The 144,179-nt window shown below is 36.4% G+C and overlaps 6 protein-coding genes, 1 long non-coding RNA gene, 1 other non-coding gene and 1 pseudogene across 9 annotated transcripts; 4 read left to right on the top strand and 5 right to left on the bottom strand.

Moving 5' to 3' along the window:
* Window positions 1-17,517: 17,517 nt before the first annotated feature.
* Window positions 17,518-17,624, top strand: LOC145091169 (small nucleolar RNA R71). Its single transcript, XR_013702056.1, has one exon. It is a non-coding gene; the product is annotated as a small nucleolar RNA R71 (small nucleolar RNA).
* A 31,466-nt stretch (window positions 17,625-49,090) lies between these two features.
* Window positions 49,091-53,278, top strand: U1-70K (U1 small nuclear ribonucleoprotein-70K). The gene is made up of 10 exons (XM_079025314.1): window positions 49,091-49,387; window positions 49,834-49,948; window positions 50,040-50,119; window positions 50,215-50,290; window positions 50,380-50,444; window positions 50,543-50,605; window positions 51,931-52,012; window positions 52,097-52,259; window positions 52,334-52,402; window positions 52,466-53,278. The coding sequence occupies exons 1-10, from the start codon at window positions 49,289-49,291 to the stop codon at window positions 53,136-53,138; spliced, it is 1,485 nt and encodes a 494-aa protein (XP_078881440.1). The 5' UTR covers window positions 49,091-49,288; the 3' UTR covers window positions 53,139-53,278.
* Window positions 53,279-56,780: 3,502 nt separating this feature from the next.
* On the top strand, window positions 56,781-61,095 carry CHR1 (chromatin remodeling 1). Its single transcript, XM_079025313.1, has 16 exons — window positions 56,781-56,935; window positions 57,168-57,251; window positions 57,558-57,818; window positions 57,901-57,990; window positions 58,073-58,419; window positions 58,516-58,705; window positions 58,797-58,972; window positions 59,065-59,122; window positions 59,205-59,394; window positions 59,487-59,582; window positions 59,661-59,755; window positions 59,860-59,979; window positions 60,060-60,179; window positions 60,258-60,356; window positions 60,444-60,545; window positions 60,624-61,095. The coding sequence occupies exons 2-16, from the start codon at window positions 57,183-57,185 to the stop codon at window positions 60,858-60,860; spliced, it is 2,250 nt and encodes a 749-aa protein (XP_078881439.1). The 5' UTR covers window positions 56,781-56,935; window positions 57,168-57,182; the 3' UTR covers window positions 60,861-61,095.
* Window positions 61,096-61,491: 396 nt separating this feature from the next.
* Window positions 61,492-63,401, bottom strand: LOC145090582 (protein LIKE COV 1-like). The gene is made up of 6 exons (XM_079028728.1): window positions 63,193-63,401; window positions 62,649-62,701; window positions 62,457-62,566; window positions 62,174-62,341; window positions 61,861-62,088; window positions 61,492-61,736 (listed from the first exon to the last, which is right to left on the bottom strand). Exons 1-6 carry the CDS (start codon window positions 63,373-63,375, stop codon window positions 61,633-61,635), a joined length of 846 nt encoding a protein of 281 aa, XP_078884854.1. The 5' UTR covers window positions 63,376-63,401; the 3' UTR covers window positions 61,492-61,632.
* A 15,139-nt stretch (window positions 63,402-78,540) lies between these two features.
* LOC145087362 (uncharacterized) lies at window positions 78,541-83,121 on the bottom strand. Its single transcript, XR_013700777.1, has 3 exons — window positions 82,649-83,121; window positions 81,178-81,274; window positions 78,541-78,970 (listed from the first exon to the last, which is right to left on the bottom strand). It is a non-coding gene; the product is annotated as an uncharacterized LOC145087362 (long non-coding RNA).
* A 5,939-nt stretch (window positions 83,122-89,060) lies between these two features.
* On the bottom strand, window positions 89,061-90,654 carry LOC145087361 (MIP18 family protein (DUF59)). The gene is made up of 5 exons (XM_079025312.1): window positions 90,415-90,654; window positions 90,121-90,226; window positions 89,552-89,651; window positions 89,401-89,446; window positions 89,061-89,312 (listed from the first exon to the last, which is right to left on the bottom strand). The coding sequence occupies exons 1-5, from the start codon at window positions 90,533-90,535 to the stop codon at window positions 89,212-89,214; spliced, it is 474 nt and encodes a 157-aa protein (XP_078881438.1). The 5' UTR covers window positions 90,536-90,654; the 3' UTR covers window positions 89,061-89,211.
* A 321-nt stretch (window positions 90,655-90,975) lies between these two features.
* Window positions 90,976-93,558, bottom strand: LOC145087359 (Maf-like protein). The gene is made up of 9 exons (XM_079025311.1): window positions 93,404-93,558; window positions 93,174-93,260; window positions 92,942-93,016; window positions 92,734-92,817; window positions 92,523-92,592; window positions 92,176-92,267; window positions 91,877-91,918; window positions 91,288-91,368; window positions 90,976-91,195 (listed from the first exon to the last, which is right to left on the bottom strand). The coding sequence occupies exons 1-9, from the start codon at window positions 93,422-93,424 to the stop codon at window positions 91,115-91,117; spliced, it is 633 nt and encodes a 210-aa protein (XP_078881437.1). The 5' UTR covers window positions 93,425-93,558; the 3' UTR covers window positions 90,976-91,114.
* Window positions 93,559-120,359: 26,801 nt separating this feature from the next.
* Window positions 120,360-121,636, top strand: LOC145087358 (GATA transcription factor 18-like). Its single transcript, XM_079025310.1, has 2 exons — window positions 120,360-120,962; window positions 121,074-121,636. The coding sequence occupies exons 1-2, from the start codon at window positions 120,555-120,557 to the stop codon at window positions 121,389-121,391; spliced, it is 726 nt and encodes a 241-aa protein (XP_078881436.1). The 5' UTR covers window positions 120,360-120,554; the 3' UTR covers window positions 121,392-121,636.
* A 17,628-nt stretch (window positions 121,637-139,264) lies between these two features.
* Window positions 139,265-139,972, bottom strand: LOC145087357 (protein RADIALIS-like 3 pseudogene; annotated as a pseudogene). The gene is made up of 2 exons (XR_013700776.1): window positions 139,621-139,972; window positions 139,265-139,540 (listed from the first exon to the last, which is right to left on the bottom strand). The product of XR_013700776.1 is annotated as a protein RADIALIS-like 3 pseudogene (transcript).
* Window positions 139,973-144,179: the final 4,207 nt, after the last annotated feature.

Genomic DNA, 144,179 nt, shown 5'->3' with positions numbered 1-144,179 from the left:
AGTTCCTATTAATGAGATCTTTAACTTTCATTTAGACCTCGTTAGCTAATTCTCATTCTATCTCGGATTTACAAAACTGTATCGAATTCGCCGCGCTCGAAAAGTAGAGACTAAGCTTCGTCCATAACTTTCGCATACGAGTTCCGTTTTTGTCTGTCTTTTTACCGTTGAGTTCCTATTAATGAGATCTTCAACTCTCATTTAGACCTCGTTGGCTAGTTCTCATTCTATCTCGGATTTACAAAACTGTATCGAATTCGCCGCGCTCGAAAAGTAGGGACTAAGCTTCGTCCATATCTTTCGCATACGAGCTCTATTATCAACGTTCTTTATATCCACGCGTTGGTATTTACGATTACTACAACTTTCATTTAGATCCCGTCGGCTAAAAATCGACCGATCTAAAATTCAGATTTCGGGTTGTGCACTGCTATGCTAAATCTTAGAAAAATCATAACTTCCTCATACGAAGTCAGATTTGGGCGTTCTTTTTATCGATGTTCTTAGTTTAACATATTCTACGACTTTCGTTTAGATCACTAAGGCTAAATCTCACTCTATCATAAATTCACTATTCACGCTTCCCGGTATCGTGCCGGTTCTGTCGTGAAACTTCGACGGGTCATAACTTCTTCGTTATAACTCGGATTTCGGCGTTCCTTATATGCACGGAAACCTTGAGAGATATTCTACAACTTTATGTAGAGATATCGGGATTATCTCACACTTTAATTTTGACGCTCATTTTTATTCTTTATTAATTATACATTTATAATTAAATAATAAACACATATAATTCACATAATACTCAAATATTTCATCTTTATTACTTCAAAAAGAGTTACAAGAGTTGACCTAGACTATTACATTGACAAAAATGTTTAGCCCTGAAACCCGGGCGTTACAATATATTATGAGAATAATATATTAAAGGAATAATAATGTTATTTGATTAATATAAGTCATATATTAATTGAGAATTACTTTGGTGACTTGAAGAGGTTCATTGAATAAAGGGGCATAAACTGTCAAATGTGTGATAGTTGTGTTTTGGGCTATGTATCCTTATGGATATAAGGGTGGACGGATTTTAGGGTTAGAGGACCATAAAATCGTCCAAGCCTAATATCTAGGAGGATCTTGGATTGCTTAGGGCCTAATTTATTCAATTAGGGTTAAAGGTGAAACCCTAGTAGCTCATAGTATAAATAGATCCCTAGGGTGAGGGAAATCGGCTCTCATGCAAGGCAAGGAACCCTAGAGTCGATTTCTCACCCTCCCCTCTCTCTCTCTCAAGATCATTCTCTTGCTAGTTGGTGTTTGTAAGCCATTAAAGGACTGACAATTGTGACTCTAAGCTCCAAGAAGAAGAAGTATCAAGCAAGTAATCCAAGGTATTGTTCTAGATCCATATTCATATGATTAGATTCAATTGCTTACATTAGATCTAGTATTGAAAGTCTTGGATACAATGCATGTTCAATTAGAGAAACCTAGATCAAAGCAATTAGGGTTTGCATGTGCACATAGGAAAGTTCTTATGGCTCAAACACATCAGTGGTATCAGAGCTTTGATTGATTTCTATTGAATTGATGCATTGGTTGATTGCTTGTTGCTTGAAAATTTTGATTTTTGTGATTCTGCCTGATGAACTCGGTGAGTAGCTCCAACTCGGCGAGTCCATAGTGGGAACCCGGCGAGTTCGAGCGTCAAAAGGAGGTAGTTTCGGGATTTCTTGTTGTTTTACTTGAGGATACTTGGCTTAACTGTTTTGGGTCATTAAAATCCGATTTTTATCAAATATATGAGTATATTCTTGACCAAACAAAAGATAATTACCAATTAGTTGAATAATAATTTCCTTATATGATAATAATTGATTATTTGAATTGAATTGGTGGATTGTCTTGCAAGTAATATTGAATAAGATCAAATTGAGATAATCTAATTAGTTGATTTATATTATTTGCTATTTGATCCTTATGTTTTGAAAAGTTTAAACCTTGTCCTCAAGTTTTGAAATTTAAGTTTTGTGATTAAAAGTTTAATTTGAATAATTTAAATTTCAAACCCTAGAATTTTACAAGTTTAAAATTCAACACTATACTAATATAATATTACAAGTTTAATATATATATATATATATATGATTAAAGATGCTAGTCTTACCGTTAGTAGGCCTCATTCACGAAGTCAGTCTATAAGGTGGGTATAAGGTTGCTGCCTATAAAATGGCACTTAATGGGTGTACACTCACACCCACCGCTTGCTTGACTGGTGGAGGGTCGTTAGCCGAACGGGTAGGATAGGGCAAACCTCTTCTCATTAATAAGTATAATGAATCTATTTAAATTAACTAAACTGTTTTATAAAAATTCCTAATCTTAGTTAATTTAGGAAAAGTGAATTGATGCAATCCCATGAAATTACACTTAGAACCATTGTTTAGATGTTAGTGAAGCGTGTGTGGTTAACCGGCACACTAATTGGTTCTAAGCAAAGGTGGCAAAGGGTGATTCATTGTTTTTCATAGTTCGGTGGAGCGTGTGTGGTTTACCGTCACATCGAATAGGTGATTGTAACAATGAAGGCACCATGTAGATTTGCATGGTTATTCACACCCGCTTTGTGATCCTCGGTATCCCAGTCACAAACTAGAGGGGCATATCGAGATTTAAACATGTCATTGAAAGGTTCAATGAATCTCAAAGAATCTAGGAATTCTCAATACATTTAAAACTTAAAACTTATGTTTTTCATGGTGAAGAATTAGTGAATCGTCATTCACTTACCTCCAAATTATTTGCATGTTGGATCACGGTACCCCTTTTCTAATTTGTAAATAATGTTGTTGGGTCCTAGCCCTAAATTTTCATTTTGGGTGTTAATTAGGGACTTAATTCTAATCAACTTTGTTCCTTTCTATTTGTAGATGTCTAAAACAAACAACGTTGCTGCTAGCTCATTCACGCTAAAGAGCCTTTGTCAAAAAGTGACTTTCGATTGATCGAACTTTAGCGAATGGATAAGATACATTCGCACGATCGCGCATTACGAGGACAAGGAGTATGTTCTCGATGAGAAGCTCGAAAAAATCAATCCAGAAACCGCTACTCCCGAAGAAATGGCTGTGTTTGAGACACATGAGCGTGATGCAACGAAAGTCCATTGCATCATGATAGCCACAATGAACTCCGAATTCCAAAAGTCCTATGAGGACATGTATCCTTATGAGATGCATCTAGACTTGATGGAGAGATATCACCAAAGCGCGAGGCAAGAGCGCTATGAGATCATAACGAATATGATCACTGCTAAAATGGGAAGTGGAGAGTCTCTAACCGTGCACTTGCAAAAGATGCAAAGGTATGTCGATCGTCTTCGCAAGTTGAATGTCAACTTTGGGGAAGATTTGGCTATCGACATTGTTCTTCACTCCTTGCCCTCATGCTACAACCAATTAAGGATGACCTGTAACACCCGTGTTTCTGGGCTTGCCATTTTTAGCAATGTAATAGTCTAGGTTAACCTTTGTAACCCCAATTTGAAATAATAAAAATGTATTATTTGTGAATTATGTGAATTATGTGATTTATGTGTTTATTTTCTTAATTATTATAATTTAATGAATTAAGAATAAAATAAACGTCAAAATTAAAGTATTAGATATGCCTGATATCTTTGCATAAAGTTGTAGTGGCCGAAACGTGGTTTCTGAATATATATATATAGAACGTCCAAATCTGACTTCGTATGAGGAAGTTATGAATTTCTGAAGTTTCGACTGGGCAGTATGCAGCCCGAATACTCGATTTGAGATCGAGCGGTTTTTAGCCGAATCAATGTAAACGAGAATCAAAGATCTCGTTGTTAGTAGTGAAACGATGAAAAGATAGGCGAGAACGGACGTCGGACGAAGAAGTTATGAATTTATAACGAAGTTTTTCTGTCCCGGCCTCCTATAAATAAATAATAAAAATAAAATCAAAATTTGCCGACAGAGTCTAAACGAAAGTTGTAGAGCGTAGTCTCACCTACGCGTGGATATAAAGAACGTCGAAAATGGAGTTCGTATGAAGGAGATATGAATTTTTGAAGTTTAATAAATATTTAATATTTATTTTTAATTAAACCTCCAATATTATCCGAAGAGGAGTCAGCCGACCTATCCGAAGTACGCCCCGCGTACAACGAAGGATGACGAAGTCAGCACTCGAGTACCTCCGATGACGCAAGTGCTTACGATCCGAGGCGTACGCCCCGCATACCCTCGTACGCCCCGCGTAACCCCGAGGTCCAGCCTCTATAAATAGGATCCGAGGCAGCCTTAGTTCTTTTGCAAATTTCTTCCTTCTCTCTCTAGCCTTTGCCTCGTTTTGCGTGTCGTTTGTACCCCGAAGCCCCGGTAATATTCTCAAGCCCCGAAGCAAGTCCCGAGATCCCGAAGATCCCGAGAAGTGCGATTCCCGAGCCGAAGCTCTGCCCGCGAGAAGTTCGATTTTTATAGAGATCTTCCAGATCTGCTGAGGATTACTACTTCTGCAAGCCGTAGTGCTGCCCGATCATCTTCCGATCAAGTGAGTGTATAATCCCTTTTCAATACATGATATTATACAAGTAATCGTTGAATGTATTTGAGAATACAGGAAGTGAGTGTGTAGTCATTTTAATTCCAACGCAATATTATGAAGTATTCTATATAAAATAAGTGCTATGTGTATATATTTTGCTGTTATATGTGTGAATGTATATTCACTCTCTTTTATCTCATAGATCTAATATATTCTCTATGAATTACGTGTTATGTATGTATGTCTCATTTGTTATGTGGAGTATGTATTGATTAAAGCATGCTATACAGGTTTTTAAACAATGTATAAAAATGTATATTTTTATCTACTAATATGTTGGGTAGAACATGGGTAGATAATTGGTGTGAAATAAATAGATGAGAGGCCTCGGTGTTATTGGTGTTATTCTAGTCATTCAGCAGAGTATGGATGACGATCACAGACTATTCTAGGCTGTCTTGTGGAACACTAGCAGGCTCATTACCTGTAGGTGTTGTGAACGACGTGTTCACCGGTGTACTCTATCCCCCACATGGTTGCCTTTAGGGCACTTATTGTTCAGGAAGCCCCTCTGCAGTAATGTCCGTCCCGTTGAAAATCCTGAATTAGGTTCCTTATAATAGATGTTATTTTAGGGACGTAAAGTGAGGATAATGGGAATGGGTAATCGGGTTTATTGTGAATTGTTGAAATTAAATATAATTATTGTGGGTTGAAAACCTATATGCTCACCAGGCTCCCAAGCCTGACTCACTCAGTTTATTTGTATTACAGGAAGTGGCGCAAGAGCTTAAGATGGGCGAATCATCAAGTTGTTTTGTTTACAAGTCTGTATATGTATATATTTGTTGAATGACTTGTAATGTTATCGTTTATGCTTTATGATCTGTATCGGAACATGACATCCCGACTTTTGATTATGAAATGAAATCATATTTCTATATGAAATGTTTTGATAAATATCTATTTTATCATGTTTTGTTTTTGGGAACAAATTCCGCATCTCTTTTAAAATTAAAAGGATTTACTCTGAAAATGTTTAAAAAGCATAAATGAAATCGGTCTTTTCTGGCCGAGATTTTGGGGATGTCACATGACCTACCACATGAACAAGGAAGAGGTCACCCTAAGCAAACTCCAAGGGCTCCTAAGGACTGTTGAGAGCAACCTAAAGGACAAGTCTGTTGCACCAACTCCCAATCCATCCGTTGCTCCTGTTTTGGCTATTGGACAAGGAAGGGGCAAGAAGAGGAAGGCTTCTTCGAAGAACCACCGCAAGGGAAAGTCCCAAGATGGTTCCTCTTCTAGTGGGACCAAGGTTGATCCTGCTAAGCCCAACCTTAACCCAAAAGAGGCAGAGTGTCATCATTGCCACAAAATAAGGCATTGGAAGAGAAGCTGCCCGGAATATCTGCAAGCCATCAAGGATGGAAAGATCAAGCCATCTTTTGCAGGTATATACACAATTAAATCTAATGATTCATCTCATGCTATTTCTTGGGTTCTTGATACAGGGTGTGTTTACCACATTTGTTCTTATTTGCAGGGACTAGGAAGAAATAGGGATGTGGAGCTTGGAAGAATAAATCTAATCATGGGGAATAGAAGATCGTCGCCTGTTTCCAAGATTGGAGTGTTTTCCTTAGTGCTTAGTAATGGATTGAATTTAGATTTAAATAATTGTTGCTACTCGCCAGATATGGCAAGAAACATCATTTATTTTCATGGTTTGTTTAGACAAGGATTTAGATATTCGTTTAATAATGAGAATGGTTCGATTTATGCTTGTCTGAATGGTGTTTTATATTTTGAAGCAATGCCTTGTAATGGAATTTATGAAATTGTTATGGTTGTAGATAACCTAGGAAATGATGTGTTGTGTATGGATTCTTCCAATAGTATGGATAGAGCATCCTTGTGGCATTGTCGTCTTGGACATGTCAACAAGAAGCGCATAGCCCAACTCCAAAAGGATGGAGTGTTGGAGTCATTCGACCTTAGGGAAGATGACACGTGCAAATCTTGTTTACTTGGAAAGATGACCAAGTCACCCTTCACTGGCACTTGTGAGAGGGGTGAGGGTTTATTGGATCTCATACACACCGACGTGTGTGGGCCCTTTAGATCCACCACAAAGGAAGGGAACCGCTTCTACGTGACTTTTACCGATGATTATAGTAGATATGGGTATATTTACTTAATCAAGCACAAGTCAGAAACGTTTGAAAAGTTCAAAGAGTTCAAACATGAAGTGGAGAATCAATTGGGCAGGAAAATCAAGACGCTTCGATCCGATCGAGGAGGAGAGTACCTAAGTCTTGAATTCCACGACTATCTCAAGAAATGCGAAATAGTTTCGCAATTGACGCCACCTAGGACACCGCAGTTGAATGGTGTGGCAGAAAGGCATAATCGAACCCTGTTAGACATGGTTCGTTCTATGATGAGTCGTGCTTCACTACCTATCTCATTATGGGGGTATGCCATAGAGACTGCCGCCCATATCCTTAACCGAGTCCCTACAAAGAAGGTTGCCAAAACACCTCACGAGACGTGGACAGGGAAAGCTCCCTCGTTGGCACACATCAAGGTTTGGGGCTGTGAAGTTTTCGTAAGACGAGAAGCTCACGACAAACTCGAACCTCTTAGTGAGCGATGTATTTTCATCGGCTACCCGCAGAGATCCTTTGGATATCTCTTCTATAGACCGAGTGACAATGTTGTCTTCGTTGCGAGGAAAGGGGTTTTCCAAGAGCGAGAACTCATAAGTCAAGGGGACAATGGGAGGCAAATCGATCTTGAAGAGATTCAAGAGTCGAGTGATGAAGGAACCTCTAATGTTGGCGCTCAACCCGAGGAGGAAACTCCGGTTGCACCGATTGACGAGTCCTTACCTCTTAGACGTTCCGAAAGAGTTAGAGTTCAACCCCAGTTTTATGGTTTTCATATTACTACCGAAGGGGACACATGTATTAGTGATGGTACATCATGTGTGTTAGATGCATTTGTTTTATCCCTACTTTTTTATTAATAAATTTAGCACACAAAGGCAGTGAACCTGTCTTTTAGTGGTATAGTTTAGTAAGTAAGGTATCGAACTCAGGGAACGGAAAATTAAACTAATAACTAATTTTCACTAAAATAATTATTGAAAGTAAAAGGTTTTTCTTCTAGTTTTGCAAGACTAGAAACTTAAGCACACATAAACACTTAATTAACTAAATAACTAAAGCAGACAACTAATTCACCAAATTTGATAAAGATGTTTCTATTTAGGTTCAACCAATTCACTCCTATGGTTATTTTGTATTTATGATAGATTAGTTGTTATTGGCTACCAATTATAGTGGTTAGGTTCATGTTCATTACTCCTAACCCTTAGACAATCAATTAATTCAAGCAGTGATCAAGTGTTTAAACTAATTAATTCCCTAGATTAGCAATTTGGATTAAATAAGATTTGTAGTGGTTAATCAATTTAGTGGTTCAATTAACCTCTTGTTTGATGGTTTCTCAAACAAGCTCACACAGTAATCTAAATATTGTCTTATTAATCTTAGTTTCATAATCATTATTCCTAAGCATATGATTTAGTGTTCACATAGACATATGAGGTTAACAATTAAGAGATGTTCATGCAGCTTAATTGTCTTCCAATTAATAAAAAATAATTGTGATTAATGCATAAGGTTCTTTAACAAACTTAATTTAATAGATCACCAATAAACAATTAATCAAAAGCTAAGAATTAAACCATAAGAATTCCTTGGTATTCCCCAAACAGAAACAAAAATGTATTTAGCTCATAGTTGCAGTAAAAACAAACATAAAAACAAATTTAACTAGATTAGACATACGCAAATCCTAAAGCTAAGTGGAATGATTAACCTAGTTGCTTCAATTCTTCAAAAGGTTGAAGATTAGAATTCCTCAGCATCTTCCAGGGTTCTCAATCGCAGAAGTATCTTCAAAAATTGCCAGAAAAGTAGTCCCATCGGATAAAGGCTTGGTTTTTATAGATATCTCAAAACAGGGTGTACTCGGCGAGTAGCAGACCCAACTCGCCGAGTAGACTCGTTATTATCCGTCTTAAATCAGGAGTTGTGGCTATCTTCTGGAATATTCAGCTGGACTCGCCGAGTAGACTCGTGTACTCGCCGAGTAGATGAGATTTTGTCCCTCAATCTTCACTATTTGGTCTTCAAAATCTTTCCCTTGTTCTCTTTCACTTCCAAGCATGTCTTTTGGACTGAAAACAAAATTTAAACAATAATAAGTACCTTTTGTCCATATTATTCACATAATTAGTTAAAAATGAATAAAAATGTATGCTAAATAACTAACTAATTATGCACATATCAAAATACCCCACACTTGACTTTTGCTTGCCCCCAAGCAAAACTAAATTTTAGACATATCAGAATCACATATAACAACTCCAATCTAACCCAGCCATTATGCCAAGACCGCAACGCATACATTTGTGTCTAAAATTTTTCCTAAGGACCCCCCATACTCCAAATACTCACAATCCTCATAAACATTCGCCCACTCACCCCGAACTATGCTCATTTTATGCAACCCTCCGAATCCATCCGCAGAAAACCTCTTACCCTCAAGGTATTTTTAATTGAGCAACCTAAGCATACATAATCTAGAATTACAACTTTTCGATACCACTATGGAGCTCACTTGAATTCTTTACTTCCTTGATAAATTGATCTTTGATCTCTTTGAATTCACCACCTTTATTGTTTGATTTTTGGTATCTTCAACTTTTTGAATTTCTTGGAATTTTGATCTTTTGATCTTCACTTTGATTGCTCCAATATTCTTCAACTTTTCTTGTAATTCTCTTTTTTTTTTTTACATGTACCTCATTTTTTTCACTCAAATCCTTACATGTTTAAGCAGGGGCGCTCAATCTCAACCTTTATTGACTAAAGATAATAATTTTCCTGGATACATTTCAGGTTTAGGTTGCTAAACATATTGCATCCCTCGGGCTGAGCGGGGTCGTGTTTTTGTCCCATGATTTCACTGGAATAAGGAAGCCACAAATGCACTAGAACGTATATAGGCTCAACTAAACATTTGGGTTTTCATGCAATCATCAACACAATTCTAATATGGAATCCTAATTTGCTTTTACCAAAATTTTCTAAATTAAATCCCTAAGTAATATTTTTGGTATGCAAATTTTTTTTTTTTAAAAATTAGCCTAAATTAAGATTCTAAGTTTTCTAATATGTAAGTTTTCTAATATGTGACCAACCCCCTACCCCACACTTATTTTATGCAATGCCCTCATTGCATACTATGCAAAGAATAAAAATTCAAATATATAGAGGGAATTGGAACACACTCCCATGGGGTAGCAGTCGATAGGTTGATACTCTCTTCTTTAGCTCCTTCTTCTCTTGTCTTTAGCCATGGGAACAGCTCATCCATGGCTTGGGTGTCATGTCTCGTGTGGTTGACAGCTTGAAAATTTCACGTAACAAGCTTCTTAGAAAATCTCCAGTGACAAATCTTGACAAAAGTGGACAGATGCAGCAGTGAAAATGCTCAAAGCAATTCTGGAAATCAAAATTGGCAGTATACTCGGCGAGTAGTGGAGTGGACTCGGCGAGTATCTTTTGACTTGGAACGATATCGTGTAATATCTCAGGTACTCGCCGAGTATAGTTTGTGCACTCGACGAGTAGGCGCTGTTTTGCCAAAACTGGTCCAGTTGATGTTCGCTTTTACTCTGGTTTTGAAATTGGAAATGCAAACTGACCCTCACTGTAATTCCTTCAGCAGCAACACTCTCCATTACTCTCGACTCTCACAGACGCAATCCTAAGAACAAGACTCCATATTTTTCATGAAAACCTCTCATTCCTTTCTTGACCCTCACAAATTAGTATGCCTCGTAATCTTCTATCCCTGAAAAAATTAAACAACTAAAAGTGACAATAATAATCAACCCACAAAACAAACATCATCCAAATGTTTAACATTTGTTCAAAACATAACAAAACATCATAAAAACATAAATAAAAAAAAAAACTTCATTCTTCATCTTCCATGTCGGCTCCTCCTGCGCCACTTCCTCCTTCTCCATCTCTTCTCCTCATTCGCTCGTCCCAACTCATAATGTATGGATATCCGGGACCGGGTCTTGGGGTAATATTCATCTGTTGAAAAAGGTATTCAAAAGATTGGTTATTATAATTCACCCCTTGTCCAATGTCATCCAAGTAGCGTCGGTACTCCAATTGGTTCCATCCGTCATTGTCCTCCTCCACCGGAATAACCGGTGGGTCTTCTCGCACCCGCTCACCACGCTGTCAGACCCGCCTTCCCGGCTCCTCGGGAATTGTCGGCTCGTCTTCATGTGGAATGGTGAATGAGTCGCCAAACTTCTTGACTATCCGTGCCCTCCGATATAGTGCAGTGTTGGATGGTGGAGGGTGGATAACCGTGAGTGCCCGAGCTTGTGGCAAATCTAGAATCCCATACGACCTCGCTAGTCTAGTCACAAACATGCCTCCATTGATTTTTGAGTTGACTTTTTCTTTAACCGCCCCTTCAGCGAGGAATTTGGCAATGCAATATGGGAGGTTGCAAAAAGCGTCGGGAGTAATAATACTCCATAAATAGAAGATGTTGAGGGTTGGGACCTTGTCCCAATCCTTCCTCTGGTTGATGGTGCTAGCCACAAAACGGTGGATGAGGCGGTGGATTGGTGATCGAATGTGGCCTTCTTGGGCAGTGGAAGGGATATACACCCGGTTAGCGATCTGGTTCCACCATGTTGAGGCCACCACTGCCTCAGGAAGTTCTTTATGGCAGTTCTCCAAAAAGGCTTCAAAATCTTCAGTCATCATCATGCTATGGTCATAAATTCCTAACCTCCAAGAGAACTCAGCAATGTTGCATTGTCGCAGCTCCCCGCCCAAAGAAAAAGAGACTGTGTTGTGGTTGTAATACTCACTACCACCTCGGAATGAGATGGTAGCGAAAAATTCCCAACACAACTCGACATACACGGGTTCTTGAATCTTGAATAATTGTAACCACCCATCACATGTGATGGTGGTATACCCCAGACTGCATTCCTTCACCAAGTAAGGTGTAAGCTCCTCCTCCAATCCCACATTGCCCAACCACCCTCAGTCAACTGCGTTTGGTAAATGGATTTCTTTTTGTTTGAGCGACTCCAATCTGTTCCTGGCCCTTGTTTGTGATGACTTAGAAGTGATTTGTTGAAAAGAAAGCCATGGGATATCAATTTGGCTCCCCCACGAGAAGACTGCCCCCTTCTGGCCATGATTCCTGCATACAAACATCAAAAAACACACAAACAAACAATACCCAGTAATTAAAAACAAAGAAATCGGGTCTGATTAGTCATCTACTCACCGAGTACACGAACTACTCGGCGAGTAGGATGAACATCGGGACTGTTCGGTGCTGGTCCTGTATAAACTGTCCAAGAATCCAAATTTTTCACAGGGGTTTGTTGTAATGACCTATCTAACCATAAATCATAAATAAATTCATCCTAACATTACCTAATTTATGGCTAATTTGAAACCCTAGAATTTGAGGAAACCTTAAATTCGAAATCAAGCAAATTCGGGGCAAATCTATGTTAAAGATCGAACCTTTCATGCGTTTATAGTGTAAAGATGTTACCTTTTTTCTTGAATGAGGAAGATTCGGTGGAGAATTGAAGAAAATCGGACGAAATCGCTACTGCTTAAGAATTCGTTGTGCATGGCGAGTGTGGGAGTTAAATGGGTGAAAACCCTCTTTTTTACAGACTTATATTTCATCTGTGTAAATCGGCTACTCGCCGAGTAGGAAGGTCCTACTCGCCGAGTATAAATGCAGTTACGCGTTTTTTCGAGTTACTCGGGCAGGTACTCGCCGAGTATATGTGCCTACTCGGGGAGTAAACCTTGAAGTTTGAAAAAATTGTGACAATTTTGAAAAGTTTATGTATTTTTTTAAGCCATCCACCCCACACTCTAGGCATTGCTTGTCCTCAAGCAGTTATATTTTCAAAAATAGATGAAGAAAAGAAAAAAATAATGAAAATAAAGGAAAGGAAAGAAAATGAAAACTTGAAACTCGGGTTGCCTCCCGAGAAGCGCTTCTTTTTAGGGAATCATTAGCTGGACTCCTCCCCTTCTACGTGGTTGCAATCCCTTCCAGCAGCAGCAACTCTTCCATTCCTTCATTCCGGGGGACTCCTTCTTCATACTTTTTAACCCTATGACCACTGACCTTGAAAGGTGTGCCATCTCTTGATAATAGCTCTATAGCACCATGTGGAAACACCGTCTTCACTAGAAAAGGACCATCCCATCTTGACTTGAGTTTTCCCGAGAAAAGCTTTAGTCGTGAGTTGAAGAGCAACACTTTTTGGCCTTCATGAATTTCTTTATCTTTAATCCTTTTGTCATGCCACATCTTGGTCTTCTCTTTATAAATCCATGAGCTAGAGCATTCATTTGCATTAACCGGTTGTTCTTTAGTTCCTCCATGTTGAAGTTACACCTCTTCAAAGCCCAAAACGCCTTGTGTTTTAGCTCCACCGGTAAATGGCATTGCTTTCCATAAACTAACCTATATGGTGTAGTACCAATAGGTGTTTTGAAAGCTGTACGAAAAGCCCAAAGTGCATCATCTAGCTTATCCGACCATTCCTTGCGGTTGCTCCCCACCGATTTCTCCAAAATTCGCTTTAAGGCTCGATTTGTCACTTCGGTTTGTCCACTAGTTTGTGGATGGTATGATGTGGAAAACTTATGGGTTACCCCATATTTCTTTAACACCTTTTCCAATTGGTCATTGGCAAAATGTGTGCCTCGGTCACTTATAAGGGCTTTCAGGACTCCAAATCGTGAAAATAATTTCTTTAAAAACCGCACCACCACCCGACCGTCATTTGTTGGTAATGCTTGTGCCTCCGCCCATTTGGATACATAATCCACCGCCACTAGTATGTATTTGTTTCCTTTAGACATGAGAAATGGTCCCATGAAGTCAATTCCCCACACATCAAACACCTCGCACACTTGGATACTATGTTGTGGCATTTCATTTCGGGATGAAATGTTTCCCACTCTTTGACAAGCATCACATTCTTTGACAAATTGGGTTGCATCTTTAAAAATTGTGGGCCAATAAAACCCAATGTCAAAGATCTTGTTTTCCGTGTAGTGTGCTCCATGATGTCCACCCGTGGGCTCGCTATGACAATGCTCTAATATTTTCCGGCTTTCCTTCCCGAATACGCATCTTCGTATGATCCCGTCCGCACAACTCCAGAAGAGGTATGGCTCGTCCCAAAAGTAATATTTTAATTCGAAAAAGAATTTCTTCTTCTATTGACTGCTAAAATCTTTCGAGATGTATTTTGTAGCTAAATAATTAGCTATGTCTGCGAACCATGGCTCTTCTCCCACGGTCACCATAATATACTCGTCCGGGAAATCGTCTCCATCTTTATCTTCTTGCAATTGCGGGTTCTCCAGTCTTGACAAGTGGTCAGCTGCTACATTCTCCATTCCTTTATTGTCTCGTATCTTTATGTTGAACTCTTGAAGAAGTAGCACCCATCGTATCAGTCTTGGCTTGGCATCCTGTTTTGCAAACAAATACTTGATAGCCGAGTGGTCAGTAAAAACAGTAGTTTTAGATAAAACCAAGTAAGGGCGGAATTTGTCAAAAGCATAAACCACATCTAATAATTCTTTTTCAGTGGTGGTGTAATTTTCTTGGGCTGGGTTTAGAGTCTTGCTAGCATAATATATGGGTTGAAAGTGCTTATCAACCCGTTGACCAAGGACAGCTCCTAATGCATAGTCATTAGCATCACACATAATCTCAAAGGGTAAGTTCCAATTTGGCGCAATAATGATCGGGGCATTAGTTAATTTTTCCTTTAAAAATTCAAATGCCTCTAAACACTCTTTAGTAAAATTAAATGGTGCATCTTTTAGTAGTAATTGTGTTAGAGGTCTAGTTATTTTGGAAAAATCTTTTATGAAACGTCGATAAAAACCTGCGTGTCCTATAAAACTCCTAATGCCCTTTACATTAGTTGGTGGGGGTAATTTGGCAATGGTGTCAATCTTTGCCCAATCCACTTCAATTTCCTTTTTGGAAACTTTGTGACCCAAAACTATACCCTCCTTTACCATAAAGTGACATTTCTCCCAATTGAGGACCAAGTCGGTTTTTTCACACCTAGCAAGCATTAAGTCAAGATTTGTGAGACAATCATGGAAAGAAGATCCAAAAACGGAAAAGTCGTCCATAAAAACTTCCATGAATTTTTCCACCATATCGTGGAATATGGCTGTCATACACCTTTGAAAAGTCGCGGGTGCATTGCATAACCCAAAGGGCATGCGTCTATAAGCAAAAGTCCCACTTGGGCAAGTGAATGTGGTCTTTTCTTGGTCCATTGGGTCTATGGGTATTTGAAAATAACCCGAAAATCCATCTAGAAACAATAGTAGCTATGGCCTGATAGTCTTTCTAACATTTGATCAATAAAAGGTAAGGGAAAATGGTCTTTACGAGTGGCATCGTTTAGCTTTCGATAATCGATGCACACTCTCCAACCAGTTACCGTTCGTGTCGGAATTAGTTAGTTCTTTTCGTTGGTTATGATCGTCATCCCTCCTTTCTTAGGCACCACTTGGACCAGACTCACCCATGGACTGTCGGAAATGGAATAGATAATTCCCGCATCTAAGAGTTTGACCACTTCCTTCCTGACTACTTCTTGCATGTTCGGGTTTAACCTTCTTTGTTGTTGTACAACTGGCTTTGCTCCTTCTTCCAGATTGATCTTGTAGGAGCAATAAGATGGGCTGATTCCCTTGATGTCGGTGATGCTCCATGCTATGGCCCGCTTCCGCTTCTTCAACACTTGCACTAGCTCTTCCTTTTCAGAATTGGACAGGTCAGCAGCTATGATTACAGGTTTTTGGTTGCCATCTTCAAGGAAAGCATACTCCAAATGTTCTGGTAAAGTTTTGAGCTCCGTTTTTTGGTTCTGACTGTTGGACTCGCCGAGTGTAGGTAGGGTACTCGGCGAGTTTGTGGTTGTATTCACGATTTCTGTCTTTTCTTCAGAGGAACTCGGCGAGTAGAACTGTCAGTTTGTTTTACCAATTCTTCATAATCTGCTTCTTCCAGCAGTCTTTCAATTTCCATCAAGTCTTTTTCTGGATCAAATTCTTCATCATCAGTTGTGAACTTGTTGGAATCTTCAGTTATGCCTTCCTCCAATAATTCGTCAAGCATATCGATTGAGAATGTCGTGTCGTCACTGTTCCTTGAATACTTCATAGCTTGGTCTACCCCAAATGTGACTGAATCTTCTCCTACCCGCAAGGTGAGCTTTGAGTCCCTCATGTCTACTATAGCACTTGCCGTGTTGAGGAAGGGCCTTCCAAGGATGATTGGCACTTGTGGATCCGCCTCCATGTCTAGAATGATAAAATCAACGGGAAAGATGAATTTGTCCACCTTGACTAATATGTCTTCGCATATGCCTCTTGGGAAGGTGACTGTCTTGTTTGCCAAGTGTATTTCCATGCGAATTGGCCTTGGTTCCGGGAGATCCAGCTTCTTAAAGAATGAATATGGCATTAGTTCACACTTGCTCCCGAATCGGATAAGGCATGAATGGTGGCCAAGTTGCCAAATTGGCAAGGTAAAGTCAAACTCCCCGGATCACCTTTCTTCTTTGGTAGCTTATTTAGCATAGCAGCTGAGCAGTTTTCATTGAGTACTACCTTCTTCACTTCTTCCATCTTCCTTCTATTAGTGAGAAGTTCCTTAAGGAACTTTGCATACCTGGGCATTTGCATGACGGCTTCAATGAAGGGTATGTTTATTTGAAGAGTCTTGATATGATCTAGAAACTTCTGATACTCCTTTTCCTACTTCTCCTTCTTAGCTCGAGCTGGGTATGGCATGGGAGGCTGGTAAAGTTTTTCAGGAATCTGTTCGGTGGGATTTTGTGATGTACTCGCCGAGTCCATACGTGGTACTCGACGAGTAGGGCTGTCAGATTGTATATCTTGGTTTTCTGCTTGCTTTTCTGCCTCCTCCTTCTGTGATTTCTTGGATGACTCAGTTTGAATAGGTGCCAGGGGAGTGATTATCTTCCCACTTCTTGTTGTGACTATGTTTATGTGCGCGCCTCGTGGGTTATTTTCAGTTTTGCTAGGAAGTTCGCCCGGTGACCTTTGGTTGATTTGTTGAGCAAGTTGCCCAAGCTGCGTTTCTATATTGTGGATAGATGCTTGCTGGTTCCTAAGCATGGTCCTTGTTTCTTGAATTGCAGCATCATGGTCACTATGTCTTTTTTCTGAAGCAGCTACAAATTTGGTGAGCATTTCTTCCAAACTTGGCTTCCTTTCTTGCACCGGCTCCTCCTTTTGGTAGAACCCTCTCCCTTTTTGCCTAAACCTTTCCTCCTTGGCTTTCTTGTACTCTTCATAAGGGAGCCATTCTTTCTTTTTTTTGCGCCAGTCTTCATCATATCGGTCTCCACTTGAGTAGCACACTTGCACCTTCTTGTTGCCATTCTCATCTAAATCACAGTCTCTAGTGAGGTGAGGCCCATTGCAGTTTTCACAACCCACCCGAATAGCATGGATCGTTTAATCCATTTTATCCATCCTCCTATCCATGGTTTTTAGCATAGCCATGACCGCGGATAAGTCTTCAGTAGCTGCATAAGCGGCTCCCCTAGTGACATCATGCCTAGGGTTGTGGTATTCTCTAGAGTGTTTAGAGAATTCTTCAATCAATTCTTTGATCACTAGGGGAGACTTCTTTGTGAGCGGGCCTTGCGAGTCTAGTAACTGCCTGGTTGTGACGTTGACTCCATCATAGAAGATGGAGACTTCTTGCTGGCTGTTTAGATCATGGTGTGGGCAGTTTCTTAGTAAGCTCTTGTACCTCTCCCATGCTTCATATAGCGACTCTCTAGCTTGTTGCTCAAAGTTAGCAATGGCCTTCTTCAACTTAGCTATCTTGGAAGGTGGGCAAAAGTGATCAATGAATTCTTCTTTCATCTTGGCCCAAGTGGTGACTGATCCGAGGGGAAGTGACTTGAGCCAGTCTTTTGCAGCTCCTTTGAATGTCACCGGAAGCATATGAAGTAGCTGAGTCTTGCGGGGCACATTTGGAACATTGAAGTAATCAGCTACATCATTGACTTCGTCCAAATGCTTGTAGGCATCTTCATGGTCTTTTCCATAAAAAGGTATTTCTTTAAGTAAAGTTAGGATATGACCCTTTAGCTCGAAAGTAGCAGTTGCGGGAATTGCGGGTTGCACAAGTCCCGGGCCAGTGTCATCGCGCATCCTCTTCTTCCATTCTCCCATGGGGATTTCATCAATGTTAGCCATTGTGATAGCTAACTCTTCCTCGGAATCGGTTTCGTGCTTGTATGTAGGCTCCTCTTCTTCCTCGGTGTCGTACTCAATATCTTCCTTAGCCGGTTCGTCGATTACTAAAGAAGCGTTGGATGCTCCTGATTTGCTGCTCTTCTTTTTCCCAAAAACAGTCTTCAAATTGGACAAAGGTGACTTCTTTGGTGTACTCGAACTCTCCACGTCCTTTCCTTTGTTTCTTTTCAATGCGGTTTCGGGATCTTCAAACGGGGGTACCAGCGGGGTGTTTGATCCTCTGGTCATGAAAGTCCTGAAATAAACAAGATAAAAACGTAAAAAAAACAAAAAAATGTACTAAAAAAATTGAAAATTAAACTGCTAAATACGCTTGTACTCGCCGAGTAGGTGCGACTGCACTCGGCGAGTATAAGTGTAATTTTGAAAAAATTAAAAACTTAATATTAACACTAAAACAGATGCTAAAACCTAATTAGTAACTACTAAATTGTAATAAATTAACTCTATGCAAGTAAACTCACACAAAGGATCGAAAAAATTAGGAATTAGATTAATTATTTAGAACCGTTCCCCGGCAACGGCGCGTAAAAAACTTGATGTGTGTTAGATGCACTTGTTTTATCCCTACTTTTTATTAATAAATTTAGCACACAAAGGCAGTGAACCTGTCTTTTAGTGGTATAGTTTAGTAAGTAAGGTATCGAACTCAAGGAACGGAAAATTAAACTAATAACTAATTTTAACTAAAACAATTAATGAAAGTAAAAGGTTTTTCTTCTAGTTTTGCAAGACTAGAAACTTAAGCACACATAAACACTTAATTAACTAAATAACTAAAGCAGACAACTAATTCACCAAATTTGATAAAGATGTTTCTATTTAGGTTCAACCAATTCACTCCTATGGTTATTTTGTATTTATGATAGATTAGTTGTTATTGGCTACCAATTATAGTGGTTAGGTTCATGTTCATTACTCCTAACCCTTAGACAATCAATTAATATAAGCAGTGATCAAGTGTTTAAACTAATTAATTCCCTAGATTAGCAATTTGGATTAAATAATATTTGTAGTGGTTAATCAATTTAGTGGTTTAATTAACCTCTTGTTTGATGGTTTCTCAAACAAGCTCACACATTAATCTAACTATTGTCTTATTAATCTTAGTTTCATAATCATTATTCCTAAGCATAAGATTTAGTGTTCACATAGACATATGAGGTTAACAATTAAGAGATGTTCATGCAGCTTAATTGTCTTCCAGTTAACAGAAAATAATTGTGATTAATGCATAAGGTTCTTTAACAAACTTAATTTAATAGATCACCAATAAACAATTAATCAAAAGCTAAGAATTAAACCATAGGAGTTCCTTGGTATTCCCCAAACAGAAACAAAAACGTATTTAGCTCATAGTTGTAGTAAAAACAAACATAAAAACAAGTTTAACTAGATTAGACATACTCAAATCCTAAAGCTAAGTGGAATGATTAACCTAGTTGCTTCAATTCTTCAAAACGTTGAAGATTAGAATTCCTCAGCGTCTTCCAGGGTTCTCAATCGCAGAAGGATCTTCAAAAATTGCCAGAAAAGTAGTCCCATCGGATAAAGGCTTGGGTTTTATAGATATCTCAAAACAGGGTGTACTCGGCGAGTAGCAGACCCAACTCGCCGAGTAGACTCGTTGTAATCCGTCTTAAATCAGGAGTCGTGGCTATCTTCTGTAATATTCAGCTGGACTCGCCGAGTAGATGAGCTTTTGTCCCTCAATCTTCACTCTTTGGTCTTCAATTGCTTTCCCTTGTTCCCTTTCACTTCCAAGCATGTCTTTTGGACTGAAAACAAAATTTAAACAATATTAAGTACCTTTTGTCCATATTATTCACATAATTAGTTAAAAATGAATAAAAATGTATGTTAAATAACTAACTAATTATGCACATATCAGTACACTAATAAATCTACATGAACCTAATAGTTATAAGGAAGCCATGGCAGACCCAGAGTCTGTAAAATGGAAAGAGGCGATGGACAGCGAGATTCAGTCCATGTATGACAACCAAGTTTGGAATTTGGTTGACAATGTGCCCGGACGTAAGACGGTTGGGTGCAAATGGATCTTCAAGAAGAAGACCGATGTGGATGGGAATGTGCACACGTATAAGGCACGATTAGTGGCGAAGGGCTTTACTCAAACTCCCGGAGTTGACTATGATGAGACCTTCTCACCAGTTGCTAAGATAAAATCTATTAGGGTGATGTTAGCCATTGCTGCATCTCATGATTATGGGATATGGCAGATGGATGTCAAGATCGCTTTCCATAATGGGAAGTTGGCTGAGGATGTTTATATGGCTCATCCAGATGGTTTCGTCGATCCGAAGAGAGTGTGCAAGCTTGAGAAGTCCATTTATGGACTTAAGCAAGCGTCTCGCAGATGGAATCTTTGCTTCGATGAGAAAGTCAAAGAGTTTGGATTTGTACGAAGTGAAGATGAATCATGTGTATATGTCAAGGCCAGTGGGAGTATAGTTAGCTTTCTCGTTTTGTATGTCGATGACATACTGCTCATAGGAAATGACGTCCCGACTTTGCAGGAGGTTAAGTCCTGGCTCGAGAAGTGCTTCGCTATGAAGGACCTCGGAGAGGCTTCCTATATTTTGGGAATAAGGATAGTGAGAGAACGAAGTAAGAGACTAATAGGACTTAGTCAAAATACTTACTTGGATAAAGTACTAAAACGTTTTTGTATGCAAAACTCGAAGAAGGGAGATCTACCGATACAAAGTAATGCCAAATTGAGTAAGACTCAAAGTCCGAGTACAGAAGCCGAGATAGCTGAGATGAGCCGAGTACCTTACGCTTCCGCGGTTGGCTCAATCATGTACGCTATGACTTGTATTCGCCCTGATGTGCCTTTGCTTTGATCATGGTCAGTAGATATCAAGGGAACCCTGGCAAGGCTCATTGGATTACGGTCAAGAATATACTTAATTACCTTCGGAGGACCAAGGAATGGTTTTTAGTCCTCGGAGGGAGTGATGACTTGAAGGTGCGAGGGTATAGTGACGCAAGCTTCCAGACTGACAGGGACAACTACCGTTCGCAGTCGGGCTGGGTCTTTACCCTTAATGGAGGAGCAGTGACTTGGAAAAGTTCCAAAAAAGAAACCGTAGCTGATTCAACGTGCGAATCAGAGTACATTGCGGCGAGCGAAGTGTCAAAGGAGGCGATGTGGTTGAAGAACTTCATTGGTGATCTTGGAGTTGTGCCTACCATAAAGGAGCCTATGGAAATTTTCTGTGACAATGAAGGAGCGGTTGCCTTGACCAAGGAACCGAGGGATCATGGTAGATCTCGACATATCGACAGAAAATATCACTTTATTAGACATCGAGTAGAAGAAGGACACCTCGTAGTAAAGAGGGTATCGTCAGAGGATAACCCAGCAGATCCGCTTACGAAGGGAATGAGCAGGGTTAAGCATTTGCAGCACGCTAGGAGCATTGGGCTGAAAGACGATATTAGTTTAGATTAGATAGTTTTGGAAACATGTAATAGATAAATGTAATTGACATTTGATGATTAAATAAAGGAGTACTATTTATAATTAAAGCTACTGTCTTATGTTAATTGCTTAACTATTATTTCATTTTGCATGTTTTGACTTCCTGAATAATTGAGTTATTAAGAATAATCGAATTATTTGAATAGTCCACAATCGTTCATATGTTGGAAGTAGGTATGAATGAAGATTGTCATGAATTGGTATGTAGATTGTCTAAAAGGTATTAGACATAGCAAAGGTTTGCTACAACGTTCATGAGTGCTTATGAACAAGTTTTGAGCATTGGAATAAACCCACGCTTGCTGGAATCACTTTATGGAATGAGACACAAGTGATCGCAAGACGATAATATCATATGGTCTTAACACCAAGATATATGGTTTATTGTTTATTAATTGGTTGTGCATTGATAATGCGAAACCGCATCAGTAAATTGATGTCATAAAAAACGCATTGTTGTGTATGATTGATTAGTAAATAGTAAATGCATATAAGTCGAAGTTTATCTGTTATTTTTATCCTAAGAGGGTAAAAGCGATATTAGGGCCCCTCGATGATTTGATTTGACTTATGTGTCGGTCCCGGTCAGGACTGAATTGATGTGTTCAATTAAGTTCTATGTCAAATGAATCTGAGATCGAGAAACCAATTGCTGAATAATAAGTTCCATAAGATTGTTCGCATAATATCTAAACAGAGGACTGTACGATCCCTTATCTGAAGGACAGGTAACTGATAAGATCAGAGTGTGACAGCGTCTTTGAGAGCTACGATTGCTAATCGGATTGTGTTTGCATATATAGTTACTAGACGTATCCAAATGGGAGACTGTTGGATTAGTGTCTAAGGTTGTAACTATATTTGGTAAGTACTTGACCCGGTTGTGCATGGTCCTTTTGGGTTGCCTTCACCAAAGCAATTTGACAGGATGATTTGTTAAGAGAGAAGAGATATTGTGACATCCACTAAATTCTCGGTCAGAAAAGACCGATTTAATTTATGCTTTTTAAAATCAAATCAGATAAATCTTTATAAAAGATGTTGCGGAATTGGTCCCCAAAACAAAATATGATAAAAGTTTGTCAAAACTTTTCTTTAAGAAATATATCATTTCCTTTTTATATCAAAACCTTGGGATGTCATGTTCCGATATAGATCAAAAGCATAAACAATACATTATAAGCCTTACGACAGTTATTTGTAACTACTGGCCTATAATCCAAAATTCACTCATCATCATCACCCGACTATGCTCGGGGTCCTCTACCTGTAATATAAACTGCTGAGTGGGTCAGACTTGGAAGCCTGGTAAGCATATAGGGTTTTCAACCCACAATACATAAATTTATTATGTTTAAACATCAATCAATCAACCGAATTACCCCAAACCCCATTATTTTATTTATTTCTTAAGGGTTTACCCTAAGAATCAACTATCACTCCTTCCTAAGGATTCATCCTAAGGAATAGACACAAAGTCACCTCGTGACGGGGGTTTATACAACTGGCACTAATTCCATAGCTGGCAAAGTTTATTCAACATGCGCTAAGTCCATAGCTCTCATTTATCGACAGTATTATTTTCAGGCATTCTCTCCTGCAATACATGTAAATGGGTTTTTAGATTACATCAAATGAACATATAGTTCATTACACCTACAGGTTGCGGGCCTGCTAGTGTTCCATAGACTGTCTAGAATAGTCCATGGTTGTCGTCCATACTCTGCTGAATGACGGGGGCCAACAATTTGGGTAAGTGATTCTCTCAAATTTTCACCATTCACCCTCAACTCATGATCAATATTATTAATCATCTCCTTTATCCAACTCACCTTTCATCATACCCACTATTTCATTTACCCATGTTTTTACCCAACATTTCTCGTAGATAAAAATACATATATAGTTTAAATTATTTAAAAACATGTATAAATCATTCCTTCAGCACCCATCTCAAATAAACAAACAATATATATTCACACAACACATATTTTATGTAAAATACTTCATATCTATGTGTAAGGTAAAAGTAATTACACACTCACTTGATTTAATGAAAACCGGGCAACAATTCGTTTCCTAAAACGATCGTTTCTAATAAAACCAGGAGTTTTATTGAGAAACCGGGCTCTGCGAGGGTCGGGCTTCGAAACCGAAAAGATAATTTTTTCGGGGTTCTCGGGCACTTCGTGGCGTATTCCGGGGCTTACAATCGATATAGGGGCTTTGGGGGATTCTAAGATGAAGAAAATATGAAGAGAGGGGCTAAATATGGCAAAACTCCAAAAGTAACCGAGAGCCTTCGCAGGTACCCTTCTATTTATAGGGTCCGAAGTCCTGATCCAATGGCTGAGAAGCTTCTGATTCGACGGCTGAGAGGCTTCGCAGGGGGTGGCTCACACGAGGGTAGCATGTGCGAAGGGCTGCTGGCTTCTTGTGATTGGTCCGAAGCGTGTGTCCGATGTGCAGGTGGTCAGCATGTGCGAGGGTCTTGGTGGCACCCGCTGATTGGACTGCGGAGTCGTATCACACATGCGAGGCTCGGAGCTAGGGTGCGAGGTTCGGTCCATATGCGAGCCTCGGATTGGACCTCCCTTCGGTCAAATCAGAATCCGACATGTGGCTTCGCATGACTCAGCAACTTCGGTGACTCAGCAGCTTGGTGACTCAGCAGGACACGTGGCACTTTTTCAGCGAGGGTGACGTGGCAACTCGTGACTATGCGAATTTTCTCGATTTCCGCGCCAAAACTTCTAAAATCCATAACTTTCGCATACGAGCTCCGTTTTTGACGTTCTTTATATGCACGCGTAGCTAAATTTACGCTCTACAACTTCCGTTCAGACTTCGTCGGCTAATTTTGACTTTAAATTTTATATTATTATTTTTAACAGACCGGGACAGGAAATCCGTTAAAAATTCATAACTTCTTCATCCTACGTCTGTTTTCGTCAGAATTTTTACCGTTGTGCTCATAACGACGAGACCTTCAATTCCCGTTTAGGTTGTGTAGGCTAAAAATCGCTCGATCTAAAATTCAAGTTTTTTAGCTGTCTACTACTAAGCTGAAACTTCGAAAAATCATAACTTCCTCATACGAAGTCAGATTTGGACGTTCTTTTTATCGAACTTCTCGGTTTACAAATACTACGACTTTCGTTTAGATTACTAAGGCTAAAAAGTAGTTTATCAAAAACTCACTTTTTACGACATTCGGCACCGTGCCAGTTTTGTTGCGAAACTTTGACAGGCCATAACTTCTTCGTTATAACTCGGATTTCTGCATTCTTTATATCCCCGAAATCCTTGTTTTGACCACTACAACTTTATGTAAAGATATTGGGCTTATCTCACACTTTAATTTTGACGCTTATTTTTATTTTTAATTAATTAAACCCTAATAATTAAGCATAAAACACATAATTCACATAAAATTCACATAATTCCTTTTCATTTCTTCTAAATGAGTTACAAAGGTTAACCTAGACCATTATGTCAATATTAATGCCTAGCCTAGAAACACGAGCGTTACAACTCTCTCCCCCTTAGGATGATTCGGTCCCCGGAATCACACAACGATAAACAACTACGGGTAGCGACTCACTATGTCACTCTCCGTTTCCGATGTAGGATTTGGCCCATTTATATGTTTCCAACGTACAGGCACTAAATCGACTATCTTACGTTACAACTTCTTAGTCTTACGGTTAATGTAACGACCCAATTTTCACGTCCAAAAATTTCGTTTTTAAAACATTACTTTAGAAAACATTAATAATTAGAAACATTGTTTGATCAAACAACATCACAACGTAAACCATGTCTAAAAGCCAAACCATACAACCAATCGAAATATCAGAGTATAAATCCCAGAGAAATCTCGTAAATGCGGAAACCAGTGTGTGTGCATGATGTGCCGCTACCGCGCCAGCTCCTTCCCCTTTGATGAAGAGGTACCTGAAACCAAAACTGTAAACTGTAAGCACAAAGCTTGGTGAGTTCCCCCACTGTACCACATACCATATAATTACATAACATACATATATTGTCAGGCATATCTGGGTGCCCGACCTACCCCTTCGGTCCTCTCGACCGGACGTTGCCTAGCATACCTGGGTGCTGGCCTCCCCTTCGGTCCTCTCGACCGGATACTACCTAGCATATCTGGGTGCTAGCCTCCCCTTCGGTCCTCTCGACCGGATACTGGGGAACTATTTCTCCCCTCTACTACTACCACATAACATGTATCACAAGATCAGAATCTATCTAACATGGCTGAGTATGACTACCCCTTCGGCCCTACCGACCGGATATCTCGGGGACTATCTCCCCCTACTGTTACTAGCACATAGCATCATATCATACTAGCACATAAACATAACACATGTAGTAGTAATCCCTAGATGAATATCACAGAGACAATCATCTACATACAACTCCTACTGGTGGGTCGGCATTGTGGTCGTGACCCACCGCTACTGGAAGGTAACTCACCTCGAAGTAGCTGCTGATCTGATCGGGAACTGACTGTCTACTGATGCTGCTGCTGCTCCAGCAATCCTCCGGCTGTAATTCCCACAACATACTCAATCAAACACTGTTAACTGTCCTTTGGGTAAAATGACCATTTTACCCCTGATCATGCCCGAAGTCAAAGTCAGAGTCAACTTTCAGTTGACCCGACTCGCCGAGTTGGCTCACCAACTCGCCGAGTCCCTGTCCAATCGACTGACCTGGATCCTGTCTCTACTCGTCGAGTTAGGCGTTGACTCGACGAGTTCTCCTTCCAAACTGATGTTCAAGTCCTTCATCCTACTCACCGAGTTGTATGAACAACTCGCCGAGTTCATCTTCATACGATGAACACTTATGTTGCGACTCGCCGAGTTGTATGAACAACTCGCCGAGTCTGATCTTGATCTAAGGAGATTGCCTTGAACTCGCCGAGTCAGGGCATTGACTCGCCGAGTTCCTTCATGGATGAGTTCGGCTTCCAACTCACTGAGTCACACCCCGTGACTCACTACTCTACTCGACACAACGAAAAGGGGACAAACTCGGAGACTCGCGAGCAGACTCGCCGAGTCAGATGAACGACTCGCCGAGTCGCTACCATGCAGTCTCTATATGGTCGATTTTGCTTGAATCCAGCTTATACTATTCACAGATCTGGGTTCCTAGAGCATGAATAACACATAAAGTTCCAACTTTACGTGTAGATATTCACCAATGAGGGTTTTAGGGCTCAAAACGCACCAAAAGAGTAGATCTAGGGTGTACATGCAACATGGGTCCATAAAGGCAGTAGATCCAAGCTCCTGGAGCTCAATCTCACATAGATCTAGAAGTTACCCAGCTTATTACGAGTCCACAAGCATACATAAGCTTGGAAACGGATCAAAAAGTGCTTTAATGGAGCCATAAGTATGAAAACATGGGGGAAACGAGCCATACCTTAGTGAACACTCTGAGATTGCTCAAAGGTGCTTGACCTCCTCTTCTTCTTCTTGATCTCCTCTCCTTCTCACTCCAAAGCTTCAAAAGAACACACCAAAGGCTACAAACTCACAAGAACAAGGGCTAGAATGTATGGAGAGCTTCTGAGGGTGAAGGGGGCGGAGTTGGCGCGCAAATGGTCGTTTAAATAGGGTGCAAACCCTTGGAAATTAGGGTTTCATCAGACAGCGCGAACTCGCCGAGTCGCCAACTTAACCGCGTCCCAAGTCTCGTCTCTACTCGGCGAGTCGGGCCTCCAACTCGCCGAGTCCAAGGCCAAAATACAAAATACTCAGATAAATCTTACATACCAGGAACCAGGTGCTACAATTAATGATTGCCTCAGGTTCTCCAATTAACCTCTTGTTCTCGTCCAACCTTAATTCAGAAATGAGAATTATGTCGGGCACACCTCCCGTGAACTTTTTCAAATAACACATATGAAAGGTGTTATGAATACTCTCTAGTTCTTCCAGTAATTCTAGCTTGTAAGCTTGATTCCGGATTCTCTGAAGAACTTTAAATGGTCCAATAAGCCTTGGACTCAACTTCCCCCTTCTACCAAATCTTATAAGTCCCTTCCACGACGAGACTTTAAGTGAAACCGAATCTCCAACTTTGAATGATACCGGTTGTCTTTTCTTGTCAGCATAGCTCTTTTGAGCAGCTAACATCTTTTTCCCTAATCACTTACAACTTTTCAGCAATCTAATGGACTATTTCAAGTCCCATAAACTGCTTTTCCTCTTATAGACTCCTCCAAAACCTTGAGGTAAAACGGCTGTCATGATCGGATACAATCGTTAACGAAACACCGTGAAGCCTCACACTTTCCTTCACATAAGAATTCGCAAGTTTATCCATAGACCATTTCTCGTTGGCTGCTATGAAATGCGCACTCTTAGTGAAGCGATCAATGACCACCCAAATCATGTCGTGACCGTTCCTTGTTCTGGGCAGTTTAGTCACAGAATCCATAGTGATATCTTCCCATTTACCCATGGGTACAGGTAAAGGTTCTAAACTCCCATATGTTTTCTGATGTTGTGCCTTAACCCTGGCACAAGTTACACACTCAGCCACATACTTTAGCAACTTTGAGCTTCATCGTCGGTTACCAGTAATAGGGTTTTAGATCTTTATACATTTTCGTATTGCCGGGATGAATCGAGTACATGGTCTTGTGAGCTTCTTCTATCAGAAGACCTCTTATTCCTCCCATCCTAGGTACCCAAATCCTATATTTGAATACCTCCAGTCCTTGACCGTTTGTATCAAACACCAACGTTTTACTCAAACGTTCTTCCTTTCAGTCATTTTTCTCTAAAACTTCCTCTTGAGCTTTCTTTATACTTTTCACAATTGTCAAGACAACTTTAATTCTTAACGCTAATGGCCCTTTTCTTTTCAAGAATTACCTTTCGACTGAGAGTATCAGCAACAACATTTGGTTTACCAGGGTGGTAAAGTATCTCACAGTCGTAGTCCTTGAGCAATACTAGCCAGCGTCGTTGCCTGATGTTCAATTCCTTCTGATCAAAGAGATATTGGAGACTCTTATGATCAGTGAAAAGTTTACACTTTATGCCATAAAGATAACGTCTCCATATCTTAAGGGCGAATACTACCGCTGCCAACTCCAAATCGTAAGTGGGGTAGTTCTTTTCATGCTCTTTCAATTGCCTTGATGCATACACTATCATCTTATCCCTTTGGGTCAGAACACATCCTAACCCAATTCCAAAGGCATCACTATAAACTGTGAAGTCATCAACTCCTTTAGGTAACGAAAGAATCGGTGCTTCACACAACTTCTTCTTTAACTTCTCAAAGCTTCCTATGCTTCTCATTCCAAGTATAGACAGCTCCTTTGTGGGTCAAAGCTGTCAATGGAGTCGCGATCGAAGAAAAGCCTTGGATAATTCAGTAATAATATCTGGCTAATCCTAAAAAGCTTCAGATCTCCATAGGACTTTCAATTCTAACCTTTAAGTTACAAAATAAATCCTTATTGAGGACTCCTCCTTCTTCTTGGAATAAGTATTTTCCTTCATTTATTGTAACAGACCGATGGGTCATGTTCTAATGATCTCTCATTGTATACTGCACTACTTAGACTCAGATATCCTAGGGACAAATTTTAGAAAACATTATACCTTCCTTCATGTTCTAATGTGATACAATCATAGTTCAACATGTATCATTTCTAACTACCAACTTCTTTAACAATGAGTGCGATACTTCAAATGATCGCTTAGATCGTCTTTCATTTCAATCTTCTGGCTTAAGTCAAATGTTACATCGAACTTGGTTCTCTGAACCACTTAATAAAATCATCGTGGTCGGACTCAATTTGATATGACCTCTAAGGTCGGAATAACAATCATCTTCTTAGTCATTACCGAAACGATGGTAACGACAGACTAGAACAAGACGGAATCAAATAATAGCTTCTTGGTAACCTTGTGACTTTCCCTGATCCAAGTGCGATTCCTGTGCTTCCAGTAGTATAGATCTCTACTACTATTCACACCTACTCATACTCGTCCCAAGTACTGTCTCGCAGTCCCCAAGTCCTAAAATCACAAAACAATTTAACACATACAAATGTGTCCAATTAATCATAAAATTTTCCTAGACTCTACTAGGACTTCTTTCACGCGTATCTTCAATGATCAACTCTACTTCAACTTGGTTGGTGATGGAAATTCCAGATGATTGGGACAACTTCAAAAATTACACCAGCCATTCTATTCATCAGACGACAAAACTAGGGTTTATTTTATTTCCTTGAAACGATTACACAAAGGTTCAAGTTTACCCTATACTATGCCTCTCATAGGCTAAACTACTTGTTACTATTCACATTACTACTTCGTAACTTGATCTTCGGGTATCAAGTCTTGACTTCTACTTCCTAGTGTTATTAATCACTTCTTCAAGGATATCCTGAAATTCCTTTGGCGTTGATGGTGCATTTGGCCTTGTCACTTCATTTTTCTTCGGACAATTCTTAGAAATACGACCTTCTTCTTTACATCCGTAGCACACCTGCTTGGGAATCGTACACTTATTGGTGTAATGCCCTATTTCTCCACACTTAAAGCGCTTCACCTTCCCGTCACAATTCCCAGAGTGTTTATTTTTGCACTTCCCGCACCATTTTCCTTTATCTCTTCTTTTGCCAAACTTTGAGGATATGTTGCTCTTGTTGGGCCTTGAAGACCCCTCAAATTTCCTCTTCTTGCCAACTTCAACTTTGTTGGCAGTTGTGTCATTGATCGTTTCCTCAATACACTTAGCAACTCTAATAGTTGCCTCAAGAACAGATGCCTGACGTATTGGCACAACAAGTTCATCCTTACTTTGTTAAAGTAAACGTTTTGTTTCTTCCATCTGTTCATCTAACATCGTACGTACCATTGCCTGCACTCGAGTCATCGTGATTGGCTCAGGCTGTGGATTATCACTTCCGAACCCACTTTGAGTACTCGCCATTTCGATCTATACACTAATCGTAGGTGAATTTAGATCTTCATTTTCGTTAGATGTTAAGTCTTCAAAATGTTTATATGTTAGTTCCAATATCATAGTCATACGTTTAGAATCCTACACACATAAGGTTTCCAGATCCGGTCGGCAACAGACCATAGATCCAAACAAATAATAGCATCATTATAGTTATAACACAAAACATTTAGCACATAAAAGCATTTTATGCATCCTTCCTAAAATAAACTGGTGCTCGTGTCTAAATTATGGTAGACAGTCATCTCACAATCATCACTTAGCATTCTAAGTTTAAGTCTAGAAATCCTACAATTTCTTAATTCGCTTAAACTAATGCTCTGATATCAACTGTGACATCCCCTAATTTCTCGGCCAGAAAAGACCGATTTAATTTATGCTTTTTAAAATCAAATCAGAGAAATCTTTATAAAAGATGTTGCGGAATTGGTCCCCAAAACAAAATATGATAAAAGTTTGTCAAAACCTTTCTTTAAGAAATATATCATTTCCTTTTTATATCAAAACTTCAGGATGTCATGTTCCGATACAGATCAAAAGCATAAACAAGACATTATAAGCCTTACGACAGTTATTTGTAACTACTGGCCTATAATCCAAAATTCAGTCATCATCATCATCCGACTATGCTCGGGGTCCTCTACCTGTAATATAAACAACTGAGTGGGTCAGGCTTGGAAGTCTGGTGAGCATATAGGGTTTTCAACCCACAATACATAAATTTATTATGTTTAAACATCAATCAATCAACCGAATTACCCCAAACCCCATTATTTTATTTATTTCTTAAGGGTTTACCCTAAGAATCAACTATCATTCCTTCCTAAGGATTCATCCTAAGGAATAGACACAAAGTCACCTCGTGACCGGGGGTTATACAACTGGCACTAATTCCATAGCTGCCAAAGTTTATTCAACATGTGCTAAGTCCATAGCTCTCATTTATCAACATTATTATTTTCAGGCATTCTCTCCTGCAATACATGTAAATGGGTTTTTAGATTACATCAAATGAACATATAGTTCATTACACCTACAGGTTGCGGGCCTGCTAGTGTTCCATAGACTGTCTAGAATAGTCCATGGTTGTCATCCATACTCTGCTGAATGACGGGGGCCAACAATTTGGGTAAGTGATTCTCTCAAATTTTCACCACTCACCCTCAACTCATGATCAATATTATTGATCATCTCCTTTATCTAACTCACCTTTCATCATACCCACTATTTCATCTACCCATGTTTTTACCCAACATTTTTTGTAGATAAAAATACATATATAGTTTAAATTATTTAAAAACATGTATAAATCATTCCTTCAGCACCCATCTCAAATAAACAAACAATATATATTCACACAACACGTATTTTATGTAAAATACTTCATATCTATGTGTAAGGTAAAAGTAACTACACACTCACTTGATTTAATGAAAACCGGGCAGCAATTCATTTCCTAAAACGATCGTTTCTAATAAAACCGGGAGTTTTATTGAGAAACCGGGCTCTGCGAGGGTCAGGCTTCGAAACCGAAAAGATAATTTTTTCGGGCTTCTCGGGCACTTCGTGGCGTATTCCGGGGCTTACAATCGATACCGGGGCTTTGGGGGATTCTAAGATGAAGAAAATATGAAGAGAGGGGCTAAATATGGCAAAACTCCAAAAGTAACCGAGAGCCTTCGCAAGTACCCTTCTATTTATAGGGTCCGAAGTCCTGATCCAATGGCTGAGAAGCTTCTGATCCGACGGCTGAGAGGCTTCGCAGGGGGTGGATTGCACGAGGGTAGCATGTGCGAAGGGCTGCTGGCTTCTTGTGATTGGTCCGAAGCGTGTGTCCGATGCGCAGGTGGTCAGCATGTGCGAGGGTCTTGGTGGCACCCGCTGATTGGACCGCGGAGTCGTATCACACATGCAAGGCTCGGAGCTAGGGTGCGAGGTTCGATCCATATGCGAGCCTCGGATTGGACCTCCCTTCGGTCAAATCAGAATCTGACACGTGGCTTCGCATGACTCAGCAGCTTGGTGACTCAGCAGGACACATGGCACTTTTTCAGCGAGGGTGACGTGGCAACTCGTGACTATGCGGATTTTCTCGATTTTCGCGCCAAAACTTCTAAAATCCATAACTTTTGCATACGAGCTCCGTTTTTGACGTTCTTTACATGCACGCGTAGCTAAAATTACGCTCTACAACTTCCGTTTAGACTTCGTCGGCTAATTTTGACTTTAAATTTTATATTATTATTTTTAACAGACCGGGACAGGAAATCCGTTAAAAATTCATAACTTCTTCATCCTACGTCCGTTTTCGTCAGAATTTTGACCGTTGTGCTCCTAATGACGAGACCTTCAATTCTCGTTTAGGTTGTGTCGGCTAAAGATCGCTCGATCTAAAATTCGAGTTTTTTAGCTGTCTACTACTAAGCTGAAACTTCGAAAAATCATAACTTCCTCATACGAAGTCAGATTTAGGCGTTCTTTTTATCGAACTTCTCGGTTTAACGAATACTACGACTTTCGTTTAGATTACTAAGGCTAAAAAGTAGTTTATCAAAAACTCACTTTTTACGACATTCGGCACCGTGCCGGTTTTGTCGTGAAACTTCGACAGGTCATAACTTCTTCGTTATAACTCGGATTTCGACGTTCTTTATATCCCCTAAATCCTTGTTTCGACCACTACAACTTTATGTAAAGATATCGGGCTTATCTCACACTTTAATTTTGACGCTTATTTTTATTTTTAATTAATTAAACCCTAATAATTAAGCATAAAACACATAATTCACATAAAATTCACATAATTCCTTTTCATTTCTCTTCTAAATGAGTTACAAAGGTTAACCTAGACCATTATGTCAATATTAATGCCTAGCCTAGAAACAAGAGCGTTACAGATATTATTGTTAATATATTATGAGAATAATATTTTAAAGGAATCATAATGTTATTTGATTAATATAAATCATATATTAATTGAGAATTAATTTGGTGACTTGAAGAGGTTAATTGAATAAAGGGGCATAAACTGTCAAATGTGTGATAGTTGTGTTTTGGGCTATGTATCCTTATGGATATAAGGGTGGACGGATTTTTGGGTTAGAGGACCATACAATCGTCCAAGCCTAGTATCTAGGAGGATCTTGGATTGCTTAGGGCCTAAGTTATTCAATTAGGGTTAAAGGTGAAACCCTAGTAGCTCATATTATAAATAGATCCCTAGGGTGAGGGAAATCGGTACTCATGCAAGGCGAGGAACACTAGAGCCGATTTCTCACCCTTCTCTCTCTCTCTCAAGATCATTCTTTTGCTAGTTGGTGTTTGTAAGCCATTAGAGGAGTGACAATTGTGACTCTAAGCTCCAAGAAGAAGAAGTATCAAGCAAGTAATCCAAGGTATTGTTCTAGATCCATATTCATATGATTAGATTCAATTGTTTACATTAGATCTAGTATTGAAAGTCTTGGATACAATGCATGTTCAATTATAGAAACCTAGATCCAAGAAATTAGGGTTTGCATGTGCACATAGGAAAGTTCTCATGGCTCAAACCCATCACATAACTTCATGATCTATGCTCTTAGAACATCTTAGAGCTTGAAAATCTCCTCAAGAACACATATAGGGCCGAGATCTTATCCATTCTTCATCAAAAACCAAAAACATCAAAGCAAAGTGAGTTCATACCCTTTTATTTTCGATTTTTACTTTGTTTGGGGGGAGAATACAAGTTGTTATGTGTAGATCTATGTGTGTATCCATTATTTTTTGTGTTTTCTTTAGTTACATATGTGTTTATGTGTTGTAAACTTCATGAACTAAAAGATTTACTAAAAGAGGATGATATTGGTACAACATAACACTTATTCCAACATATATCATAAGAAAAAAGGTTTAAAATTCATCTAGGATACTTAGATCTAAGAAAAACTTCATGAAAGGGGCTAAAATCGACAAATGACAAAGTATGGGTTAATTATGTAACCCACGACTAGTAAGGGGTTCAAAAGAAAATTTTTGCTAAATAATGGCTAAACGCGACATTTGAGACCTTATAGGGACAAAAAATATAAATATTTTCATGAATTGGCCTTATGTGGGCTTTTCACGGTTTTGGACTCAAAAATTGTAATTTTTGGGCTTTTGTGGTTTTAATTGTCATTTTCAAGAAAGTTGTGTCAAATATGTAAATTTTTGATAAAAAGGGTCAAAGTTGCAAAATTATGAACATTTGGGCCAAAAAGATGAAATTTTCTATAAATGGGCCGAAAATGTATATTTTCACAAAAATCAAGCCAAAATTGATATTTTTGACAAAAATAAGTTAAAAATGTTATTTTTACATAAACTAGCCTTGAATACAAGTTTTCTCCAAAATGGGGCCTAAAATGTTGTTTTTACTAAAATTGGGCCTTAAGTGTAAATTTTTGGCTTGATGGGCCAAGAATGTCAATTTTACAAAAAGTGGGCTTTTTATGTCATTTTAGTAAATAATTGAGCTAATACTAGTAAAATAATAACAAACGGGCTAATTTTGTCACTCTCATGTTATTGGGCCTTAGTGGCTCATTTATATGTTTGATAGGTTTTGGATACTATTTGTATGTTTATTGGGTCTCATTGACCCATTAACATGCTTGACGGATCTTGGATACTATTTGCATGCTATTTGGGCCTGTAAATACCTTACATGTGAAACATGCCTTAGTTGTCCTTTTACATATATTTTAGGCCCATGTTATATAATCTCATTTTCCTTCGGGACTGAAAACGACTTACATGTTTAGTGAGCCTCAGTTGTTCAAATACATGGTTCATTGGGTTTGTAATGAGTTTTATATTTTTCTCTTCGCGTAAACTCGATTAAGGATCTAGTGAGACGTGTCGGTTGACACATATTGTGTGTAAGATCGTAGCCTGTAGTTATAACCAGAGTCTCTTGGAGGGAGAGCGGGGGTTTGTGGATAGATCTATACGGGGATGACACCCCACACCCGATTTGTTCACTACAGTTAGATTACATAAGTCTAGGGTGACCAAAAACCTTATTCTATTTTCCGTCGGCGTTCATAAACGCCAAGACAGGCGAACTTGTAATTATCTAGCATGGTTATAACGACTGACTTAGAGGAATTAACATTATGAAATTTACGGGAGACCATTCTCTTTTCTCTTTGGATTACTCGGGAATATACTCGCGCCGGTACTCAACCTCGGGGTTGATATACCAGCATTCTCTTTTACAGGCAACATAGGGTTGTCTGGGGGCATTCTCGTTACATTCTCTTCATTTACTTTTGGAATTATACTGAACAAAAACACACATACATTATTGCAATATTAGACACAAACACACTAAACTATTTTAAGAAAATACAAGATTTTCTCGTGATCACAAAGTTATACAAATTGTAACACCCGTAGATCCGGGCTAGTCAATTTAGAGAAGATAAGCATCAAAAATGACTTTTTGATGGAAGATTATTTAGAAGGATTAACCTTAACTAATTTATAGTATATGTTACAAGGATTTTGTACGTACAAAGAACGCCGAAATCCGAGTTATAACGAAGAAGTTATGACCTGTCGAAGTTTCGCGAAAGAACCGGCACGACACATCGCGACGTAAATAGTGAATTTACGTTAGAGCGATATTTGGCCTTAGCAATCTAAACAAAAGTCGTAGAATATGTTAAACCGAGAGTGTACATAAAAAGAACATCTAAATCTGACTTCGTATGGGGAAGTTATGATTTTTCGAAGTTTCGGCTTAACAGTGTACAACCCGAAGTTCGAATATGAGATCGAGAGATATTTATGTTGGGTTTTGAGCATTGTAACACTCCTAAGTGTACATGAAACCCTAAATACCTTGGATCTATGTTTTCTCTATTATACATGCAAATAAGAACTTCCAAGGTATTATCCTAATCTAGCATACAAAACAATGAGAGTAACAAGATAGAATACATACCTCTTTGATGTAGAAAGTCTTCATGAGGCTTGAGTGCCTAGTGCCCCAAGTGTGACACCTCAAATGGTTCACACAACACCAAATACACTTGGAATAACTTGAGAGAAATCTACACTTCATGAAATCGGCTAGCCCTTCCATTACTCACACTAGTGGCCGATTTTGTCAAGAATAAGATCTTTATATAGTGTTACAATTAGGGTAAACCCTAATTGTCATGACTTTCCATTTCCTTGGATACATGGGTTCAAATACACCATGGAGCATCCATGGACCATCCTATGGGTTTTAGCTCAACTTGATTATCCATGGAGCATTAGCCCACTATACAAGTATGGATGATTTACACAATCAACCCATATATTTAATTAGTCTTCTTTTGATCACTTAATTAATCCTAGATTAATTCTTGATCAATACTAATTAAATAATCTTATTATTCTTATTATTAATATACTAGAACTTATAATATATTAATAACCATAAGTGTCTTATTTCTCTCATTATAGTCTATCCAAGTGCATGATGTCATGCAACCCAAATGGACCATGCCGGGTCGGGTCAAGTCTTACCAATTATAGTTATGGACTTAGACATTAATCCAACAGTCTCCCACTTGGATAAGTCTAAAACTATTATTGCGTATGACTTCAGGAACCAACTGGCAATCGTAGCTCTCAAAAGCTTATGTCGAACTCTGACCTTGTCGATGAACTCTGACCTTTGTCAATGACTTGTCCATTAGATAAGGGATCATATATTCCTCCATTCTAGATATCATATGGACTGAGACATGGATTATAATCATTCTCTCTGTCCATTTGTTGTTTCCCGATTTCCGATTTATGACGAATGACTAATTGAACAAATCAAATCAGTCCTGGCCCGGCCGAGCACTTCCATTTGCCATCATCAAATCATCGAGGGGCCCACAGATATCGCTTTTATCCCGAAGGTAAAAGGAATGGATAAACTTCGACTCATATGGCTTGTTCTACTACTTGTTGAATCATACACAAAGACACGTTTTATAGCACCGAGTTACCAAATGCGTTTTCGTGCAATCAATGTACTATCAACTCATAGTAACAACTCATATCTCTAGGTTTGAAGAATATAAGATATTATCGTCTCATGATCACTCGTGATAAAATCCATGAAGTGATTCCAATGGGCGCGGGTTGAATCCAATACTCAGAACTTATGAGCATTCATGAGTGTTGTAGCCCTTTGTCCAACACCTTAGACCTCTACAAGCCAACCCATGACAGTCTTAATTCATATCTACTTCCAACATATGACCGACTGTGGATGGTTTAAATAACTTAGTCATTCCGGAAGAATAACCTAGTTTATTCGGGAAGTCAAAACATGCAAAGTGAAACACAATAATAATTGAATCCAATATGGTATCAAAACCTATGAACATAAATAAAACACCTTTTATTTATCACCATATGATTACACATTATTCATTATATACTGTTTCAGCTATCAACTTTATTCTTGAATTAAAACAATAGTTGTCCCATTCTCCAAGCATGTACACTATATTTTCTAAACACTAGTCATGCCACACACCAAGTATGCATACTATGTTTGTCTATGATCTTTACTTTGTGAACTAGATCAATTGAACATAACTTCAATGATTCTCTTTTCACACTCCCAAATCCTTACTGCAAATGCAAGAATTCCAAACTCATGCCATTTACTGAAATCTGTTAGATTCTAAACTTATATGCATTGATCCTCTTGTAATGATTATGCACAAAGTCAGAAAGACTTGACAACAATCATTACAGAGTATTCCAAAGGAGATCAACTCCTTGGAAACATCCTTCTTGCATTAAGTTTCCTTAATCTTACACAGATTGAAAATTCTAACTTTGAAACATTTCCAGATTCCATTTTGACTATCACTTCTGAACAAGAGTTGCCTCCTTACAGATTATGTCAATATGGTCCTTCCAGAATTATCACTATACTTCCAACTGTCCTTGAGCAACCAATCTTTGGTAAACCTTAGATTGTCCTTGATAATTGTTTAATCCTTTTAGTCATATCCAGTTCTAAACCTTTTCCCTTCTTAATGCCCCAGGCATTTGGAAAATTTTAGAAAGGATGAATATAGCACATGTAATCGATCCTATATCCGAAGCATATGGGACACGATTCATGATGTCTCACATAAAGACAAAACCAGTCTTTTGCTAGAACATTTCCATTTCTATTTGCCAAGTTCTCATAATTCAGATTATGAAAAGGGATGTCGTAATCATAATCGAATTCTAGAACGCAAATAATGATCGATCCTATATCCGAAGCATATGGGACACGATTCATGATGTCTCACATAAAGACTAAACCAGTCTTTTGCTAGAACATTTTCATTTCTATTTGCCAAGTTCTCATAATTCAGATTATGAAAAGGGATGCCGTAATCATAATCGAATTCTAGAATGCAAATACCCATATACAGAATTTCCTTATGTTGAGCCATTCCAACATGAAATTCATTCATATATATATATATATATATATATATATATATATATATATCATTGACTAAATACGATTAAAACCTCAATATAAGCTTTTAAATTTGAGATGAAGTATAATTTCCTCTCCCTTAATTATAGCAAAACAACTTTTTCCCAATTGAAACCTTTTGTTTTCTATAATTAACATTGCTAACTTGCAACCTTTATCATAATTATCATGCTCCCACTAACATGATGATTATTAGCATAACACTTATGCTCCCACTAGCTTTGACATGTACTCAGAAATCAGCTGACTTTCTTACCAAAGTTCATATTTCTGATACTAGGTTGTGTTGATAAAACTTTATCAAAATCATACACCTCCCCTTAGATAGCACACTTGTGTGTCTAAACAATTATGAAGAGGGATGCCGTAATCATAATGGTTAGACCTTTTTGCCACTTCTCACAAGTCCAGGTTAGTGTGCCGGTAAACCACACACGCTCCACTAACGACTTTGAGAATGCCGATATCACAATTGCTATCTAGCTATAAACTACTTAATGAAAGTGTTTCCTCACCATCATTTTCATGAATCAGAGAGAAACCTTATGACACTTAGATTTAATGGTGTATGTGTTCTTATCCATGTGAATTGTCAAAACCATAGACACAAGACAAGGATAATGACAAATCCATACTCATATGGATTGAACTCAATCTTAATTTCTTGCCACCTGGCAGCTCAAGGGCCTGCCATTGCTTCCAAGTTGTTGTTCAACTAATTGAGAACTCTAAGAACTCATATGCAAAGCCAACGTTAACTGGAATGGGCACAGAATATGTCAACATGATAGGTTATAAACCTCAAGTCGTGTGCTAGTGAAGAACTTCAGGTTTTATTCTTGATTAGTTCTTGAGACTTTCAAGACCTTTAAGACTCCCACTGTCCTCTTGACATATAAGACTCCCTTATCAAACATCCAAGAGATAGTGCGGATTCTAATCAAGACAAACACTTCACACAATTGGCCTTAGTTGGTCTTTGTTTTATCCAAAACATCACAACTTACCAATTTCAAATGTACAAGAGTATAAAACTTTTACTCTTACATTTAACAAGTGTTTTAAACCTTCTTTAAGACATGTCACTCAAGTTACAATCTTGGAGTATGACTCTAAGAATTGTTTTTGGAACGAAGTATGAATCATCTTCTTGATTTAACCACTTCAACAATTCATAGTTCCTCTTATTAGCTATAAGAAAGCACTTAGAGGATGAATTGTGATAAGGTCTCTAAATCATTAAGATGATCATAAAAACTGATACGAAAGTACTCTCCCATCTTTTCAGATTTGAGAAACTTCTATCCTTCTGCCTAATTTGATTCTTCTTATTCGCTCTGCCTTACATTGGAACATTTTTCAATGTCTCAGAATTACACTTAAGCTTGTAAGTATAACCATAGTTACTGAGCTTTAGTAAACTATGACGAATAATCTTATCGATCTTTTGTGGTGGACTTGACCAGTGCACAGGAATGTGTACTCGATTCCTTAGTCCTTCACTTGACTCACACATCCATGTGAACAAGTAATTAGTCTTAATTTTTCCAATACTTGAAAGTTCTCATTCATCATGCTATACACCTTGCATGGTTTCAAGTCCCGGTCCAATTGAAACTTGGGTGATGAGAATCTTTCCTTATTTGGTAAATTTAGACATTACCACAAATGAAAGAATCAATTTCATATTTCCACTCTTGCTATTAATGGAATCATATAAGCAACAATTTTTTTTCTTTGATGCCATTGTAAGGATATTTTAAAATAAATAAAATCAAAAAATTTTCTTTTATTTTAAAACTATGCGGAAAAACTTATCCTTACAATCCATATGAAAACTTGTTGTTATCTATTCCTAAGCAATATCTCATAACTCCTAAGAAGTAGCTCAAGAATCCGATCTTCAAACTATGCGATAGAAATCCATCTACGCCATCAGATTCAGCATATTCTTTTTTTAAGTTTCTTCACTTTTCTTTGATTCTTAAAACATCACCATGTGACCCAGTCACATCATGTATCAAGAATCTCATAATAGAAACTTAGCAGAGTTAGATAGTGGACTTTACCTGAAGTAGATTCAAACTTATTGACTTTAACATCCTTATGTAAATTTGGCAGCTTCGCAACCAATGCCCCTTTCTTTGGCAATATAAACATATGGACCCTTTGATAATGGTACACGGGACTATCACAGACTTAGCTTTTCTCTTTACCATTTGGTCAACCGAGTTGACTATGGCTGATCCCTTTCCATTGGGAAGAAAATGCTTTTCTGGATTTCCTGTGTCACTATTGTCAATGTCCATCAAGTTTTAAGGAATTCGATCTTAACAAATAGATAAGATCATTAAGGGTCCTGTCATAGTCTGTTTCATAGGTGTCCCAAAGGAACTCACTATGTGACTTAGAAAGTGATTGAACCACCAACTTTCTCAAGACTTTGACACCCAACTCTCCCGGCTTGTCAATATGTGACTACATCTCCAAGATGTGACCACACCTAGACCTTGCCTTGTGAATAGGGCCTGAGTGACCTTAAACTTTTCAAGAACTTGTGGGTTAGGGAGAATAATTTGAAGAGGTGAAGAAGTATGATATCCATGGGACATCATCTTCATTAGGAAAGCTTGTTTCAAGTGATTTGGGAAGATCATAAATGTCTAAACCAGACATCTTTTGGGAGATATTCAAGATAGTTGATTTTAAGTCCTTAATATGACACCCAATATGAAATATTAAGGCTAGGACCCAACAAACTATTTTATAACTTAGAAGAGGTATGTCGTAATCCAAGCTATAAAATATTTGAAGGTAGGTGAATGACGATTCACCAATTTCCACCAAGATAAACGAAATGTATTATTAGGTTTTAATTGGTTTTGAAACTCCTAGATCTTTGAGATTCATTGAACTGTTCAATGGCATGTTTCAATCTCGAGTGTGCCCTTCAGGTTTTGTGACCGGGATGCCGAGGATCACAAAACAAGGTGTGAAGTAACCATGCAAATTACTTGGTACCCTTAAGTGTTTACCCCTCAATCGATGTGCCGGTTAACCACACACGCTCCATCGATACTATGATAAACATTAAGTTACCCTTTGCCTACCTTGTTAAATACGAGTTAGTGTGCCGGTTAACCACACACGCTCCACTAACCGACTTAAACAAAGTGCAAAGTGTAATTTCATGGATTAGCACCTTATTCACATTTTCCTAAGTAACTAAGATTGGGTATTATTAAGAGTTTAGTTACTTAGTATTTATCATTAATACTTTTAATGAAGGGAGAATTATAGTCCTGTCAAACCCGTTCGGCTAACGACCCTCCACCAGTCAAGCAAGCGGTGGGTGAGAGTGGACACCCATTAAGTTTCCATTTTATAGGCAACAACCTTATACCCACCTTATAGACCGGCTTCGTGAATGAGGCGTACTAGCGGTAAGACTGACTTTACTCTTATACATATATATATATTATTAACTCATAATATTATAAAGTATAAGGGTTGAATTTTAACTTTTAAAATTCTAAGGGCTAACTTGGAATTAAAATATTCATAAGTGAAAACTTTTCAAATTCCAAAACTTGAGAGCAAGTTTTGAAACTATTCAAAACTAATTAATTCCATAACTTATGTGTTTAAAGTAGTTTTAATCCAAAAACTCTTCAAGTTCCATAACTTGAGGACAAGTTATGGAAGACTTTAAACTAATAAAAGAATTAACTTTTTCCTTTATTTTATAACTTATGGAATTAATTAAGGTTACATTTATTTATTTATTATTTAATGAAGAGACTCTTGGTCCTCCATAACTTGAGGACAAGTTATGAAGTCATAAACCCATTTAATTAGAACTAGACTCTTCATTTTTGTAACCTTTGCCAACTTTTATGAATTTTATGAAACTTAAATGTGACTTTTCATATAACTTGAGGACAAGTTACAAAAACACATTTTAGAATCAACTCTTAGATTAATTTGGATTGAAAACAACTATTTCACTCAACTTTTCTATTAATCTAAGCAACTCATAAGAACAAGATAATTCAAATCAAACTTTTTCATGTAATTAGTCTAAACCTTAAACTAATACAAAACATGAATCTATTGACAATTATCTTTGAAATTGGATTAGCATGAACATTACCACATCAAAAACAAGTTTATAAGTTCAAAAAAATCTTAGGGTAATGTTCCTAGTCTAATTCCAGCCAAAAAGTCGAATTTATGCTGCCTGGGGGTCCAACTCGTCGAGTGCACGAACCAACTCGGCGAGTTGGATGCATTTTGCCTTGGACTCGGCGAGTCAATTCATGGACTCGGCGAGTCTGCTGGGCAGACAGCATCAAAACTCAATTTTCTAGCTTCTTTTGCAAGTATAACAAGAAAACAAGCATAAGCTCTGATACCACCATTGGGTTTTGAGCATTCTAACACTCCTAAGTGTACATGCAACCCTAAATACCTTGGATCTACGTTTTCTCTATTATACATGCAAATAAGAACTTCCAAGGTATTATCCTAATCTAGCATACAAAAGAATGAGAGTAACAAGATAGAATACATACCTCTTTGATGTCAATAGTCTTCATGAAGCTTGAGTGCCTAGTGCCCCAAGTGTGACACCTCAAATGGTTCACACAACACCAAATACACTTGGAATAACTTGAGAGAAATCTACACTTCATGAAATCGGCTAGCCCTTCCATTACTCACACTAGTGGTCGATTTTGTCAAGAATAAGATCTTTATATAGTGTTACAATTAGGGTAAACCCTAATTATCATGACTTTCCATTTCCTTGGATACATGGGTTCAAATACACCATGGAGCATCCATAGACCATCCTATGGGTTTTAGCCCAACTTGATTATCCATGGAGCATTAGCCCACTATACAAGTATGGATGATTTACACAATCAACCCATATATTTAATTAGTCTTCTTTTGATCACTTAATTAATCCTAGATTAATTCTTGATCAATACTAATTAAATAATCTTATTATTCTTATTATTAATATACTAGAACTTATAATATATTAATAACCATAAGTGTCTAATATACTAGAACTTATAATATATTAATAACCATAAGTGTCTTATTTCTCTCATTATAGTCTATCCAAGTGCATGATGCCATGCAACCCAAATGGACCATGCCGGGTCGGGTCAAGTCTTACCAATTATAGTTATGGACTTAGACATTAATCCAAAAATTTAGCTGAAACAATCTAAATGAGAATTGAAGATCTCATCGATAGTAGTGCAACGACGGAAAGACAGGTGAAAACGGACGTCAAACGAAGGAGTTATGAGTTTATAACGGAGTTTTCCTGTCCCGGTCTACTAAAAATAATATAAAAATAATATAATAAAAATAAATTCAAAATTAGCCGACAGAGTCTAAATGAAAGTTCTAGATCTTGTTTCTGCCTGCGCGTCGATATAAAGAACATCGAAAACGGATTTCGTATGCGAAAGTTATGAATTTCTGAAGTTCGGGGCGCGAAACCCCAAAACTGTCAAAGATCATGACGTGGAAACAATGCCCACGACGTGGCATGGCTTCTGACGCCTTGTGGAGCCTGACAGAGCAAGTGGACGATGACGCATGCAATGACGACCAAGCCCACGACGTGGAAAATGAGAAATTTGCCCTATAAATAGAATTCAAGGGCCAACCGAGTTTGGTTGCTCATTCTTTCATCTCTCACCCGTATTTGCATCGATTTATGTGCAAAGAAATACCCCTGAAGCCCCGATATCATCCCAAGACCCGAAGTGAGTCCTGACGCTCCGAAGATCCCGAGAAGAAAAGAGTTTCCGAGCTGAAGCTCTGTCAGCGAGAAACCTGGCGTGGGAAGATATCCCGGTTTCACCGAAGAGATACTACTCTTAGAGCCGTAGTGTTGTCTGACCATCTTCTGATCAAGTGAGTGTATAGTCCCTTTCATAAACACGAGTATAATACAAGTATTGTTTGAATGTATTAAGTATATGTTTGGGTAAGTGTATAGTTTCTTTCTTCTAACACATAAATATAAAGTATTAGATATGAAATACGTGTTATGTGTTATATATTATTTGTATATTTGAGATGGGCTTGGAATTGATGTTTTTATACTGGTGTTAAATGATTTAAATTGTGTTTGTATTTATATCTACAAAAATTTTGGGTAGAACATGGGTAGATGGAATAGTTGGCGACTATGCGACTTAGTGCCTATCGAGTAAACCTTGGTGACGATGTGACTTCGTGCCTATTAAGTAAACCCTGGCGACTATGAGACTTAGTGCCTATCGAGTAAACCTTGGTGACGATGTGACTTTGTGCCTATTGAGTAAACCTTGACGACTTAGTGCCGATTGAGTAAACCTTGGTGACGATATGACTTCGTGCCTATTGAGTAAACCCTGGCGAGTATGTGACTTAGTGCCTATCGAGTAAACCTTGGTGACGATGTGACTTCGTGCCTATTGTATAAACCTCGGTGACTATGGAGTTAGCACCCGTTGAGTAAACCTTGGTGACTATGGAGTTAGCGCCTGATAGCTATGGAATTAATACTTGAGAGATAAATCGTTGGTAACTATGGACTTAGTACCTGATAGATAAACTTTGGCAGCAATGGACTTCATGCCAGTTCCTTAGGTCAATCCTTAGGAATGAGTGAATGAATGATATTTGATTCTTATGGTAAAACCTTAAGAGTAAAGAAGATAATGGGGATGGGTAGTTGGGTTAATTGTTTGATAATTTAATATATATAATAATTATATTATTGTGGTTTGAAAACCCTATATGCTCACCAGGCTCCCAAGCCTGACCACTCAGTTTTATTTGCATTACAGGTAATGGCACAAGAATATGAGTTTATGGACTTGACGAGAGAATTTGGATTATAGATCAATAGTTATAAATAACTGTTATAAGGTCTATTTTATATTGTATATGCTTTTGGTTTGTATTAGAACATGACATCCCGAGATTTTATTATTTAATGAAAAATTACTTTCTCTTTGAGAAATGTTTTGATAAATTCTTATCATATTTTGTTTTGGGAACAAATTCCGCAACTGTTTTCCTTAAAATATTACTCTGATTTTAAAAACAAAGCATAAACAAATTGGTCTTTTCTGGCCGTGAAATTGGGGATGTCATACAAATCATTTTCTCAAACATGCTTATGAACTCACCAACATTTTTATGTTGATTTTTATAAATTAACTTGTATTCTCAGGAAATCGTTGAAGCAGGTTGGGTTGAACAGTTTAATGGATGTTTTGTTATATTTTGTTCCATCATACTTTAATTATTTTGGCATGTAATATTTAAACACAATACTCGATGTAAACAATGTATGTTGTTATATTACATGTGTGATGATGATGATGTTATGTTTCAATTATATACTATGTGATGATACTACAAGGTTGAAGTCACACACAAGTCTCCATACGTTTCCGCCGTCTGGTTTGGGGGTGTGACAATGACTCGAATGTCGGATAATGCTTCGCTCCTCGCAACTGAATTTTCCTTTGACGTAACCTAGTATCATTATCACTAAGTTTTAGTTTAATATTCTATGTGACTGAAAATAGCCTATACCTATCAATCATTCCAATGGATATTGATAGTTCTATCAAATAAAGATCAACCAAGCAAAACAGTTGGGAAGCAGGACCATTTCGACATATAGCCTTTCTGAAATCCAACAACCAAGCCAACATGATAATTCTAGTCACCTCTCTCGTAAGTACATCAACCAATATTATAACTTGGAATTACTGATAGTTCTTATTTATAAATTCATAACAACGACTATGAATTCAAATATAAATCACACTAAAATAATATACAATGTAATTTAACTTACAGATATTTCCTAGACAAAAGTCCGAAAATTGTACTAGAAGAATTCCAGGATGATAGCTACTAGATTTCGGGCTCACGGGGACCTCTGAACTTGCCAAAATATCCTAAGTACTAAGAGAATCTCGGATCAAAAGAAGTAGAGAGAGAGAGAGAATATGATTGGTTTGTGGAATGAATGAACTTTCATAAGCTATTTATAGGCTGATAAACGACCTTGTGCGCTGCGGAAAGGCCATGCGCGCCATACATTGGATTGGCTGCTACTTCTCCTCTCAGGGCTTGACACGTGGCGACTTTCTACAGGGGCGACGTGGCTAACTCTGGGCGCAAACTATGCGCGTCACGCGCGCGCATCGATTTTCAAAATTTCAAAAGTTGCGTAACTTTTTCATATGAACTCTATTTTTTTATGTTCTTTATATCCACACGTAACTATCGGCGAGGTCTACAACTTTCATTTAGACTTCATCGACTATTTTTGAATTAATTTATTTCATAAAGGCTTAGACTGATAAATTATGTATAAAACGCATAACTTTGTCATCCGACGTTCGTTTTCAACTGTCTTTATATCATTAAACTCCTATTAACGAGATCTTTAATTCTCGTTTATATTATTTCGACTAAAAATTAACCGATTCGATTTCTGAGTTATATGCTGTTATTGAATCTTAGAAAATCCATAATTTCCTATAATGAAGTCAGATTTAGACGTTCTCTATATGCACGCTCCCGATTTAATGACTACTACGACTTTCGTTTAGTTCACTAAGACTAATACGTAACTTAACAAAAACTTACTTTCTATGACGCGCGATGCCGTATCGAGTTAAATCGCGAACTTTCAACGGGTCATAACTTATTCGTTATAAGTTCGATTTAAGCGTTTTCTCATATCTCCAGAATCCTTTTCACGACTACTTTAACTTTCGTGAATGATATTCAGCCTAAATATTATTATATTTAGACGCATGTTTTATTTATACTTTATTATATCGTTATAAGCATCTATATTGCTCATAATTACACATAAATCACAAAATAGTCAAATAATTCTTCTTTATTACTTCAAAATATGTTACAATTGTTGACATTAACTATTATATCATCTTATTAATGCTTAGCGGGAAAGACGAACGTTACAGTGGGCCTGATGTACATGCATTATATATGTATTGTTGTGTGAAATATTTTGGGGGAACTCACTAAGCTTTGGTTTATAATTATGAATTTAAATATTTTTTAGGTATTTATCGGATTGCGAATGCGGGACTGTACACACGTACATCAATAGTTTTATGACTCGAGTTTCCACATTGTCTCCCCTTATAAGTCTGATTTTGAATTATGTTTTTTGAACAAATAGTTTGAGTCAATGTAATTTTATAAAAATGAGTGTTTATTCTATTTTAAAATTGAAAAAGTTTATATTGAAATTTGGGACGCTATAATTTTTCTAAAAAACAAATGCCATTTTTTAACCGAAACATGGTTTTTTTTAATGCAACTTCACTTAAGAAAAAAACCCTATTATAACTGAAAGAGGTCTAGATATAACCATATTTAAAAAAACCAAAACCTGTTTAAAACTAATATATGCACACCTCTACTTTTTAGTGTGTTGAGACTAAATGGAATGCATCACAATGCATTTATGTGTGAAGGTATGTCAAATTACATAAAATCATTACACTACTAATAGTGAGAAATGATATTTGTGAGTAACTATATAGTCATATAGAGAGATATAAAGAAGGTTTTTTCTCTCTCATATGTAAAAGAATGTAGCAGACTTTACGGATGGTCACAAAGTCACAATGCATGGTGATGTTTGGTGGTAAGTCGATGCATAACTTAGTGGTGACAAGTCACCTCGTTTAGCCTTAGAATTCACAAGTTTATTGTTTATTTACATTCATCAAAAAGAATACTTCAAAATTTCAATAATGAATCAAACTTTTTATCGCATTACATTTTCTGGATTAACTCAAATAGAAATGGGCCAGTGCAGGCCCAACTAGAGATGCAAGTGCAACAGAACAGTTTCTCATTCTCTGCCACCGACCGAGTTACAGAAGGGTTCAACTCGGTTAGCTTACATCGAGTCCTCACAAAACTCTTCAAACCCTTTCTCTTTATTTAGGTAGCCGCTTCTAAGAAATCGATCTTTCCCTTCGTCATCCGTCATGAAATCGTTTTGATTCATTAATCTATATATCCGTTTCGTTGTTATCACACTGAAATCCTAAAATCTGTGATCCGATCTTGAAAAACATGGGGGATTACAATGATGCGTTCATGCGCAACAACAACGCCGCCGTTCAGGCTCGAACGAAGCAACAGAACCGAGCTAATCTCATGCAAATGAAGCTGGTATATTTATATCCTTAAAAACCCTAACTTTGATTCTGTTTTAGGTGAACTTTACTTGTAGAAAAAAAATTGTCGCCCTAGCCTCTAGGTTTGGTTAATTTCTTTACCGCAATCTGCGTTTCTGTATTATGCGATTAAATCGAAACTAGGAGATTTTAGCTGGTTTTCTTTGTAGTGGATTCGGAAATTGCTAGGGGTTTGTATCATTGTTCGTAATATTAGCTGGTGATTATTGTAATTAGGGCTTCAATTGAGAATTAGGTTTCAGTGAAATTGGATTAATTATTGAGTTGAGAACTCTAGGTTGAAGTTATTAGCAAACAAGGTTGTGGAAGGATCAAATTCTCATTGAGTTTGAGCAATGATGCTGTTTGTTTTACTTGCTTTCGCTTGCACCTTTGCCCTCAAGTTTAAGTGTAGGAGATTGTTTCTATTGTTTGTTTCAGATTGGACAGAGTCATCCAACAGGATTGACTAATAATCTGTTAAAGCTTTTCGAACCACGACCTCCTCTGGAGTATAAACCACCTCCTGAGAAGAGAAAATGTCCACCATACACAGGTATGTGATACATGTTATACTATTTAAGTTCTAATCCATACATTGCAGGTTGAAAAATCTAATTGATTTGCTTCTATTTTCATTTGAAAAGGCATGGCACAATTTGTTAGCCACTTTGCTGAGCCCACTGATCCTGAATATGCTCCACCAGTAGAGAAGGGTGAAACACCTGTAAGATTCTTCATTTAGCAAACTATATACATGTTAATCATCCATTATATGTTAATTATCTTTTGGTTGATACTTGATGTACATTTGTGAATCAGGGCCAACGGAGGGCTAGGATTCACCAGTTAAGACTAGAAGAGGGTGCAAGAAAGGCAGCTGAGGAGCTTGAGAAATGTAAGAATACTTTTTTCTTTTTCTTTCTTTTTGAGTCAATAGATTCTAAAGCTATAATAGTAGTGACTTATACATATTTGCTTATACAGATGATCCAAACAGCGATCCAAATATCTCTGGAGATCCATACAAGACATTGTTTGTTGCTAGGCTTGTGAGCATTACTCTCTTTTGCATTGATGCATTTTTAGACTTTATGTCTTTCTAGTTTCTTGATTTAATTGAGTTAATATTTTTTCTTTTTACTTTCAGAACTATGAGACAACAGAGAGCAGAATTAAAAGGGAGTTTGAGGCATATGGGCCAATCAAACGGGTAGGTTTTGTAGAGTACCCTAAAAAGGGGCTCAAGGTTATAGCCTTTTATTCGGTAAGAGGTTTGGTTATATGGTACACAGACAACATCCTCAACCTGTTGTCTGCAAAACATCTTTCAGAAATAAACAATTAATTTTTTATAAAAAAACCCAATTTGGAAATAAAGCTGATAACCCATTATCCAGACATTATTATTTCACAGATTTTATCATATACTCGTACCTGGGTTATCTGAAAAAAGATTATAATTATATATAAGTATTGAAGTTTTTAATAAGAGATTGTTCATGGGTAAAATTTACAACAATTTGGTAAGAATAAACTGCTAACTGCATACATGATTGTCAATGCCATATTGCCATATCAATACACCTTTAACATGATGCTTGCTATTAATGATTTTTCTGAAACAACAAACATGGAGAATTGTAAGTGTGTCTTTCCATTTTCAATGCATTTACTTGTGAATCGTGATGCTAGAATAAGATCTATCCGACAATACACAGTAAGTTTGAGAAAATTACATGCCTATCCTTTCTCCAATATCCGAATAGTAAGTTGGAAGTTCAGTCAAATCGGTAATTTTTCCTCAGGTATTATTGCCCACCCATTCTACTGCCCCTCATAGTTTCTTTTCTTTTCTTTTCCCCTTTTCTTTTTCTCTCTCTGCTCAAGTCACAAATCAAGAATCCGGTTATTTTGGGTATTATTCTAGTAAAAAGCTTATAGTCACCATCCATGGTAAGGGCAATTGTGTCATGTCACTTGTTAAAAGGTATCCTACTTCAGCAGATGAATGATGCAAGAAATGGAGACTATGAATGGGTAAAACATTTAGGGAGTGCATCTCTTCTCTTCTTTTCAAAGTTGTTGCATTTTTTGCTACTGAAAATTTCTTACTTTTGGATTCAAAGGGTATCATACCATATCATATCATATCAAAAACGTTTCAGAAGTTGAGAAGATTTCCTGGTATTTTATATATATAAACCAATTATATCATTTTTCTAGTAATTTATTTATTTAATTAAATAGTCCCTGGTAAGGGGAGGGTAGTTTGTTGGAGAAATTGGCTACAAATTCTAGCAGTGATGATGATGATTGATGCATCTATTCTCGCCTCGGGAGCCTATAAATTAAAAGGTGAGCACGGCTATTAAGGCTTAGTCGCCTGTTTGCCGTGCATTAGGATTTTATAAAATTGCTAACTTCATCTGCATGTTTCTTTTACAACCTGTTCAAATCCAAAAGAGTATGATTTTTCTATTTTTTTTTTTATATAAATCGATCTGGATATTTTGTCTAATTCACAAGAGTTTTTAGGTTCGCTTGATTGCTGATAAAGAGACGAATAAACCAAGAGGATACGCTTTCATTGAGTACATGCATACACGCGATATGAAAGGTTTTCCTTTTTTGCATCTCATATCTCACTTCCTTTTTATTATTATCATTATTATTAAAATTGCATGTGTTATGGAATTTATAGCTGCATATAAACAAGCGGATGGAAGGAAGCTTGATAACAGAAGAGTGCTTGTGGATGTTGAACGTGGAAGAACCGTTCCTAACTGGCGGCCACGTAGGCTTGGTGGTGGACTTGGGACCACCAGAGTTGGTGGTGAGGAAGTCAACCAGAAGAACTCCGGGAGGTAATTTGTCACATGTTTTTTTTGTTTCTAGAATCGAGTGATTCTAATTTGGCACATGTTGTTTTTGTGATCAGAGAACAACAGCAATCAGGAGGAGCTTCTCGATCCGTAGAGCCACGAGCAACTGAAGAGCGAGGAGATAGGTAAATTAAATAATAAAATTATTTATTATTATTATATGGTTTTGATAATTAAATATTATTCAGAGAGAGGGAGAAGTCGCGTGAGCGCGAAAGGGTGGTTAAGGAAAGATCGCGCGAGCGTGAGCGCGAGCGGTCCCACGACAAGCCAAGAGAACGGGAACACCGTGACGACCGGCACCGAGACCGTGACCGTGACCGTGACCGCGATCGAACCGGTCGGGACCGCGACCGACACCGTGACCGCGACCGGGACCGTAGCGGTCGTGACCGGGGGGACCGTGAGCGCGACCGTAGCAGTCGTCACCGTGAAAAGGATCGGGAGAAAGATTATGAGGTGGGGGATGTTGAGGCGTTGGATCGTGATCGTGGGAGGTCGCGTGATAAGGATTATGAGTATGATCGCAGTGAAAGACATGAGAGAGATAAACATGGAGGAGGGGATAATGTTAGGGGGAAAAGCTATGATGATCGTGATCGTGGGGATATGGAGGAGTGGTATGAGCATGGTGAGCATGGGAATAGTAAGCGTGTGGATGCGGACCGTGATATGGGAGGTGTTGGTGGTGGAGGGTATGATTATTATGATGAGGAGCGGTATGAACATCAGGATCATGATCGGTATGATCAGATGGAGGATGATGTGTATGAGCCAGGAAAGGTGGAACCGCGTGATAAGGATCGTGAACGTGAGTATAGGCGATCCGATAGGTCGCTTTCTCGGGACTATGAGTATTGAATTACTGAGAGCATAAGGTGCATGCACGTATGTGTTTTGTTTTTGTTTTTGTGTGTTGTTATGGACCCTTGGATTTAACTTTTGTGGGTGGTATTGGATTGTTTTCTTTTATAAGTTGTAATATCAAGTTTATTAGACTATGCGTGCCTCGTGATTTGTTTTTAAGTTTGCATGAAATGGAGACTGCCTTGTGCTCTTGTGTTGTGGGCTTGTGGTACATGAAATTCAAAATAGCCCAAATAGTGAAAACTAAAAGGATTAGTGACCTACTGGATTTTCAACAGAAACTTGTACAAAAGGATATCTCTAACAGTTGGATTTCTCTTGTTTGTTTTCAGACCCCTTATTTGCAAATCATACGCTTTTGAATTGGACAGAGAACTCTTGTTTGGAGATGTAAAATTAAAGAAAAGTGATTTTAATGTTGAACAAAATGAATACCTCACATTGAAGAATTCATATTCGATAGAATACTTACCTAGTAATCAATGCTAATCACCTACACATTATATTGTAATTGAAAAAAAGGCCTTGCAATCTCATTGAAACAGTTTGGTACCATTTTCAATAAAAGAAGTGTAGAAAAGGTCCCAAAAATATTCAAGCTTTTCACCGTTTATAAATTTAAAAAATGCCAAAAATATACAAAGGCAAAGAAAAGTTATGAAGAGGCTAATCGGTCAAGTGGAAACATAATCTCATTAGCATGCTAATCAACCTTCATAGTCGCTATGTACTGCATTTTTTTCAAATGACTGGTCACCCTGTGGTTGAAGATTCAAACCTGAGACCGCTGCTAACTTGAACATATGTCAAAATAATATACTAGGTTTAGGAGCCTAGTGAGTCCTACACGGACTAAAAGTCATATCAAAGTATATGCATGAACACAATTTATACACTAGTGCAACAACCCCAACTTCAATTAAAACCTCTTTAGACATCCTAAAACTATATTTTTAGGGAAGCATTACATAACACAAAGTACATTGTTATAACTCCATAATACTCAATAACCATCTTTGAGGGTGTGTAGAAAAAGATCTGATCCAAAACATATATTGAATATATAATCACAATTAAATTAGATTGGTTTTGAAATTTTAATATCTAATTAGAGTGGTTCGATTTTTGGATGATAGCGAAAATCCAATAAAAACCAAACCAATTGATCTAATCTAATTACTATCCTATTGGATATCCAATTAGATATCCAACTTGATACCCAAATTTAATATATCCATTTATAATACAATTAGTATTCGGTTTAAATTATTAAAAAATATTAATATAAATATTTCAATTATTTAAAAATTTAATGAAATTTAGATGGATCCGATTGGATGAAAATTATATAGATCAAGTTTGATATATAGGATATCGAATATTAAATATCTAATGAATACAACTGATCAAATTCAATTTCAAATGATTCAATTTCAAATTAGACCAATTTAGTTGGGTTACTTGTAGCGAATTGGATTCGATCGATTGACAACATCCAATATCCAATGGATGACTGGACTAGATCGGTTGTATTAAAAAGCATTGGATATTTGATGATGAACACTCCTAACCATCTTAAAGATAAAACAATGTAACATGCAATGTATGTTATGTTATGGCATTAAAATCCAAATCCCAAAGTCATATAATCTCATTTTGTCATTGTATCTCATTTCTTGGGGACTTGCCAAGGTAAACCCGAAAGAAAAAGATGGTGCAACTCCATTCGACTACACTTACTTGCTTCAACTCATATCTTGGGGGTGTGACCCCATTTGATATTACTAGCCGTTTACCCGCGCCAAGCGACGAGTGTGACAATGGTGGTTGAATGCTGAAAGATGAATTAAACCCTAGAAATGGAAACGTCAGCGATATATATCCAAGATCTGTGAACAGAAATTACGAGATTTGGGGAAATATGGATATAAGGAATGAACCGGGTCAAAATAGCCTAAGAATAGGAGATAAGAGATTTGACCTTTTCAACTGTTGACCATATGTACTCTACTCTTTTTGTAATGCATAAATTGATTGTACAAATGCATTGTATGTTTGTACGACTTAAAATTCTGCGTTTGACCAAAAATGTTTTATAAGGTAATTAAGATTATATTGTGTACATGTTTCAAAACATTTACACGAGCGATTCATTACCTCTTACCAATGTATTGAGAGTACTGATTATCAAATAATTTATATATTTGTTTAGAGAATACCTTTAAAGTCTTAATGATTTTTACTAGATCAACCATGTGTGAGTGCAGCCGGTGAAGACATAGAGTATCTTTATCATAGCAAATTAAGGTATTGGCCTATTGGGTGTTGAGGTCGACCACTACAAATAACTGTGTTCAATCTTCTTCCCTTAAGTTTTAATATTCAACATTTTACATATTGGTGTAGCATTGTAATCTCTTATAGGAAGAAAGATTGTATTTTGAAGTTCTTTGTATTTTATTATTATATAAATGAAAGTACCGTATTTATCTTTATAAACTTTGTTTCGGTGTTCAAGAAACTTGTAAAACATGTTTAAACTTTTATCTTTCTATTATCAACTCCCCCAAGGGGCACTATTAGACTTATAAAAAGATATCTTTCTAAAAATAAGGGTTTTCATAAAAGGAGAAGATTTTATACAAGATGCAAAAAAGAAAACTGTTTTATAAGTTTAAAACGGGTTTAATACAATTATCAAAAAGTTTTCCTTACAAAACTTGGGTCCAAGTGCACCAAAAGTGTCCAACGGCATAAATTAAAGGGTAGACATATTCGATATGGGCCGTTAGTTTTGGGTTGAGATCATCCCGACCAACCGATATTTGTACACCTACTCGACCGAATTTATAAAGCAATATACGTGCCATTTTTGCTACTTTTGACAACCCTAATATCTTAGAAGCTTTTCTTAAAGATTTAGCATATTTTATGGAACATAACATATGCTAAAATACTTCGAAACAAAATTACAAATCCTCTTATTGTACATATTTTGATATTTAGTTGGGACTAAGTGGTTGAATATCTACGAAAGGTATAAAAAGTAAGTGTTGTATTATCGTGAGAAAGGGGGAGATCCATATTTGGCACTTATATTAATGTCAAGTGGACTTAACATCATATTTTGTATAAATAGTCTAAGTCCATCCTTCAAGTAACATGTTACTAGTGAATGGCCCCTAACAATGTCAAACTCAATCTTATTTCATTAAATAAAGATTCAATGTCCGAGTTAAGAGAGAACATATTTTGTATAAGTGTTAAATAAACATTCAATCAAATTCAATCCTCATTATAAACATACCGTTTTGCTTTGTATCATAAAAGTATTGAGTATTAACATTTACAAAATGGTCGATTATGGAAACTAACAACACTATCAACGTCAACCTATAAATCATTTAAAGTAATTTTAAGTAAGTAATTTACTTCATACAAAATACCATCGAAGGTGTCTTAAATAGTCATATAATTTTTTTAAAACTCTTTTAAAATTATTATTTAAAATAATGTTTAGTATTAAACCCATCCGCATAAAGTATATCGATTGGTGGAATAAATTTGAAAAATGACCAGTAATGGCGTGAAGAATGGCTCCACTCGTAATTGTATCCTCTTTCCAGGGCATTAAAGCAAATTCACATTTTCCCGCCCACTCCTCGATTACACAAGCCTATTAAACACTACCAAACACCCCCCTTTTTCTTCCATTGAAAACCTTTCCTGCCACTCTCCATTGTCATCGGACTTCTCCACCGCTCCTCTTCACGCTTCCTGCAGAGATCCAAGTAAGTTTCACCCTCGGATTTGAAATAATTTTGCTGTTTTATGTGGATGATGCTTTAATTTCCCCATATATGTTGATATATGTTATCGCCATATGCTTGCGATTCAGTTCACCTTTCCGGTTTGCAGTTTTTGCTTTGAAACTTTTCAGACATTTTGTTCGCGTTTTAAGTTCTAATTTCCTTGTATACATTTTGTGTTGAAAATTTGATTTTGTTTGACTTTATTTTCTAGGGTTTTGACTGCGAGATGGTGCCTAAAAACGAAGTCATGGAAGAACCAGTAGCAGATTCTCCGACTTCGGTGCTTGAAGACGAGGTGTGTTATCATATTTTTATACATTTCCCCCTTTTTCGTTTACTCCGTGCTTTACTTTGTATATGCTTAAAATCAGTTTTTTGTGCGTGCGTGTGGCTTTATTGTTTATATTTACCTTCTCTAGTTTGTCGAACCTCATTTTAGCTATAAGATCTTTGAATCTACTGTGATCCTATATGCTTTACGCCGCCATGTCTACAGATTTTGTTTATCCTTTTTTCCTGGAGGTTTCTGCCTGGATATTTTGTTTAAAAAGTTAAAGCTCTTGGTTACCTTCTTAACTGTTACTCCCGACTTATTTTGAAGGATGTCTGCAAGGATAAATCTGCTGTGAAGATGGAAGATGTACTATTAGGTGAGGCAAAAAATGGGGACGCAACTCTCATCTCAGCTGTAATGGCAGAAGAGGAAGTAAAACTTGAACAACAAAGGAATCAGGAAGAAGAAAGTGTGGCAAAGGAACCTCCTACCTTGAATGACACACAGTTTACTAAACTGGATGAGCTTCTTACTCAAACTCAGCTTTACTCTGAATTTTTACTGGAAAAAATGGACGATATAACTAAAGTATGCTCCCATGCCCTCTATTATCTTCGATCTTCTGCTCATAATATGACATTTGCTCACATTTTCTGAGTTGCAATTGCAGAATGGGGTGGCTGAAGATGTTCAAGAAGTAAAAGGGGCGAAGAAGAAAGGCCGTGGTGCTAAAAGAAAATCTGCTTCAAATTACAACACAGTAATGTCTTTTATCTTGTTTTTTTCTCTACAGTTTCTCTGTTTTTACCCAAGTCATAACAATATTACTTCATGTTTTTCAGAGGAAGGCCAAAACAGCTGTAGCAGCCATGCTTACACGATCTAATGAAGGTACCCCTTTTGATGACACCAATATTAGTAAAGAAGAGAGAGCTGCAATAGAGCAGGCTGAGCTTGTTCCTTTGTTGACTGGTGGAAAGTTGAAACCTTATCAAGTCAAAGGTGTGAAATGGATGATCTCATTGTGGCAAAATGGTCTTAATGGTATTCTTGCTGACCAAATGGGACTTGGGAAAACAATACAAACTATTGGTTTTCTTGCACATTTAAAAGGGAATGGCTTAGATGGGCCCTACTTGGTTATTGCCCCTTTGTCTACTTTGTCAAATTGGGCAAATGAGATTGCAAGGTATTATTTTTCCTGTTCTACAAAGTTTATATTTTTATTGGTTTCTTTCAAGTTTGAGTGTTCAAATTTCAACTCTATCTTTTCTTGTTTGTGAAGGTTTGTCCCATCTATGAATGCAATCATCTACCATGGAGATAGATCTGCAAGAGAGGAATTAAGGAGAAAACACATGCCAAAATCAATAGGCCCAAAGTTTCCAATTGTAATTACTTCATATGAAGTAGCAATGAATGATGCTAAAAAGCACTTGAGGCATTACAATTGGAAATACCTTGTGGTTGATGAGGTGCTTCTAGTTACCTTATTCTTATCTATTCTGTTATGCCTATCATTGTTTTATTTCCTTCAACTAAATTGTTAAATTTCATAACATACAGGGTCACAGATTGAAGAATTTTCAATGCAAATTATTAAGAGAGTTAAAATGGTTACGTGTTGAAAACAAGCTTTTGTTGACTGGAACACCTCTTCAGAACAATCTTGCAGAACTTTGGTCTTTGCTCAACTTCATTTTGCCTGATATATTCTCATCCCATGCGGAATTTGAGTCATGGTAACTTTTATTTTATAAAAAAAAATTATAATATTAACTTTATACAACTATATAAATCTTCATTTCTTCTTAATAATATGATGTAAACATAGGTTTGATCTATCTGGAAAGTCAAACACCGAGGAAGGAGAAGAAGGGAGAAAATCAAAAGTATGTAAAAAATTATTTATATACTTTATTCCCTACCCTTGTTTCTTACTCTTTTTTATTGAATATTTGTTTATAATTTCAGGTTGTAGCAAAGTTGCATGCTATTTTGCGTCCTTTTCTGCTGAGAAGAATGAAAGAAGATGTTGAACAAATGCTTCCTCGCAAAAAAGAGATAATTTTGTATGCTACTCTTACTGAGCATCAAAAGAATTTCCAAGATCTTTTGGTCAACAAGTCTCTTGAAGCTTATCTGAGAGAGAAAGTCGACACTGGTATTGCAATTGCAGATGTTTTTTTGTTAAATTCGAAATAATAAAAATTATAGTATTTATAATGGTTTTATTTAAAAAAAATAAAATTACAGGTCGTGGCTCTAAAGGACAGCTAAATAATCTGATGATTCAACTCAGGAAAAATTGCAACCATCCTGATCTGTTGGAGGGAGCCTTTGAGGGTTCATGTATGTTTGAATTTATTGAATTAAATAACTAGTATATTGAATATTTTAAATAAATATTGATTATTTTTGTTTGGATAGGTTTTTATCCACCTGTAGAACAAATAGTTGGACAATGTGGGAAATTTCAGTTGCTTGAAAAATTGCTGCAAAAGCTGTTGGCTCGCAAACACAAAGTATTAAATTAAATTAAATTAAATTAGTGTTTGTTCTTTTTGGTGTTGAGTATTATTATTTGTAAATTGTAACTAATGGTATGTTTGATTTTTGTGAACAACAGGTTTTAATTTTCTCTCAGTGGACTAAGATATTGGATATAATGCATTACTACTTCAGTGAAAAGGGTATCGAAGTTTGTAGAATTGATGGGAATGTGAAGTTAGATGAGAGAAGACAACAAGTAAGTTTAGTTTAAGTAAAATTATTGGTTATAAGCTTTGATGATTGTATTCTAATTTTTTTTTTATAAAAAAACTACAGATTCAGGAGTTCAATGATGTGGATAGTGATCTTAGAATATTCCTTCTGAGCACAAGGGCTGGTGGGCTAGGAATCAATCTGACTGCAGCTGATACCTGCATTTTATATGATAGTGACTGGGTACATCCATCATCCAACATATTAAATCTTTTTTCTTTTTATATTTTAATTTAATAAACATAATTGGATCTGGTTCAGAATCCTCAAATGGATCTTCAAGCAATGGACAGATGTCATAGAATTGGGCAAACAAAGCCTGTTCATGTCTACAGGCTTGCAACTGCACAATCTGTTGAGGTATTTATTTGATTTCGTGTATTCTGTTTTTTTTTTCTTAAAATGTTATATAATTAAGTAAACATTTGGTTGATATGATAATTGTAGGGTCGGATTTTGAAAAGAGCTTTCAGTAAGCTAAGGCTGGAGCATGTGGTGATTGGAAAAGGTCAGTTTCAACAGGAGAAGACAAACACAGAAGTTTTGAAGGTAGGTTGTTATATACATTTACTAAATAAATCATTTTAATTGATAATGAAAATATGATATAATGGTATAATGGTATAGGAGGAGGACATGCTGGCGCTTTTGAGAGATGATGATGATCCAGAAGACAAAAGGATACAAACAGATATAAGCGAGGAGGATCTTGAAAGGGTGTTGGATAGGAGTGATCTGCTTGCAAAAGCAGGATCAGATGAGAAGCCAGAGTACATGGCAAGTGCACTGCCACTTAAAGGCCCTGGTTGGGAGGTGGTCATTCCCACAGCCACTGGTGGGATGCTTTCCACTGTCAACAACTAACTCAACCATGTTTACCATTTTGCCCTTTTGGAACAAACACTCACAGTTGCCTCTTTTTTGTTTTTTTTTTTGGAATGATGGTGTAGTCGGTGTTTGGTTAGGATTTTGTGTGGGTCTAGAAAATGGAATTATGACCCTTTTCTTTTAAATGTGAGTAGGTTCATGTGATGTAATATTGGTAAGACTTAAGAGAGAATGGGCAGTAGTAGTAACAAAATGTTAAACATGTTTTGCATTTTGCATTTTGCATTCCTATTTCCTCTCCCTATAATGTGTGATGCAAACGAGAGGGTAGTATTGTCTTTTTTACACCTCTTATTTCCTTTATGTTCTTATTCAATCAAAGTATTGAACATTATCACATGCTCTTGTGAGTTGTTTTTTAACATTTTGTTATTAGAAGTTAGGCTATCGGTATAGGGTGAATAAGTAAACAATTTCAAATTATATTGTATTCATTCAAATGATAGATTTCCAAAAAATTAACACATTGTGATTGGTCCTTCTCCAGATTTGCAAATTGTTTACTTTTAATTGAAGAAAAATATTAGGCTAAAAGCAAAGAGATGATATGAAAGAAAAAGAAAAGAAGATATTATTTTGATTTATTGTTTTTCTTTCATGAGTTACAAGTAATACAATGTTTGTCGGCAATTACAGGTTACAACCAACCATATCCATACGGGGTAAATCCATTCTTTGTATTTTCAATAAACATGAATAATCAAGATTTAGCAAAAATTATAAATCCCCACTTTGAGTGAATTATAAATCATACTCGTGGAACAACAAACTTCCGGCTTCTTGGAAATGTTGTTTCAAAATCCACCATAGTTAATGTCTCTGGTATCGACATGCCTCCTGAGATCACAATCTCTGTGTTTATAGTAGAAAAAATCAGATTAATGCTACAAATACAAATAATTACTTTTATGGCTGGATATGTATAAAAAGTTAATTATATGTTAAAAACATGTAATTTTAAGGTGATAATAAATACCTATGCCTTCTCTGACAGAGATGTCTGGCTTCATAACATCTTTTGAATTGACAAGCACCATATCTCCAAGATAAAGGTGGTTTGTTGGCACATAAACGCAACATAACTCTTCAGACCCTTCATTCTTACGTATCATAACAGTTGATGTTATGAACCCAATTGCGTATTCTCCATCATGTGGATGCCTTATGATCGCAACTTCTTTAAATGCTTGTGAGCCTTCTTCACCTAAACAAATTTAAACACCTACTATTACAATTTATATATTTATTAGAAATACATTATACATTGAGTTAATTAATTAATTAACTACCTGGTGAAATTGCTGAACTAATTTGTTTAGAAGCAGCATAAATGTAGCTCATGACAGGCAGCTTCTTTATGATAAACTCCCCTAAGCTCAGTAGAGACGACCCCAACCATGATGACATGAACACACCAACCAAAAATATGAAACCAATTGACGTCACAAATCCAAAACCTGAATGATCACAACAAGAACTTATTATATTAGTAAAAAAAATGTTATGATGATCTAATTAAGTATGTTGATGCATTCGATGAAATTAATGCCTCTATAGCTAGCTAGCTCTAACCAAATGTATTGATTCCAAGAACATAATAGATTGGGGAGAAGATTCCATCCACGAATTGAATGAACCACCAAGTCACATAAAATGTGATGGCTATGGGAAATAAAATCACACTGCAAAAATAAGAAGACTTTTGAGAATAATTAATTGAATAAGATATGAAAACGATGAAATTAATAATGAGAGCAAGCAAACCATCCAGTCATGAACTTTTTTGAAGCCCAACTGCGAATTACTTTCACTATTGCCTGCATATACACATACAAAACAACAAATATCACTAATAATTCTGCGGATTTACTCGTTAAATCATTAATTAGTGCGTGTATGTGTATGTTTAGTAGAATCCTCATCAACAATCGGTGTTAAACATGGTAAGATCGAATTGAAGTTCAATAGACTTCACTTCTTCTCCTTTTTCTAGTTAATCGAATCTGTATCAATTCTGTTTCTGCTGTATATGATATTTAAACCTAGAAAGATTTTGAATGTGTTATTACAAAGAACAACAATGCAATTTAGTCAAATAAGACGTACACATTCGGTATCAATTGTGGCGAACAATCAATCGTATCAACCACATTAATTAGAAATCAATATCAAAACCTAGCTGGATATATGTATATATTTTAATCGGATCATCAAACATGCATGAATTAATAAACAAATTATGGTTTAATATATCATTTCAAATATTGAGGATACACAAGAGAAACAAACCACAGGAAGAGACACGCACAAATTTGCAGACCTCCTTGCCGGAATGGTGTGGGGAAGAGGAGGAAGCCCCCGGTGCAGGGGATTCCGCCGGCGATGAGGAGTGGGAATCACCATCAATCGTCTCGGATCTTCTTAATGTGCTAATTGGTATAAGACGTTCTAGATCTCTATCTCTATCTCTATCTTTCTCTCTCGTCCCCATTTTTCTCTCCGTTTCTTCATGCGAATAGCTGCCAACGTCGACTCTGCAAGTAATAACCAACTCACGTACGTTCGTTCATACAATCTTTCGTTTGTGCTATCGTTAATTACATAAATCATCCCTTAACTATTGCTTCATATGCAAAAAGGAGACCATACTTCCCTCTTCATATTTGTTAACTTCTTTTCAAAAATATAACGAAGCATCTCTAATCTCTATCTCTAATATATATTAAAATAAAATCTTACGACATCATTTTAAACAATCAGGACCTTTAATTGTATTTTCTTTATAGCTTTTCCACCCTTAGATCAAATTACTGACATCATCTTGACCAAATAACAAGTCAAACCCCGTTTCTTTTGACAAATACTTACACGTCTTCATAGTTTCCAAACTTGGATTGCATTTGTAACCTAAAATCACAGAAACCTTAACCCAATTCGGCTCCACCATTGCAACATGACACCGACCACACATTCTCAGGAACCAACCCACCACGATCCTTCTCAGGCAACATGACTCCTTCATCAACTTTTTATTGCTCGATTGGACAATCATTATTAATATTGCCTTCTGATCTTACATGTAACACCTTTGGAAAACCCTAGCTGGATACATCGTTGTTGAGGATCTGTAATAATGTCATTTTTTAAGATTTTAATTTGTAATAATGTCATTTTTTTATCTTTCATCTTCTTATTTTCGTTTATCACGATTAAAAAATTTAACCAATCCAAAAACAACCATGTCTAATACCCAAGTATCACGTTTCTATTTGACCCAATATCTCTTTGGAGTGAAGATCAATACAGATTTAACATATTTTAGTCATATAAGATATTTTACTTGTGTCAAACACATTAAGAGTAGAAATTGATGCAACATATTTGTAATGCCCCGTATCATTAAGTATGTTTTTCATATTTAAATCGATCATGCAAACCCTCCACGACCTGGTGGAGGCACCACCATGACGTGACGAGGCAAAAATGGGTTGCGTGTATTCGAGTCACCACAATATGGTGGCGGCTGACATGCAAACCCTATTTTTCCGGGTTTGATCCCTATTTACAGGAATGAGGAGGCTAGGGTTTGCTCATCCTCAGCCTTCATCAGTCCCCTCAAGCCCTAAAGAAACCCTAATCACTTTCCTACATTATTGAGCTAGTTTGGTGTTCCTTGAAGCAAAGAATGATGAAGGAAGAAGAAAGATGTAACACCCGGATTCCCAGGTATGAGATTTTGTTCTTTTATTTTTGGGTTTTGTGGGGGAACTCGGCGAGTTGGCGTCTAGACTCGCCGAGTATGGTCGCGGATTTGTGCGCGAGTTCACAGCTGGACTCGGCGAGTTCATGAGTGGACTCGGCGAGTCCACGCTGTTTAATGAAATCCTAATTTCCAGGGTTTGAGACCTATCAAAGGGCCTTATGGCCGTCATTTGCGGCCACCAACCCCAGAGAGAAACCCTAAAGAGATCTAGAGCGTTTGTGAGGAAGGTGAGGCCAATCTTGATATTTGGGGGGGTGTTTTTGCAAGAAGGAAGTGTTTAAGGCAAGAGGAGGCTGAAGGAGGTGCAATTTTTGGTGGTTTTGAGCTCATAGAGATTTCATTGAGGTATTATTCTCGGACCTTCTTCAGTTTTGGTGTTGATTCTTAGTGTTAGGGTTTTCCTAACCCTTTTAGAGATTGATTAAGTGGTGTATTTGGTCCCTCCTCGAGTTTGTGTTCTGGATCTGGACCTAAAGAGGTCCAGAGACCTTAACCCTTGGAGCTTTATGAGTCATTTTGGAAGTCATGAGCTTGGAATGTCATTTTTGGGGCTAAATCACCATTTTGGACCATTTCTATGCTATATGTGTGTCAAGGTCCGAAGTTTACGTGATTATCATGCTTGGGGAGGCCAGATCTATGATTGTATGGAACAGATCTGACCTCAGAACTTGTTTTGAGTTTGTGCATGGCATGAACTCGCCGAGTCCCAAGAACAGACTCGGCGAGTAGTATGAAGGTTTCCCGTTAATCACTCAGTGAGTGGACTTGCCGAGTTGGGGGAATGACTCGGTGAGTCAGGGGTCTGAGTTCAAGTTGGAACTCGCCGAGTTGTTCTTGAGACTCGGCGAGTTGAGTCGAGGTGGCCCTGCGATTCATGCTAGGTGGAACTCGTTGAGTCAAGGGAAGTACTTGACGTGCCAAGAGAGAATCTAAGAGAGTCAGTGGACACGTGTAGACTCGCCGAGTCGCCCTTGTGCACTCGCCGAGTCGAGTCAAGTTTGACCGTTGAGCTTGTTGACATTTAGGGTTGAGTACAGTTGTATTTATGAGAGTATTACTTTATGTGATTAGGCGGAGGCTAGATCATACTTCTTCCGAGTCAGATATTTTCCGAGACATCGAGGTGAGTCTTCTCATTATACGTTACCTAGAGTGGTACTATGTGATGACCAGAGGGTCTTATGTGTTATGTATGAGATTATGTGCTATGTAATATTTGTATGTTGTATGATGATATAGACCGGACCGGAGGGTCCAACGAGCTATGACCGGACCTAAGGGTCCAACGAGCTACGGGACTGGAGGGTCCCGCTGAGACACTTTGACCAGAGGGTTGTATTATAGCCTCGAGTGGCGCATGTGCTATATGTGGTATTTTGGGGAACTCACTAAGCATTTATGCTTACAGGTGTTGTGTTATGTGTTTCAGGTACTAGTGATGAGCGTGGGAAGGCGCCGGCATGATTCGTACACACACGCATTGGAGTTTTTGTAGAGATTCTGGGGAAAAGTTTTGTGATAATAACATTTGATACAATGTGTTTGACATTATTTTTGAAGGAATGAATGTTTTAAAAATGAAAAATTATTTTGAAAATTCACGTTGTTACAAAAGAAGCAAAGATCAAGCAAGCAAGTCTCCATTCTTCACCTTAGCACTCTTCTGGGCCTTTGTAAGTGTTCAAGACTCGATTTTTATCATGCTAGGTTGCTAGATCTTGAGTTTTTTTCCCATTAACTTCTTTTTCTTGTTTGTTGTGATGATGGGATCTCATAAAGTTTGCAACTTTATGAATCTTTGGGACATTTGGTGTATTTTGTGCCATGGATATGGAGTTTGGTTGGGTTTTTGATCCATGCATGAGATTAGGCCATAAAACCCTCATTTTGACCTAATATGGGTTCAAGACATGCATTGGACATGCATGTCTATAAAGCACCTGTAACATCCTCAAAATACGACCCAAACTTTTTTGTTTTAATAATAATAAAAATCATATACTGATCGTCATATCATAAAAACCATACGTCAAATATCTCAACTCATAATAAAATGTCGTGAAACAACTGTATCAAATCAAACTATGAATCAAAACAAACTCCCAGGATAAACACTGAAGCTGTGGTATGTGCGAAGCCATCATCCCGAGCTCTTCCCTTTACTTGCGGAAGTACCTGAAACCAAAACTGAAACTGTAAGCATAAAGCTTAGTGAGCTCCCCCAAACTACCACATACCATACAATAACATATAAACACGTACTGGGCCTTGCCCTCTGCATCAGACCGAAGTCCGGAAACTGCATCAGACCGTAGTCCGGAACTGACTGGGACCTTGTCCCCTGCATCGGACCGGTGTCCGGAACCAGCTGCATCAGACCGAAGTCCGGAACTGAGTGCATCGGACCGAAGTCCGGAACTAACTGATCATAGCATAGCATAAAACACATATCAACTAGCATAACACACATCATCATAAACACATATACTGCAGACTGCATCAGGTCGTAGCCCAGAATACATAACACATAAATCCTGCCTGAGCCATGAAGGCGTCAAACACACTATCTGCTACGTCGGACCGAATTCCGGAAACTACTGCTAGCTAATTGGGCCGGCATTGTGGCCGTAGACCCGTTCCTACTGGAAGGAAACTCACCTCGTAGTCTAGCTACTGAAAGAACTGCTTTGGAATCTGTCTGCTGTGGCTCCGGTTTCACCCCGGCTACAATTTCCATAAGTACCCTCAATAAAATACTGATAATCATACTGAGGGTAAAATGACTATTTTACCCCTGGGCAAAGTCAACCTGTTGGTCAAAGTCAACATTTAGTTGACCTGACTCGTCGAGTTGGGTCACCAACTCGTCGAGTCCTTACTCTCACTTTCTTGCTTCTGCTCGCTACTACTCGTCGAGTTTGGCATAGACTCGATGAGCTCCTCTTCGATACTAACACTCAGTCAATCTGCATCCGACTCGCCGAGTTGTATGAACAACTCGTCGAGTCCTCCTTCAACACATGAACACTCTGACTGTGACTCGCCGAGTTGTATGAACAACTCGTCGAGTCTGTTCTTGAGGCATGAAGATTGCCTTGGACTCGCCGAGTCAGGGCATTGACTCGCCGAGTCCCTTCATGAATGAGTCCGACCTCCTACTTACTGAGTCCACCTAAAGATCACTGTTTCCACTCGGCATGACACATAAAAGGGAAGAAATCGGGGACTCGCGGCTCGACTCGCCGAGTCTGAAGAACAACTCGTCAAGTCGGTTGCATGCAACACTACTCCGTTGATTCTGCTCAAAACCGGTGCATGCAACTTACAGATCTGGGTTCCTAAATCTTGATTAGCACGTAAAGTTTCCAACTTTACGTGTAGATATGCATCAATACGGGTTTAAAGGCTCAAAATGCACTAAAAGGTTAGATCTAGGGTGTTCATGCGAAAAAGGTTCCATAAAGGCAGAAGATCTGAGCTTCTAAAGCTCAAACATAGATATATCTGAAGGCTACTAGGCAACAAATGCTTTCAATGTTACTACCAAGCCAAAAATGATAAAAACAAGCCAAACGAGAGATCTAATCGAGGAATGACAAAGGTTTGAGCTTGATACCTCAAAGAAGACTGTGATACCCCCACAAACTCGGATCTAACTGCTTCTCCCTTGATTCCTCCTCTTCTCTCCTCTTCCTCTATTCCACAAATGGACCACAACTTCACCAAGTGAGAAAAACACACCAAAATGATAAGGGTGGCTAGGGTTTTCGTGTGAGGCTCTTCTGTGGGTGAGGGAGGCTACTGAATGCCCAAAAGGTCGTTAAAATAGGATACAAACCCAGGGATTTAGGGTTTCATTCAGACCGATGGACTCGCCGAGTCTAGGATGGACTCGTCGAGTCGTCAACTTAAACGTGCTCGAAATCCCGTCTCTACTCGACGAGTCGGGCTACTGACTCGTCGAGTTCCTCTTGAAACTTGAATAAATAATAATATTAAATAACATACCAGAAACAGGGCGTTATAGCACCAACTTTTAAGTTAGTTTTGCTGCTAGAATCACTTATGGAAAGGATGAACTTTGGATTTTGTGGAATAAGTGCTTATTGATTAAGTTCTTGCCTTATTAAGCCTTTTGGGACATGGAGATTGGGTTTTGGAGCTTTTGGGTGGTCCTAATTGATAAATTTAGAAAATTTAAAGTTAGAAACTTAATCCTTCTAGATCACATTTTGGACCAGATCTGAGCTTTGGGGCTCTTGGAATTGGAGAAAACAACTTAATGCCTTAAACTGTTGGAAACCTCGACAACCACAACGTGGTCCTAGGTCACTACAACGTGGTGGCGGGGATTTTCCCCACTGTTTGGTAGTCAGCAAATCACGACTTGGCCAAGGAAGACCACATCGTAGCGGATAACTGGAGTCAACATTGACTGTTGACTTTGACCGTTGACCTTGATGGTTGACTTTGATTTGTGGATTTTGTTTAGCCATTAATGTCCTGATAGGTAAATTAAGGATTTGCCTCGTGTAGTTATCTAGGTGATGCCTAGCACCTATTGTGGGATTTTAAGGACGTGTTGGATTTTGAGCTTCTTTGCAAGGTGAGTTTGCTCACTATGATGTAGGATACTAGGGATTGTATATGTTTGTACTCTTTATGACTCCTGTTGTATGTGTTGTATGTTTGTGTGACTGTTTGCTATATATATGTGGGGGTGAAATAGACCCGGGGGTGACATAGACCCGGTATAGCCTTGTGTTGATATATGAGTTGAAATAGACACGAGGATGAAATACACTTAGGGGTGAAATAGACCCGGTACAACCTTGTGCTGACATTTGAGTTGAAATAGATTCAGGGGTGAAATAGACCCAACACATCCTTGAGCTGGCGTATATGTATGGTATGTGGTATTTTGGGGAACTCACTAAGATTTGTGCTTACGATTTTCAGTTTATGTTTCAGGTGCTTCCGGTTCGAATGGAAAGAGCTCGGGATGATCGCATTGCACACACCATGATTTTCCGCTTATTTGACTCTGATGTACTCTTGGAATGTTTATTGATATACTCTGAATACTTTATAGTTTTGACAAACATGTTTGGATGATGGTCTATTTATATAAAAAAAAATGGTTATGAGTTTTGGGACTTTATAATATTCATAATTATGAAGTTCCGTGCACAAATACATGGGTACGATATAACTAAAAATAATAATAATCCATGGTTGTATGTTTTATAATTGTTTAATTATAGTTTTTTGGGGATTACTCCATTATATTTAGAAATTTTAAATAAATTTGTGGATTTTGAATGTGAAAAGAGGTTTGTTGATGTTTCTTTAAAGGCGTGCATCTAAATCTATTGGCATATACAAAAATGGTAACCAAAAACCACTTACATCATTTGATTGTTTCCATAGGGATACCCTGATGTCTTATAAGCTTATAAAAAGTAAAAATGGTACATGAAATTTTTTCAAAGCATTATATATTTCACATGATTTAGAATTTTAAAATTAGTTGTTTTGACTATATATTCTTGAATTAATAACATGCGTATATTGCATGAAGGGGTTTCTTCAAACTTGAGCTCGAAAATGGAAGACAAATACATAAGTTTATTCACTAAATGAATCAACCCTCAGTTGTAATGAACAAGATTCTTCTCAAAATGACACTGTCATTCATGTAATTTCTGTATTTCAACCGGAATTTTGGAAAAGTTATCAATTTTTATGTTTTTCATTTCATGTTTTTGGGTAAAATGACCAAAATGACAAATTTTACGTTTACCAGTAAAAATGAGAGTTTTCAAAGTAGTATGCTATTTTGATATATTTTTGAAGTTAGACATGCATCACTTGTATACAATATGTGACTTGTTACTTTGTATATGGATCTTGTGTGATGAACACATTGTCGTAGCTATGAAAGTCGACTTGCACGTTTGGCTAACATGCCTTCTTTACGAGGGTATTGTTTGGCAAAAATGCCTTCTTTACTTGGACAAATCTCATAATGACTGTGTGAGACATTTCTCTCTTAAGGACATGTAAGGATTAGACTTGAGATGACTTAGGATGTGATAGAAATATATTGCATTGCATTTATATATATACACTATGACTTAAATGATATTTATTTTTAAACACTTTAAATGGTTAAAAGGTGATGAAAGATTAATAATTTATGATAAGACTCAAATGAATATTGATAATATTTATGATTAGGGTCTTAATACTAAGAAAGGAAAACTATAAAAAAAAATCCTTACATATTGGCCTCATAATCAATTAAGTTATTATATATATATATATATATATATATATATATATATATATATATATATATATATTTTGTATTCAATTAAATCCTAAAAACCGGTAATCGTATTCAATTTAACCATTTTATTCGGTCAATAGGTTATCCAACTTTAAAAAATTAGACTTTTAGCCCAAATTTTAAATTTTATTACAAATTTGGTCAAAAATTTTCCCTTTAGACATAAATTTCAGAATTTTGTTATGAATTCATCTTAACTTTAGGGTTTTTTATACAATTTTTTCTCAAAAAAAAAAAAATCGAATATATTTTTTTTTTCTTTAAAAAAAATCATATTTATACAAAAAAACATATTTCCACATAAAAAATCTTATATTTTCTATATATATATTTTTTAAAATTTTTGTATATAAAATACCAATTTTTAAAAATAGGTATTTATTAAGTACATAAATATATACAAATTCGTTTTTATAAAAGATATATACCAACACATATTTTACTAAAATATCTATATAAACTCCTATTTAACAAAAAAATCTATACAAACAACTATTTTATTATAAATATAACGTTGTGTGGGTTGCAAAAAAAAGTTGTATGACAATAAATTTTTTTTTTTTTAATTTGAAGAAACACATTTTTATCAGTGATCAAAATTCATTTTGAATTTTGAATACGAGTTATTATTTTATGGCATTAATTTTTATTTTTAATATATAACTATTATTTAAGGTATACATTTAAAAGGATAATTTAGTTGTTGATAATTTACTTCTCAAATGATGTTGTTTTTATCAAAACAAGTTTGTAGTGAGTATATATATATATATATATATATATATATATATATATATATATATATATATATATATATATATTATAAAAACATATTTGAATATATTTTTATAAAATATGTGTTTGTATACATTTTATATATAAACGTGTTCGAATATGAATGCGTTTATTATAAAATAGGTGTTTATAAAAATTATATAAATATGTTTTTACAAAAGAAATGTATGCAAAAACTTATTTAGGTGCATATAAATATGTTTTTATAAAACATATTTATAATAACATAAATGTTTGTATATATATTTTATTGTAATTAATAAATACCTATTTTAATAAATAGGTACTTTGTATACATAAAAGTTTTTAAAAAAAAGGTTTTTATATAGAAAATATATGATTTTTTATGTGAAAATATGTTTTTTTTTTGTATAAATATGATTTTATAAAGAAAAAATATATTCATAATTTTGTTTTGAGAAACAATGTTGTAAAAAAACTAAAGTTGGGATAAATTATAACAACCCCAAATACATGGTCATTTTAAAAATTTTATTTATGCTTATTTGAAAATCAGATATTCATTTTAAAGAATAATATTACGGAATTTGTTCCTAGTAAACATTAAAAATATATTATCAAAATATTTCTGAAGAAATGTATTTTGTTTATATTAAAACTTTGGGATGTCACATAAGCATAAAAAGATCTTACATTGATTTACACTAGTGATTTACATCTCCTTTAATCTCTCAGTATATTGTAGCTTCGTATCGACGCTTGTGATATAAATAAACTGAGTGAGTCAGGTTGAGAAACATGGTGAGTACATAGGGTTTTCAACCCACAATAATATAATTATTATGTTTAATCATCAAACAATTACCCCAACATCCCATCCCCATTATCTTTATTTATCCTCAAACATTTTCCCTAAGAATCATCTAATCCTCAATATTTATTATTGAGGACTGTCTTAAGGAATAGGCATGAAGTCCATTGCTGTCAGGGTTCATCCAACATGCACTAAGTCCATAGCGGCCGCTGTTATCTGTTAGGCACTAAGTACACAGCTGCCAATACCCATTTATAGGGCACTAAATCCATAGTTGCCAACGTTCTTTTGTAAAGACACTAAGTCCATAGCTGTCAATATTCATTTGTACGACACTAAGTCCATAACTGTCGGAGTTTATCTATTTGGCACTAACTCCATAGTTGCCATAGTTTATCTATCAGACACTAAGTCCATAGTTGTCAATGTTCATCTATATTATCTTTCATCTCTCATCATTCATCTACCCATATTTACCCAATATTTTTATAAGTATAAAATACATATATAGTTTAAATCAAATAAAACATGTATATTTTGTTCATCCAACATAGATATCAAGAACACATATAATATGCACACATATCACGAAATTTATATTAAATACTCCATATCTATGTGTAAGATGAAAGTAACTATGCACTTACTTGTTAAAGTGATGACTCGAAATTCGGAGAGTGCTTCGCTTCTAACAATCGTTTCCTTTGACGAAACAAAGTATTATTACCACTGGATTTTTAGTCTAATATTTATAGCGACTATTTACGAGCGATATTGTTTTATAAGTGTTAAACAATACTTTTCAACCACTATGTACAAACACGGGCCATACATGAAACACTAGAGGGCAGGACTATTTTGGCATTATAGCACTTCTGAAATCCAACAACCCTATGCGACCCTTCAAACCAGATTCTCCGTACCGCGAGTAGTTAAAATATATTATAATAACACTTTATATATTATATTTTATTATATATATATATGTATATATATATATATATATATATATATATATATATATATATATATATATATATATAGTTTATAAGCTCATAATAACGATAATAAATTTAAATCTAAGCTATACATAAAGTTGGGTAAGCATAACTCACTTACCAGGAGGTTTGGCTAGGAACGGGGCTCTGCGGGGGCAGAACTTCCGAGCCAAAAAGCTCTTTTTCTCGAAGCCTTCTGGCGCTCCGGGGCTTTCCTCTCAGCACTTGGGAAGTAATAGAGGTTGGGGGAGGTTTAGATAGAAGTTAGAGAGAGAGAAAGAGAGAGAGAGAGAAGAGAGAGAGAGAGAGAATGGTTATGACGTGAATAATGAAGGAGACCCTCGCACCCTTTATATAGGCGCCAATCCTCGGTTACGCTCGGTGTTCTTCGGTATGCAGGGAGTATGAGGTTACACTGCATGTAGTAGGGCTAGGTATCAACCTTTTGTTGAGGTGACGTGGACGTTTCAGAGCCAAGCATTGCGAGACTGCGGGGCGTAGGCTTCAACTACACGGGGCGTACTCACCCTCGCAACAGCCCATCCCGACTTCTAAATTCCGTAACTTTCACATACGAACTCTGTTTTCGACGTTCTTTATATCCAAGCGTAGGTGGAAACGTACTCTACAACTTTCATTTAGACTTTGTTGGCTAATTTTGATTTATTTTTAAAGTTATATTTTAACAGGCATAGACAGGTAAAGTCCTTTAAAAATTCATAACCTTGCCATCCGACGTCCGTTTTCGTCTGTCTATTTTATCATTTAGCTCCTATTAATGAGATCTTCGATTCTCATTTAGGTTGTGTCGGCTTAAAATCGGTCGATTTAAAATTCGAATTCCGAGTTGCATACTGCTAGGGGTGAGCATTTGGACCGGCCCGGACCGAACCGGACCGGACCGGCTCTTGGACCGGACCGGTTATAGAGAATTTTGTGGACCATGGACCGGACCGGATGAGTCGTGTCCGTGTCCGTGTCTGTGTCCGGGTCCAGGTCCGGGTTTTTCGGTTTTTGGACCCGTTTGGACCGGTACAACTTTAATTGCATAGAGTATAATAAGTAATCTACATTGATGTATAATATTATAACTTGCAAAATTAATATGTTTCCGTTTCATGCCTAACTAATCTACATTGATGTATAATATTATAACTTGCAATTTGCAAAAATTAATTTTCCAAATAAAAGCAACTAACATATAAATCAAGTTCACCAACAAAAGTTAAACAATTTTAAGACAAACATACAAAAGTATTACCGTAACAACAAAAATCATAGTTTAAACTTTAAAATCAATCAAACTAACAAATTTCATAAACTCATAATCTAATCTTCCATTGGCCTCTTCCTCATATCATTGTCATCCATATGTAACATATTTAAAGCTTGTGCAATCTCTACATAAACACAAATGAAAATGTTGTTAGTATTTAATAAAAAGTAATAATTGTATAAAAAAAATAAAGATTGTAATTTTTTTACCCAAAGCTATATCATCATCGTTCAAGATGTCACCAACGTTGTCAACTATCGGATTTGTAAACTTTATCACCCAATCTTGGGTGCATAACAAAGCTTCAACTATCAATGTCGATAAACTAGTTTGATACTCACTTACAACTCTACCACAAGTGCTAAACGCGGACTTGGAATTATAGTATAAATAATACTAAAAAGCTGAAATATTTCAGCTTTGATAGCTCTACTTTGAAGGATTATAACTCAATGAATATAATACCAAAATAAACAAATTATAGTCTAAATTCATCTACAAATTGTAAACTAAATGTTGGAAAAAACCGTAGGTCAATCCGACTTAAAACGAATGAGTTATGGGTGTTTAAAAAACGTCACAGATTATAAAATCTTGCTAAAAAGCTGAATTTTTTCAACTTTGATAGCTCTACTTTAAAGGATTGTAGCTCAGTGAATATAATACCAAAATAAACAAAATTATAGTCTAAACTCATCTACAAACTGTAAACTAAATGTTGGAAAAAATCGTAGGTCAATCCGACTTAAAACGAATGAGTTATGGGTGTTTAAAAAACGTCACAGCTTACAAAATGTTGCTGAAAAGCTGAATTTTTTCAGCTTTGATAGCTCTACTTTGAAGGATTGTAACACGGTGAATATAATACCAAAATAAACAAAATTATAGTCTAAATTCATCTACAAAACTGTAAACTAAATGTTGAAAAAAACCGCAGGTCAATCCGACTTAAAACGAATGAGTTATGTGCGTTTAAAAAACATCACAAAAATCTTAATCATGTCGAACCGGTTCTAAACCCGGTAAAAACCGGACCGGACCGGGAAAAAAACCGGACCGGACCGGCGAGAAATCTTAGAACCGAGAACCGGCCCGAGGGTCCAAAAAAACGGTCCGGTCCGGTTCACCGGTCCGGTCCGGTCCACCGGTCCAAATGCTCACCCCTACATACTGATATGCTAAATTTTAGAAAAATCATAACTTCCTCATACGAAGTCAGATTTGTGCGTTCTTTTTATGAATGCTATTGGTTTAACGTATACTATGACTTTCGTTTAGATCACTAAGGCTAAAAAGTACATTATTATAAACTCATTTTTTATGTCACACAACGTCGTGTCGGTTTTGTTGCGAAACTTCGATAGATCATAACTTCTTCGTTATAACTCAGATTTCAGTGCTCTTTATATATACGGAACCCTTGTGAAATATACTATAACTTAGTTAATATTATTTATTCTACATAATCTTCTATCAAAAAGTCATTTTTATGCTTATCATCTCTAAATTGATTAGCCCGAATCTGTGGGTGTTACATAAATTCATAACAAAATTATGAGTCCAAAATTATAATAAAATTTAAAATCTGGGCAAAAAGTATAAATTTTGGACCAAATTTGTAAAAAAAATTTGAAATCTGGGCCAAAAGTGTAATTTTTAAAAGTTAGATTACCTGTTGACCGGGTAAAAGGGTCAAATTGAATAGGATTACCGGTTTTTGGGACTTAATTGAATAAAAGAAATATATAAAGACTAAATCGATTATGAGACATATGTAAGAACTTTTTTGTAGTTTTCCATATTAAGAATGATAACAAATGACTAAGGACTTTGATGATGATACAAATGACATTCGTCGTTTTTTTAAATGTTTTTAATCAATACCAGCTACAGATATGGGTCTATTGTGTAATATTCTTCTGTTTTGTTATTCCTCTTTTTGAAGATGTAAATATTATACAAGTTGATGAAGACCTAAGACATGAAAATCGATTTCTTTTTTCTGTTTTCTTTTGGTTAGAGTTTTCAAATCTTGCACTCATTTTGATTGTTCACTAAGATTGTAGGAGGTTGATGTTAGTGGTGAATGGTTATAAATGATGGTTGAACACATACACACACACACATATATATATATATATATATATATATATATATATATATATATATATATATATATATATATATATATATAGGGTCCAGATCTGATAGGAACCCACAAATTGGAAGGAACCGCGATGACTATTCTAGTATTCTCTACCAATCATTTCATCAATGACACAAACGTCAAATTCATTTACTTGGTCGTAATGCGTTCGCACGCGATACACGTCCATAGAACGTAATACGACCTCAATGGAATAACCATGTGCGAAGAATGTCCATGCAACGTCATTTAAATGAGTTTTTTTTTTTTTCCGTTTCTTTTTGTTTATTTTCGTTTTTTTTTTTAATTTTTTAAGTTTTCGTTAAAGAAATTAATTTTTTTTAACATATATATATATATATATATATATATATATATATATATATATATATGTGCTCGGTTTTAACGTTTTTATTTTTTTTAAATATCTTTACTACATACTTGAAGATACTAGAGTTATTTTATTTTATTTTATTTTATTTTGTTTGCTTCTTTTTTTTTTTAATGTTTTTGATTTTTTAAACTAAATATCAGTTTGAGTTTTTAATGTTTAACAATTATAATATTTTAAATAAAAAGAATATTAAGGATCATAATATTTTTCGTTCATACCTTTTTTGAATCATATTATTTTTGGATAATAAAATTTTGAATCAAATTATTTTGAATCATAGTATTTTGAATCATAATGATATTATGTGTCATACATTTTTGGATCATATTAATTTGGATCATAATATATTGAATTAAATAAAGTTTTTGTTTAATCCAACATTTGGATCATTATATTTCTTTTGAATCATTTAATTTTGAATTATAAAAATATAATAATTAAGCATCATTAAAGTATATTTTTGTACACAGAATACCAACGAAGTACACATGTGTTCAATTAAAACCTTATGGCAACCAGTTGCATCAGGTAAACGGAAATTTTGAATCAAATTATAATATTTTAATGTTTTTAATGTTTAACAATTATAATATTTTAAATAAAAAGAATATTAAGGATCATAATATTTTTCGTTCATACCTTTTTTGAATCATATTATTTTTGGATAATAAAATTTTGAATCAAATTATTTTGAATCATAGTATTTTGAATCATAATGATATTATGTGTCATACATTTTTGGATTATATTAATTTGGATCATAATATATTGAATTAAATAAAGTTTTTGTTTAATCCAACATTTGGATCATTATATTTCTTTTGAATCATTTAATTTTGAATTATAAAAAATATAATAATTAAGCATCATTAAAGTGTATTTTTGTACACAGAATACCAACGAAGTACACATGTATTCAATTAAAACCTTATGGCAACCAGTTGCATCAGGTAAACGGAAAAATGACTTTAAAAGGTAATGAAGTTTTCAAAATGTTCAAAAATACCATTGTTTTTTTAATACAAAATATATCATTGAAGTATATTATTTGTACAACTAATACCAACGAAGTACATATTTTAGTACAAAAAAAAATACCATTTATGTTTCCAAAATGTAGAAAAAAAATATCATAGTTGTTTTTTCAAAGCACCTTTTGTTAACTTTGTTGCTTCTGGATTATGTAGAATATATTCACCAGAGATCATTCACCTCGTACCGGTTCACACCAGTTTTGTCCAGTTACACAGTTTCTTTCAATATCTCACTCGATCAGTTTGTATCTAAATACAATCATAGAAAAACACAAAACTAAGAACCATCAATTAGGATGCAAGTCGTTCAAGCACTCCAACACATATGCTTCTCTTTTTACTTTGACTACAAATCATCATCAACTTAGCCACATGACGTTGAGTGTTTCTAACCATTCCTTCCTCACTAGTCCTGAAGAATTAAACGCAACTCCTACTCTCTACATCCATATTTAGGCGTTGTTTGTTTTTTCTGAGGCAAAATGTCTGCAGTCTGCAGACTATATCTGCAAACCTTTGCAATAGAAGAGGTGGACCAAACGTCTGTAGTCTGAAAGAAGAAGATTGTTTGTTTTTTATCATCTGTAGGGTGTTAGAATAAACTAAAATCTTAAACTGATTTAAAAAAAAAAACTTAAAAGATTTTTTTTTGATAAATTTATGACTTTATTATAAATAATTAACAAATGTAAATTAACTTTTATGCATTATTGTATAAAAAGTGAAAATAGACAAAATTGCAAAAAATGGTCCCTATGGTATGCATTTTTTTGGGGTTTTAGTCCAAACAACGACTTTTTTGGATTGGTGGTCCTTTTGAGCTAGTTTGCTTGTGAGTTTGGTCATCCGGTAAACTGAAAAGACTAAATTGCCCTTATTATATTTATTTTCCATTTTTTTCCTATAGATATTTATATATATATAAAATAAAATAGGGGCCTACATATCTACCCCCCCCCCTCATACACACATACACACACACCCTAGACCAACATTCCCCTTCCTTTTCTTCTTCACTTACAACCAAGAACCACCCTTGCTTGCCATCGGAGCAAGTCTCTCCGCCACTCCCCTCTGCCATGGTAAAAACCCACCACAACCGTGTTTATTTTTCCGAGTACAGGAGCCCCTACCCTTACTTCTTCCTCCCCTCGTATCAATTTCTTACATGTTAGTTTCTAAATGTTTCAATTTCTTGATTTTCATATAATAAAATAAATCTCAGATCTTGGTGTATGAATCTTGCAGTATTGGTAATTGGAAAAGAACCACAGGAAGGAGACGGGGATATGTAGCGGAATTGGCATGGAGGTATTTCAGCGAAGTGAACTCCATGGTTGAAGCTTTGGACCCAGAAATCAAGCAGGCTAATAGTTTCATGGAAGAAATCACCTTAGTGTTCAGACAGACTCATTTGCACAAGCTAATTCTAAAACTGATGCTACCCCCATAGCTGATTTGGGTTCAACACACACACTGAAAAATTGAAGGACACACACTTACACTCGATTTTGTTTTCTGGGTTTTGAAAGAACCAGAGTAGTCTTGTATTTGGGAACACGGTTTAATAATTTGGGTACCACATCAGTCATGCTCTCGTTTCTTTGGAAGAAACTGATGCCTCGTCGTCCTCTTCTGCCTTTAGCGATCAAAAAGGAGAGGAGGGTGGAGTAATGGGCTGGTGGCAGAACAGTGGTGGTGGATGCCTTGCCTCATCGATCCTGCTCTCGTTTCTTTGTTACCGGCGACGTTTGTGGGTGAGACGGGGAAGGAGTGGTGGAGCAATGGTGGTGGGGTGCAATACCGAACCAGAGGAGGGCAATGGCAGGTGGTGTGGTGGCTGCCTCAAGATCGTCGAAGGTGGCAGCCCTTCGTATTCGTTGAAGTAGAGATCGAAAGAAAAAAATGAGTTGTGTGCTTTATTGAGAGAGAGAGAGAGATGTGGGCCCCAAATTAGTTAATTATTTTATTTTTCATTTAAATTAAATAGAAAAAACATAAAAAAATATATCAGAAGGGCATAATAGTCTATTCAGTTTACTGAGGGACCAAAAACACAAAGAAACTAGCTTAAAAGGACCTCCAATCCAAAAAAGTCGTGGTTTGGACTAAAACCCCAAAAAAATGCATACAACAGGGACCATTTTTGCAGTTTTGTCGTGAAAATAAAATGGTAAGAATTATATTATATATTTGATAGAAACCAACAAACTTTGGTTGTAAAGTTATACATAAACATTGTAACTAGGGATAAAAGAATTTAACGCATAACATGAATGGAAATAAACATTTATTTTAAATGAATATTTTCCCAGTTTTTATTCTACCTTTTCAATTAAATAAATTAAAAGCTGGCCATAAATATTTTTCCCAAGAAATGAACGATGTTTCATTAAATAATGTTTTATAAATTTTGGCAAAAAAAATATAAGACAATATTATGATTTTTTTTTTCCATATCTATATAAACAGCTTCACCAATTATTATTGTAAATAAATATTTATTTATAAATTTGTCACAAAGGTCATGATTGTGTTATCAAACTTTTTTTTTCTTTAAGTATTGTAACTTTTTTTTTTTCCAATTTATTTATCATGGATAAAGTTTGAATAAATTTAAGTTAAAAAAAAAACAAAAAAGAAAAAAAAAAAAAAAAAAAAAAAAAAAACAAAAATATGTGTTTTTTAGGTTAGAAGATGTCTGAAGAGATTTGAAGACTTTGGTCCACATTTGCGCCAAGAAGAGGACGCACATACCTTTTTAGGTCTGCAGTCTTCAAAAAAAACAAACAGTCTGCGAAGCCTCATGTCTGCGTGTGGCCTGCGCAATGCATACATAAGAGGCCAAAAAGATCTGCAGACAAAAAACAAACAACACCTTAGGAATTATCATGACATAATGTCACACTCATTTCTCCTTTGTGTTTCTCTTGTGTCGTAACACTAATGAACGACTAATCTTGACGTATGATATGCGTATCTATATAATGTATGTATGTTTTAGGTTTGAGGCATATAATATGATCGAGAAGCAAGAACGTTTAACTAAGATTATCACCTACTTACTTCTCATGTTATCGAAAGAACGACCGACTGAAAGAATAAAAGAGAATGCACAACAGTTGTGAACTGATATGACGGTTCATGATCTTTAGTGATTGTGTTCTACATAATCCGACAACAACTAAGTTAACGAAAAATGCAGTATTTTTTGAACATTTTGCAAATTTCGTTACGCTTTTAAGCCTTTTTTCCATTTACCTGAAGTAACCGGTTACCACAAAGTTTTATTTGACCACATGTATACTACTTTAGTATTTTCTTTATAAATAGTATATTTTAATGATATTTTTTATACTAAAAAACAACAATGATATTTTTTTTTAATATTTTAGAATATTTTAATAACTGGGTAAACTGATGGTTACCTACAATAGTCGTTGCATGGTATTTTGTGTACTAAAAAACATCGGTTTTTTTTAATACTTTGAAATTTTTATTACCTTTTTAGATATTTTTCCCTTTTTCCTATTTGTACTGTTTCATTTTGTTTTCTAGGGTCATCCTCCTCTCCTCTTCTCTGTATGGAGGAGACAGATTTATAGAAGACATGTAAGAACAAAGAACAATAAATATGATATTCTTATAACTAAAAGGTATTAAATTAAGGATATGAAGTAGAATATAAATCTAAATAGTAAACTGAAGTAGCAACGAATGGGGAAAGAAAGAGAACATTTCTTGAAAATGAAATGTTGTTTTCTTCCCAACTGTTGACATAATAGAACCAACAAACCCTCCTTTGGTCAAACAAAATGATCATTGTTGTACGATGTTTGTAATTATACAAACTTCTTAGTTCTTAGACCACATATCCTATCACATCGATAGTGGAACTACACCAATCTTGTGGTCATGTGGTTGATTTTATATTTTCTTAGTTGATAATTTCTCGAACATAAAAACAATAATATCAAGTCCTAACTTTTCTATTTACCCAAGATATATCGAACCTTTTTCTTCTGATCAAACTAAAATAATACAAGTTAAAAGTAATTTTCCTAAAAAAAAAAAAAAAACCTTCCAAGTTTGGATTTTTTTTAGGATAATAATACTTGCATAATTCAAGTTCTAGTTTTTGATGAATTTGCATCAAGACTTTAATAATTTATTACGAATAATGATTAAATAAACTAAACAAGTATGAGAATGGTTTGTAACCTACAACCTACAGATTCCGACGTCGACGTCGGCCTTCATATCGATTCCGGCCATCACCATCCTTGAACAGGCCATCGACGGTTTGGATCAGGTCGCCATGACGAAGACCGCCGTCTATCGGAGGAATCAGAACCAGCTCCTGCAGCTTTCTTCAAGCAGAAGATTTTAGCTACAAACGCCCATGCTCCGGTCCTTTTCCGGCAGCCATAATTATTGCTAGATTCAGCGACATCATCATAGAGCCGCATTGAATCCGAGAGCTTCACGTAGGAAGTTAATCTGAAAGAGAGGGAAGAACCTAGCTCTGATTTCAGGTGGGAATTATCGGATCTAGTGAATTTGTTGTTATCGGAAGAAAATGATCTCCTCCGTCCATCAAAGCTGAAGCTCCTGTTCTTCAAATCATCCATTTGCTCATTCTCTAGAGGTCGTGCTCAGTGGGAATAAATAGTTGACCTTTTGAAAATTCAAACCCCAGAATTACTTGGCAACATGACTCAGACGTCACATGTTTTTATATTGTATTTTATAAAAATATTATTTGGAAGCAACTTGACACTTTACAGGTTGGATGTGCAAAAAAAAAGTTTGTGTACTCATTAATAAATAAAGTTTCTTAGTTGAATACTCAAGCTCTTGTAATCATACGAATTATAATATTTAGTTAGTTTATCGATCAAATTAGTGTTAAGACCTGTTTGTGTTCGACGAGGGATAAGGTGGGTCACCCGGTTGGCCATAACACGGACATCCTGTATCATGGCATATGAAAGCATGCCATTTGATGAGGGAGTGTTATGATAAAGACCTTCAAGGCTGAGCATAGGAAATGCAGGTATGTCTCGATAATAGTAAATGTTTATGGTAATTTATTTTGGGAATGACAATATTTTATAACTAGTAAGAATACAGAAAATAAAATAAAAAAATAAAACTTATATTAGAACGTTTTCGGCAAAACTAGCTGGTAGCGGATAATATTTTGTTAAACGCCACGTGAGATAACTTACTTTTATATTTGTAGCGTTTTATTTAAACTAAACGTTAAAAACATGTAGTCCAAACGATATTTTTTGTTCAAAACGAAGCGTTTTGTCAAACACTAGAGGTTAAAAGCTTTAACGCTCCATGTCAAACACACCCTTAATAGTCAAAATTGGGTTTCTCTACCCAAGAAATCTATCTGACTTTAGATTTATGAAATCTATAAACAATCCGATTAAATGAAACAACTATGATACTAAAAAAAAAATACTATATTTACGAGACTTTTTTGGAATGAAAGACTAATGTGATACGATATTTCCAAATACTCCACCAAGTTGTGTATATAATAGCTTCTAAACCCGCTCGTTTAGCATTAGGCAAGGATATATATAGCGAATCTAACCACAACACCTCAAAGTACAATAACAATTAAACGTTTGTCTACAACATATTACAACAGAAAATATAGGATTTTCTGGGAAAACATACTTAAAATTTCAATGAAACAGAAAACATATTTCAGTTACAAACATGTTTGTGAACTTACCAACTTAATTGTTGACACTTTTTTCAAAACTACTTGTATTCTTAGGAAATCAGTAAACAGGTACATTTATGAGTTTTTGAGAAGATGGAGCTTCATAGACTCATGTCTTTTAACTTTGTTATACATTTTTGGTGGCAATATACAATGATTTGAACACATGTGTAATAACTTATACTTGACCAATACATAGTTGTTGTACTTTGATTAGTATTATTCAGTTGTTGTGATACTTTACATGACGTCCTCCGCCCCCAAACATTTTCGTCGTTCCGGTTTGGGGGTGTGACATCTTCACTCTTCAAGTTTCTTCCAAGAATGCGCATTTTTGGCTTCACACACTCAAAATATGGTCTAGCTCACTAGGGTTTCTCTCTGGACGTGATAGGCTGATGAGGGAGGCGGGGTAAAGAGTTAAAGTCATTTAAATAGGGTGTAAATCTAAAGAATTAGGGTTTTCTCTAAACAGTCTCAACTCATCGAGTCCAGCTCTCCGACTCGACGAGTAGGCTTCATAACGCGCACGTCCATATTAACTCCTACATGACGAGTTGGGCCAACCAATTCGTCGAGTAGGCCCTTCAACTTGCACAAAATCCACAAGTCTACTAAACGAAAATCTACTAATTTAGCTACTCATATATGAAAGTAAACACACAAGTTCATAAGAAATTAACATGATTAAATTAATGCAAACTGAATGTAGTTTTTTAATCTTCAAATTCTCGATCTTCAAACAATCTCTCCTTCCAAAGGATGTTTTTCGCACTTTTCTAACCTCCAAACTCGGTTATCTCTCCAGAATATGTCTAACCCAACCCCCAAATTCGAATTAGCAAAGGTATATATATATATATATATATATATATATATATATATATATATATATATATATATATATATATATATAGTCGTGATCTCAGTAGAATTCGTGTTCGGCAAAGAAACTGCATTCCGTGGAGCTATCTTCTAGAAGAATCAATCTCACGTCGTGAGAACTGGGAATTATCATTTCGCACAAAAACGAAAGTCGTTAGGCATTTTGTCTAGTTTTCATATCATTTTGAATCTCTTCAATCGGAGTTATTAGTCATGAGATATGGTCAAAATACTGACGAGAGGTCAAGCTGTCCAACAACATCCTTTTTGTATCTTTTTCAGCTCCAGTCCTCCAAGTATCCAGCTTTTGTCGGTTTCAATCATTTTCTTCGAGATCATAAATGTTTATGATAATAGTAAATCTGAGTTTGGAAGTCATTGTCTTAACCATTAAGAGCTTAATATGTATTTTTGGTCTCTTATGGGTACGCTAGGCATACATAGGAGTACGCTCAGCATAATGGGTGTTTTGTGCATCAATCACTTGTACCTTGTGCTTCATTGCTGAGTATGTGGGGCGTACGTCTCTGGTATGCAGGGTGTACTCCCCACAATGGTTATTTTGGGCCTTGTTGGGCCATTGGACTTCTGATTTTGGGCCATGTTTTGACTATAGGCCTTCTTAGAATTGGTCACATGATAGTTTTTGGGCCCAATTAGGAAGTCGGGCCATATTGGGCTTTTTGTGCAATTAGGATGGGCTTTGGTTTTGGGCTAAGTAAGAAAATGGTAAATTGGTCTTTTACCCTTTAGGAAGTTGGTTTTTAGAGTGGGGCTCAGGTTTTAGGTTTCGGGAGAATTATTGATTAAGTTTTGTATTTATTGTTAGTTGGCGCGAGGTTATTCAGTTCAACAGTTCGAGAGGTCATTTGATTATCAACGGACCGAGGTGAGTTTCCTTACTGTGTTTAGCGGGTTGAAGGCACCAATGTCGGCCCATGGTTTATTATGTTAAGATGCTAGATGTTTATGTGACTCTTGCATGTGTTATGTGATGGAATGCTTACCTGGCAAGGTCGGATGTCGGGCGGGGCTCGATGACTGTATTATATGCTATTGTCTTTGTGATTATCTCATGTGTTCATATTATTATATATTGATATGTTTATATATGTACTAGGCGGGGCTCGATACCGGACGGGGCTTGATGACTGACATATCTGTATACCGAGCGAGGCTCGATGTCGGGCGGGTTTCGATGCCAGGCGAGGCCTGATGAAGGGTGAGGGCCCAGTATGTGATTATTATGTATGGTATGGGGTATTTTGGGGAAATTTCTAAGCTCTGTGCTTACCGTTTTTATGGTTATGGTTTCAGGTACTTCCAGTTCGAAAGGGAAGGGCCTGACTTGATCGCAGCGCATCCACCCATGTTTCTGCATTTTGATGATTTTGGGATTGTACTATGATAGTTGTTTTCTTATAAAGTACTTTGAAATATTTAGAAAAAATGATATTGAATGTTGACTTAAAGATAACTAATGTTTTGGTTGAATTAAAAAAAATGAAAAATTTACCTCATAATTTTGGGACGTTACACATTGGGAAAGTGTCAAATGGTTGATACACTACTTGAAAGGAACTTTCAACACATGCTTATGTTTCAAAGGGCAAAAGGGTGTCCAAAAAGGCTCTGTTGATATAGACTTAAGGGCTTATGCAAATTCAAGGAGTAACACAACATGTTATGAGTTCACAATTGGGGAACATGCCTCAACTAGATGTCCACATTACAAAAGAGAGTGATTCTTTCAACCACCAAAGCAGGGTATATTACTATAACAGGAGCTAACAAGGATTTCATTTGGTTGAAGAACATTCTGTTGAGATTTTATTCAAAATAGTCTTATTATAGACAAAATTTTGATGTAATTAGCAACAGAATCATTTATGTTTTGAATAAACTAAAACCATTTTATCCCACCAATGATCATTTTGCAAGAACTTAGAAAGATTAAACATAACCAAAGAAGAAGAAAGTATAACAACCTTTGAAGACTTTGGTTCTTTTGGCAATTAAGAAGTTGATGAAGATGACTTTAAAACTTCAAGTAGAAGTTCTCTATAATGTATCCACCAAGTAAGATTTGAACCACCAAAATATGCTAGTAAACACTTGTATAAAGTTGTTCTTAAGTTTTAAGACTTATACCAAATAAGTGCTTAAAGAGAAGAAACTTTGTAATTTTCATTTCTAGCACCAAACGGAAGAAAGAAGAAGATAGGGAGAGCATGCCAAATCCAAAAATTGCAGCCTTATTTTGGAGAAAGAAGTGAGTAAAACAAGTAGCTAAAACTCTTGTCTAATACCTTTCTTTTATACCAACACTCAGTACAAAATTAATACATATAATAATGAAATCATAGGGCTTTCTTACAAGCATGCTATGAGGTAATAAACAAATCAAAAATCATATCTAACACCATCATTTCATATAGGTCAAGGGAGACAAAAATGAAAAGTTCTTTACTTTATTCAACTAGCTAGGTACATATGTTAACTTGATGATTACTCAAAGAGACCAAAAAATTGTACATAACATTTAAATACATACCTTATGTATATTAAGCTAGTTTTGTTCTCTTTGTTATTATTTCTTAGAAACAATAATTCTGAATATGTTGGTAAAATATTATTTTCACAAAAATAATATTTTTCCAATTAAATATAAGTGTTGATATTTATTAATAATATAAATTACTTTAATAAATAATCAATTAGTGGTAATTTGCTATAAGGTGTGACCCTATAGAATCATATGTCATTAGTAATATCATTTTATAATGACTCCTGGACATACAAGATCTTTCACTTTCTATCGGAGTTAGGCATTAAACAATAAGACTTTGTCATGTATTGTGATAACTAGCGGTCAATTCTCCTGGAAAAGAATATGTGTTTCACAACAAAACAAAACGCATTCATTTGAGGTAACATTTTATCAAAGAGTTGATTATCCAAGATACATTGAATCTAAAGAAGATATGTGGTAGCGATGGGCTTTTAACCGAAAAAACGAATCGGATCAACACTAAACTGGAACCAAAACCGATTAGAATTATTTAGTGGTATTCGATTCAGTTCCTGGTTCCCCCAATCCCTCATTTTTTATTTTCAGTTCTTTCAATTCATGTCCAATTCGGATCAATTTCGGTACCGAATACCTTCTTATATAGCACATTTCCTATGAGATCTGAGAACCAAAACCGAACCGAAATCAGAACCGATTAATGGATTCAACCCAGTTCTCGGTTTCCCATCCACTCCTTAACCGGTTTTAGGTTCTTCCGGTTTTGGTCCGGTTCGGACTGTTCCAGACCGATTTACGTCCCTAATATGTGATACGAAAAGAATCCAACAAACATGTTTACCAAGACACTGGCAACATTGAAGTTAAAGGTATGTATAGCTTCAACCGGTCTATTGAAGACTCGAGGTGAATGTGCAAACTAGAAAAAGATGTTATCTATATAACTTGGATGACAACAAATTGAATGACAACCTCCAAGTAAGAAATTGTTGAGCTGTGGAGACTGATATATCCTTTCACCATTGAACTATGTTCAACTAATAGCAAAGCATGAGCGCAAAGTTACAATAGCAAGACCTCGACAGAAAGCGAGCAACTTGGTGAAGCTGCTAAATCGGTGAAGCCTCAGAGTGAGGTTATTGACGAGGACTAAAGCGCAACCATAAATTGAATCGTTAGAGAATGTTAGTAGCGAAGGCTTGTCAATCTAACCAAGTAAACCACATTAAATCTTTGTGTTCTTATTGTTATTCACATCTTTATTATATTGTTTTGTGTTTTGTCGAAGTCCTTAATTCCAACGTACACTCCATGCATGACCTCATGTAGCGACTTTTGATATGCAAATCTATAGATGATGATCATGATCATGAGATCCTATCTTGTGTATCCCATTGTAAATCGTATCACGGTTGTTAGTATACTATTATTAGTGTTTATCCTTGATTTTGTATTAGTTTAAACATAAACAAGTCACCATGAACAAGACCCATTCTTTTTGAATACCAGACACAACATTACATGATCATTAAATAATCATATTACTAAGATTTTTCCAAAAAGAGAATATTATACAAAAAAAACAGACGGACTACCATAGTACCACAAAGTAAGCTTACTGTACAACAGACTAAAGCTCACTTGAGTGAAGGCACTCGTCAACAAGGTGTCGAAGGTTAGGGTTCTCCATGGCAGCCACAATCCTTTCCTTGTCATTCAACTGCTTGTTAACTGTAAAAAATAAAAAACCAAAACAAACTTTGATATTAATTACCACGACTCCACGTGTCATTAATTAATTATAATTAAGCTTTTTTACCTGCTGCTTCATCTGCATGTGATCCAGGAGCTACTTTGATGTCTACCTGTACGTAATATTTAATAAATATTTCATGAATAACAAGTAATGTAAATAATATCATATATTACAAAATGATAGAAATTAATAATTTTGTGTTGTGAATTCTGACCTTAAAATGTGGAGGGAAACAATCCTTGAGTTTAACCCTCAAGCATAAACCAATTACCGTTGCCATACTGCAGTGCTGAATGGTTGGGGTGAAACTTATCCTAAAATACAACAATCAAATTATTTTGCATTTGATTTTCTTTTTGTCTTAATTCATTAAGTCGTTTTTGACCAGATTAAATAATAAAAAAAAAAAAACAAAAATATGTAACTTTCCTTTTCAGATTAAATGCTTGAAAGATTTATAACCAAAAAATATATTTGATTGTCACTCGATTAAAAATGAAAGAGGCCATTAATAGTAAGATCTTGGTGAAACAAATCGATACAAAATATTATTAAAATTCACAGGGATCACGAGAGTCCAATAATGGAATCTGCTCACTTTTCACGAAGTACCTTTTCAGTTCAGTTCTAAATCAACAAAAACGATTTTAGTTACATAAAAATGTTGATCGATTCACACAAAGAAAAAATATGCAACTAAACTATCAAAAATCGATGTTCATGTAGAAAATATAAATTTGAAAAATCATAAGCAGAAGCAGCGGAAAGAGATAATAAACTCACAGTATTCGGCCGAGCTTCTCGTCGACGGTGATAGATTCCTCCGATAGAACACTCAGCTGTTCCAACGAATAAGGATGCTCCGGATCTCTTATGTCCCTCACAAAATTTGTCGATCTAAAGTCAAAGATCACAACAAAATCATCTCAATTTCTAATCTTCAGCTCAATTACCTTACAAGCTACAAGCAAATTAGTAGAACTAAAAACAGAAACTGAAAATTAGAAAGCGTATATCAAATTAAGAGCTAATAATCAAGCGATTGCAAGCAAACGAATTGGAAAATGGAAAGGATATCATAAATATCAAGAGGATCAACGGCTTCATGATCGTCGCAGTGAAGATGAGCATCTGTTCGAGTGATTCTTTCTTTCTTTTCACGAACAATCGGATTTGCGTTTATCAATCCTAGAGTCATTGTTGCCTAATTTTTACCCCGAATTTAGCTAATCAGGATCAGGGGAGTGGTTGTTGATTCTTTATTATTTTGTCTCAGAAGAAGACTGGTGGTTTTGATTTTAGTTTACAAATTTGCCCCTCCAAATACTGGGTACTTGTGCCCACAGATTATATATTTCCAACTGTAAACTATTTGCTGAAAGTGAAAATTGTGTAAAATATTTGCCCCTCCAAAGCTTGTCGGAGTTTTCATTATCTGGTTTCACAACATAATTACTTTTAACATATGTTTGTGAATGTTTTATTTATATTATTCTATTGTACGCAACTTACAATATAAACATAAGATAATGTATGTTTGATACTATTGAGGAAGAAAACAACACGTTTTCACACATCCATGAAGTTGTTTCGGTAATTTTATAGATTTAAGTTGATAACCCAATTACCCATCAAAAGTTGTCATAATTTTGGGACAATATACTTCTCAAATAATTTTGATTGTCTAGACAAATATATGTCAAATTAATCAACCATCAAATATGCCATGAGTTAAAAATACATATGCCTATTCAAATTCATAGTAAAACTTGATCAACTATGACGACTCCAGAGATTCCTCAATTAGCTTCTGGGTGAGAGATTTAGAGAGTCCCATAACACTATCAGAAGTTCCAATCTACATTAAACAAAATTAATTGATAAAAAGTTGAATATTTTATAATAATGTGTATATATTTGTTGATGGAGGTTTAATAATGAGAGACTAACCACAGTGTCAACAAATGGAGCAGTTAGTGGATGTTCAAGCATCAATCCTCCAGCAACATTAAGTGTCACCCCTTCATCTACCTACAACATTAGTTATAATCAATACCATAAAAAATATAGTAAATTACATTTTTAGTCCCTTAATATAGTTAATTTTTGCAGTTTAGGTTCCAAAAAAAGATTCTTGCAATTTTGGTCCTTTGTTTGAGGTTTTTGTAGAGTTTCTGAACTTTGTTTTCCAAGTAAAATGACTATTTTTGATACAAAAACATTACCAAATCTCAAATAAGGACCAAAACTGAAAGAGAAAACATTTTGAAATCAAAATTGAAAAAATCAACTATTTTTAGTTTCCAAAAATGTTATGTACTTTAAAATATATGCTCATTTTGGTGAATAAAAAGAATATTACTTCATAGTTTTTCTTTAGTATGAAAAAATGTAATGTTTCTTTTTAGTAAAGTTTTTTATGTATATATAAAATTAGTTATTTATCTATTGTAACAAGAATTAAGAATATGTGTCCTATAAGTCAAACAATGTAATTTTCATGGAAGAAAGGAAAGAAGTATTATTTTCTTATACATACCAACTTATCAATGGCCTCATCTGGTATATCATGAAAATAGACCTGCACCACAACAACAATAAAACCAGCCAAATTTAATTTAAAAAAAAATTGTTTAATGTGTATAAATTCAACTATTAAGGCAACCCACACGTTCACTGGATGTTCATAAACCCCAAATAGTGTCTGACGGTCATTAGAATGTAGAAATTGACAACGACAGTCCAAAACAGAACAGAACAAGCTGTACTGTATCTAGCATGCACAGAAACTAGACTTGGACTGAGACTGATGTCAAAAGGTAAAGATAATGATAATACCTCCGACCTATCCCATCCTCGTTTCTTGATCCCTGTGGTAAGGTTAGTTACTACTACAGATCCCACAACAATAGCACAACCGCCTGAATAACCTGAGAAATATCACAAGATAACAGGTAAACTTCTAGGCCCAACCCAGGACAGGACAGGTAGTACTGTGTTTGACATTCATTGAAGTGAGACAGAGATTGATGTCAACCACACAAAATTTGCTATCTTTTGTTCCACCCAAAAAGGTGGTCCAAGGGAGGACAAAGACTCCCTCCTAATCTCTTGTATGTGTAAAAGACGTAAATACCCTCCTCAACAATTAGTTTGAAACAAGTTTTCCTAAGTAAATGTAAAACCTTTGACAAAATGGCGTGCTTCTTCCTTGCTCGATGGTTTTTCACGGATCGTTCCTTCATACACCACTACCTGAAAAATTAAATCAAATGTAGGTAAGGAATAGTAATTAAATATCACCGAATTATATATGTGTGTATTTTATCAACATATATAAAAGCTTTTATTTGCAATAATGAAATTAAAATTGGGAACAAAGCAATGCAAATATACTGTGTCTGCTGTAATTAGCAGTGTGGGGTGTGCGTTTTCCTCCTTATGTCCTGCAATTCCAAGCCTTGAAATGAGGGCTTCAGCCTGATAAAAAAAAAATCGATTAAAATAAAAAAAATATATTGTAAACAAATTTCATTCCTGCAAAATCGAATAATGGCTAACCCTTTTTCTTCCCAAAATAAACCCACAAAACTCAAGAATGTACCTTTGCCTCAGCTAGAGCCACTACCAGATCCTCTGGTTTTTCCTTCCTAATGCTCTTTTCATCAATATCTGCAGTCTAAAGTTAAATGAATGAATTTTCTACATTTTCAAAAAGAAAGAAAAATGTAAATTGATCATTTCAAATAGGGAAATGTTATAGAATAGATGTTGAATCTTTTAAAGTACGATCGATTAAGATTAAACTCTTAAGTAAGGAATATTTCATAACTCACCATGATAGTAAAATCATATCCCATCTCCGCTAAGATTTTCCGACGAGCCATTGAAGAAGAACCCAGTATTATCTTTGCATTTTTCATCTTAAAAATAAAATCATCACAATAAAGCAACGAGAAATTCAATATCCGGCTTTATGAGCGATGTGAGCAAAACATAGGGATTACTTGTTAATTAGTTTGTAGAATTGTAGGTAAGAGTTCAGGAGAAGAGAGTACTAAAAAACCTTGACTCTAGGGTTCGCCATTGATGTCTATCGCTCCTGCAATCCTTTATCTCCCTCACAATCGAAGAGAAAGATAAAATGTGAAGAGTGGACCCAACTGGCGGCAAAACTTGCGTCTTTTTAGATTGCTCGGCAATGGTCCCTCTATTATATTCTACCTTCCAACTTTTGTCCTCTCTATAAGGGTGGTTGGTGTGTGCAACCGGTTTTAGCTAAAAACAAGGAAACGGGCGTTAAACGAAGGTGGAGGTGGCAACGGGAAACAGCGACAAATGTATAACACTCAAAAACTGTGAAGGGGCGGTGTTTGTGCGTTATAACGTCCAATGAGCGTTGCCCTTCAGTGGCGAGTTTAGAACGTATAACTATATGGTTCACAATTTAAATGAAACCGATATATATATATATATATATATATATATATATATATATATATATATATATATATATATATAAAAGGGTCTAGATTGGGTCAGTTTGTATAAGAAAAAAAAGATTTAAAGTTCTTATAATTGTACACGACAATATTAGAGGAAACAACAACTGGTTTTTTTTGTTTTTTTATTTCTTTTCCTTTTTTTATCTAATTTTAAATGTAATGAGCTAAATGGATTCAACATTAGGCTAATGACATACAAAACATTGGCTCAATCTTACATATTTAAACAAACAATTTATTGTAGATCACTAAAATAAATTAATGTGGTTCGCATATGATTTATATATATTAGTTATAAACAAGATTTAAAAGTTAGGTGGGTCAAGTGACCCACCATGTTATTACATGAACTCGTCATTGTTGTCCAAATCGAACACTCTAAGTCGTTTTGTATAATTTTGATTTAAGGTGATCCAATAATAGTCATTTTATTTATAAAATTAGGGGTGAATAAAAACCGATTAGGAAACCAAAAAACTGCAAAATAACTGAGAAACCGAAAACATAAAACCAATGGTTGTAAATTTTGGTACGGTAGGGTTTTATATAATCAAATCACACCATAAAAACCGAAAAAACAAAGAACACAATATATAATATATTAAGTGAATATATATATATATATATATATATATATATATATATATATATATATATATGCTTAGGTTATTCTATTTTAACTAATTATTGTGTAATTGTATGCATCAATGTAGGCCAATCAATTTACTTATTTTAAGAAAATGATTTACCTATATTATTAAATAAAAGAAAATAGAATAATGTCATTTAATTAAAAGAAGAGTAATATTGTACATTTGCATTTTCTTAAAATTAGGAAACCCAAATATAAAAAAAAATACAGATTTTAATGGATCTTTGATTATCTTAATTTTTGAATTTTGTTTTTTTTTTTTAAATTAATTTAGTTTAAATAATTCTAACATAATTTTTAATCATACCCGGTTTTATTTTGACAGAATGATATTCTTTTTATAATGATATTCTATGAAAATGCAAGCCATAAAATAATAAATAGTCTTACTTCTCGAAGAATAAATAAATTTTTAGATACAAGTTAAATTTTTTCTATCACATCATTGAAAAAATAAAAAACTTTATATTTTATTCTATGATAATGAAACACTCCCTAATAACAAACAAATATAATATGTAGATTATTCTATTGGAATATAATATTACTTATACTTTTATCATTCTATTATAGATTAATATAACAAAATATGACAATGAGTAGTGCATTTTTGTGGAAGAACGGTGACCATTGAGGATTGTTCATGTATATTACACACACATTCATCCAACCTTCGGGCCATTGATCATCATGTACTTCATTCATTTTATGAGAATAACTGTCATGAAATTGAATTATATAAGAATAAAAGTATGTGATAATGCTTTAATACAACAAAAATAAAACAAATTTTAGTAATTATAAGAGAACTCATACTACATGTTAAAATCAAGTAACACAAATAAGGAACTCATAAATTATTTTTGTGTTCTTTAAGAATTTGAACATCAAGTTCTCTTTCAGGTATTTCTACAAACACCTAGTGTGCAATATTCTCATAGAATTATTTTTGTGTTCTTCCATATGTTACCTTTGCTACTGGTAGTAAGTTCGGGTTAACTGCTCGGTCATATATCTTTAGTCTAAAAACCTAATAAGAGTTTTTGGTTCACTTCTTAGAGCATAATTTCAAGCTTCTATTCTTCCAAACTATGTTTAGACCATTCAAAGACTCAAACAACATCTTACAAAATGGAAAAATATCATAAATCGGTAAGTAAATCATATATAAAATGCTAGGGGTTTGATTTATAAAACGAAGAAATAAAGAAAGGGGAATAGAAATCAAACCTGTTATTGATACAGGGGTGTGTAATCGATTGGTCCGATCGAACCCTAAACAACGCACCTGACCACCAAAATTTAAACTTTGAAGAAGCAGGGTCAGTCTGCAAACGAAAATGAATAATCTAATCATTGAAAATAGAAGAACGAAAATCAATTTCTAAAGATAGCGACGAAGGAGAGAAGCAGAGAAGTTCCAATCATTACGCCGGAAGTAGGGAAAGAAAAGGCCACTCCGGCGTCGGGAAAAGGTGCAGGAGCCTGAGCCGACACGGATGATGCGGCCGAGAGTACGACGGCAATGACTGCGAGCATGGAAAGCTTCTTAACGATGTTAACTTATGTCATCTCTCCTTCACCGAAATTGATTTTTGCGATTGGCTGATTATGAGTTTTAATTAAAACTGATATTCCTAAATTAAAGGGATATTAATTGATTTATATATTTACCATAATTAATTAAATGTAAGATTACATATTTATCCTTTTGAAAAAATTGGTCTACATTGATGCATATAATAACACAATAATTATTTTAAATATATGAACCTAGCTCTCTCTCTCTCTCTCTCTCTATATATATATATATATATATATATATATATATATATATATATATATGTGTGTGTGTGTGTGTGTGTGTGTGTATACATATATATATGTATATATATGTGTGTATATATATATATGTATGTATATATATATATATATATATATATATATATATATAATGAAACGGGACGGGAAATCTTCAGAACAATCCTAATATTTTAGCCTAATTTATGAAAAAAAAAAAGTCTCAAATTAACATTTGCTTATGAAAAAAACATTAATTACTGGTAAAAATGACGATTTGATCCACTTTTCCCAGTTTCCCGGTTTCATTACTTACATGGTTCCATTAAAGTCCCATTATTTTATCATAATTTATGAATAAATCTCAAACTAAAAGTAGATAATGATTTGGCCATTTTTCTCACTGTAACATATATTTTACCGATTTTATTGCTGACTTGGACATCTAGTAATTAAATGATATGATAAGATGGATATAACGGGTTATATTAATGCTACGTTTACTGTAAATTTTGATATCTATCTTATCTGATTTTTTATTATTATGTATCCATGTCAACAATAGAACCGATAAAATGTGTGTTTCGACAAAAAAAGATAGGAAATTAGCTGATGAGATGTATATATTAGGTTACATAAGATTAGATAGACAATTTGAAATTTCTTATAAACTTAAAAACTGATGAAGTTGTTGATAGTTTATGTAATTACTGCAGTCTTCGTTGGATATATTTTATATTTCGAAAAATATACAATACATCAGGATATCAAGTTTTATGGTAAACATATCGTTATTTAACCCAACATATCTATCTTATCAGCTCATTTAGGGACTAGTTGTCCAGGTTAGTAATGAAATCGGTAAAATGTATGTTACACTAAGAAAATGGTCAAATCATCACCTAACTGTAGTTTGAGATTTATTCGTAAATCGTGATAAAATAGTGAGAATTTAATAGAACCATGTAAGTAATAAAACCGGAAAAGGGGGTAAAATTGTCATTTTGACCGATAATTCATTTTTTTCGTAAACAAATTTTAGTTTAAGATTTTTTTTCGTAAATTAAACTAAAATATTAGACATCTTCTAGAGATTTCCCTTATCAAACCATAAAAAGGTAAAAACAATGTTAAAAAAATAAAAGAACATAGTTGTCATTTCAAGTTTTTTGGGACCAAAACCATAAAAAATTCATAATTTTGGACATTCCTTACTAGGATTTTATCGATAATTTTTTTGAAAACCGTAAGGACCAAATTTATTGTTTAATCATGTTTTAATAAACTCATTGTTAAATTACTTTAATCAAATTAATTATGGTTTAATCTGCTTTTTCACAACTCGCACTATTTAAAATTTATTTTCAGTTTTTTATGTTTACTGTAGTGTATAATACTTCAGAAAACTAGAGGTGTATCAGAAGGATGTAATGTAAGGGAAACCGTGGCAGGGCAAGGGTGGTGAATTGGTGATAGGTGATTATGGGTTCGGGTCTGTTTCGATTCCAAATTGAATAACTGGTTTTCATGCCCACTTAACAACTTACAAGTCGATTGACCAACCCAGGCCCATTATGGTGTATTTGTATTTTGTTGAATTGTGATTCCTTAAGACATTTTATTATATCAAATTAATTTATTTATCAATTATCATCATAACTACTAACTATTCCCTCACTACATAATTTTCACTTTTTCAGCAATAATAATCTAGATAGACTATTGATTCGTCAAACTTTTTTCATCTGCCTATGACTTCACTCTAGGAATGAATTGTATTTTCTAAAAAATCAATAATAATCGTCGCTATATATTAATCGTAATGGTCCTAACACTATAGATCAAATTTGGCAATAACATCGTTAATTTCAAGATTTTAGTTCTTAAAATGAAAATCAAATTGGCAATAACCACTATATGTTAATCGTAATGGTCTTAACACTATAGATCTAACAGGTGTTAATGTAAATTTACATATAATATTTGCATATTAATATAACTTTTGAGCCACATGTTAAATGGCGGATATGATTTAAGAAGGGTATGTATGATAATAAAGAAAAAAGAAAAAAAAAATATAAGATCCCCATAGAGGAGACAATAAGAAGTAGCTGTCTTGGTTCAAAATCTTTAACTTTTCCCAAAGTACACAAGACTCTTGTTTAGGGGCTTCTCCCATAAAACCCCAATTACACTTTTCCATCTCTCTCTTGTCTTCTTCATCAAACCACCTTTTCCTTTAAACTCATTTGCTACCTTCTTTTAACATCACCTTGGACCCCATCCTCTCTCTCACACACATTAGGCTTAGTAATCCTGGAGAGAGAAACAAGAAAAAAAACAAGGATTCATTGATTCATGTTGTAGTTTCATCTTTTGAGGATTATGTTTTTTAGTACTTCAAAACTCTTATCTATTCGATGAAGCTTCTCTCAACATTCTTATTCAAAAGATCTCCGATCATTATCATTGAATACAACAAATACGTGAGCTGGATAGAGTTGAATAGTAAAAAAAAAAGAGCGAATTAAATCAACAAGATTTCCATCTTAATCAAATAATGAATACAAAAAATTTGATCAAGGTAAATAGTATCACAATAAAGAGTATAGTTTTTTTTACACTACAAACATTACAACATATATATCTTTAATTTAAAACGATATATACTTCGTCCCTGATATTAACTCGATCCCTAACGTCTCAACCAATGTCAAGATTTATGTCAAACATTCTTTTTGTAATTCGGTCAATCAAACACAAAGTCCTAGAAACGAAAGTAAAATAAAATGATGAAGTATCGTTGGTAAAGAGTTGGATATTGTAGGTCCCTCATTGCGGCTGGGAACACATTACGAAAAATGGCATGCGCTAATCATCATATACGTGCATTTATAACCCCAAAACAATATTCATCGATATTAATCAACGTGAGATCTTCTTATCGTTGATTCAAGTTTACATGCATGCATGCAAACTACTTTCCAACTTGGACCATAATTATTGAAAATTATTACATTTTAAAAGAATGATTAGTTAACACATCAAATTAGCGTTATTACCATAAGCCTTAAAGTTTATCAAATAAATATTATTTCCGTCTCATATTAATAGTCCATGTTTTCTTTTTGGTTTGTCCCAAAATTATAGTTTACTTTTAAAAATAAATATCAATTTTATCAAAATACCTCTCATTATTAGTTAAACTACGATGAAATTAAATGCAACAAAAGGGTACAATTATAATTTTATTTAATAAAGTTAGTGGTAATTAATGTTTCTTAATAGGAAAATGTCACTATAGCACAATTAACTTATGTGTTTTGTCCGACTTGACATTTTTTTTTTTTTTTTGTGTAATAGGTCATCTAATAGTTATTGTACATGTTAATTAAACCATCATCGTTAGTTTTTAACCATTCATCTGTCAACTAGTTTTCTAAATTACATGAATGACCCTTATGTTTTAAATTTCTTTCGCATTTGCTCCTTACCAACTATGGTTTAAATTACACGACCAAAAACTACCACCTTTTAGAAACTCTGGGGACCAAAGTGTAAAATACTTATCTTCTTCCCCAAAACTAGTGAATTCCATATTATCATCGTTTATCAACCCGATTGAATGGAAGGAAATGAATCTCATCGATCCATGCATGTGCTTCCTTAACATCTCCAATAATGTTTACAATACAAGCATCTTGATTCTCGACTCTTGAAGCTCTTGCACCCTTTAGAATCATTGTATCCTTGTCACAATCCTTTGCAAAGATCTTAACTAGGGTCTTGTCGACTGCGAGTTTATTCAAAGTGAGAGTTCCGGTTTTGTCACTGCAGAGAACATCCATCCCTGTCCTTTCTTCAATGATAGCCATTCTCTTGGTGGTATCCCCTTGCTCTGATGACTTGTGCGATCTGATGGCCATGAGGACTGACAAAAGAATTGGTATCGCAATTGGGATTCCACTAATGAAAATGACCAACAAGTTGTCGATTCCATTTCTCTAAGTTCGTTTATGGATTGGGTACATCACCACATTTTCGATTACGAGCTCAGTAGCAATTGAGCAGATGCAGAAGTTACCAATGGCGGTCAAAACCTAATAACTGATCCTAAAAAGTGTTAAGAAAACATATTTTGATTGAGAAAACAGAGATTTTAATTAAAATTAGGGTTGAGAAGTTTTACCTTTTAGAACTTAGATAATTTAATCCTAGAAATATTCTCGATGGATAACAGACATAAAATTGTAAGTTACAATCATAAATAACGTTGTTCAGATCTGTTTGAAAAATATGAAGCATAAGTCGTAATAAATCTGGATAACTCTCAATCAAGAAAAATAAATCGGGTGAATCTTCAAAGGAACAATTTAAATGTATAATTCAAATCTGAATTCGGATTTCAATTTAAACGTGATGTGAATTGAATTGACATATCATAAGAAACTAACAATAAATTAACAAGGGACGTGTGAATTGACATATCATAATAAATTGGGTGAATATTCAAAGCACCAATTTTAGGGAAGAAGATAAGAATCTTTCCTTCATTAATTTGTGTGTTTTTTGTTAGTGGACAATAATTTTAGGAAGGAGGGAGTATGACTGTATCTTAAAATTACTTTTAGGTATGCCTACCAATCGTGTCGTGTTCGGGTTGACAGGTCAAAATACACCAACCCGAACACGACCCATTTAACTATACAGGTCACTGGTTGGTGGGTTTGGAACATAAACTTATATACGACCCATCAACCCACTTATTTATATGGGTTCATAGGTTTACGAGTTCGTGGGTCAGATTTTAGTTCATGGGTCAGATTCCATAAATAAAATAAATAATTAAACATGAATAAATTTTAGATGAAAATAAAAATCAAAAACATTCATGGAAACATGTTCAAACTAAAACATTAATACAAACATCATAGATAAATTCAAGTGCTAATGAAATAGCCATAATTTCCATTTTTTCTCCCACAAAACAAAATCAATTATTTAACACCATTTTCTTCTTTATGATGAACTTCAACCTTCAAGTAGAAACAATATGCAAAGTTAAAAAAAATATATATATTTTTTATTACAATTCTAAACAGGTTGGCGGGTCAACCCGTATGTTTTTTGACAAACTTATATATGATCTGTTTAATAAACGGATTGACGGGTTAGAGGGTTGAAAAACTCAACCCAAATTCGTTTATCTTGTGTCGTGTCGCGAGTCATATTGAGAATTATCAAACCTACTTTTAGGTACATTAAAAATTTTAAACGAGAAGTTTTCTATTTTTATAACATGGTGTCATACGGTTACCATAAATAAATTCGTAAAAAAATCCTTAGGTTTGCAATATTTTTAAAGTTTTTATCCGAAGTATTTTTTTTTTAATTATATGTATTTATGCAATAATACGTATTTCAAATATTCAAACACTAAAATATATTTAATTAAACATCGTATTTACATGTTTTTTAATACTAGATTTTATATATGTTTTTTTTGTTTATTTATACGCTTAAAACCCAAAAATATGACTTTACGTTTTAAAAAAAAATGTTGAAAAACTTACTTTATTAAAAATGTTTTCTTACGTTTTCAGAAGTATAAATATAATTTTACGAACTTTTTTTATATTTTTAGAAATATAAATGCATTTTTAGAAGTATGTAAATATATATTTTAGAATTATAAATACATAAATTCATGTCTTTAAAAATATGAATATGTTTTTTAGAAGTCTCTCTCTCTCTCTCTCTCTCTCTCTCTATATATATATATATATATATATATATATATATATATATATATATATATATTTTATCTACATAATATTAAAAATACATTTTTTTTGCATGATCACAAAAATATGACTCTCAGCGGGAAGTTCTGTTTGTGTTGTGGCAATATGTATAACGTAGGCCTCTTCCATCTATCTCTGTCGATTTAGAGTGGGATTGCTCGGAAGAAAGATAGGGTCTCCCCTTTTTCTTATTCAATGGAGTACGGACTTATCATGCTTCCCAATTCCACTAGCATAAAAGAGTTTATTCAACTCCTGAGAGATTTTAGAGTATTTGTGTTGTGACAATATGTATTATTACGAATAGCCTCTCAGAAGGAAGTGTGATCGGATGATCTATGCTTTTAGAGAATAGCATCTCGGAGTAATGTTCTAGTCACAAAGTAAATAAGAATATTCTATTATATGTTATATGGTAGATTGTGAGTGATATGTAATTTATTATGTGAAGTTTATGTGTTATTATGTGTATTGCATATGATATGTATAATGAGTGAGTGTTGTGGTTACTCATTAAATCTTATGCTTACAATTTCTACTTTATATTTTTATAGCAACTCTGTTAGATGAATTGAGGGGGAGTGAGTCGGCATGGTTGCGCATCTGGACATTCTCGGGGCATGACATCCACCTAATATTCAACTTATTATGTGTTCATTTTTAAAACAATACTTATACTTCCGTAATTTGATGATATTGTGGTTTGGTTTAACGATATAATGAGATATGTTTGGTTTCAATTATTGATAAGGTTTTACATCTCACAAAGATTTATATTTTGATTTTCAAATAATTTATGGTCGTATTTTGGGATGTTACATTAAATAATCTCCTTTTGTTTTGTACTTACATAATACACCCACAACTTACAACCACATCCTAGTTATCCTTAAAAAAACATAAATTTACCACATATTGCTCTAATTCGTTTAAATGAATTTGACCCCATGTGCATAGAGGTACTCCTTCTACTTTTAGCCATACCATTATCTCATTTATGACAAAATTCCTCTTAGTTGGCATTATATCTTTAAAGAACCCTTTAAGGCTAATACTTTTCAGAAAAGCATTACATGCTTCCGTATTCTGGAACTTATTCCATACCTACATACCACCAACATGCCGAATGATCAATCCACTATACCCTTCATTAAGACAGATCATGTATAGATTTTGCATAGCAGATACCTCACATACCTTAGCAAACAATATCATAGTGGAGTCTTGGACTACTAATAGATCTTTCTCTTCAATTCGTATGTTATTTTGTTGCTTGACAATGTTTTCAGAACCTCCTCCCTTATTTTTCTCCAGCCACAACTGATGCACAGGACTACTTATTCGAATTGGCCGCATATGATTGTTTAGGGATTGAATTGTTCAGATTTACATGTTGTGACTTATTAGAATGCTTCCCTCTCTGAAATCTTACCACATATGCAAATAAGTGGTAATTACCCATCCATATGTTTGATAATTTTCTAGCCATAGTAGTTTCATCTTCCACTCTAAGAAATTGAATAAAACCAAATCTTTTGTCCAGTTCTAATTGCTTCTTAGCAATGTATACATCCACAATCTTACCAAACTTATCACATTCCAACCACAATCCCTTATAGTCCAACAATAGTGGAAAATTGGTGATGTAAAAGGTGGAAGCAATTCGATGAATCTCTTTTTCATACAAATTTCCAATCGGAACAAAGTCCTTCCCAAGCTCTCCACCTTGATCATCAAAACGATTGTCTAATTGAGTATGTTTTCCCCCTAATTTTCCATGTCCATTCTTTATCATCACGGAATCCCAGCTTCCTTTCTCCCATATTCCACAGGTTCGTGACACAATTTGAAACATCCCAAAAATATGGTCCAAAAATTTCATATTAAATCATTAATAAAAACCATAAGTATCGTTCATCATATAAAAGTCATAAATCGTGTATCTCAAAAATATCATAACATCTGTCAATATATCCAAATCATATGTCAAAACATCAGAGTGAATCCTCCCAGGCTAAAAGCTATGATGTGTGCAATACAGTCATCCCAAGCTCTTCTCCTTACTAACGGAAGTACCAGAAACCAAAACTGAAAAGTGTAAGCACGAAGCTTCGTGAGTCTCCCTATACCATACACATAATCACATAATCACATATAACATACATTGGGCCCTACCCTGCTACATCGGGCACTGCCCTACATCGGCCTTGTCCAGCATCGGGCCCCGCCCGGCATCAGACTGCATCCAACATCAGGCCCTGCCCGGTATCGGGCCCCTTCTGACATCGAGCAAAACTCGACATACATATGACCACAGCTACTGATACACATAACATGAGCATAACCACCTAATCTGTGACATCCCCATTTTCACGGCCAGAAAAGACCGATTTTGTTTATGCTTTATAAAAAAAATCGGAGTACTTCTTTTAATAAAAATGTTGCGGAATTTGTTCCCAGTAAAATATGATAAATACGTTAACAAAACATTTTCGAATAAATGTATTTTATTTATTTTAAAACGTTTAGGATGTCATCGTCAATACAGAAACATAAGCATAAACGGAACTTACATTTATTTACACTAGTGATCTACATCTCTTTAATCTCTCAGTGTAATGTGACTTCATATCAACACCTGTGATATAAATAAACTGAGTGGGTCAGGTTGGGAAACCTGGTGAGTACATAGGGTTTTCAACCCACAATAATATAATTATTATGTTTAAACAATCAAACAACCAACCCAATTACCCATCCCCATTATCTTTTTTAGTCTTAAGGATCTACCCTAAGAATCAGCTATTCGTCGTTTATTTATTCCTAAGGATCATCCTAAGGAATCGGCATGAAGTCCATCGTTACCAAGGCTGATAGATTATAACTGGTGAACACGTAGTCCAAAGCATCTGGTAAACACTTAGCTCAAAAGTAACTAGTAAACACACTTAGTTCAAAATACTTAGTGAACACACCCAGTTCAAAAATACCTAGTGAACACACCAAGTTCAAAAATACCTAGTGAACACACTCAGTTCAAAAATACCTAATGAGCACCTAGTTCAAAAACACCTACAGGTTACGAGCCTGCTAGCGTTCCACTGGACTGTCTAGTATCGTCCATGGTCGTCATCTATACTCCACTAGATGACTAGATCACTGTCAACATTGATGTTTTTCATCGTGTTATCACACAACAATTATTTCATCTACCCATGTTTTACCCAACACATTTTGTAGATATAAAATACATATACAGTTTAAATCATTTAAAACATGTATAAAAATCTTTCACCTAGCATAGACAGCAAATATTCAGACAATATGCACACACAACACGTAATTTATATTAAAATACTTCAGATCTATGTGTAAGATGAAAGGGACTATGCACTCACCTGATTAGGTGGTGACTCAGCACTCGGACAGCGCTTCGTTACTCTCAAAACAATTTCCTTCGGTAAAACCTAGTATTAATACCACTAGGGTTTAGTCTAACGATAACCGCGACAAATTAATAGCCTAGCTATTATTTTTATTATATAAGTGTTAAATTTCACTCAATATAACTCATAATAATAGCCCAAAAAGTCCTAATAACATTACTATAATTATTTGAAAGCTATATTAAAAGTTTCATAAGCGTAGCTCACTTACAACGGATTTTAAAGAAAACCGGGCTTTGCTCGGAGCAGCGTTTCGAAACCGAAAGACCCTTTTTCTCGGGACTCCGGGAGCCTCGGGGCTTCCCTCGGGTGCTAGGGGTTCACCTAGACCTTAGGGAGGGTTAAAACCCTTAGAGAGAGAAACTAGTGAGAGAAAGAATGAAGAAATGAGTGAAAAATCCAGAACATCTCGCATGGCTTTTATAGGCGCCTGACTTCGGACTACGCTGGGCGTAACTCCGGATAGGGTTGCCAGCTCGCACTTCGGACTCGGATGGATAAGAACCGCGGTACGCTGGGTGTACCAACCTCGGACGTGGGGCGTAGCGAAGGGCGACGTGTCGCAAATCCAAAGCGAGGCGTGATCAGCAAGCGACGGTCCAGATGCCGCCACGTCATCAACTTCGCACCAGATTCGTGATTTTCTACTCCGATTTCTAAAAATCATAACTATCGCATACAAGCTCCGTTTTTGACGTTCTTTATATCCACGCGAAGGTGCGAACGTACTCTACAACTTCCGTTTAGACTCCGTCAGCTAATTTTGACTCGATTTTAAATTTTATATTATTAACAGGCCGGGACGTGATTGGTCCGTGAAATACTCATAGCTTCTTCATCCGACGTCCGTTTTCGCCCATCTTTTTCTCGTTACGCTACTCTTAACGAGATCTTAGATTCTCGTTTAGGTCGTGTCGACTAAAAATCACTCGATTTAGTATTCGAATTTCGGGCTGTACACCGCTAATTCGAAACTACGAAAAATCATAACTTCTTCATACGAAATCAGATTTGGGCGTTCTTTTTATCGATGTTCTTAGTTTAACATACTCTACGATTTTCGTTTATATCGCTAAGGCTAAAACTTACTCTATCCTAAATTCACTATTTACGCTTCCCGGTGCCGTGCCGGTTCCGTCGCGAAACTTCGACGGGTCATAACTTCTTCGTTATAACTCGGATTTCGGCGTTCTTTATATGTACGGAAACCTTGTGACATATAATACAACTTGGTTCAAATTATTTATTCTAAATAATCTTCTGTCGAAAAGTCTTTTTCGACACTTATTGCATCTAACTTGATTAGTCCGGATCTACGGGCGTTACATAATCAGAGACATATAAACGTTCATCAGGCCCCGCTCAGCATCAGACTGAAATCTAGAAAACATACAAACATTCCTCTAGAACTTCCCCGACATCGGTCCATAGTCCGGAACATACAAATACAAACACATGCATGAATCACAAAGACATCAAGCATACTAACATTCTTCAGGTACCGCCTCGACATCGGGTTGAAACCCGGAAAACATATAAACTACCTCGGGCTAACCCCGACATCGGAACGAGGTCCAACATATGCTAACATACGTAAACGGGCCGACATTGGTGCCTTCGAGTCGTTCCTACTGAAGGAAAACTCACCTCAACTGTCGAGTGAAGTAGCTAAACGTCTCTGTTCCTGCAACCGACTCTACTCACGCCCTATACAAAACAAACCCTTAATTACCATTCCTTACTTCAAGACCCCTTCACGGGTCAACCTTGGTTACAGTCAATGTCCAAGTCAAAGTCAACGCTCAATCAAACTCAAAGTCATCAATCCGAGTTGACTCAACTCGTCGAGTCACCCCCCTGACTCGCCGAGTTCTCTTGCTACTCATATTTGTGATAACATGAGCCAACTCGTCGAGTTCTGCCTTGTACAGAATCGGGACAAATCTACTCAACTCGTCGAGTTCCTCTCTAGACTCGCCGAGTTCCTCAGTCTGTTTGGGCCATCTTAATAGATTAAGCCCCAACTCTTCATATCTAAGCTTCCTACTTCTCACACATTGAAAATATCCTTTTAAGGGTATAGTTTCCAACTTTACCCGTTTAATACCTTTCCTTAATGGGTTTAGCTCAAACCCTAACTCCTTAGGACCTATATCTTGGTCTACAAGCCATTCGTACTCCAAATTAAATCCTAAAAACATAGATCTAGACCCTAAACACTACATGGACACATAAAGCTTTCCCTTTTCACTCCATGCATGGCTTTTTGGAGCTTAAAAGGCCAAAATGACATCCTATGGCTTGCATGGCTTCAATGGCCATAAAGTTTGCAACTTTTTGCCATGAAAGCCCTCTATCATCCCAGATCTGAAGGTATACTAACTTGAGACGTCCATATCCGAAAGATCAAGCTTCTTGGTCCAAAAACCCAATAAAACAAAAATAAGGAGATCTAAAGAACTACTAAGCAAGTTAGAGACTTGATTACCAGAAAATGATGAGGATGAAAGGAACCTTGAATCCTTTAGCTTCTTCTTTTTCCACAAGCTTCAAAACACACAAAGTTCACTCAAAAATGGCTCATAAGCTCACAAATGCATTAGGGTTTCTAGAACTAAGGTTTGGGACTTGGATGCTGGAAACGAGGCCAACAAGTGGGGATTAAAATGCTTAAATAGGGTGCAAAACCTTGAAATTAGGGTTTCATCCTGGCAGCCCTACTCGTCGAGTTGGGGCTCACAACTCGTCGAGTAGGTGACTTAAAACCCCGTGTCAATACTGGTTTCTACTCGACGAGTTTCTCTACAAAAGTGCATAAATTTACCAGGAACCAGATGTTACACAATTAGTCATGATCGAACTACTAAGAATTCTTGAAAAAAATCCACCTGGAAGAATAGTTGACCGGTGTTGATCCCGCTGGGATGAAACCCTCACAATTTGTTATATAATGAAACCATAATATATAAAAACATGAAATGTATTGATTCACAAAAATAACTCTAGGATTTTATGAAACGAATTTATTGTGCGAGCTTTAGATTTCATCAAACAACAAATAAAGATAACTTATATTGATAAATACAAGAATCTAATAAATATATGTTCGCATAGTGTAGAAAAACATAAAAAAATATGATATCAACAATTCTCTTTATTACGAGAATAAAAACCAATTGGTTTTTAGGATACCTACAGATAAAAACATCACTACAATAACACTCACACTCAGATATCTAAACTAGAACAACAATCAAACATATACATACTCGATTAAGACTCATACACAAAAGAACGACTGAAACCCTAATGACCTTTAACATGCAAAACTTAAGTGAGCTGTAAGACTAATCGTGAGAGAATGACCAACAATGACCTCAAACATACGTTAAATACTACGGGTCATAACCTTGGGTTAAACACAAGTAAGACATAGGGACAGATCTTATAAGGGACTAGGGGGGTTGTGCCCCACCCCCCCCCCCCCCCCTGTTTTTTTTTTTTTTTTTTTATAATTAGTCCATTAGTATTAAAAAATTTACATATTTGACCTAAAGCTAAAAAAATTTACTATGGCCCCCCTGATCTTTAAGTTTTATACATATTATAATTTCGGCCCCCAACTCAAAATTTCAAGCTCCGTTACTGGTAAGACATGTACCACACTTGATACTCCGACCCAATGTAGAGTACACTCTATACATGCCTTTTTTACCTTTAAGAGAAATGAGCCACAGTCCCTGCAATTCTACAATGCACACATTTGGTCCTTCCAAATTTAACCTGACACAAAATAACCCCCTTTTATATTTTACTTTTTCAATGATAATCTTGCTAATTTATTCCATTATTCTCTACAAATTGATTCCATTTTGGTGTACAAATCATTTGCCAAAAACTAAAAACATGCACTCGAGAGCATTTCGGGGTATTTTGGTGAAAAGTGCCCGTAACAAAATCATAAAACAAGTAAAACCATAAATTATACTGTAACATCCCGAAATATCAAGAGTAGAGTTGAAGGGCTAAAAGAGTAAATTGGGAAAGAGCGACTCGGCGAGTCCATGTGCGGACTCGGCGAGTAGAGTCGCGACTTGGTCGCGTGTTAAGTGGCCGACTCGGCGAGTAGGCGCTGAGTGGAGAAAACCCTAATTCTCGGGGTTGAGCTCTATATAAAGAACATTATGTTCCCTTCCCAGCCTCTTTATCACCCCTTGAGTCCCAGAAACCCTAATTTCGTGGAGGAACCGCATTGTTGAGCAAATTGGAGCTTGGAGAGATGGTTGTTGAAGAGATCTTAGAGAAGAAGAGGCTTGGAGCAAGGGGCTTTGCTTGGAATTGAGTTTCATTGCAGTTGGGGCGCTCTTTTGAGGCAATATCTCGTTTTTGAGCTGCTATTTCCTAGATGCGTCATTTTGGGGGTGTTAGAGACCATATCCTTGGATGTATTGGAGTTTAGAGGTTAGATCTGAGGTTGCTACCTCATATCTGGATTGGAGAAGGGATGGAATGCATGAAAGTCCCTGTTTGTGAGTAGTTGATGGAGCTATTTTGTCCCAAACCCAAACCCTAGAGTGAAAATGCATAGATCTCTTTGGATTCACGTAAAGTTTGCCACTTTACGTGATGGATGAGTTGTAGGAGGCTAGATCTATATTTTGGATCAATTGCATGGCCTGGAATGCTTCTGTATGGGTTCAGACCGGTGGTACTCGGCGAGTCACATGGGTGGACTCGACGAGTTGCTTGAAGATGAGCTGGAACTCGACGAGTTGGAAGAACAACTCGGCGAGTTGGATGAAGATGGCCTGGAACTCGGCGAGTTGTATGAACAACTCGGCGAGTAGGTTGAAGATAGCCTTAGACTCGGGGAGTCTGCTGTTGGACTCGGCGAGTCTTGTCGAAGAGTCCCAATATTTTCTGGTTGAGTCGAGAATCGGCGAGTCAAGGGATGACTCGGTGAGTTGTGTGCGAGTGGACTCAGAGTTGTGGAAGTCGGCGGGTCTCGGGGTGACTCGGTGAGTTGAGTCGCGGATTGGGGAAGTTCTGAGCATGGGGACTCGACGAGTCGACGGGTTGACTCAACGAGCAGGGTCAACCAGGAGGGTTGACTTTGAATGAGGACTTTGACTTTGACCAAGAGTTGACCGTTGACTTTTAGGGCTTGGTCAGCGATGTGGCCTTTGGGCCAAGAGAGGGGTAAAATAGTCTTTTACCCTTAAGAGGGTGCCATGAGGGGGTTGATTCTAGTCTCGAGAGTTATATTCATGAGAGTATACGCCTTACGTGTTAGGCGGCGGCGAGTTCGAGATTCAAGTGTGGGGATATCTGCTTTCTGCTTGCCAGGTGAGTCTTCTCACTATACTTTACCTTGAGTAGGTAATCAAAGTTATGTGTCAGAGTATGTGTATGTTATGTGTATGCTATGTGTTGTACTGCATGATGTCTATGTGATTTATGTTGTGCATGTTTATAGAGTTGGAACCGGAAGGTTCCCAGAGTTAGAACCTGAGGGTTCACAGAGCTTGGGTGCACGGACCCATAGAGTTATAGCCTCGATTGGCTAATATATGTTTATGTGGTATTTTGGGGAACTCACTAAGCTTCGTGCTTACAGTGTTTTGTTTTACGTATGTGTTTCAGGTTTCTTTCAGGATCACGGGACGGCACCGACTTGATTGTACACACCAGTGAAAGAGTCATGTTTTGAGGATCCTGGTTTACTATGCGAGTGAAAATGGAGTTTTGATTTGTAATTCGATTATGAATGAGATTTAAAACAAGTGTTTCTAAGAATTAAACGATTATTTTAAAATGAAAATTTTGTTTGAATTTTCGGTGTTACAAGTTGGTATCGGAGCCTTGGTTTGAGGGATTCGGATGCGCCTTCGGGTAATTCTGGACTCAAACTGAGGAAGTAAGAGGAGTTTTCAAAGAAATAATTTTCTAAAGCGAATAAGAGTTCAAAGAGAAAACGAGAAAGAGCAGTGTGTACAATCAGCCAGAGCCCGAACGGTGATTTCCCAAAATACTCTTACTTTTGTGTTATGAGATATTTATGATGCACTTTATGAGATATTATTGCATGCTAGAGACAGGCTAGGTATTCCATATCTTAGGACTAGAGTGACCTGATTTGTGATGCCTTAGCCTAGGAATTGCTGTGATATGCGATGTGCTTTTGAGTATGTGATGAGTGAGAATATTTAGTTGGAATCCTTTAGGGGATTTGAGTAGAGGAGTAATCTAGGGGAGATACCTAGATGAGTACTATGGTACTTAGAGAAAGAATAGTTAGAGCCCGCAAGGGGAAGAGTTGCAGAGTTCGGTGGTACTTCCGAGGATGAGCAGAGCAAGCGGAGTTATCACCCAGAGTGAGTCATATATATTCTTCGATGCTCGAATGCTGCTTGCTTCGTGCTTTGTGGAACTCTCGATGATGGGAGTCAGCTACCAAGAGAATATGACGATATTCAGGAGGTAGATGGCTGACATCATTAGGAGCTCTTCAGCAGCTGATGGCAGAGAAGTGTGGGAATCTAGGAAGAGCCTAGGGAGTAACCTTAGCCAGATGAGTGCACTGGCAGAGTAGAGAATTTCGCTGGGGAGCGAGCGCGCGACGGAATTGGTGAACGAGAAGGTCGAGCAGCTACTTAGGAGCTCCGGGATAGTCCGTGTGGAAAGTATGGGTAGATGTGGCAGGTAGTATGGGCCCGTACTACTGAAAGCAGAGGACCCATACTTGATACAGGGAGTATTCTGAAGGTTCTAACGAGCGTATTAAGGAGTGATGTTATGGTTCGAGTACCATGCATCGGAGCAGATTGAGGAGTGATGTTATGGTTTGAGTACCATACATCAGAACAGATTGAGGAGTGATGTTATGGTTCGAGTACCATACATCGGAGCGGATCGAGGAGTGATGTTATGGTTCGAGTACCATGAATCGGAGCAGATTGAGGAGTGATGTTATGGTTCGAGTACCATACATCGGAACAGATTGAGGAGTGATGTTATGGTTCGGGTACCATACACCGGAGCATATTGAGAAGAGATGTCATGGGATGAGTACCATGGTTCGTAGTGAATGATGCTTGTGATTCTCTGGTTATCCGGTCACGATTGATGATGTAGAGATTGGACGCTATGGGTTTTAGGCCTGTAGGCCATGATTGAGTTTGGAGAGGCGTCCCTCGAGAGGGAGGTCGAGAGCCTATCAGAGTATTTTGGTAAGGAGTTAGAGGGAGGGGAGAATTTCGGTCTGAGTTGAGCAATCAGTCGATAGAGGAGATGTCACCTTCTATGACCTGAGTGGTGCTATTTATGTTCGTGTGCGGAACATGAGAAGCCTGATGTTTAAGTTTCGGGTTTGGGGGTAAAACCCTGCAGGTTGTCATTGATGATGATTTTCCATCAGAGTATCAGGTAGCATGTGTGCTGCGAGACAGTGATTTACCATGAGCAGATAGTCAGCTGGGACTGAGATAGTCAAGGACCACGTTACGCCTATTTGAGTATAGTAGGGCGTATTGTAGAGGTATCAGTGGGGAATCCAGTTGAGTTAATCAGTGCAGTGGTTTTTCTATCCAGGTTGGGTATTGAATATGGGAGTGGGTCCCTGTTCTTGGGATGATCCATGTGTTGGAACGTTGGTTGATGAGTCGAAGTGGGGAATATGATGATTTCGTGGTCCAGTCTATGAGTCAGTGATGTTATTGGACAGTTGAGTTGTTGGTATTGGATTGGTACGGGACTTGGAACGACTAGAGGCAGTCGTGACGAGAAGTTCTTGAGGATTTCATCTGAGGTTCAGAGTTATGAGATCGATTGATTTCCTTAAAAGGGATTATCGGGTGTTGCGTAGCACTTTCCAGGGGCAGGTGCGTTATTGCTGGTGGAAATAGTTCGTGAGGTTGTTGATGTGTCAGATAAGTGATGGTTCAAACCCTAAGTGAGGGAGAACCGGGTGGTTTATTGAGATAACCAGAGATTTGTGCAAGAGCGGTTAGGGGTTGGATGCAGAACCTGCGGCTTGAATTCAAGAGATCAAGGTCATGGGTGGTCAAGGAAAGGTGTAGGGCGAGATAATGCATGTGGTGTATGCCTGAGAGAAGGATGGGTGTCTCCACGGCGAGTGGTCAATGGTCAGGAATCTGGTGGTGGTCAGAGTCGTTTCAAGTGGAAGACTCGTAATGATGGTATGGGCAGTTGAGAACTTCTGGGTTGAAATATGGGTAGCAGATTATCGAGTAGCCAATTCCCGGGCTAGGATGTGTATTCTTGCTTGAATTTTGAGCAGTAGTGGAAAGGGGTTTCGGAGGATCATCAGTGTATTCTGAAGGGTTAGCACTTTCCTTGTATTCCAATTGAGTGTTTGGATGCACTGAAGTTGCGCATCATGTGATATCAGAAATTATTATGGGATTCAGAGGAAATGTATTGTTGTGTGTGTATGGTGTTGGGAGTAAGGGAATCAGTGGTTGTGGCAGGATCTTGTGATGTTCTGTTGGGATATTCCGAGGTATCCGGGTATGATATCTTTATTTCGGAGTACTCGTGAATCTTGAGTTGAAATGACTTGTGGTGTATCAGGTATCTACGGATCTAGTGGGAGCCATTCGAGTATGGGCATCCAGGGAGATTATTTAAGAGAGTGGATCTTCGCAAGGGTGGGCATTTTGATATGTCGATTGCCTCCAGAGTCTGTGGTGCATATTCGAGTTGAGTAAGGGTAGCTGCCTATGATAGTCTGCGAAGCATGAGCTAGTGGGGTCAGAGAGTGTCGTGATACTGCGGGGAGCCGTAGTACTCACTAGTCAGAGGGTGTTGTGATACTGCGGGGAGCCGTAGTACTCACTAGTCAGAGGGTGTTGTGATACTGCGGGGAGCCGTAGTACTCACTAGTCAGAGGGTGTTGTGATACTGCGGGGAGCCGTAGTACTCATTAGATGGCAAAAGAATATGATGATGGAATGTTCTCCGATCAGTGTATGATGTGGAAGATTTTTGGGCTTGAGTAGCCCTAGTATTGAGTTTTGGAGCTTGGGTGTTGAACCGGGGGCGAGACTAGGATCTCCGTCTCTGTCGGGAGATGCGGCGAGATGCACAAGGGATATGCGCAGCAGAAACCAGAGATTAGAGTTGAGACGATCCTTGGTTGGACTGTATTTTCTCGCATGAGGAAAAGAGAATTTTGTGACTTGCGTGTCCTTGGGCCGGGATAGTGGTCACGGGGAGGAAGTAGTGGGATATTTGGATCATGATATGGGTGACCTTTGGAGGCTCAGCCGTGGAGTCAAAAGCTGACCTGGTGCTCAGTCTCGAAGAGGGATATGAGAAATGAGCTAGAGCTTATCATGATGATGTCTGAGGACACTTCAGAGCGAGCGAGCGATTCAGACGCTCGAAGACATGCTTCGGGCATGTGTGTTAGATCTCGGAGGGAGTTGCGGCACGTATTTATCCTTGGTTGAGTTATCCTATATCAACAGCCATCATTAGTGCATTGGTATGCCGCCCTTTGAGCTGTTGTATGGGAGGAGGTTTCGGACCCTCATTTGCTGGGGAGAGGTAGCGCATGGACCCGAGAGCCCCTGCGAGCAGATCCAGAGCATGTGCGATACATGGAGTAGTGGCAAGGTTGGCAAGTGGATTTCCCTGGGTAAGGGAAGAGAAAGGTATGTAACCCCCGGGGGGGGGGGGGGAAGTGTTGGTTCACGGAAGTGAAAGTAGTAGTGAGAGTGGATGATTTGGAGTATGGTGGTTGAACATTGTGTCTGTGTTAGTGGTATGGAATGACATCATGATGGGATGTCTGCTGAGGACGTGGAAGGGATTCCGCGGGTGAAGGGCCAAGAGTCTCAGGATGGATGCAGGGATGGAGTCTGGGACTCCCAGCTTGATTCTGATCAAGGGTTGTATGCGTAGTGGTGGTTCCTCATGGGGATGTTAGAGATGTCGTCAGTGTGACGAGTTTTCCTAACCCGAGGGTGCGAAGGTTGGTGCAACATGTGTGTGTGATTGCAAGAAGAGGACTCGTGGGAGTTGCTCTGAGATTGAAGAGTGGGTCTTCCTGTCAGCATGGAATGGATATAGTAGGATTCGGATCGGGGATCCGGTGGTTCGTGATTATTTCTAGCTCGTAAGGGGGTCGGGGATTGTTAAGATTTGGAGCAGTGATGCATCTCGGGTAATTCTCGATTGTTGAGTGTGATTATCAGAGGGTACAGCCGGTGCCAGGTTTGAGACGGTGGTCAGGACACCGCAAGGAAAGAGGAAGTGAGTTCGAGTTCGATGGTTATGCTTTGAGGAACCTGGTCCAGTTAGGGCCAGGTGGCGCGTCGTGGGAGTATTTTGGAGTTGAGTTGCCATAGGCTTCGAGGACGAAGCCTAATTTAAGTGGGGGAGAATTGTAACATCCCGAAATATCAAGAGTAGAGTTGAAGGGCTAAAAGAGTAAATTGGGAAAAAGCGACTCGGCGAGTCCATGTGCGGACTCGGCGAGTAGAGTCGCGACTTGGTCACGTGTTAAGTGGCCGACTCGGCGAGTCAGAGTAATGGACTCGGCGAGTAGGCGCTGAATGGAGAAAACCCTAATTCTCGGGGTTGAGCCCTATATGAAGAACATTATGTTCCCTTCCCAGCCTCTTTATCACCCCTTGAGTCCCAGAAACCCTAATTTCGTGGAGGAACCCCATTGTTGAGCAAATTAGAGCTTGGAGAGATGGTTGTTGAAGAGATCTTAGAGAAGAAGAGGCTTGGAGCAAGGGGCTTTGCTTGGAATTGAGTTTCATTGCAGTTGGGGCGTTCTTCTGAGGTAATATCTCGTTTTTGAGCTGCTATTTCCTAGATGCATCATTTTGGGGGTGTTATAGACCATATCCTTGGATGTATTGGAGTTTAGAGGTTAGATCTGAGGTTGCTACCTCAGATCTGGATTGGAGAAGGGATGGAATGCATGAAAGTCCCTGTTTGTGAGTAGTTGATGGAGCTATTTTGTCCCAAACCCAAACCCTAGAGTGAAAATGCATAGATCTCTTTGGATTCATGTAAAGTTTGCCACTTTACGTGATGGATGAGTTGTAGGAGGCTAGATCTATGTTTTGGATCAATTGCATGGCCTGGAATGCTTCTGTATGGGTTCAGACCGGTGGTACTTGGCGAGTCACATGGGTGGACTCGACGAGTTGCTTGAAGATGAGCTGGAACTCGACGAGTTGGAAGAACAACTCGGCGAGTTGGATGAAGATGGCCTAGAACTCGGCGAGTTGTATGAACAACTCGGCGAGTAGGTTGAAGATAGCCTTAGACTCGGGGAGTCTGCTGTTGGACTCGGCGAGTCTTGTCGAAGAGTCCCAATATTTTCTGGTTGAGTCGAGAATCGGCGAGTCAAGGGATGACTCGGTGAGTTGTGTGCGAGTGGACTCAGAGTTGTGGAAGTCGGCGGGTCTCGGGGTGACTCGGTGAGTTGAGTCGCGGATTGGGGAAGTTCTGAGCATGGGGACTCGACGAGTCGACGGGTTGACTCGGCGAGCAGGGTCAACCAGGAGGGTTGACTTTGACTGAGGACTTTGACTTTGACCAAGAGTTGACCGTTGACTTTTAGGGCTTGGTCAGCGATGTGGCCTTTGGGCCAAGAGAGGGGTAAAATAGTCTTTTACCCTTAAGAGGGTGCCATGAGGGGGTTGATTCTAGTCTCGAGAGTTATATTCATGAGAGTATACGCCTTACGTGTTTTGCGGCGGCGAGTTCGAGATTCAAGTGTGGGGATATCTGCTTTCTGTTTGCCAGGTGAGTCTTCTCACTATACTTTACCTTGAGTAGGTAATCAGAGTTATGTGTCAGAGTATGTGTATGTTATGTGTATGCTATGTGTTGTACTGCATGATGTCTATGTGATTTATGCTGTGCATGTTTATAGAGTTGGAACCGGAAGGTTCCCAGAGTTAGAACCTGAGGATTCACAGAGCTTGGGTGCACGGACCCATAGAGTTATAGCCTCGAGTGGCTAATATATGTTTATGTGGTATTTTGGGGAACTCACTAAGCTTCGTGCTTACAGTGTTTTGTTTTACATATGTGTTTCAGGTTTCTTTCAGGATTACGGGACGACACCGGCTTGATTGTACACACCAGTGAAAGAGTCATGTTTTGAGGATCCTGATTTACTATGCGAGTGAAAATGGAGTTATGATTTGTAATTCGATTATGAATGAGATTTAAAACAAGTGTTTCTAAGAATTAAACGATTATTTTAAAATGAAAATTTTGTTTGAATTTTCGGTGTTACATATATAAATAAGAATCATTCACAATTATGCAAATCCTAATATCCTATTTTAAAAAATATATCTATTGCGTAAACATTTTTATATTTTTTGTGATTACCCTTTCTTAAAATGTCAGTTGAAAATAATGAAAATAATTTAAGGTACATTCACGAATCTCGAGACGATCTGATTCTCTCGTTCTCCAAGTGTTTTGATGTTTTGTATGAATCTTTTTGTCGATTCGATTGATATTCCAAAGGGGTTGTGTTTGTTCTTTGGGGATGGGAACTATCACTGTGGCTGTCAATATGGACCCACTCCACTTTTGTTTTTTGTTTGTTTTTTTTTTCTAAGATGTTTGTGCCTTATTTTTGTCCCTAGATTACACCCCAAGCAAATGTAACATGGTCTTTTTGACCAGTATGTTTGACTCGTTCACAATTCTATACTGTTCAATTTGAGAAACTTGTCCTATTGTTCGGTAGTTTGTATTGGAATACCTTAGTGCTAGTTTGTCATTGTCGTATGTATTATGTCAACTCATGGATTTTCATTGCTTATGTCACATTAGTTACAGTTTAATAAAATCTGACTATTCTTTTAGATAGTATGGAAATAATTATTCATAGATTCGTTTCTATGTATTAAATTTAGACATTGGGTTTTGTGTTTTGATTCTTGCAAACACCAACCTAATTTCCTTTAATACAAAAATTGTGTATGATAAGAACTAAAAATACATATGGGATCGAGACAAATATAGTTAGTTTATATGTCCGATTTTAATGTGTAAAAGTGTTGTCTTCAACTAAACAAGAGGATATGTACTTAAAGCATTTGTATTATGACTAAAAAAACATAATTTTGCATAAAAATATCAAACTAAGACTGTTAATCTTTTAATATTTGAAATTAGTTTAGGCTATGTTGAACTATCAATTTTTTTTAAAAAAAAGAAAAAAATATAAATAGTTATCACATAAAACAAGATATTATTTTAATTATTGTCCTTGTTTTAACTATTTGGTCCATTTTAGGAACTTTTGATATGTTTGTGTTTGTATATGTATATGTGTGTGTTTTTTCTTTTGAGAACAAGAATGTATAATAATTGCTTTTTTCCAAGCTGTTTTAATAATAGTAATAATTTGGGTCAAAGATTTTGTCCAAAACCCAGAGGAAAATAGGTTGCTTTGATGATTGCAGTAGTATCTAACATCTCTCTCTTCTCTCTCTTCTCTCTCTCTTATAATCATAACAAAATCTCCGGATTCCTCTTTTTCTTTTTCACTATGACTCCGATTGTGACCCACTGACCAACCTGCCCTCATCTCATCTGGACCCCCTCCCCCAAATCCAAGCCCAAACCTAACCCCATCACGTGACCTCATGGTCATGGCACTGGTTCACCACACCCACTATAATTACGGAATTACCCCTCTAACATTCTCATTGTTCGATTTAGTTAAGTTCTCGAACAAGATATTTGAAGTATGATTTGGATGATGGTTGGATTATAATTTGAAGAGGCAAGGACAAAATGGTAATTACAGAAAAGGATTGTGCGCCTCGTGATCGGAGAAGTGTAGATCCATGGAAGACTGTTCCCCTGGTCACGTGGCTTCTTTTGACCATCTACTCCCAAAAGAAAACAACCCCCTCAAAACCCTCTCTCAATCATACCATTTTTGAATCTCTCTTTATTTCTTGCCAACACTTTGTACCATTGTTTTTCATTACTTAACTACAAAGAATAATGCTCTATTATACTTTATTTTAATACCTTCAGTTTTGGATTTGGTATTATAACTTTTACTACCGTACATATATATGTCCATTTTAACATCAAATCATAGTGTAATAGAAATACAGCTTACGAATTAAGAAAATCGACTACAAAACATAAAATAGGATAAAAGGACTAGATGATATATTTTAATCGCGCTACTTCTTTCTATATTTGCAATATTTTGTTATCAAATTACTTCTAACCTATCATTAGACAAGGGCCATCAACTATAAGTTAATATTACCCCTGTAATTTAATGTAAACTTTTCTATGATATGTTTTTAAGACAGCAATAACTAGACATGTATATTTATTCATAATGATATATTTGATTTTTTTTTATAACAATGTCCTAGTTTTTTTTTTTCTTCAATTTTATTAATTAACCTAAAATATATCGTCAAATGTAGAAAACAAAAGTTGGAACATCTGAATTTCCAATAATGTAGCAACCTTGATTTTCTTTCACTCCCCATGACATTCAAAATATTATCCAATCTCAACAAACGAACTTACACAATTTTTTTCGTTACAAAGGTGAAAGAAAACGCAAATATGAATTTTATGATATTATAAATAGAAAAATGTAGAGTATTTATCTACGTGTACTGTTTTCTGAGAAACACAGTACTCATCCATACGAGGAACAAGACAAGACGACAAAACTACATATGTGGAATATTCACAACAACTGGACCCACTCGTCTATACCTATATAAACACCTCAACCCCCCCTCCCCTCATTGCATTCCATCAGCATCAGCATCATCCTCTCATATCATATTCTTCTTCTAGTTCTTCATTGGCCACCGAAAACTCTTCATATATAGCAACATCCCCAAAACACACGTTAACATCACGCCAACCACTTCATCTGCAATTCTCTTTGCATTGATCCTTATTTCATCATCACCTTCTACTCTGCTTACATAGTTACATTGACACAGGAAACATGAACAGGTGCACTGGTTCAACCATGATGGGTCCCTGTTCTTGTGGTCTCTACCATTATCAACAAAACTCCTTCTCTTCCATATTCCCAATTCCTTACGAAGAAGAAATCATGTGCCCTTATTCGTCGTCTCCGTCTTCAGTCGATTGCACTTTGTCTTTGGGTACGCCGTCTACTCGCTTGACGAACGACCATGAAAAGCGCCGTGGGTCAAACTGGTGGAACATTTTGCAATCTTCTAGTCACTCCTCTGCGCCATCTGCTCATAAATCCAATCGCGGTGGCGATGGTAATGGTAATGGTAATGGTAACGGTTCTGCCGCCGCTGATAGTCTGTTTTCACGGCGGTGCGCTAACTGCGACACCACTTCTACCCCGCTTTGGAGGAATGGACCTCGTGGCCCTAAGGTGAGCTTATAGTTCTTTATATTTATCTGAAAATTAAACCGATGAAACGGAATGTAGCTATAGATAAAGAAAAGTGAATCGAATTCTAATTAAATTGTTGTTTGTTTGCAGTCGTTGTGTAATGCATGTGGGATTAGATACAAGAAGGAGGAGAGACGGGCGAACGCAGCGGCGGCGGCGGTGGTTTCGAACGGTGGAAGTGATTCGACGGAGGGATACCACCACCACCAATACATGATGAACAACGGGAACCAGTGGATGAATCACTCACAATCCACCTACAAAATGCCGTCATGCTACTCGACGGCGTCGGCGGCGTCGAATGAATATAGGTTCATGGATGACGTGGACGACAGAGATTCGCCATTCCTCTCGTGGCGGCTTAACGTCACTGACAGACCAGGCCTCGTCCATGATTTTACTAGATGAAAGAAAAGAAGATATAATATATTTAATTTAATGATGACGTGGCGTATCCTGCTGTCCCACCCATGATGACGTGGAAACGTGGGGACGAACTTTTTCTTGTTCAAAATTCTTTACGTTAGGAAGATGTATTAGATCTTGGTTTTTTTTTTCTTTTTCTTTTTTTTTTTCTTCTCTTAAGCTTTAATTTTAATAGTAGCAGCCTTTTTTTCACTTTTGCCGGTCAAATTATTTCTGTTGTTATTTAATTTTGCTTTGTTAACTTTAATCCAATATGAACATCTTTACTCTTCTTTATTCTTTTTGTTCCACTCCATAGTTGGCATTCGATTGATCTTTATTGATGGTTCATTATGCTTCTGATTCCAAAAAGGGTAATAAGAATGTGGACCGGATGTGCTGCTGTGTCGGCATAACTTACATACTCTTTATAGTGTGTTGTGTTTTGGTTATAAAAGAATTATTAATATAAATAAAAAACGTAACCAACTTCATATAGAATTCACTAAACATTTAAATTCGATTATCATATGTCTATACATAATAACATAATTTAAAAATAAAAATGATATAAGATAATTGACAACTAAAGAGAAATGTTAAACGAGTTACATTAGTACTAGTTCGCTTTGTGTATGTTTTTGCATGAATATTTCTATGTTATAAACTAAACCTAGAAAATCAGCTAAAAATATATACAAATAGTGTAGAAATAGTTTATGTTTGACTAAAAATTTCAATTTCAAACGAAACTATTGAGGATATATATAAATATTATATTATAAATTAAGGATATACATAAAGATATTATAAATTATGTTGGTGATTTGTATGACTAATATTATCTGAGTGTAATGTGATTAATTTGGTGATTAAAATGCAATATTGATAAATATTAAACAAATTAGATTGGTGTGGAGTGCATATTTTTTTTGAGTTTATTCAAAATTCAAAGTACACTCTCATTTAGAGGCGAAACCCCTGAACTGACGGGGGTTCAGGGGCAACACCCTTAGTAGCAGGGTCCAAGGGGTAGAGCCCTTGGCTGGGGTCGATATTGTTTTGTGGAAAATACATTAAAATCCGAATTTAAGAAAAATAACTCGTTTTTTACCCTAATCTTGAACCCAATTTAGTGTCAGTTTGAGATGGTTATGAAACTGCTATATGTGGTTTTTTTGTAGTGTAGTTTTCAAATAAAGAAGTTATATCATAATATTGGCCATTCTCATTTTTCTCTGGTATATCAAAAGATCAGAACATCTTTTCATTCTCTATTCTTGATATACACTAAGTTTATCCGATCTAAAGATTTCAAGAGTACCATAGAAATACTTTGATTTGAAAGTGTAATTCACGACTCTCAGTTTTCCAAGTTTCTAAACATACCAATTTTCTAACAAATCCTACTGAGAGTAACCTAAAATTGAAAACAAGAACCACAATTATAAATTCTATCGAGAACAACCTAAAATAGAAAACAAGAACCAGAATGTGAAATCAAAATTTTAGCATTGAAAACCCTTCAAACAATATAAAAACCATGGGACCATTTAGTCTCTTAAAAATTCACCTTTAATGTCTTGATTTTCAAAGCAAAATTTTCATTTTTGTTTATTAAAAATATATCAGAGTATGATTACAATGTGCGGAAACATGTTGCGAATGTGCGTGTGTACAATCGAATCTTGCCCTTCTCACGAATCACTGAAGTACCTGAAAAACATTTTTATTCAACTGGGTATGCACGAGAGTTAGTGAGTTCCCCAAAATACCATATACTACAATACTGTAACATCCTGATTTTCAGGTATTCGATTTATTCCTTAAAAGGCAAATTTCCCTTGGAACTCGGCGAGTTGATGGCCTCAACTCGATGTGTTGAAGGCTTTTGGGTCGCGCATCTTTACGGACCAACTCGACAAGTTGGTGAGGAAAACTTGACGAGTTAGCGGCTGGGTGAGAAACCCTAAATTTTAGGGTTTGCACCCTATATAACCTCCTTAAGTCCTTGAGGCTGATCTTTTATCAGCCTCCAAACTCTCATATTGGCCTTATGAACCCTAATCCTCATTCCATCTCTTATTGTGAGCTAGTGTGGCATTTTGGAGCAAAAGAAAGAGAAGATTGAGAGAATAAAGCAAGGATCTAGCAAGCAAAGCTCTTATCTTCAGTTTGGCAATCTTTTGGACCATTATAAGTGTTTAAGATACGATTTTTATCTATCTATGTAGCTAGATCTTGAGTTTTGTACCTTTTCTCCTTATTCTTGTATGTGGAAATGGATAGACTTCATAAAGTTTGCAACTTTATGAATCTCCAGGTCAAGGTGACCTTAGAGTGGATTAGATTTGGTCTTTAGCCAAGCTTTGATGCCATGCATGGAGTTTAGGTCACATTTCCCGTTTTTGACCCATTTTGGGTTCAATACATGCATTGGACATGCATGTCTATAAATCACCAACCTTTGGGACGTTTTTGAGGCTAGAATCTCTTCTGGGAAAGTTAGGTTCCAGATCTCAAGGATTTTGTGCTTAATGGTTAAGCCTTTGAGTTTTCAAGCCTCGCGGAAGGGTTTTTGAGCATTTGGAGTAGCCCCAAATGATAAAGTTGGAAACTTTATCCTTTTAGACACATTTGGAGTTCAGATCTGAGCCTTAGAGTCCCTGGAATCAAAGGATCATTTGAATGTGTTAAGCTGGGGAAAAATCAGCGAGTTTTCCAACCAACTCGGTGAGTTGGCTAGGGTTTTCCCCGACTTTCTGAGTACTATAAAATTTGACGAGTTCATAAGGTGCACTCGACGAGTTGGGTCAACATGGACTGTTGACATTGACCGTTGACTTTGACTTTGACCATGGTTGACCAAGTTGGACTTTTGAGGGCATTTTGGGTATTTCAGGATTTTGATGGGTTTGATCATGATGGTTGTAGGCATTGATTCAGGAGCTGAGATTTGGAGTTAGACCTTATCAGTTTTGCACTGCTTGTAAGGTAAGTTGTCCTCACTATATTTGCGGGTCGAAGGCACCAATGTCGACCCATTGGATTGATATCCTGTTATGTATGCTATTATATGGTTATAATCTGTTAGATCAGTATCTTAGTAGATAGGATATTACTATGCTTAGTGATCTGTAGATCTGTGTGACTGGATGTAGACTGTTATATGATTATTTGTTATATGTGCACATAATTTGTTGGTGGCTGAGGCTTCACTGCTTTGTGCGTAAGCCAACAGGCCGAAGCATTCCAACCTGATGGTTGAGAGCCTAGGGTATTCCATCCCGAGGATGATTGGACCCATAGTATATTGGCATTCCAAGCCGATGGTTGAGGGCCAGGGGTATTCCATCCCAAGGATGATTGGACCTATAGTATATTGGCATTCCAACCCGATGGTTGAGGGGCATGGGGTATGTTGGATTAGTGTCTAAGCCCGTAACCATATTTGGTAAATACTTGACCCGGTTGTGCATGGTCCTTTTGGGTTGCCTTCACCAAAGCAACTTGACTGGAGAAATAAATAGAGAAAGAGGTTATTATGATTTATTAATATGTTATAAGAATAATATATTAAAGGAGAAATCATATTTGTTTAATTAATATTGGTCAATAATTAATTAGAAATTAATTTTGTGATCAAGTGTAATTAATTAAACTAGAGGGGCTGAATTGTAATTATGTGATAGTTGCAAAGTAGGGCAATGATTATCCTTGTTAAAGGATGAACGAATTCAAGGATAAGGATATCCTTGAAATCGTCCAAAGTCCAAGAGATAAGGGTTTTTCAAAGGCTTATCTTGTGGTTGCTTGGTAGGCAAGTAACTGGATAAGGATAAGGACTGAAACCCTAATCCCAACCCTATATAAAGACCCCTAGGCCTTAAGAATTCATCCACTTGCTTCTAAGAGCTCCCAATGATGATTTCTAGCTCCTCCCTTCTCTCTCTATAGCCTCTCCATTTGCTTGTGGTGTTTGTGAGCCATTAGAGGCACTACACTTGTGGTGCTTGCTTTCAAGACTTAGGGTTTGAAGATTTAAGTTGTTATTGCAATATAACAACAAGAAGTATGTGATCTAGCCTTCTATGTGATTTTCGAAAATAGCATGCTACATTAGGGTTTTATCCATGTGTTCATAATGTTGTGTATCTAATAGTGAAAACATAGATCCAAATTAGGGTTGCATGCACACATATGATTGTTTGTATAAAACCCATCAGGGTATTGCAACCTGATGGTTGATTGGGCCCAAAGTATGTTGTTATTATAAATGTGCTATTTGTTATGTATTGGTATTTTGGAGAAACTCACTAAGCTTTGGGTTTACATTTTGGATTATGTTTCAGATACCTTAGTGGATCGCAGAAAGGCGAAGGTGTGATTGTGCACCTCCTCATGTTTTGATTTTATGATTTTGGGATTTCTATGATGTGAAACTTATTTTGAAAACAAATTGTAATAAATGATGGTTTTGTGGTTGTTTAAAAAGTTTAAAATTTTCAATAATTTTACGAATGTTACAAATACATATACTTGCATACGCGCCATTTCGTTAACACGAGTCTATATGTACTTACAACCTACGCGCCATCCCATTAACATGTGAGCTTATAGGCTCATAACCTCTTTAACCGTTCCATCATCATCCCCGAACTAAGTCTATACTTACAAGAATTACACACATAGAGTCTACACTTTAGATTCTACTAGTTCATACACAATTATACTTTCTACTCTAACAGTTTAAATTTAAGCACATACATACTGTTCTATCAACTCTAATCTATTAGTTCTCTATCCTAACATACATGCACATGTATTGTAAAACATACTATAGTGAGATAACTCACCTGGACAGTTTCCTAGAAGATTAACAGCTTTCTAGGTGATCCCACTGGTGGTCAACGTGCCTAACGAGTATTAACCTATAATACTATACATATTAGTCCATGTGGGAACCTGGTAATGGAATATTAGATCTTTCACTAATCCCAATGAATACTAAGAGTTATATCAAATAAAGATCAACCAGGCAGGACAGTTGGGGGGATGACCATTTCGACATATAGCCTTTCTAAAATCCAACAACCAAGCCAACATGACCATTCTAGACACTTCTCTCGCAAGTAGATTAATCATTACTATAACTTGGAATTACTGAAGAATCTAGAATTTTTAGGTTCCTAATAACGATTATAATTACGAAAATAAGCAATCCTAAAAGCTTAGTAAGCGTAGTTGCACGTAAAGAGGTTTCTAGCAAAAACCAGGATTTATATTGGCAGGACTTCAACCCGAGAGCTTTTAATTCCCGAGCCCTCTAATGTCCAAAACTCCGCTAAACCAAAATACTCATAAATCGCGAAGAAAAACCTATTTTTGTGCCTAAGAACTACATAGGAAGTTTAGAAATGATGTGAGGAAGAATGAGAGGTTTGAAAGCTATTTATAAGCGAAATTCCAACATATGTGCCGTGCACATGGTCGGAGCGCATCGCGCACGCGGTCGGCTGGGTGAGGTGACTCCTATGAAAACGTGACACGTGGCATGTAACGCCTGTGTTTCCGGGCTTGCCACTTTTAGCAATGTAATGGTCTAGGTTAACCTTTGTAACCCGTTTTGAAATAATAAGATTGTATTATTTGATTATTTTGTGTTTTGTGCTTAATTGCTTAATTATGTGGTTTGATTAATTAAGAATAAAAATAAGTGTCAAAATTTAAGTGTAAAATAAACTTAATATCTTTGAATAATGTTGTAGTAGTTGAAACGAGGTTTCCGAATATATATAGAACGCCTAAATCTGACTTCGTATGAGTAAGTTATGGTTTATCGAAGTTTCGGCTTAACGGTATGCAGCCTGTTTTACTCGATTTGAGATCGAGAGGTTTTTAGCCGAAGCAATCTAAACGAGGATCGAAGGTCTCGTTGTTGGTATCGAAGCGATAAAAAGTTAGGCGAGAACGGACGTCAAACGAAGAAGTTATGAATTTATAACGAAGTTTTTCTGTCGCGGCCTATTAAAAATAAATAATAAAAATAAAGTTAAAATTAGCCGACGGAGTCTAAATGAAAGTTGTAGAGCGTAGTCTCACCTTCGCGTGGATATAAAGAACGTCGAAAACGGAGTTCGTATGAAGAAGATATGAATTTCTGAAGTTTATTAAATATTTTGTATTTAAATTAAATCTTTAAATCCGGCATTATCCGAAGGGGAGTCAGCAATCCGATCCGAAGTACGCCCCGCGTACTCCGAAGCTGTCGACACTCGCAGCAAGTGGCTTCGGATGCGTAAGCAGTGACGTTTTTCGGACCAGTACGCCCCGCGTACTCCGAGGCTCCAGCCTCCTATAAATAGGATGCGAGGGCAGCCGACCCAATTGCCAATTTTCTCTCTTCTTTCTCCCGTTTTGCATCGTTTTGCGTGCCAGTAATATCCCGAAGCCTCGGTATTATTCCCGAGCCCCGAGGCAAGTCCCGAGATCCCGAAGATCCCGAGAAGTGCGGTTCCCGAGCCGAAGCTCTGCCCGCGAGAAGTTCAATTTTTAGAGATCTTCCAGATCTGCTGAGGATTACTACTTCTGCAAGTCATAGTGCTGTCTGATCATCTTCTGATCAAGTGAGTGTATACTACCTTTCATAAACACGATAATAATACAAGTATGGTTTGAGTGTATTAAGTATATTGTTGTTTATATGTGTGAATGTGTATTCACTTTCTTCTAACTCATAGATATGATTTATTCTCTATGAGATATGTGTTATGTGTGTGTGTGCCTCATCTGTTATGTGAAATATGTGTTGATTAAAGCATGCTATACAGGTTTTTAACTATGTATAAAAAAATGTATATTTTTATCTACTAATATGTTGGGTAGAACATGGGTAGATAGTTGGTGTGTAATAAACAGATGAGAGGACTCGTTGTTGTTTGATCTAGTCATCTAGCGGAGTTTAGATGACGACCACATACTTTTCTAGATAGTCTTGTGGAAACATTAGCAGGTTCGCCACCTGTAGGTGTTAATGAACTTGGGTGTTCATTCGCTGTACTCCATCCCCCTCATGGTTGCCTTATTTGACTTATATTGCTGAGGAACCCCCGAAACATGTGTTGTCGCCCCGATGAAATATTCTTAGACTAGGTCCCTTATGTTAGTTGTCTTAGGGACATAAAGTGAAAATAACGGGAATGAGTAATTGGGTTATTGTTGGTTGGTGAAAATTAAATATGATATTTATTGTGGGTTGAAAACCCTATATGCTCACCAGACTCCCAAGCCTGACCCACTCAGTTTTATTTGTATTACAGGAAGTGGCGCAAAGGCATGAGATGGATGAACCATCAGTTGTTTTGTTTACAAGTCTGTATATGTATATATTTGTTGAATGACTTGTAATGTTATCGTTTATGCTTATTGGTCTGTATCGGAATATGACACCCCGAGTTTTGATTATAATGAAAATACATTTCTTTTATGAAATGCTTTGGTAAACATTGTTTTATCATGTTTTGTTTTTGGGAACAAATTCCGCAACTCTTTCAAATCAAAAGGATTTACTCTGAAAATATTTTAAAAGCATAAATGAAAATCGGTCTTTTCTGGCCGAGATTTTGGGGATGTCACAGTTGGTATCAGAGCATTAGTTTAAGCGAACTAGGAATTTGTAGGATTTCTAGACTTAAACTTAGAATGCTAAGTGGAATTTTGAGATGTGTGTCTGTTATGTTTTAGACACGAGCACTAGTTTATTTTAGGAGAGTTGCCTAAAATGCTTTTATGTGCTAAATGTTATATGTTGCCATATATGATATTATTTGTTCGGATCTATGGTCTATTGCCGACCGGATCTAGAAACCTAATGTGTGTAGGATTCTAAGCGTGCGTCTACGATATTAGAACTAGCATGTAAACATTTCAGAGTGATAAGGATGATTTGAATATCTACCGTGATTGAGGATCTAATTTCACCTTATTTGGTGTGTAGATCAAAAATGGTGAGAACAAGAAGTGGAGATGGAAATGCTGATGAAAACAGGAATCGACCACCAGTGATTGAACAAATACCTGTCGTAGCAGCAGCACCTAAGCCAATAACCATGGCTGGTGTGCAAATGATGATTCAGGCGATGTTGGATCGTCAGATGGATGAAACTAGACGGTTGCTTCAACAGAATCGTGAAGAACTGTCAATTCATGTGGAAGAGCCCGAATTAAATGAAGGGCACTCGGAAGGTGGAAACTTCAGTGGGTCTGTTGGTCCAGCCAACCCACCGATAGTTAGGCAAGATAACCATGATGGAAGGAATGATAGAATGGGATGCAAGTACAAGGACTTTTTAACTTGCAAACCATCAACCTTTAATGGAAAGGAGGATCCAATTGGGGTTATGGATTGGATCTCCGAAATGGAGCTAGCCTTCATGACTTGTGGCTGCAGAGGTAAGTTGCAGACTATCTATGCCGTGCGTCAATTCCGAGGTGGAGCCGTTCGTTGGTGGAACACTCTAGGGAAGACTTTAAGCCCTAATGAGCCACTGCAATTGTCATGGGCAGAGTTCTTGGTGCAGTTCAAGAGCAAGTTCTGCTCGGCTCAAAATCTATTGGAACTAGAGAACAAGTTTCTGACATTGACGAAAGGCAGCGTGTCAGTTGATGAATACACCAATAACTTCACCGATAAGATGGAGTTTGCCTTGCGTATCGTTCCAAATGAGCTGACAAAGGTGGACCGGTATGCGAAGGGACTCCCATGGGAGTACGAGGTGCCGGTACGTCAGGCACTTACTCTAGAGGCAGCTATCTGGGCTGCCAAGTCTGTTGAGAACATGATTAAGGGGAGAACCACCGACAAGGTTGATGTTGGTGAGAAAAGAAAGTTTGAGGGAACATCTGGTTCCAGTAAGAAAGGAAAATTTTCGAAATCTGATTCGAAAAAGTTTGGAGGAAAAGGAGGCGAAGCGAAGTGGTGTGATAAGTGTAAGAAAAAGCACTTTGGGAAATGTAGCGAGGATGTAACCTGCTACAAGTGTGGAAAGGTTGGACATTTTGCCAATGAATGTCCGAACAACAAAAGGATGTGTTTTGGTTGTAATGAAGAGGGGCACATTTTGAAAGACTGTCCGAAGAAGAAGGAGGCAGCTAGGCCCAACATTCCACCAAAGCCGAAGGCGAGAGCCTTCCAGATGACACTTGAGGCTGCGAAAGATGAAGCTGATGTCGCTTCAGGTACCTTTCTCGTAAACGAATTACCTGCTCAAATTTTGTTTGATTCTGGAGCCCACTACTCCTTTATTTCGCATGAGTTTGGTAGAAAGCTAGCCTTGCCTGTTGATAGACTAGATAATGCTTTATTAGTCGAAGTAGCTAGTGGCAAGTTTGTACCTGTTAGCCATCGTATGAAAAACATCTTAATCGACCTTAATGGGAATAAGTTTCTCGAGGAATTATTGCCCATCGATCTAAATGGTTTCGACATCGTTTTGGGAATGGATTGGCTTAGCGCCAATGATGCCGAAATTTTATGCAAGAAGAAGATAGTTAAAGTAAACCCGCCTGGTAAAGATTCGTTTATGGTGTATGGGGACAAACGGCGAGTGAATTCTGGAATCATTTCTCTAATGAAAGCCAGAAAGTGTTTGACCAAGGGATGTACATCATATTTAGCATTTTTGATTGATGCTAAGAAAGAAAAGAAGGTGATGCAGAGTATTCCAGTGGTGTGTGATTATCCGGAAGTATTTCCCGAGGATCTTCCTGGATTACCACCTGATAGACAAGTGGAGTTCAGAATTGACTTGTTACCAGGAACCACGCCAATAGCAAAAGCACCTTATCGATTAGCACCGACGGAGATGAAGGAGCTGATGATGCAACTTCAGGAGTTATTGGACAAAGGTTTCATTAGACCTAGTTCATCGCCCTGGGGAGCTCCGGTGTTATTTGTGAAGAAGAAAGATGGAAGTATGAGAATGTGCATCGATTACAGAGAGCTGAACAAGGCAAAAATAAAGAATAGATATCCGTTGCCGAGGATTGATGACCTGTTTGATGAATTGCAAGGTTCGAGCTATTTCTCGAAGATCGATCTTAAGTCAGGATATCATCAGCTAAAAGTAAGAGAGCAAGATATCGAGAAGACTGCATTCAGAACTAGATATGGACACTACGAGTTCTTGGTTATGTCGTTTGGACTAATCAATGCTCCGGCAGCGTTCATGGATTTGATGAATAGGGTTTGTAATCCTTTCCTTGATAAATCCGTGATAGTGTTCATAGACGACATTCTGATTTACTCAAAAAGCCAGGAGGAGCATGGCAGACACTTGCGAGAAGTGGTGGAAGTTTTGAAGAAGGAGAAGCTATATGCAAAGTTCTCCAAATGTGATTTTTGGATTCGTGAAGTCCAATTCTTGGGTCACGTGGTCAACCAAGAAGGGATAATGGTTGATCCAGCAAAGATTGAGGCTGTGATGAAGTGGGAACAACCGAAAAGTCCCACGGAGATTCGAAGCTTTTTGGGATTAGCCGAGTAATACCATAGGTTTATCCAAGGCTTTTCTTCGATCGCTACTCCATTAACAACTTTGACCCACAAAGGAGCTACTTATGCTTGGAGTGATAAGCATAAAGAAGCATTCAAGAAGTTAAAGAAGAAGCTATGCGAGGCACCGATACTTTCTCTACCCGATGGAGTTGAAGACTTCGCTGTTTATAGCGATGCGTTTGGTGTTGGATTGGGTTGTGTTTTGACCCAAAGAGAAAAGGTGATAGCATATGCGTCTCGACAGCTGAAAGAGCATGAAAAGAATTACCCGACTCATGATTTGGAGTTGGCAGCGGTAGTTTTCGCTCTGAAAATATGGAGGCATTACCTCTATGGCACGAAGTGCAAACTTTTTACTGATCATAAGAGTCTCCAATATCTCTTTAATCAGAAAGAATTGAATATGAGGCAACGACGCTGGCTAGAATTACTTAAAGACTACGACTGCGAGATACTTTACCACCCCGGTAAAGCTAATGTTGTTGCTGATGCTCTCAGTCGGAAAGTCAATCTTGAAAGGAAAAGGCCAAGAACGTTGAGAATTGAAGTTGTATCGACCATTGTGGAAAGTATAAAGAAAGCTCAAGAGGAAGCTTCTGAGAAAAATGACCGAAATGAGGAACGTTTGGGTAAAACGTTGGTGTTTGGTACTAGCGGTCATGGACTGAAGGTATTCCAAGATCGTATTTGGGTACCTAAGTCAGGAGGAATTAGGGATCTTCTGATGGAAGAAGCTCACAAAACCATGTACTCAATTCATCTGGGTAGCACTAAAATGTATAGGGATCTGAAACCCTACTACTGGTGGCCAACGATGAAGCTTGATGTTGCAAAGTATGTGGCCGAGTGTGTGACTTGTGCGAGAGTCAAGACACAACATCAGAAACCTTACGGGAGTTTAGAACCATTGCCTGTGCCTATGGGTAAGTGGGAAGGCATTGCTATGGATTTTGTCACTAAACTGCCCAGAACAAAGAATGGTCACGACATGATTTGGGTGGTCGTTGATCGATTCACTAAGAGTGCGCATTTCATAGCAGCCAAGGAGAAATGGTCTATGAAAAAGCTTGCGAATTCTTATGTGAAGGAAATTGTGAGGCTTCACGGTGTTCCGTTAACGATTGTATCGGATCGTGATAGCCGTTTCACCTCAAGGTTTTGGAAAAGTCTACAAGAGGAAATGGGTACCAAGTTATGTTTAAGTACAACTTACCATCCACAGACTGATGGTCAGAGTGAAAGAACAATACAAACACTTGAAGATATGCTGAGAGCATGTACCTTGGAATTCCTAGGTAATTGGGATGAACATTTACCATTGGTAGAATTTTCCTATAATAATAGTTTTCACTCGAGCATTAAGATGGCACCTTACCAAGCTTTGTATGGACAAAAGTGTAGTACGCCGTCGTGTTGGCTTGAGGCTGGGGAAAAACAGTTTATGGGACCAGAGATGGTTCATCAAACTGCTGAAAAGTTGAAAATAATTAGGGAAAGAATGTTAGCAGCTCAAGATCGTCAAAAGAGCTATGCTGACAAAAAGCGAAGACCGATGACTTTTGAGGTTGGAGATTCGGTTTTGCTTAAAGTCTCGCCGTGGAAGGGACTTATAAGATTTGGTAAAGGGGAAAGTTGAGTCCAAGGTTTATTGGACCGTTTAAAGTTCTTCAGAGGATTGGGAACCAAGCTTAAAAGCTCGAATTACCCGAAGAACTGAATGGAATTCACAACACTTTTCATGTGTGTTATTTGAGGAAGTTCACGGGAGAAGTTCCCGATATAATTCCAATTTCTGAATTGAGAATTGATGAAAACAAAAGGTTGATTGAAGAACCAGAGGCAATTGTTGACCGAAAGACTAAGAAGTTGCGACGCAAAATGTTTGGGTTAGTGCTTGTCCGATGGAAACACACGAATGAGCCGAATCTCACCTGGGAGACGGAGAGTGACATGTTGAGTCGCTATCCGCATTTGTTTGTTGATGTGTGATTCCGGGGACGGAATCATTCTAAGGTGGGGAGAATTGTAACGCCTGTGTTTCCGGGCTTTCCACTTTTAGCAATGTAATGGTCTAGGTTAACCTTTGTAACCCGTTTTGAAATAATAAGATTGTATTATTTGAGTATTTTGTGTTTTGTGCTTAATTGCTTAATTATGTGGTTTGATTAATTAAGAATAAAAATAAGCGTCAAAATTTAAGTGTAAAATAAACTTAATATCTTTGAATAATATTGTAGTAGTTGAAACGAGGTTTCCGAATATATATAGAACGCCCAAATCTGACTTCGTATGAGGAAGATTGAGGCTGTGATGAAGTGGGAACAACCGAAGGGGAGTCAGCAATCCGATCCGAAGTACGCCCCGCGTACTCCGAAGGTGTCGACACTCGCAGCAAGTGGCTTCGGATGCGTAAGCAGTGACGTTTTTCGGACCAGTACGCCTCGCGTACTCCGAGGCTCCAGCCTCCTATAAATAGGATGCGAGGGCAGCCGACCCAATTGCCAATTTTCTCTCTTCTTTCTCCCGTTTTGCATCGTTTTGCGTGCCAGTAATATCCCGAAGCCTCGGTATTATTCCCGAGCCCCGAGGCAAGTCCCGAGATCCCGAAGATCCCGAGAAGTGCGGTTCCCGAGCCGAAGCTCTGCCCGCGAGAAGTTCAATTTTTAGAGATCTTCCAGATCTGCTGAGGATTACTACTTCTGCAAGTCGTAGTGCTGTCTGATCATCTTCTGATCAAGTGAGTGTATACTACCTTTCATAAACACGATAATAATACAAGTATGGTTTGAGTGTATTAAGTATATTGTTGTTTATATGTGTGAATGTGTATTCACTTTCTTCTAACTCATAGATATGATTTATTCTCTATGAGATATGTGTTATGTGTGTGTGTGTGCCTCATCTGTTATGTGAAATATGTGTTGATTAAAGCATGCTATACAGGTTTTTAACTATGTATAAAAAAATGTATATTTTTATCTACTAATATGTTGGGTAGAACATGGGTAGATAGTTGGTGTGTAATAAACAGATGAGAGGACTCGTTGTTGTTTGATCTAGTCATCTAGCGGAGTTTAGATGACGACCACATACTTTTCTAGATAGTCTTGTGGAAACATTAGCAGGTTCGCCACCTGTAGGTGTTAATGAACTTGGGTGTTCATTCGCTGTACTCCATCCCCCTCATGGTTGCCTTATTTGACTTATATTGCTGAGGAACCCCCGAAACATGTGTTGTCGCCCCGATGAAATATTCTTAGACTAGGTCCCTTATGTTAGTTGTCTTAGGGACATAAAGTGAAAATAACGGGAATGAGTAATTGGGTTATTGTTGGTTGGTGAAAATTAAATATGATATTTATTGTGGGTTGAAAATCCTATATGCTCACCAGGCTCCCAAGCCTGACCCACTCAGTTTTATTTGTATTACAGGAAGTGGCGCAAAGGCATGAGATGGATGAACCATCAGTTGTTTTGTTTACAAGTCTGTATATGTATATATTTGTTGAATGACTTGTAATGTTATCGTTTATGCTTATTGGTCTGTATCGAAATATGACACCCCGAGTTTTGATTATAATGAAAATACATTTCTTTTATGAAATGCTTTGGTAAACATTGTTTTATCATGTTTTGTTTTTGGGAACAAATTCCGCAACTCTTTCAAATCAAAAGGATTTACTCTGAAAATATTTTAAAAGCATAAATGGAAATCGGTCTTTTCTGGCCGAGATTTTAGGGATGTCACATGGCAAGATTTGGGTGGCCAGTCAGAGCGTATCGCGCATCTTTTTGTCGCGTGCTGCGCATACACGTATTTTCAGTTTTTTTTTCAAGAAATCATTTTTTCTTCATATGAGCTCCGTTTCGGCGTTCTTTATATCCACGTGTAGGCCCAAGGTTCTAAATGACATATGGCGTGGCGTGACGGCAACACCAAGCCTTAAGCTCTACAAGCCATGACGTTTTTCAAGGCGTGATGTAAGGCGACGATTTTGTATTAATTTATAATTATATTACCACATAAATATAAATTTATATAAAATATAACTAGTTTTTAGAAATGTTATATCAATAACTAATAACAAGTTATCAAAAAACCCAATACTTGTATCGCCGATTAGAAAAGATATAACAAAGAGCAAAAAAACGTGTGCCAAATGAAAAACATCTGCCATAACACGCCATGACATGCCATATCATGCCTTGTCACACGTCACGCCTAACAGCAACCTCATGAGGTTTTTCGTAACTGCGAAGTCACGCCTCACGCCTTGGCACGCCTTGGAATGCGCCATGACGCGCCTTTCAGGACACTGCACGTACCTATTGACAAGATTTACAACTTTCATTTTGACTCCGTCCGCTAATTCTCATTTTATTTTTAAAGTTATATTTTTAACAGGATTAGACTATTAAAGTCCGTATAAAAATCATAACTTATCCATACGAATTCCAGTCTCGACTGTTTTTATATCGACGAAATCATATCAATGAGATCTTTGACTCTCCTTTGGATTGTTTTTTCTAAGAATCGACCGATCTTGATTTAAGTTTATGTGTCGCATATTGCTATGCTGAAACTTCTGAAAATCGTAATTCCTTCATGCGAAGTTAGATTTGGATGTTCTTAATATGCACGCTCTTGGTTTTACGACTACTACGAATTTCATTTAGATTTCTTAGGTTAATAAGCAACTTCTCTAAAATTCACTTTTTACGATACGCTGAGCCGTGTCAGTTTAATAGCAAACCTTCGAAGAAGTATAACTTCTTCATATGATGTCGGATTTATGCGTGGTATATAACTACGAAAATTATTTTGATGTTTTCTACATACTTAGGATGAATATTTTGGCTCAAAATTAATATGTTTCTAATTCTTTTTTCATAATAATTGTTTAATATTAGAATCTATGAATGTAGTAAAAATACGGTGTTACATCACCACTACAAAAAAATGCAAAGTCATGTACACATATACTAGAGACATAATAACCATCATATATTTGGAACAAAAATATATCAAATATATATAATCAAAACAAACAAATATGTGATAAATATCACGTGAAAATCTGCTATAGTTTAGCAACACAAATCCCAACCGTCGAATCCCCAAAATTCAGTCTAATTCTTGAAATGTTGAACCTCCTAGAATAGAATATGTATTTTTTATTGTTGTGTAAATAAACCGAGAATTTTGGCTCTCATGATGACTCACTAAAACTATAAAACCCTAAGTAAATACAAAGTAAATAAACGTTGTATTTGAACCTATTATGAGTTTTCTTTATGGGTCAAAACATAGGACCTCCCAAAAAAAATCATCCATTTCTTGACTATGAGGAAGAGATCGCCATGATGACAATCGATCAACCTATCATCAACTATTTTTTTGCCAAAGCCTTTGTTAACATACCGGAACCATTATCATATCTACGAACTTTGACAAGTTCAAACAAGTGTCTTAAATATCATATCTAATCCAATGATAACTCACATCGATAAGCTTTATTCTTTTATTGATTGTAGAATTCTATTATGCCCTAATCTTATCTACATACTTGTACCATTGGATGTGACATCCTCAAACATTTCCATTTTAAGACTTGTTTATGCTAAGTTCTAAACTAAAAACTCTATATTTATAAAGGGAAATTACGAGATTTTTAGAAAGATTTTAATTATAAATGTTGCTCAAAACTCAAGGGCATGTCAACTTGAATATTAAACCATAAGCAAAAACATAAACAAAATAACCAAACACAGTACAATGTGAAAGTCTAAGTGTTGAAATATCCAAAACTTCTAAGCATCTCTAATGTATCGCTTATTAACCATCACATGAGACATACGACAAAATGCAACATTATAGTAGCGCATGGGGAGATATAATCGATTGAATCTTACAATAAACATTTTATAAAATAAAATCCTAATCAGTCAAACATTGATATAAAAATCATTAAGCACATGACTACATAGAATGCATCATAGAACTCATAAACATTATAACACAATGTAAGAAATGAAAAACACACCCCAAGTCCTCATAATCAACTCATTACACCAAATGATACAAGAAAGTCTTACGAGATCCTTTCTAACAACGTGTAAGATGTATCGGCCTGAGGTAGCTAATCCAAAGACCAACTCCTTTAATATGAAGACTATGTAGAATTCTCAACGTCCTCTTTAGACTCCTTAACCTCACATATGTATGGACCGCAAAAAGCCATCTCATCTATAAACCTCATGCATGAGATGAAAACATGTACCTTAGTATCTAAACATGCAATCATCATAAACATCAGAAAGTATAGTTATTGGCCGGAGAGTATTTTGTAATCAATCCCACATTAGACTTTAGAAAATAAGTTTTTTTTGTTTGTTTATATTTTTCTGATTTACTATAGGAGGTGATATTGATGATAACATACCTTCTTTTAGAATATAATATCAACAAACAAATATTCCATTCCAATCCAAGATTTAAATCCAACTTGTTAAGAGTATCGAAGTGAATAAAGAAGTAGGTTAGATTCTCGCTTCATTTTCACTGTGTGTTTACGTCGTTCAACTTTATTGTCTTACTTTCAACTTATTTTGTTAGTATTTCCTCCTATTTATTACTAGCACTTACTTAATATATATATATATATATATATATATATATATATATATATATATATATATATATATATATATATATATATATATATATATATATGTCGTGTTTATTTTTATTTATAATAGTCTTATCAGTCATATTTGTTTGTTATCCCTTTTGGCGGACACACACATCTATTATTTTCTTTTCGACTAACATTTTCACCTTCATGAGATCACAAACTCCCTCTTCTCGAGTTCACTTAAGGAAGAAAATGCAAGGAAGGGAGAGAAAATATGTGTTTTTGAGTTTTTTTTAGGAAGTAAATTAAGGAAAAGAAGTGTATTCTTAAGTTGTGTTTTTTTTTCTTCTCTTGAAACCATCCTCCCAAATATAGGCTCCTTCATTCCCTTTTATTTTTATTTTTATTTCCCTTCATATTTCTTTTCTTTTCCTTTATTTCCCCTCGTTTTTAAACTAGAGAACAAATCACAAGGGTATGTAGGATGACATATTTGAAAGGAGTTGTGTCTATAATTGACTCATTACTTTCCTTTACATGGTTAACGTGAGCCACTCAAATGTTATGATTTGCCAGTTTTCAATTTTTACTTTCCCTTACCCCTTTACTATACCAATACGGTTTTCAATTTGCAAGCGTCACCTCGTATTCAAGTTAGACAACAAACACATTTTAAATACGCCGTATGCACCTAAATCAAACTTATTCGATTTTGTTCAAACTTAACACACACGGATTAAGCTTCTTACATGAAGTTGCCCATTGCTCGTGATTGCCATCTATTATGGCTCAATACTAAGAAATCATTATATTTGAACTATAGCTTATATTGATAAAACTTTAGAATAGAATTACATACAAAATATGAAATCAACTGACATTACTAGTTACCATTACCAATTAACTTCAACTTCGCTTCACTTCATTTCATTGGAACTTTTATGCGTACATCATAATCCAGCCTATGCAATGCAATGATCAAGTATAAGAACACCATTAATATCCTACGAACATGGAAGTGATTAATCTAAACAATTAATACCTTTTTGGACTAACTTCTGTAATTGGGAAAAGGAACATTGCCAGACTCAATATGCCTAAGATCTTCAATCAACACTTCATAGTGCCTCTTCACCTCTTCTGCTGATTTTCCACCCACTGCTCTTGCAATCTTTTGCCAACGATCAGGGGTGTCCCTATCATATACTGCAAGAGCTCTCTCAAACAATTTGTTTTGTTGTGGCGTCCATGAGGAGGTGGAGCTACTTGAATAGAGTGAGCTTGATGCCATTTTTGATATCAAAGTATGCAAATGTACCTTTTGACTTCAATGGAGGACAAGATTCCTATAAAAATGTAATAGATCTAGATGGTTTGGAGGATGTTATGAGTGAAAGATGGCTATAAATAGGAGAAAAAGGTTGTAGGGGTCGTCGTCCACTGAGGTGAATATAACTTGAAAGAGGCAAAACTATGAACACATCATCTTCTTTTGTGAACATATTTGCATATGAAGCTTTTCCTTTGATACTGATTCTCTTATTTTACTGGCTATTATTAAGTGTGCTACTTGCCAAATTGATTCTCCTTTTCATGCATACTATGTATGTTATTAATGTGTAAGGTTTGTTTGGGAATGAGATTTCAAACAAAAAAAAGTTTGCATTAAGGAAGAAAACATAGGTGTTTAATACATTTATCTTTTAAATACAAATTCATAATCCAAACTTTCGAATAGTTTTAAGAGCTTTTAGTTTTAGTTTTTATGTTTTATATAGTTTTATAAATTTCAAAAGTTAAAAGTTAATTTTTTAAACATTTCTAAAACAAATAAAATTTTAGCTTTTGGCTACCATCTATATGTTACCAACTTTTTTTATTTTTATTTTTATTTTTTTATTTATTTTCTCACACATAGCCCGGCAGATCTAGAAATGGTTCATATTGTGGTTAAAAGCTATGGATATGCCATTGTAATGTTAGTTATTGAAAACTTTTGGGCACTTTACCCAAGGGGAAAATTGGCATGTATGATTCAAATATAAAGTTTACTCTCATGTTGCTACAAATAAAATCATAAAATTGATAATGCGTAAAACTAGGCTAATATTTTTTGTTTCTTTTGAATTGTAATTTCTTTTAGCTACCCGTCGGTTTTTATGTTTTTCGATTTTTATCTCACATTTTATTTGCAAGTGTACTATTTTCTGTTGTATTTTGGTTTGTTTGTCATGTTTTTAATAAAAATGTCTGCCATTTAATAAAAACATGGAAGAAAAAGGGTTGGTTATATTTATGAGAAACCGTAAAAAAGTCCTTACATATTAGCCTCAATATCGATTTAGTCATTATATATTTTTTTATATTTAGTTAAATCTAAAAACCGGTAATCGTATTCAATTTAACCATTGTACCCGGTCAGGTCATCGAACTTTTGAAAATTACACTTTTGGCCCAGATTTCACATTTATTATAAATTTGATATAAAATTTACACTTTTAGCACAGGTTTTAAATTTTATTACAAATTTGGTCCACAATTTACCTTTTTGGCCTAAATTTCAAAATTTTGTTATGAATTCATTCTAACTTTAGTTGTTTTACAACTTTTTTTTCTCAAAAAAAATTTTGAATATGTTTTTTCTTTATAAAAGCATATTTGTACAGACAAAAAAAAAAAACATATTCTCACATAAAAAATCTTATATTTTCTATATATAAACTTTTTTTAAAAACTTATTTGTATAAAAAGTACTTATTTATAAAAATATGTATTTATTAAGTACTTAAATATACAAATCCGTTAATTTAAAAAATATATACAAACACGTATTTTACAAAAAAAATGTATACAAACATCAATTTTTTAGAAGTATATTTTGTACAAAATTATTTGTACAAACATGTATTTTATAAAAATATATTCAAACACCTTTTATAGACAAATGTATGAAAACATGATTTTATAAAAAATATATATACAAACATGCTTTTGATAAAAAAAACATCATTTGAGAAGTAAATTATCGATAATTAAATTATCCTTCTAAATGTATACTCTAAATAATAGATAGACAAAAATTCAAAAATGGTCCCTGTGGTTTTCGAAAATATCAAGTTTAGTCCCTAAGTTCAAAAAACCTCACAGATGGTCCCTGTGGTTTCAAAAGTTTTAACATTTGGTCCTTTTCGCTAACTCCGTTAGCTTTTGGGCGTTAAATGAAGGGCAATTCTGTCATTTCACTTCCGCAGGGACCATTTATGAAGTTTTACCTTATTTAAAAAAAAAAAAAGAAAAAAAATATAATTATTTAATATTAAAAGGTCCTCTCTCTCTCTCTCTCAGTGTACAAAACACCATAAAACTACCACCCATCGTCACACCTTTGTGATTCACTGCTACTCTTCTTCCCTTTGTTTTGTCGCTGCAATCAACTAGAACAAGAGTTACAAAGCAACATGTTCAGATCGAGGACTCGTATCATATACATGTTCTTTTGGGTGACTATCTTCCACTGATAAACTTGTGACATCAATCTCAGACCTTTCTATTAAGCTGTCATGTTCTTCAAAATAAGAACCTGTTTCTGCAACTGACGTTGCCACCTCATCGCCGTCTTTCTCATTATATACCTGTTCACTCACTTCATCAGATGATGACATACTTGATGCCCTGGTATGAACTGCTTCTGCCATAATCTCCAAAGAAGAGACCACATTCACTACTTTTTGTTGATTCATCACATTCCCAACACTTATTTTATTCTCATGAAGTCATTCATCTCCTTCCCTCACTTGAACAGATTCCACATTGTCATCGATATCATCTTCAAAAGAAATCCATTCCCTATGATTGCGATATTTCTAATTAATGATATCACTTAATGAAGTTTAAAAATCTAAATCAGGGTTTACACAGAAACTTATAACTTAAAATCAACTATCTTTAGAAAAGAAAAAAAAATACAGATACGTATAAATGTAACTTAGGGTGAATTCTAGGGTTTGCAATAAAACAAGCATAAGATCCGAATCCAAAACAAAAATCAAATCAAAACCCACATTTTAACTACAATTGGAAATGCGAACCCAGATCAATCTCAACCCCAATTCACAAAAAAAGAAAACCTTAAATCATGCTAAATTTGTAAGTGATAACACCAGATTCCCAAATCGTACAACCGCAATAACGAAAAAAAGGAATTGACATAAACTAAGTCAAATTTATGAGAAAAAAGAACAAATCAAATCAACTTATCATCCTCATGAAGTCTTTCATCTCCTATTGCCTTCACTCCAGCTTCCACTTGCCATCACCTCCGCTAAGAAACACCGGTTGCCACCTCGTCTTTCTCTCTGTATTGACGAGCAACACCAATCCCAACTACCATAAGTGTTAACCAACCACCAGCAGGCTTCTCCCCTCCCCCCGCTCATCTTTCCCGTCGAGATTAGGCAGAATATAACTGATTGGTGGGTAGATGTGGAATTTTGATTAAGAAGGAAGAGAGGAAGAAGATGAAGTGTTCATCTTGGGTAAAAAGAAAAAGGAGGAGGAGGTGGGGGTATACGGAGAGAGAGAGAGAGAGAGTGAGGCCCTTTAATTAAATAATTATATATATTTTTTTTAAATAGAGAAAATCTCATAAATGATCCCTGTGTATTGAAATGACGAAAATGCCCCTCACTTAATGGTAGAAAGCTAACAGAGTTAGACGGAAGGACCATTTGTTAAAAGTTTTGAAACCACAGGGACCATCTGTGAGGTTTTTTGAACTTAGGGACTAAACTTGATATTTTCGAAAACCACAGGGACCATTTTTGAAGTTTTGTCTAATAGATATACAAGAATTAATACTATAAAATAATAATTCGTATTCAAAATTCATTTTGAATTTTTATCACAAATAAAAAATGTGCGGCTTCAAATTAAAAAATAGAATTTATCGTCATACAACTTTTTTATAACCCACACAATGTTATATTTTTGTTTTGATCCAAAATAATTTATCAAAATGGGTTAATTTCCAAGTTATAAATAGATATTTCGTATACATGAAAGTTTTTATATAAAAAATATAAGATTTTTATGTGAAAATACGTTCTTTTTTAGTATAAATATGATTTTTTTAAAGAAAAAATATATTCGATTTTTTTTTTTGAGAAAAAATGTTGTAAAAAAACTAAAGTTATGATAAATTCATAACAAAATTCTGAAATCTAGGTCAAAAGGGTAAATTTTAAACAAAATTTGTAATAAAATTTAAAATCTAGACAAAAAGTGTAAATTTTGGACTAAATTTATAATAAAATTTGAAATATGGGCCAAAAATGTAATTTTTGAAAGTTTGATGAACTGTTAACCAGGTAAAAAGGTTAAATTGAATACAATTAGTGGTTCTTGGGACTTAATTAAATAAAAAATATATATAACTATTAAATCGATTATAAGATATGTAATTAGGGATGAGCATATGGACCGGGGAACCGGCCGGAATCGGTATCGGAACTGGAACCGGAACCCGATGGAACCGGTCGGGCCAGGACCGGGATGTTATTTTTGTGGATTTTTGGAACCGGAACCGGTAGAACCGGCAAAAAC

The sequence above is a fragment of the Lactuca serriola genome, chromosome 2 (genome assembly GCF_051521515.1).
Source record: "Lactuca serriola cultivar US96UC23 chromosome 2, Lser_US96UC23_V15, whole genome shotgun sequence".
Taxonomy (NCBI): domain Eukaryota; kingdom Viridiplantae; phylum Streptophyta; class Magnoliopsida; order Asterales; family Asteraceae; genus Lactuca; species Lactuca serriola.
This window is presented reverse-complemented; position numbering and strand designations above follow the sequence as displayed.

Coding starts and splice junctions, on each gene's coding strand:
- LOC145090582 (XM_079028728.1), bottom strand. CDS start 63,375: ATGGGGACGAGAGAGAAAGATAGAGATAGAGATAGAGATCTAGAACGT. Junction 62,702..63,192: donor GCAAGGAGGTCTGCAAATTT/GTGCGTGTCTCT, acceptor GTGTATATGCAG/GCAATAGTGAAAGTAATTCG. Junction 62,567..62,648: donor AAAAAGTTCATGACTGGATG/GTTTGCTTGCTC, acceptor TTATTTTTGCAG/TGTGATTTTATTTCCCATAG.
- LOC145087361 (XM_079025312.1), bottom strand. CDS start 90,535: ATGACTCTAGGATTGATAAACGCAAATCCGATTGTTCGTGAAAAGAAA. Junction 89,652..90,120: donor GAGAAGCTCGGCCGAATACT/GTGAGTTTATTA, acceptor GTTGTATTTTAG/GATAAGTTTCACCCCAACCA. Junction 89,447..89,551: donor GTTTCCCTCCACATTTTAAG/GTCAGAATTCAC, acceptor TATTACGTACAG/GTAGACATCAAAGTAGCTCC.
- LOC145087358 (XM_079025310.1), top strand. CDS start 120,555: ATGAACAGGTGCACTGGTTCAACCATGATGGGTCCCTGTTCTTGTGGT. Junction 120,963..121,073: donor ATGGACCTCGTGGCCCTAAG/GTGAGCTTATAG, acceptor GTTTGTTTGCAG/TCGTTGTGTAATGCATGTGG.
- LOC145087359 (XM_079025311.1), bottom strand. CDS start 93,424: ATGGCGAACCCTAGAGTCAAG. Junction 93,261..93,403: donor TGGCGAACCCTAGAGTCAAG/GTTTTTTAGTAC, acceptor TTTATTTTTAAG/ATGAAAAATGCAAAGATAAT. Junction 91,369..91,876: donor ATGAGGCCATTGATAAGTTG/GTATGTATAAGA, acceptor CTAATGTTGTAG/GTAGATGAAGGGGTGACACT.
- CHR1 (XM_079025313.1), top strand. CDS start 57,183: ATGGTGCCTAAAAACGAAGTCATGGAAGAACCAGTAGCAGATTCTCCG. Junction 59,980..60,059: donor TAGATGAGAGAAGACAACAA/GTAAGTTTAGTT, acceptor AAAAAACTACAG/ATTCAGGAGTTCAATGATGT. Junction 60,546..60,623: donor CAAACACAGAAGTTTTGAAG/GTAGGTTGTTAT, acceptor ATAATGGTATAG/GAGGAGGACATGCTGGCGCT.
- U1-70K (XM_079025314.1), top strand. CDS start 49,289: ATGGGGGATTACAATGATGCGTTCATGCGCAACAACAACGCCGCCGTT. Junction 50,291..50,379: donor AGCTGAGGAGCTTGAGAAAT/GTAAGAATACTT, acceptor TTGCTTATACAG/ATGATCCAAACAGCGATCCA. Junction 52,260..52,333: donor AACCAGAAGAACTCCGGGAG/GTAATTTGTCAC, acceptor TTTTGTGATCAG/AGAACAACAGCAATCAGGAG.